This window comes from Haliotis asinina, chromosome 8, assembly GCF_037392515.1.
Source record: "Haliotis asinina isolate JCU_RB_2024 chromosome 8, JCU_Hal_asi_v2, whole genome shotgun sequence".
In the NCBI taxonomy this organism is placed as follows: domain Eukaryota; kingdom Metazoa; phylum Mollusca; class Gastropoda; order Lepetellida; family Haliotidae; genus Haliotis; species Haliotis asinina.
Window position 1 is genome coordinate 51,467,329 of NC_090287.1, and position 144,179 is coordinate 51,611,507.

Here is a 144,179-nt window from a genome sequence, read left to right on the forward strand (position 1 = left end):
GTGTGTGTGTGTGTGTGTGTGTGTGAGAGAGAGAGAGAGAGAGAGGTGATCGGAATACTCCGATATAACGAATATCTCTGCTACCAATGGAGGTGAATGAATAATTATTACACATTGTATAGCTGTCCATTAATAATATCACATCGTACTTAACTGGGAGAGGGCCTATGGGTTTACACTCGCTCAGAATCAACTCAACAAGGTTAACTGGAGGCAAAGAGAACATCAACGTACACTGGATGTAATCTTTGCACATATAGCTGCATACAAACGCTGCACTCAGAATCCCTCGACATTTCCACTCAATCGCAAATCTTTGAATTTCGCTGTTTGATAGGCGTAGAGAGGAAATTCCTATTAATAAGAAAACAGATCAACAGGAAGAGAAAAATAATAGTCTGACCTTGGGGATGCCAACTCCTTATCTGAAAATCTCAGAAAACTTTAGATAATTTTGTGTTGTTTCCTTGACGTAGGTGTGTGCCTTTTGTAAATCCTCCACGAATCCCAGTTCCACCCGAGTGGGGTTCTTGGTTTTGTAGCACCAAACCGTTGATCATGGTAAAGCACTGAGACCTACAGTATTCCAGCAATATGTCATGAGACATATGCAAGAATGAGCGTCACACATTGTACCCATACCGAGAATCGATATCTCAACGACCAATCGGTCACTTTAACGTTATTTTATCGCATTTTCCAAAATAACAGGTCATCGCATAATGGACGTTTGCATAAAACCGGTACCATATCTGCCTACACGTGTTTCATTTTTGTTCTTCAAGAAGGATGCCTGTGTTCGTGTGGCACCCGACCCTTGCTCTTTATCTTTTAATCAAAACACTCAAAGTGTCGTTTTATAAGAGGTGCTTCAATTCGATCAGTGAAAGCATAGCTGACATTTTCACGGTTAATCGTTTTTCATTTGAAAGTCATATTTCACGAAAGGGAAACACATTTACACTTTCACTGACGTCACCTACGAAAGAAGGATTAGTTATCCACGGATAAGGCATGAAAAATCCTAATGCTCAAAAGTTGCCCAACGCTTCAGGAAAGCAGGTTTTGCCTCTAACAAATTGCCGAAACGTATTTACAGATTTAGATATTGTTTGAGCATTCTCGAATCAAAATGACTTCAGTTTTCATACCGGAAATGACGTCGTGAGTTGGAGCGTCACAATGCACGTGTTCCTTAGGCAACAGTTAGCGGGCACAAAGTCCTCCTTATCCGCCTTGAAACGACTGCCATCGCCTCTTACAGACATTCTATCCCCAACACTCGTTCTAACCCCCTTTCGTGAGAGCCACAAGTACACTACTTTATTGGAATTGATTCGTTGAAAGTTGGATTTAGTTAAAGAGCATGGAGTTATTGGTCTTCGTCCGAGTCATTCAATATACTCGGTGAAGCCACGACGAGGATTTCTGAATGAATCATAGTTGTGGGCGGTGAGGTACGGCTTTTCATCATGTCACGTGACCGCCTGATGAGCACGACCGTTGACGTAAGAGTCGTTATGGGTAGGTCAATGTGTTATGGACAACACGAGGAACTGGATGGACGCTTTGTGATATCTGACCGAAACATCATTTGAGGAAGGTCTGGTGTAATGCAATTACAGTTTGATCTCTCAACTGATTCAGAGGGTGCAACGAAAATCTTGACTTTGTTTCACGATGACGTGTATTGATTAAGTATCAGCTATTTCGTGCATGTATGCATAGCGCATTGAGAGTTTTAAAGTTTCGTTGCCCTGTTCAATCGCAAGCAAACGTGACTCGCTCCCGTACTTTAAACAATAATTTTCTCTCTTGTATTTCTCGATGAACAAGGTTGAGTGGGTGGAGAAGATTCCCTGATAACCCTACCTACGTTTCATCTTTTATTGTATCCATGAAGGAATCCAGGGTCAGCTCTGGCTTCCACCAGCCTGTTCTAGTGCTTTTGCAAGTAACAAGATCTGTAAAGTTTTGAGAATCTACGGCAATTATACACTGTAAAGAAATATTACAAATGTCCTACTGTGACAAAACATGATTTACTTATGTCTTCTAGAAACCTATCTTACGTTATTTATCATACCTTGCAGTCGAGGTATGTTATTGTTGAGTGAACTACCCTAAACCTCTTCATGTCCATGTATTTAGCCACGGACGAAAGCAGTTATCTCATCTTAGTTATATGAGTGTACAAAGGAACGAATAGCTCTGGTTGTATCGAGACAAAATATCATTTTTTACTGATCTGTATAGTTTTTGATAATCAATGTCAACGATAAATGGATAAGGAAACCACGATTAGTCTTAAGTGATAGAATTTAATGTGTTCATGTCACTTCACCAAACATTTGTTTATTTACATTTACCATATCTCGTGAGACATGCACTCGTAAGGTGTGTAATAAGTTTTTGTGATGGACCAATCAATGTTGTACCAGGGGGCTTTGGCCCACATCTGTACTGAAATATAGAAATTTGACCCTAACACAGCGGAGTGGAACTATGCTCACAATATCACTCATTGGACTGTGCGGTTCAGACTCGATTATTTACATGCCACCGTCTAATAGGTTGGGTAATAAATCTGATATATCCTAACACATGCTCACGACGATACAAGCGCTGTGGTCGCATTGTAGAATTACGTCCAGGTCTTAACGGTTGCTGGACCCTGCAAACTAGGGCCCCGGTCCACAAAGTGATTTAAGGGCTAAGATGGTCATAACCCTCCAACTTTAACATACGCCTCCATGTTCGATCCAGTCAAAATTCATCTCTGTTGTGATGGTGAACTACTGCGCGGCTGGAAACTGACATTCGTCCAAGTACAAAGCAGGACTTGAAACTGACAAGAGTTTGCGCTAGTTTCCGTCAGATCCAGTTATCCGAGAAAAATGGATGTAGTTTGTTTGCAACCCACAGACATAAAAACGTGTCATGTGTACAAGTATCACACTTGTCAAATTACATAATGTGGCAGAGACAGGACTCGGGTGCTCGAGTCATAAATCAATTTATTTTGTTTATGGCGTATAGCCTGATAGGTGTGAAGTTCCAATTGCGTGTGGTCAATGATTGAAGCTGTGTATTGCATATTGTCGTTAGCAGACAGGCGGTTAGCCATATAGTTGTCAATAAAGGCTGCTTACCACAATCAACAAGTCTTTTTATGTAACGAGTAGATTATTTACTTGTTTGTGTACACAACCAAGATTAGACTACTGCTCACGACCTCATACTCCGGGCAGGCATTCTGTTTCAAGCTCAGCGAACCTATTCACTGCACATGTGTCATGGGCGCAGCGCAGCACAGCTGTTGAAACTACTTTTCCCCCCAGCACTGGGGGAAATTTAGTGAATCGTTTGAACTCCGATTTCGCAGGCTTTTTATTCATCGCGTTTTTTTCAACTTTATAGGTTGAATTGGCATTTTTGATGATTTGTTTCGGAAAGTGCATACCGAAAGGTATCAGAATCTGCAAAGTTGTATTTTACGTTACATTTGACCTTTAAAACAACTTCAGCCAGTTTATGGTGTCAGTCGGAATTTTACAATGAATGAATGAACTATAGTAAGAATTAAGAGCAAGAATTATGTGAATGAATGAACGAAATAAAGACAAAAATAAAAGAAAGACGTACATATGTGAATGAATGAAAGAGTAAATGATACACCGCGGCCTTCACTCCAAAACATATTGAAGAACGCGAAAAAAATCGCAAGAACACGTGTTAACATGAGCTGTCCTTTTAAAAAAATCTACTTTGAAACATTTGTGTTTACATTAATAATTAATTCAGATATCTTATTGCATGTGGAGAATTTAATGGACATTAACAAAATGTTAACTGACACTGTCACACTGCCCTAAAAAATAAAATGTAAAGCTCCCACAAAGCGGTCTAAAACTACGGAGGCGTATTAGGGCCACGGTGAAAATGTTTTTGATGTCTCTATAGGACTTACTATCTCCTTCGTAGGACTTACTATTGCCAACGTAGGACTTATTATCACCTACGTAGGAGAAAGTAATCCTAACTCCTACGTAGGAGAAAGTAAGCCCTAGGTAGGAGATACTAAGTCCTACGTAGGTGAAAGTAAGTCCTACGTAGGGGATATTAAGTCCTACCTAGGACATAGTAAGTCCTAAGTAGGTGATATTAAGTCCTACGTAGGAGATAATAAGTCCTACGTAGGAGATATTAAGTCATACGTAGGAGATAGTAAGTCCTACGTAGGAGATAGTGACACCAAAAACTTTTTTTCACCGTGGCCCTAATACGCCTCCGTATAAAACACCTTTCCAGTTTTGTCAAATAATAAGATCAACAAGAAAGAAAGAAGTTATGGAACTATAACCCTCAAGCATCAATGACGAATCAGATCAGATCGGCAATATGTCATATTTTTCTCACACCTCAAATACACCCTAACATTTTGTTTTAGATTATGGCACTATCACTATTACTTGCAAACACAACGGCTTATAGCATTTCAATGGCGAAATGTCTTATTTTTCACACACCTCAATTACACCCTAACAATTTTGTTTTAGATTATGGAACTATCACTATTACTTGCAAACACAACGGCTTATAGCATTTCAATGGCGAAATGTCTTATTTTTCACACACCTCAATTACACCCTAACAATTTTTTAAGTCAACTATCACTATTACTTGCAAATACCTTTCAACTAAAGGTATGTTCCCCTTCTAAAAATTAAACGAATGTGTGAAAGAAGTTTTTATCGGCATGATTTAGTCTATCTTCGCTGTGAATCGAGAATAGAAGCCAGTGAGCTATAACATACAGACTTGAAACTTTACTACAAATCTGCTGTCCTAATACGGACACTAATACCAATTATTTGACTTAACCTGGAGTGACAAAATAGTTAACCTATCTACTACATGTTGGATTTCAGTTGTTACAGCATTAACCAAACTAAATCAGCTGTTGAAAATAAACCGGGCTCAATCTTAAATACTACGCTGCCACCATATTGGCTACACTGGTTACGTAACGACCCGAGACGTACGTTCAGCGGGTTTTCGAGGCGTTTCAAGGCATAGTGACACCATCACCCGACCCCAAGGAGCAACTGACGGCAACACAACAATTGGGCATGTCTTTGGTGACGCCGAGAAATCAGCAAAATGACGAACTTCCTACACATTTTCTATACAACTAACTAAAAATCGTTCCTTCTATGTAGTTACGTAACCTGTCTGTGGTTTCGTTTGCGGGCGAGAGAGAAGCAGACGGCTTTTTAGGAACTGTTAGGCGCTTGCTATTAAATAACCAGAAGTTTTTTTGTTTTGTTTTGGTTTTTTAAAAAAAACCAAAAAACAAACGGCGTTCCGTTTATGACTAACCAGAAGTCTTCATAAGCAGTGGTATAAAAAGAGTACCAAAAATTGAGTTTATTCGTTCTTTAAGCGCACCAGCATACGATAATCAAGATTCGAATCTTACATTCCAGATTTATATGTGTCTTTCTGGATGGGCACTATGTTCATGTGTTTCACAGAAGCAGTTCGTAGTTCGTCAGTTTGGACGTGTTCCTCTAGATGACATCCAATGCAACTCAAATGCTGTTGAACGCAGCTTTTAGACTGAGTAACTGCAGTTTATAGTTCTTCTCTTCATGATTAACTGCGCAAGTAACGTTTCCAGTGAAAACAAACCCCCCAAAAACAAAAAAACCCAAAAAACAAAACAAAACATAACCCCCCCCAAAAAAAACAAAAACAAAAACAAAAACAAAAACAAAAAAACAAACAAACAAAAAAATCCCCCAAAAAAAACAAAAACAAAAAAACCCTAATTTATGGGGGAGTATTTAGTCAAATCGAATCCTTCAGTTCAGAATCTTGATTCGTTAAGACTAACACAAAGTTTACATCGTATAGTTATCCAGTTATTAATAACAATGTATGTGTAAAAAGTAATAAATGCTGAACATTTTTATGAAGTAACTGTCTGATGTAATGCAATGGTTGAACTGTGTAACACTAAGGGAACAGGTAATAGTAAATAAGAGTAAATCTTTGCACCGGTTTTACACTGACGATCTGGGAGGCCCCACCTGTATTGAATTATTGCTAAGATGGTGGCTCGTATGAAACTACCAAGCAACAGGTAGGAGGTAGTGGCGGCACCAGGTTGTCTGAAACGATCAGGTACATTGTAAATTCGTCAGTGTATGTTCCACATGTTAGGGGCTTGCTTCCGGTTGGCAATCTTTCCTTAGATCAAACAGTCTTAAATTTAGCATACTAGGCTGTAAAAGCTAGAAATATTCTTCTTTTTCCCTTTCGTTACACCAACTAACCAAAACGATTAACTCCTTGTGCTCACTTCCAGCGAGACTTATGTCAGGGAGAAGAGTTTCTGAGACGGGTTCGCGAGCTAAAGCGAAAACATATGGTGTGTTTATCATAGTCTGTTAATAAACATCCTTCCACGCGTGTAATATCGTACATCCATTGCCTTTTCTGCTGTTGAACTTTCAGTACATTGTAGGTCGTATCTTGAGCAGCCCTTTCCTTGTAGTGGTAAGTCAAATAGGACGTACGCTCTCTTATGAGATACGGAGCTAAGGTTGAATTCCCGAGAAGATGATTGCCGCATGCTATTGGGTGGAATTATAAGGTCTTTTGTAAGTACACATGTTGCATGCATTTGACGTATGGACTTGTTAACGCAATCGCTGATCGTCTATACAAATTAATAACCGTGCACTGAGGCCAAGATTCATCTAACGACACATCTGTTGTTTCTCTAAGGACACTTCTGTGGAGCCAACCATTTATCTAACGACATTTCTGCACACAACTGTTTCTCTAAGGACACTTCTGTGGAGCCAACTATATATCTAACGACATTTCTGCACACAACTGTTTCTCTAAGGACACTTCTGTGGAGCCAACCATTAATCTAACGACATTTCATCGCACACAACTGTTTCTCTAAGGACACTTCTTTGGAGTCAACCATTTATCTAACGACACTTCTGCACACACAACTGTTTCTCTAAGGACACTTCTGTGGAGCCAGCCATATATCTAACGACATTTCTGCACACACAACTGTTTCTCTAAGGACACTTCTGTGGAGCCAGCCATATATCTAACGACACGTCTGCACACAACTGTTTCTCTAAGGACACTTCTGTGGAAGCAACCATATATCTAACGACATTTCTGCACACAACTGTTTCTCTAAGGACACTTCTGTGGAGCCAACCATTCATGTGACAACGCTTTGGCAAATCAGCTATTCAACTGTATTACCATTTATTTACCGAACGACACTTCTGTATAGCCAACCACTTTTCTAACATTTATCCATCTAAAGATGTCTTATAGAGTCACCGAATCAAGAAAAAACAACACATTAATATACTTAACTATTCATTAAGTGTGTGTGCAAGCACGCGTGTGTGTATAGTCTTTGTATGGCGCTGTGTACATAAAGCCACTGTGCGTATGTCTGTGTGTGTGTGTGTGTGTGTGTGTGTGTGTGTGTGAGAGAGAGAGAGAGAGAGAGAGAGGTGATCGGAATACTCCGATATAACGAATATCTCTGCTACCAATGGAGGTGAATGAATAATTATTACACATTGTATAGCTGTCCATTAATAATATCACATCGTACTTAACTGGGAGAAGGCCTGTGGGTTTACACTCGCTCAGAATCAACTCAACAAGGTTAACTGGAGGCAAAGAGAACATCAACGTACACTGGATGTAATCTTTGCACATATAGCTGCATACAAACGCTGCACTCAGAATCCCTCGACATTTCCACTCAATCGCAAATCTTTGAATTTCGCTGTTTGATAGGCGTAGAGAGGAAATTCCTATTAATAAGAAAACAGATCAACAGGAAGAGAAAAATAATAGTCTGACCTTGGGGATGCCAACTCCTTATCTGAAAATCTCAGAAAACTTTAGATAATTTTGTGTTGTTTCCTTGACGTAGGTGTGTGCCTTTTGTAAATCCTCCACGAATCCCAGTTCCACCCGAGTGGGGTTCTTGGTTTTGTAGCACCAAACCGTTGATCATGGTAAAGCACTGAGACCTACAGTATTCCAGCAATATGTCATGAGACATATGCAAGAATGAGCGTCACACATTGTACCCATACCGAGAATCGATATCTCAACGACCAATCGGTCACTTTAACGTTATTTTATCGCATTTTCCAAAATAACAGGTCATCGCATAATGGACGTTTGCATAAAACCGGTACCATATCTGCCTACACGTGTTTCATTTTTGTTCTTCAAGAAGGATGCCTGTGTTCGTGTGGCACCCGACCCTTGCTCTTTATCTTTTAATCAAAACACTCAAAGTGTCGTTTTATAATTGGTGCTTCAACTCGATCAGTGAAAGCATAGCTGACATTTTCACGGTTAATCGTTTTTCATTTGAAAGTCATATTTCACGAAAGGGAAACACATTTACACTTTCACTGACGTCACCTACGAAAGAAGGATTAGTTATCCACGGATAAGGCATGAAAAATCCTAATGCTCAAAAGTTGCCCAACGCTTCAGGAAAGCAGGTTTTGCCTCTAACAAATTGCCGAAACGTATTTACAGATTTAGATATTGTTTGAGCATTCTCGAATCAAAATGACTTCAGTTTTCATACCGGAAATGACGTCGTGAGTTGGAGCGTCACAATGCACGTGTTCCTTATGGAAACAGTTAGCGGGCACAAAGTCCTCCTTATCCGCCTTGAAACGACTGCCATCGCCTCTTACAGACATTCTATCCCCAACACTCGTTCTAACCCCTTTCGTGAGAGCCACAAGTACACTACTTTATTGGAATTGATTCGTTGAAAGTTGGATTTAGTTAAAGAGCATGGAGTTATTGGTCTTCGTCCGAGTCATTCAATATACTCGGTGAAGCCACGACGAGGATTTCTGAATGAATCATAGTTGTGGGCGGTGAGGTACGGCTTTTCATCATGCCACGTGACCGCCTGATGAGCACGACCGTTGACGTAAGAGTCGTTATGGGTAGGTCAGTGTGTTATGGACAACACGAGGAACTGGATGGACGCTTTGTGATATCTGACCGAAACATCATTTGAAGATAGTCTGGTGTAATGCAATTACAGTTTGCTCCCTGAAACGATTCAGAGGGTGCAACGAAAGTCTTGACTTTGTTTCACGATGACGTGTATTTCGTGGATGTATGCAGTTTTGAAATTTCGTTGCCCTGTTCAATCGCAAGCAAACATGACTTGTTCCCATACCTTAAACAGTAGGCCTTCTTCTTGACAATGTATTTCTCGATGTTTCAGTGGGTGGAGAATGAAGCTTAACTGTCTTCGTTTAGTATGTCCATGGAGGGGTCCAGGGTTAGTATGTTCTTGTGTTGTTGTACAAAACAAAATTAGGGCTAAGACGACATTAAGTCTGTTGTAAATTATGGGAGTTACGGTCACTTTAGCGTTAAGATCGCTTTGTACAGCGGCACCCTGGTCGTAAGAGACCTTGGGCTTAGCGGCCCATCGTGTGTCATCCAGACAATCACTCACTGGATTGTCCCGTCCACACTCGATTATGTACATACCGCTGTCTAGTAGGTTTTATGAATCCATACTTAAACATAAGCTGACAAAAATACTAACGCTATGATCACATTGTGGAACAAAGTCAAGGGTGTCATTGCACAAAACAACCTTACCGCTACGACAGTCGATGTGAAGGTATGGAAGTTACGTCCACCTGAGCATTAAGATCGCTTTGTACATGGGTGCCTTAGAAACTAATCTTGTCTTAGCAGGTACTAGAGCCGGCAAACCAGGTTCACCTGGTCTACAAAGCATGTTTAGCTCTCAGATGGTCATAACTCTCAAACTTAAGCTTACGAAAATACTAAACATAAAATGGCATCGTGGAAGGAAACCTGGGAGAAGGGGTATTGCGGCCGCCAGTGTCTACAAAATAAGGTTTCAGTCCACAACGTGATCTTAGCCTAAGATAGTCGTAAGTCTCTTATTGTAACACACTATTTCTAAGATCTTTTCTGTACACCTCACCATACGAAACTGAGATATACCATAACATGTTCTGATCGAACATCTTTCGGATGGTTTGCATCAGTGTTCTTTGTCACTTTCAAGCAAGACAATAACCACGCATGGCAGCATCTGTTTGCGCGAGCGTTGTCAACAATAGCTGCAATGTTTATTACTGTTTGCTTCTATTTTGTACCGTTGGTTATTATACCCAGCGTTGCCTGTCTTAGCGCAGCAGAATACCATAATGAGAGTTTCGAACGTCAGATTCCAGATTTGTACGTCTTCTTGATGGGCACCGTGTCCCAGTTCATGGCTTTCTGCAAAGTAGTTAGAACTGAGCTATCTTCCTTGACATGACATGCAGTGTAACTGAAATAGTGTTTAACGCAGATTTTAGGCACCATGACTAATTAAGTGTTACTATTCGCCAAGGGATGTTTCTTTTCTACCAACACAAGAAAACCAAACCAACTCAATCATAGGAGAGCATTTGATCAAATCGAGTCCTTCAGGGTAGAAGTGTATCATCTCCGGTTTTCGGATTCTCGATTTGTTAAGACCAACACAAAGTTTACATCGTATAGTTACAATATTGTTACCAACACAAAGTTAACATTGTATAGTTTTATAATTAGAAATAATCAATGACCATGCATATAAAATATAAGTGCTCAAAATGCGTGTGAAGTAAGTACCTGATGTAATGAAATGATTGACCTGTAGAACTGAACTGAACACTAAGGGGATAGGTAAACAAGATAGTAAATGAGAACGAATCTTTGCAATGGATTTACACTGACGATCTGGGATGCCCCACCTGTATCAAATTATAGGTAAGATGGTGGCTCGTATGAACCTATCAAGCAACAGGTTGTCTGAAACGATCAGGTACATTGCAAATTCGTCAGTGTATGTTCCACATGTTAGGGGCTTGCTTCCGGTTGGCAATCTTTCCTTAGATCAAACAGTCTTAAATTTAGCATACTAGGCTGTAAAAGCTAGAAATATTCTTCTTTTTCCCTTTCGTTACACCAACTAACCAAAACGATTAACTCCTTGTACTGCTGACTTCCAGCGAGACTTATGTCAGAGAGAAGAGTTTCTGAGACGGGTTCGCGAGCTAAAGCGAAAACATATGGTGCGTTTATCATAGTCTGTTAATAAACATCCTTCCACGCGTGTAATATCGTACATCCATTGCCTTTTCTGCTGTTGAACTTCCAGTACATTGTAGGTCGTATCTTCAACAGCCTTTTCCTTGTAGTGGTAAGTCAAATAGGACGTACGCTCTCTTATGAGATACGGAGCTAAGATTGAAATCCCGAGAAGATGATTGCCGCATGCTATTGGGTGGAATTATAAGGTCATTTGTAAGTATACATAAAGCATATTCAGACCTAAACTTAATTGTATAATGTAGAACTTGACTTTGTCCATCTATATACATTGAAATTAATGAAATGTCATTGCTTGTGTATCAATGAACTCCAAATGTACGGTAAACGCACAATCTATCCAGTGCTATGAGCCTGTGTATTTCGGCATCACAGGTTAGTGACGTCATAGCTCAGTGACGTCATAGCTTAGCAACATCGTTACACACAAAGTTTAGTCTGTAACGCTATTATCATGATGACAACATCAGTGTGACACAGTGGGGAAATTATATATCTATGTAAAGGATCTTCAGACTTTTTTGTTTTGTATTGTATGTATGTATGTATGTATGTATGTATGTATATATGTATGTATGTGTGTGTGTGTGTGTATGTATGTATGTATGCATGTGTGTGTGTGTGTGTGTATGTATGTATGTATGTATGTGTGTGTGTGTATGTATGTATGTATGTATGTATGTATGTATGTATGTATGTATGTATGTATGTAACAAGTAGTTTCGGAGATAATCACATATATAGTGATTATTTGCATGCATGCATACATACATATAAATGTATATCTGTGTATGTGTGTGTATGTATATACATATCCTCTTATGTGCCCACAATGCAGTGAACTATTCATTCAACGGCACTTCAGTATAGTCATCTGTTCATATAACGGCTGTCAGATCTACCGAACCATTAACCTAATGACACGTGTACGTCTACATAGCCAGACACTCACCTTTGTAACATACCATTCCTCTCACGACACTTCTCTATAGCCAAACATCCATCTAATGGCATTTCTTTAACAAATGTAACTATTCTTCAATGATCTGCGAATGTAAAGGTCAAACGCTCATGTAATGGCTCTTGAATGGTCAACTGGTTACCTCATGACACATGTATATCATCAGCATTTAATCTAATTACGATTCTGTATGTCAGTCAATCATCTAACGATCCTTCTATATGGTAGACCAGGTATCCAAAGACATAGAATATAGATACTTGTGACGTGGTATTCGTCTAACAATACTTCAGATCTGTATATTTTAACATTCGTCTGAAGACCTTGTGCATATATGGCATATTCTGTGTATGTCATGTATGTTACCAGAATATAGTCAACCTTCATCACAAAGGCAACTCTGTATAGTCAACCACTGTTATAACTTATGACACGTGTTTAGAAATAATCATCCTTTAAAAACACAATGCTGTGCATATAGACAGTCATTTTAGGACATATGAATATTAACAATCATTCTATAAAATACCACATATGTGTAGACTATTATTCTTTTAAAGACACAGATATACAGAAAATCATTCTTTAAAAAGCACATGTGTATAGGCAATCATTCTTTACCAAAACAACGGTATAATGATGATCATTCATTTAGAAACACCTGCATAGGGACAATCGTTGAGCCAACAATACCCGAACGTACGTACTATCGCCCTTATGTATCATTCAGCAGTAAACCCATCCTTGACCAACAGCGCGACAAAGAGAACGGGACACTGACCTCTCTGACGCACGTCATAGTTTCCCAACTGCGACCATCCTGTTCGTGATATTAAAAACTGGATTGTGCGGCCCAGGATTGATTATTTATAGAGCGTCGTCACATTGACGGAGTATTGCTGAGTGCCGTGGTAAACAACCACCGTATATATACATGTAATGAGCCATCACTGAACAAATATACTGGGATTCATTGTAATCCTTCACAATCTATGCATAACAACTACACAAGGTAATCAGAATATTCACACACAACCGTGTCAATGAAGTTATGCCAGAAGACTTAAAGTAGAATTGTGTTATAACCACATTTTCAAGTTGTGGATCGTAACTGAAGAAAATCCGCTCAAACTAATAATAGTTCAGAAGAGTTAAGTATTGATATAACAGCTCACCATCATCGCCTGAGATAAATGAATAATTGTTTAAAAGAATATTTTACAATGATATTACTAGCCGATCGCGATCTGTTATTGATACATGTATTATAGGGCGTATTATAGACTGTTTCTCTATCTATCTCTAGCAGTGTTTGTATAGTAATGATATATCACGTCACATCAAATTGTATCGATATTGACTAGTGATATAACATATGACTGTAAAACTGTTTATAAATAATATAACTTGCTAACTAGCATTATGACAGGATATTATGTCGTTGTGGACTAACACTGTTAAATACTAAAACGACATCGTATCATTTAATAGTTATATTTGGAAACTAAACTGGGAGAGGTCCTTTCGGTTTGCACATACTCAGAATCAACTTAACAGGGTTGGCTTGGAGCAGAGAAATCTTAAACTTACACTGGATATAATCTTTACACATACAGGTGCATACGAACACTGCACTCAGAATCCCTCGATAAATTCCACAAAACCGCAACAGGAAAATTAACCTCAGATTATCGTTAACTAGATTCGTGTTTTTCTGTGTATGCAGTACTAGCGTCGTAAATAAAGCTCCAGTTCGTAAAGCCACACTATCTGGTTATTCGGCAGTGAAATTTTAAGAACGCTGATCGTGACACTGATCGTGACGATTGAACACGTGATTTAGTCATGTCATGACGGTGCTAGAATTTGTGGTTACTTCAGATAACACATGAGTATGTATTTAGACCTTTCATCATGATGACGCATTAGTTTGTAGAACATTGAGAGAACAACCTGAGCTTAAAGAATGTTTGGAAAATATACGTGAGTTTGTAGAAAAGGAAAAGAGTAAAATGAGCTTGGGTTTCTTAAAATGTAAATGTGAAAGTGGTGTCTTTCTTTTCATTTATTAAATATGGAAATATGAGAGAGAGGATGAGTGGGTGAGAGGAGATTGATACTAATGTTACAATTGTTACTAATGTTTAATTTAGACTATCTAAAATATGTTCATGTGTGATTGCAGATAATTTCAGTTTATTTGATTTGGTATAAGTGTCGAAAAAAATACCTGTCATGAATACATACATACAAAGTCAAGTAAACCATCCACATAAAACAAGTACGGGAACACAAAGCGTCAGTGTTATCTGGCATCGTTCTTTTAACTGATGCATCAGGCTGGGTAATTTCATTATATATCTTGAAATGCAACAAACCAGCTGAACTCACAATTAGGAAATATGCTACTCTTTAACGACTTAATGCACACCCACATATATATATATATATGCTACTCTTTAACGACTTAATGCACACCCATATATATGTAAATATAATTAAGAAATTATATATCCACGCCTACAAGCGTACAACAAAGCAGGGTTCGACAGGTAGCAGCGGTGTTCGGTGTCCTGGAACTCTCTCTCTCTCTCTCTCTATATATATATATATTTATATATATATATATATATATGTGTGTGTGTGTGTGTGTGTGTGTGTGTGTGTGTGTGTGTGTGTGTGTGTGTGTTCAATAATTATTTGTCAAGAGAGTTCCAGGACACCGAACACCGCTGCTACCAGTCGAACCCTGCTTTGTTGTACGCTTGTAGGCGTGGATATATAATTTCTTTCTCAGACAGTCAGAAAAGGATAATTTATGTGTGAGGTTAGATAATAATTATTGTTCATCTACTTACGCCTCATGCAGTGAAATAATAGAAAACGGTTATTCTTGTGTCTTAATCAACAAACGTTAGAAAACACTGCTCTGCTGCAGAGACAAACTGCCATATCTAACTCATCCAAAACAACATATTGTTCATACGTAATACAATATTTGCGGTACCGGACACTGTCCACGCACCACCCCAGTCGGCGTTCGCGTTAGTTGGCGTATATTAGTCACAAAACAGCATAGTGTTAATCAGTGTTAAAATAAACAATCCAAAACAGTGATTCAAATTATATGAGAATTTCAATGAATATCAAACGATGCCACGTCCCTGAGTGGGTGAGTTTAGTTTTACGCCGCACTCAGCAGTATTCCAGCTACATGGTGACATATCAAGTGTGGACCAGACAATCCAGTGATCAACAGCATGAGCATCGATCTGCTCAGTTGGAATACTACATGTTGACATGTGTCAACCTACTGAGCGAGCCTGACCATCTGTTCCAGTAAGTCGCCTCTGACGGCATGCATGGGTTAGTGAAGATCTATCGTAACCCGGATCTTCAAGGGTCGCCAGAATAATGAAGGTAGTGCCAAAGGACTTATATGGTTAAGGTGCAACAGATTAGACGTAAGATATAATAGCATACAGATTTGAATAAAGTAGAAGAATGTAAAGTTTGTTACCTGAGTGAATTTACTAGACATCCCCCGAACGACTGAATTCTGTCGACCGTATCGTATGTTACCTGTTTCATTTATTAGTAAAACTGACGATAACGCCGTTCTTGTGAACTTGCTATTATATCATATAGTTTCACGTAAGCATTAATGGTAAATGTACATGATGGGTGACTCGTTTAGAGAATCCCACGAGGGTATATCTGGCACACGAGTGATTTGAACATGGGATATAAACATACAACACAGTTAAACGTACAGCACCCTGGTTCTGTTTGCTTCAGAGATACTGGCCCTGGATTATGTCCGGTGCTCGTTATCATTTTGACCCTTGGCAGGTTTAAGATAGCGGATCACTGGTTTGTGATTTCCAATAACATAAATAACATTTCGATACTATATGCAGTCATAAAATATTTGTTAAACGTGCACTCATGTCAATAATATGATTAACAGGTTTGAAAAGGAGCTTACCCTTCACTCACTCACTCACTCACTCACTCGATGTAAATAGGTGCAACGCCCAATTCATCATTTTCGTGTCAGTCTACAAATAGAAAAAGGCGTTTGCACTATCTCACCATAGAATCTTTCATCGTCGAGCATACACCTTACCGACAGACCTACATAGATGTATATTTATGCATGTATTTGCTGGACACGCCTTATTGGCGTATCATTTCTTGTGTAGTGATTCTCCAACGTGCGGAAATCAATGCCACTTGGTATAACATATTATTGACATAAAACAAAGACATCCATCAAGGTAGCAGACTTAAAAGACAACCAGTTCAGAGGCTGACATCCTCTTAAGGTCAGCGTTTCTGTTCCTTCCTAGGGGCAATAGTTTTCAAATATCCAGACAGTTGATGTATGGTTAACCGACATTCCGTTGCCGGCAGCCACCTGTTGGTGGAGTTAGAGGTCAGGTGAGTGGAAGTATAAATCCCTCAGTGCTTGGAAGATAGCTGCAATACTGGGCTCCATATCTATACATATAATTTATGATTTTGTTCCACGGTGAAAAAGGTTTTAACATTTGTATTTTGACTGCAACATTCACACATAATCGTCATCATCATCATCATCATCATCATCATCGATTACTGCGGACAGTTTACTAATGTTCGGATCTCAACTTCAGAAAGAATTTACCTCATTTACTAAGCTATGAATTATTTTTTTAGTAGATGTGCATTCATTGATTAAATACGAACAACTCCTTTGAATGGCTTTTTAGAACTTGCAATCGGGTCGATTTGCGTATGAATGACATTGTACAGAAGGTTGGTGTGAAGATGCGATTGTTATAGTGTCTAATTCAGGACATCCATCGTCCAAATATTTCTGAAATCCCCAAAGTATGTAACCAAGCCATTTGAAACTTATTTGTTATTATTGAATCTGCATTCTTAATTTCAATCACTATCACAGAGTACATTGTCTTGTCAGCTTCCTTGTTCCTCTTTGTCACTCTCATTACTTACTGTATATGACATTTATGGCCTTTACTGGTCAACCCCCTTGGCTGTGTCTGCAGAAGGTACTGCAGAAGGAAGTACTATTGTTGCTCAATGTGTCCATTGTTGAATCTTTGCCTGTCCATTGTTGTTAAAAATTGCTCACATCTACATTAGAAGTGAGTGTGGAGTCCGGTATTCTGACTGTCTGTGTAGGGACGACCGCGAGCAGGATTATGCCGCTGGCAGGGAAGGCCCAGGGGATAAGCTGGAAGTCCGCTCACCTCATTCATGTGTACTTGTTTGTCATGTCTTGTGAAACCAACTAAAGAAGTTCGAACTAAACTATGCCTTTGTCTTCATCGGTGTATTCATTTGTCATCATCAACGTAATATTCATCTTAATCATGAGCTAATTCTCCAGTCACCGTATACACGTGTTGACACGATGATAACTGACTCGACAATAGATGCAGGACGTGAAAACAAGAGAATGACCCATCTGTAATAATCTGTCTACTGACACAGGCAATACAAGAGACAAGAGATCATAAATTATGTGATTATGATAAGCATTGTTGGTGAACCGACATCACCAAAGGCTGCATGTATGCTGGCTAATGTAGCACCAAGAAACACTCCTGTATTAACGATCGTGATCTATCCACTCGGTTTCCATTTTTTGTGAAACCCACATTCGTATGGACAAATGTCTATATGCGACCCACATTTTGTTTTGTATGTGCAAAAGACCTATCCACAGCACTTGATTCACGTTTCGAAAAGATAGACCTTCCGCAAGATAAAGTCTAGACCATCCGTGCGCCCCTGAAGGTGTGAGCCTAGACCATGCGTGAGCCCCTGAAGGGGATAGCCTAGACCATGTGTGCGCCCCATCTGGGTGTGAATCAAGACAATGCCTGTGTTCCTCTTCGTCTGAGCCTAGACAATGCGTATGCCCCTCAAGGTGTGAGCCTTGACCATGCATGAGCCCCTCAAGGTGTGAGCCTACACCTCCCGTGGGGCCCACCTTGGTGTGTATCACGACAATGCCTGTGTTCCCCTTCATCTTAGCCAAGACCATGCGTGCTCCTCTCAAGATGTCAGCCTAGGCAATGTTGTGCGCCCGTCTAGGTGTTAGTCCCTACCAGACCTGCGCAGCTCAAGGAGTGAGTCTAGACCATGAGTGCGCTCATCAAGGTGTGAGTCTTGAAAATACCCACGTCCATGTCGCACTGAGTTTTGACAATAACCACGTCACCATTCGTCTGAGTGTAGAAAATATCAACTTCCCTTTTGGTCTGATTGTAGACTGCACCCACATCTCCCTTGGTCTGAGTCTTTTTATGGCCCAGTTTAAACTGACGGCAGTCTTTCGCCAAGAATGCAAATAGTCTGTTTTCATTTGTTTTCGACACGGTGTATTAGCCAGTTGTACCTTCAAACAGAGGAAGCTGACTAATCACGATATTTCTATCTTGAACGGAGAGATGAAAGAATTAGAATAGCTTTCAATCAGCATGACCATGTGCCGAAGTAATTGCAATTCCTGAGTAAGCTCAAAAACATTTAGAACAAAGTGGACGAAAACTTATTCTTTTTCCATCTTGGCACTTTGGACTCCGGACTCCAGGGGGTCCGACCCTGATATGTGTTCAAGTATGAAAAACTACATCTTGGTAAGGTGTGATACACTACTTAGGTAGAACAGAAGTTGTTGAGAATGACTGACATCCTGAGGAAACGACGATGAGAAAATACAAGGGAAAGGGGTACAGATAGTTGATTCGGTTGATAGAGTTTTAGATTCTAGAGATATTATGGGAAGGGTTTAGGGAAAATTGGCCACAGCTTGAGAGATTAGTTGAGTTAAGGTGAAGTTCCTTGCATCGGCACAGATTCTTTAATTTGTGTGAAGAATGGGCTATACATGTAATGGCAGCAGGTAGAATTTGGGCAAAAGGTCATAGGTTATTGATCCAGGGAAAGAAAGGTTTGCGGTATAAGGTCACAGTTGCATGTTATAGACATTATGCAAGATATAATTTGCGACCTTTTTTACACTGACAAAGAAAAGACAGGAGGATGGGTTCTGAGAATTTGTGAGTGGGTGATTGAGTTTTCGACTTACGCCGCTTTTAGCCATAGTCCATCAATATGGGCCTCCAGACACCAGAAATGGACGTCACAGATTGTATCCGTGTGGGGAATCGAACCAAGGCCTTCGGCGTGATGAGCAAACGCTCTAATCACTAACTTACCCCATCGCCCTTTCGAAATGTGTGGGAATTGTGTAAGAGAGGGTTATATGAAGGTGTGACAGGTTGTGGCTTTAACAGGCTAGAGACAAGGGGTATCACTCTCTGAAAATGAATATGACAATGAGTATAAATCTTCAGAGAGACTGACACATAGCAAGAGGCAGAATACCTGAGGATTGGTGTGGGGGGTAGTAAGTAGGTGGTGGAGAAATTTGGGAGGCAGGGAAGATACAGTCGGATCTCATTATGTCAGACATGACTCACTGTACGATCCATGGCGGCTAGACTCCACAACAACACACAGTCAGATAAATATGCAATCAATTTTCATTTCCTTTCACAAATGTTATGTGGCTAGGTTTGCGACTGGGGCGGTACGTTTCTTAGTGTTTAGCACCGAGTTACCACTGTGCTCGACTTATCTAGCCGCACGTTCAGGTGTACACAATGTGTTAATGTACCAAAACATGCTGACATGTAGCGTTTGGTTTCTACGAGTGTATCTTAACTGTTGATCTGTCTGATCTTTGCTTTATTTTACACAAATCTACGATTTGGATACAGTTCGAACTACTGATATAAGGTTGGGGAATAGTACGAGTCTCTACCGCTGTGGTACCAGGTATTTGTAAATAAATCACATGAAACTAATTCACTACGACGAATAATTCTTCCTTCGCAAAGCTTCCACGAGGCCATACAAATGAAATGCCTGCTCAAAGAGCGACAGACAGATTGCAGGAAGAACGTAAATTCATACCTGCCTCATTGCGTCCCAGCCTCTGTCGGGCTTAATATAATTCCGATGGCTGGGCAGGGTGGTGAGTCTGTTTGTCTGTTGGTAGGGAATGTGTCCAATTACAAACAAGATACTTCTTCGCTTAGGCAGAGGCAAGGGGGCAAACAATCTCACCTGCACTCTTATTTTTACAAGCCATGTGCACTTAATGAAATATCAGGCCACATTAGGAACGTGTTTTATTCTCATCATCACAGAAGTCTGTCTGTTAAGGAAAGGATTCTTTTACAAAGTTGCGTTTTTCGACATTCACCAAGACCCTGATTTAATCAGCCGTGTAAATGCGTCAATAATGACGAGTCACAAATCATTTTCTGACATTCTCTCTTGGTTAAAGGACTCGGACAGTAGTAGTGAGTGAGTGAGTCAGTTTATTTTTATGCCGCACTCAGAAATATTCCAGGTATATGGCGGTGGTTTGTACAGGCCGAGGACTCAAAGCACCAAGAAAAATAATTGAGAGGCCTTTGAATGGACCGCCCGTGTCTGATGTACAAATTACCTATGTTCTTCGATAAATGATTTCCAAATTGCCATCCCTTGTAATAGTAATTAGAAACCATTAACACTGATTAATAAACTAATGAATTCTCAATGACCCACTTTAATCAAAGTGTAAGTGATCGTAACTATCCAAACAAATGAGGTCATTCTTCCTTTTATAATGTACGTGCCGTTCTGTAAATGGCTTATTCCAAAAAGGGGTTCTCCCAATCTAGCTCTCGACAGGAGCTCCGGGATTGGAACATGCGGCAGAGCGAGAAATCTCTCTCCGGACAGGACGCGACGCCGGGCAAAGCTAAATTTGGAATTATACGGTCAATAATGTCAATTTTACCTCTTGTGACGTCATATACACCACGAGAACGGCACATGGCTGCGTTGTGAATCAAAAGCATGTTTAATCAAAGATAATGTAATTGCCGCCAAATGACATTGAAGCAGACGATACGCCAAACATCTTTTTCCCGCGTCTTTCGCACAAGCAGACGTGACTTCCCAATGACGTGTCCAGAGCAAGGTCAAGGGTCAACTACGTGGGGGACGACTCGAAATAGCAAACCAAGCGCGTGTGACGCACATCGGCTACGGGAGGGGCGCATTACTCGTGGACAGTCCAACGAAACAGGGCTCCTGGAAGGGTATTGATCAGGCTTGTGATGTCACAGCTGAAAGGCCACAACACGAACATCGCGGCAGTAGGTACCAACATGGTATGAAGGCGTAACGTCATAGTACCAATATATTGTTTATTAATGTGACATGTACCGCTGGCATTCTCGGCAGAGCTATTGCTAATTCATATCTATGACATTAGACATTAGACGTTAGGTTACGCTCCGATCCTATGAATTTAAGTATGTTTTTACTGAATTTAATTTATAGCTGTGTGAGGGAACTGTCAGAAGGGCATATGAGAATACCCAGCAAGTAAGTTAAATTTAACTTCACTTATATAACATTCCGAATGTCCAAATCGTTGTCTGGTTTAGACATTTATGCCATGTTACTGAACCCAACGAACACGGTGATGGTACTGACAAACCTTGAAACATAAAAGAGGCGAACCTGGATTCGAACCCACGATCATTGAAGGAACGGAACTTTGCAGTTCCTTTTGAGTAAATGAGAAAACGGTTTACCACCCTGACTGAGTCTTGTTTCTACGTCGCTTTTTACAATATTGCAGTGACAGTTATATTAGGCGAGGGTTACCACAAATGACCTCACATATAGTACCTTTGTTGAGAATCGAACTCGTGAAGAACAAACAATAACTAGGCGACTCCACTCGAGCATAGCGTAACTGTTACAACTGAACTGAGCAAATGAGTAAGGTTTTAGCAATATCGAAGGAGAGTGGTTTCACACTCTATATCCATGAAGGGAATCAAACCTGTGTCTTCAGCTTGACCAGTCGTAGCGTAATGGTCACAGATTTCTCTCGTCACGCCGAAGGTCGAGAAGATCCCCACATGGGTACCGTGAGTGAAGCCAGTTTCTGATGTCCCACGCCGTGATATTGCTAAAATATTTCTAAAAGCAGCGTAAGACTACTCATTTAACCACTGGCCTACCCCATCGCCCTATGAAACTGTGGAAGAAAGTGTAATGCAGAAATATCGTAAGTTCGTTGTACTGCGTGATAATGATGCTCGGCATTTAAGTACTATCTATAAGAATCAGAAGTTGCCATGCAAATCATTTCATCGCGATTATTCAATGCTTCAAAGCACGTGGGGAATGTGTTGGAGAAATTCTAAACTGATACGGCACAGAATGCCAGAAAATGGCCGAACTATTCCAAGCGTGGAGGAAATGTTGGCGATTAAGATATTATACACAGCAAACTCTTATCACCACCATAACAGCATTGCACCTTGGGCTTTTTACCGATGTTCTAGGATTCTTTTAGAAGTTCGGACTGACAAGAAAGACTCATGCGAAATAACCTGCAAGGTTGACATAACTCTGATATGGGGTAAGCGCAGTTGTTTTGACCGATATGTGAAACTGTCGAGGCCTTTCGGCAGCTGTAACGTTACGCTAAGAAATGCACGTGGATATTTTGTAGTTCGTGTCTCAGCCAGAACGGTAGTTAAAAATATCAGCCCAAATCTTAAAAATACCAATGTTACGTTCCATACATATTGTCTGTTTATCTTATTTCCATACACGATGACGGTTGTACACATCGGATACATTCTTTGATCATGACGGATCGGTTCTATGTGACGATTCTGTTTCAGAGTTAATGGGCTCTGTTCGTGGAATGTCCTTGATAAGAATGTATTAAAGGTAAGAATGCACTGAAGGTATGCTCTTGGGTTTGTGTGCGAACGTGTTTACTTGCGCGTATGTGTAATGCTGCAATATTCCAACTGTATGGTGGAGGCACGAAAAAGTCTTATCAAGACCCAATGATCCAGTGATCGATGATGCTGGTATTCCATGCCGTAAGGATACCGTGACACGCAATGTGAGTCAAGGAACCTGATTGGCTGATCATTGTGGTCGACGTACAACCAGCATAGATTGCTGCGTAACCCAGAATCCCCCAGCGTTCTTCAAATAGATGAACATGCTCCAAAGACTACTGATACTTGTCGTTACCCTGCCTGATGTTCGACATCAGAGATAAAGGTTTTCGAATATTAAGATTCTTCACTACACCATTCAAATGTTATTTGAGGTTGAAGCCATTAGCATAGTCGCCTTTTATAGAAAGCATGGGATGCTGAAGGCCTATTCTGCCCCAGGACCTTCGCGGGTCCCACGCCGAAGAAGTAGCGTTCGATTGACAGGAGTAGTTATTAAGTAAGTTAGGTTGAAGGCTGCACATTCTTCTCTCTTCTATAATAATTGTTTAATTTCTGGCATTGAGTAAACTTGGATAACAATGAGAAGACAAAGGCAAGATAAATGATTTATGGATGACAACTTATTTATCCTATAACTGTAGCATATACTTTGCCAGCCATTAATTATCTTGTCTTTACCGTTTCTTACGATCTTCTAAATAGTCTTGCGAATATTTCGAGGAGAAGGTTCAAAATATGTCAGTTTACTCCCACGCATTGGATATAAATACGAGGACAGAACTAAGATTAACTGGTAAATATAAAGTTAACTATAATCTCATTTGTGGCCTATAGATTTTGATAGAACCTAAAAGGGAGACAATCTATACTTGTCAAATCACCCCAGACCTAAGTTGAAATCATCTCTTAATTTATTCTCAAGGGATCTGGAAGACAGATCGAGACAGCTTTTTCTGTCAACTATCTAAAGAAGAGCGCACGCGCGACGCGTTAGTAATGCCACGGGTCAAGCATGAAGTACCATAATGCATCGAGTCGCACAATCAGCGAGCTGACTCCACGAAGCGGATGCGCAAAGAACACCAAGTGGTTGCAAGTGATAACATCCCTCACACACGCACTCATTTCTTCTGAACATCGCAGACGTTTTTTACTACCGAGAGTATTTTGGAGGTAATTCGCAAATAGCCGAGTATTTGTTTTCTGTAAGCAAAACATAACCAGATCATTCGCGCTTAGGTTATAAATGTACCATAAAATATGAAATGCAGACTTTGACAAATAGACTGAATATTCTCTGGGGTGTATGTTACAGTCGGTATTTACAGGAGACTTGACGTCATCCGGGGCATTCCTACAATGAATTAGATCTTTAACTTGCTGTTCGATTCGGTGCATGCTATTTCACCAACATTCCTATTTTATGTTGTGTACGGTATCTATTTCTCTGATGTATGAAACATTATAGCTACTGTGATGGTAATAGAGAGCGTGACATCAACGATAATAGTGGTATTATGCATAGTGTCAACAGTAAAAAATTCGATATCAATAATAACAGGAAGCACGGTATCACTAGTGATAGGAAGCATTGTATCAGTAGTAACAGTAATAGGAAACACGGTATAAATAGTAGAAGCAACAAGAGACACGATATCAATAGTCGTATCAAGCATTGTATCAGTAGTAATAGGAAGCATTGTACAGTAGTAATAGTAATAGAAAACTCGTTATCAATAGTACAGTTAATTATATAACAAATGGGACGATATCAATAGTGACAGGAAGCATTGTATCAGTAGTAATAGTAATAGGAAGCACGGTATCAGTAGTAGAAGCAACAGGAGTCACGATATGAATAGTCGTATCAAGCATTGTATCAGTAGTAATGGGAAGCACTGTGCAGTAGTAATAGTAACAGGAAGCTCGTTATCAATAGTACTTGTAATAGGAGGCACGGTATCAATTGTGATAGGAAGCATTTTATCACTAGAAATAACAACAGAAATCACGGTATCAATAGTATTAGTAATAGGAAACACGATACCACTAGTGATAGGAAGCATTGCACATTATCTTATATGGGATTAGAGCCTAAATGTGACCTGATTATTATCTCCACCCTGATCGCGAATATATTTATGGACAAACCTAAACACAAAATGTATCTCCACCCTGATCACAAACATGTATCGCCACCGTGATTTCCGATATTCATTTCCATCCAGATCACAGACATTCATCACCACCCTGATCACTGACATTCATCCTCACCCTGATCACAGAGATTCTTCTCTACCCTGATCACTGACCACCATCTCCACCTTGATTACTGGCATTCATCCCCACCCTGATCAGACACATTTATCCTCAGCCTGATCACAGACCTGCATTCAATCCTCTTCATCTCGTTCCCAGCTACACGACAGGGTCCCTCACGATCTCACAAAATGGATGGCCAGGATAGTGCTAGGGGAAGAGCACATACCAGAGGATTCACACGATTACTAATCTTCCCCTGTCTTCAGACGACCATTTCGTATTAATCATGACCTCAAGTGTACCTTGGGTTTCAGCACCAGCATTGCCTGGAGTAACGGTCTTGGCGCACAAACTCTGATTTTATGTCCGTTTCTTCGTTTTGCTTAACGCTGATTTGTGAGGTCATCAAGCAAGGTATTGCACACGTACAGTCCCTGGAATGCGAGACGGTTTAAGGATGTTGGAGAGTTATTTCGTCAATGTCTCATGTACGCACGTCAAATATTTTTATGTATATGAATATGAACAAATCATAGATCAGCAGAAATACATGTTTTGTAAGAAACATGGTGCATAGTTGGCATAAAGTATTATAGGAAAAATAAAAACACGTATGTAGTGTATTTCTGAATACGATCTAACAACATGCAAAGTGATTGACTTGTCACCGCATGTATAGCCTGCCGTGTTTGGTATACCTTTTTAACAGTACTACATTTTTCACTCAAGCATGGGCAAAGCATAGCTGTAGTTAAGCACCCGCACAGTGCAGTCACAGTGTATTATCGTATCTTTTATTTAAAGGTGTGTGTGTGTGCGTGCGTGCGCACGTGCGTGTCCTGTCTTCTACAGTCCGGAAGCTGTACATTGACTACCGACAAGATTACGGATTAATTACAGCCTTTCCTTTCCACCCTCATCAAAAACATGCATCTCTACCCTTATGCTTTTGAAACCGAACTACATATGTTGAGGTGTTTGGCTGGATGCAGTATATGGCGTCTCTCTTAGCATGTCTAGTTCCGTTATACGTTATCATAAAGTTAGACAAAGCGGGCCCATGACTGGTGGACTGATGGTAAGGTTTTCGTAAATCCAACGATCAACAGGACATTGTCACATTTCAGACCAAATTACTAAATGACTGATGAGAGTGTACCATCCAAACGTGTTATTTCTCAGTACTTACAAGATCACATTTTGCGCTTATTCAATCCTTCCATACCAAGATACAAAAAACTATGAAGATCACCCATTCTTTAGACGGACGACTCCGAGGCAAACTACTAAAGGTTCTGTAATGCCTTGGGGAAGGTATGTGAAAGTTGCCTTTGTCCCGTCTTCTCAGAAAAGAGCAAATAGTCTGTCAGGTAAAGACAGTTAAGACTTGGCCTTTTCTTCTTTTCGCCGACAGGGGGCGATAAGGAAAGACCGGAAGCCAGCACAAAGATTGCACGTGGAGCTCGTGGTCAGCGGAAAGGGCAGATTGTTGTGGCTACGCTCGGCAGTCCAGGGTCACTTCGTTACAAACGTCCTGCCGAAATAAAGATTCATGTACCATATCACTAACAGAGCAGCGGGGGACCTAGCATGATAGGCAATTAAGCCAAGTGGAGTTGATTACTTAAGGCTCTCGTGCAAATCATGTCACTCTCAGACGGTATTTGATGGACTCGGTCAGAATGTCTGACGCAGAGAGAACCTTTGTCTGTGACTTGAACTTTTCTCTTCTTGACTAACTGTTCAGGCAGTTAATGACGACTCGCCTTTAACCTTTCAGGGCAGGACCATCCGGTGTAAAACTCCCATCCTAACGTCGTGTGAGTGATGACACCGACGCCAGACATGATCAACGTGAGAAAATTGTTACAAACGACCAACACCATGTTGCACCGTCTACACTGTAGCCGGCAAACTAAAACCAGATGTAACGCCTGTGTGACGTGGTGAGATACGTCACATGACGACTACACGAACGATCGGTCTGGAGTCACCTATTTGTTCCGGACGTTATAACAGTGACTTTTACTATACCCACCGCTCAAAATGAACTGTGTGATCTATGTTAATGCGTCAGTTTGCCAGCATGGTCACGGGGGGTCTGCTCAGAGAAGCCACTGATGAGTTTTATGTGTGTGTTTGTATCCAGAGCTCTGGAAGATATGTGGTTTTGTGTCAAGGGCAATAACTCTTTACATCACTACTCCATGCCACAAACGTATATATAAATAGATAACCTACTAATGAACTCTTCCAATAGCTTAGACTGGCATGGGTCCGGTGAGTTGGCCTGGTGGGTAACGTGTTTGATCGCCACACCGCAGGTCCGAGTTCGATTCCTACATGGGTTTGATCCAGTCCTTGACCATACTGCTGAAACACTTCTAAAAGCGGACTGGGGTCATATCACTCCGATCAATATAATGCACTTAACATGACACTGCTGAAACGGATAACAAGAAGTTCTTGGGTGCTATGATTCATTCAATAAATTTGTGGATGTTTTGGTTGGTCATTCTTTTGTCAACACGTGTTTGTACATAATGTATGTTTGACAGAGATGGTAGACGCCATAGGCGACTTTCCCCCTAATCTACACACACGTAATTAAATGCAATTTAAGATGTTCAATGAATTCATTTCATAAATACCACATATTCTTCCTACAGAGTTACAAACAGGAACTGGTGTTCGTATTCAAGCTATGTACATCGATGCTCATGAGGTCAGTCACATGATGGTCAGTCCAGACTTCACACACATGAAACACACAACCAACAAAACACATTTCTCAAATGTCGAAAAATAGATTTACCGTACTATAGAGCAGTTATTCATTTGGCTAAAATCTGAACGATGTTAAGAACTCATCTGCACTCTCTGGAAACGTTACATCGAAATCGAGATGACGAGATGGCCAAGTTGAACAATGAATGACGAATGTATGAATATTTAAATATCAGGCTGCACATATATGACTCTTCATGATGAAATATTGGACTACGTTAAAACTTCATCAATATTCTCCAGAACTGCACTGAATATCTAATTAACAACACCTGAACACACGAATCCGTCTCTTTGGAAAGAACAAAGAACCTTAACTGCCATCATATTGAAAGATTTATGACTCTGTTTTTCATGTGATACTGCACGTAATTTACAACAGCTCCCGATATGCAGGTGTAAAAATCTGTTTGCTTTGATATTTTACAAAAACATATTTTGTTGATGCCATTAGCTGTGCAAACAAACAAGTAGTTTGTGTCCTGTGTATTATGGGGCAGCTGATTAATGTATGGATATTATAAGCCTGCCGAGAAAGAGGATTCTTTGATCCTCACACGATTTATCACGCTGTAACTGTCGCCCCTTTAAGAACGTTTATTGTCGCTTCTGTAAGACCTCCGACGTCAGATATCTCTGTCGGTGTAGATGCCGTCTCCGTTTGTGCGGCCATTTTCCAGTTCCAGTTGTAATGGCTTGCGTTTTCCAGCTTTAACCAGTTTTCATTTACGACATTTCCTTAGGCCAGAAAGAACCGTTGTAGACTTTGACCATTACGAAATTGCCAGTTTGTGACAAATTTAAATGTAATCAGTTATCGTGGGCACTGACTATCCAGGTTGACAGAACTAATATACGAGGCACCTGATACTTGGTTATACGCCGTTCTGAACTGTTCCAGGCAAACAGATTGGCGAGTTTTCTTCATTTTCCACAATTGTTCCATAATGTGTCAGGTAATTCCTTGCCATTCTATGAAACGGCCTTTGGGGAGCGGAGATGCCATAATTCCTGATTACGCTAGCTCAGCGGAAAGGCTTTGTATTGAGACATAAACGCGACATTTTGCTAACGATCAACAACTCCTCCTGTCAGTGAATCACCCATTTTGGATTACGTTACGTTGTCATAACTAACGTCCAGCTGCAATGACAGAAATCTCCTTGTATTTGCACTTACTGAATCCAATGAATTTGTGGTAAGTTGGCACTGACACAAAAAAAAATAGCTATTGGACAATCATGATGGTAAAGTGTCAGCACTGGGCATGTCAGAACTGTATTCTCCAGATAGCTGTAATTCTTAACAGAAATTCCTGAAAAAGCGTCCACGTGAATGTCATGTGAGGCAAGCTTAAACTATAATGAATAGTACCGGGCCAAATGCTTTTGGTTATGCATGATCAACAGGGGAGAAGCATGTGAACAGAGATGTTATGCAACATTTCTTTTGACTTCATTTGTCGATATTGAAGCATCACGAACAACGTTATTTTGCTGCACATCTGTCTTAAAGTAAATATGTTTCACGTCATTAGACTAAAACAGGAACGAATTCTGCATGTAAATGCGATATGGGTGTGTATGTATCTTTTTTGATCACTACAATGACTTTCAGAAAGTTTTGAGACTCCCCGTTTAAACAAAACCAAAAATTCTTCAAACCTGTTCTTGGATGGCGGAATCTATCATCTGTGCAGTCTCTTACAGGGATAATGTTATAACCATAGCCGGTTTAGTTCAAAGCATTGAAGAAGGTGCAGATGTGGCAGGACTTCGTAAATGTGGTTTCAGAGAACCTAATCTTTTGTTGCGTTTCTTAAGTTTCCTTTTAAAGGGACCCAAAGTGTATCCGAGTGGAACTCTGATGTGGTTTTAGCATGGCCAATGCAATGACAGCAACAACTACATGAGAAATGGTTCAATGGACACCTAGAGGTATCGATAATCAGCGATCTATTTATGTAACATTCACTCTGAGAATACCCCTAAAGCCACAATCTTTCTTATAAGGCTGAATAAATTCTATTGTCTATTGATAAGCAAAGTTATATATCCATACTGAAACGACCTTGATATATTAAACTTAAATGTCCCGCAGATGGTCATGATGTGTATATTGAGGGAGTTTAAGTCTTTATCTAGTAAGTTTGAAAAGTTTGGGCCAGTTTTAGGGTTTATATGTTTGGAATCTACAATCACGCCAAAGGTGTGCATTTCATTCCCGCACACTGTGTATTTCTATGTATATACATTGATTATAGTGATGATAACATAAGTAATAATTATCAGTATCATAATGGTGATGAACAATAACAATAATGGCAGCAATAAAAATACCATTAACAATGTCCCTGATATTGTGCTGCTTAGTCGATGAAATAAAGGCACTGGCACCATCACATGGATAGTACAGTGTCTCTGTCCTTCTGAAGAGAGGTAAAGAATGGAGGGGAAACGTGTGAGAAGGAGGACGAGAGAGAGACACCTCCCCACATGCACGCCCAAACCCTGTTCTTCAAATAGCATTCACAATCTAAACCAAATATTAAAAAATTCCTAATGCTAATCATATTGCCTTATACATGTGGCGATTGCGACATGACCACCCAGGCACTCTGCCTGCCCAATCATCTTCCTCTAGGTATTGTGTCTGCGCATGACCGCAAATGACTCTGATCGTCGCCAATATGGATGATGTCAAGACTAAGGGATATCGTTAAAAATACCTGTATAATCTGGATTCAGTGAAGTTATTCCGAGATATTAATCACAGAGGTGATTCCAGATCTGTGAGCTTGACGTTTGAAAAATGAGTCTGAGATGAAAGATGCGGGTCTGGGACGAAGCGATATTTGTTCACATGAGGTTGTAAGGTCATGGACTCTCACAGTTTTATTGTCTATGCTCATGAAAACATGGACAACATGGACTTAGTGAGCGTTGTAACTGTCGTGCGACCCTTTTCATTAGACGTTCCAGTATGAAATTAGGCATTTTTTTCCAATTTTCAGCAGAATCCATCCAAGATACAATTATTATCCGTTTATAAGAATTGGATCAATATTTGACGAGAAAACAATCAAGTAAACGTACATTATTGTTCAAGGGTCCATATCTGTTATTTCCAATCAGAGTTTACAAACAATATAGCATAATGCATTTCATCAGCATAAATCGAGCAGTGTCCTTTTAGTTATACGATAAGGACGATAACACTACACATTTTCGGATTAACAATAGAGAAATATATGAATAGAAATGTTATGTCGCATTTCTTTTGACTGACATTTCACACCAGCAACGTTATTTCAGGGCACATTTTTTCTTAAAGAATACGTTGCATGTCCTTTCGCTAAAGCAGGAATAATATTCGCTGTAAGACTTACACTTTTTAGCATTGTCCGACAGTCAGAAAAATATCTGGAACAATTTTAGGTTCCATTGTAGTTGCCACGCGTATAGCATTTCCAAGTTCAATTTTAGGTTTGATGTGGGTGTGCTTGTATGGTTTTGTCATGTCATTACATTGAGTTTCATTCAGGAAATTTTCAGACTCCTTTTTCACAAAAAACTTTCCCTGGACGGTGGAATCTATCATGCTTAAACTAGATACAACTCCTCACAGTACTAGTGTTAAACATAGTGGTCTTTGTTCACAGGACTGACGTGGGAGGACTCTGTACAATGACGTTTCTAAAAGCCAGATCTTTGTGGAGTTCGTGAAGCTACTTTTTAACAGTTTGCAAAATGTTAAGACGCAGCAAACGTAGCATAGATTACAGTTATTCTTTATCGTAGCTCTGTCTAGATTTCTTAGAATATGGACACAGAAAGAACTGTAAATGGGATATGAATGTCAGCGTCATGTAAGTGTTTGTTTTACATGTTTCCAAAGCATCAGTTTATTCACATTTGGAAGAAACTGGAAACTTATAAAAACCAAGAATTGTATGGGTGGTTTTCTGTCATAATCCTTAACCAATGACTAAAAACTGTATGTATCCGAGTGATAGTGTGTCTGATGAGGTTTTAGCAGGAAACTCACACCTGAGGCTTTAATGGCAAAAGCAATGACAGCAACTAAACTGACCGGCAAAAGAAAGTATACAAGGTTTTCAAGAGGTCATTATGATTGACCCAGACAAGCAAGTCACGCAGACATTATGCAGTGGTGCAACTCAGTCTTTGACGTGTGTTCAGGGATCAACACCTGTAATTTGGGTCAAATACATGCCGAAGACGTGTAGCCACCATGTATCGACTGAGACGATGATCAAGGTAATTCGCCGCTGATAACGTTAACGCCAGGAAACGGTTTCTCAAGAGTAACATCCTCAAATGCCTCAGTTTTCAGCTGGTGTTGTTGCTCGCGGTCTCCCACCTATTGGTCTAGGTCCCGTTTCACAAAGCTTTATTAGGACTAAGATCTCGAAACATTTCTCGTAGCATTCAGATCTCATGAAATGTTCTTAGGGATCAAAGGCTAACCAGAGCTTTGTTGAAACGGGAACGTGTCTTGTGTCTGTTCCGTCTGAATGTAAGGTTGCAGCAGTCTAGAGACAGCCGAAGGTTCTTGCAACATTGACGTGTGTCAACCCCATCTTGAGCATACCTATGACCTTCTCACGTTCAACTTTTGTACCCCCAGTGCTAGTGAAACTCTGGGAGAGGCCCCAAATCAAGGTTTATACACTTTAACCCTTCAACGTTTTATTCACGACGTGCACGTGAATATATTTTGCAGGTACCTACAAATATATTTCTTTAAAACCTTTGGTATACTTTCTTTTGCCGGTCAGTTTACATAAGAGAGAGTTCCCGAACACTTGGTGTTACAGATAATCGGTGATCATTTTCATTCTCAGAATAATCATAAAGCAGTTATCGATTTAGTTTTTTATACCATTGTGGTCAAGTGAAAGAAGTGATACAGCTTGCGAGAGTCTAGAGCGAAACATCGCATCATATTAAGATAAACAAGTTGTAATCCACACAGTATAACAATTGTCTTATCAAAATCCAACTAGGGTCCATGCAGATATGTCCCCATGGTCTCTAGTATGGTTAACCATCTTCAATTGTTGGCAATCTATAGCCTGTTTTCTGTATTCTGTATAGTCCAAATTGTGCTATTAGTTTTAACTTCACACACAAGTTTTAATTCGAACTGTAATATTCTCGTTTTTTATAGTTGATGACAGATTTTATCAAATATACATATTCTGTATAAACGTCACATGTTCTCGTCACGATATGGCTAAAATGTGACGATGTGACGTGAAACTTTAACTCACTCATTCACTCACTCACTCACTCCCTTTGGTTATTATTCATGACATCCAATGATGACAATCAAACATATCAAGGTTGAAGACTATGACTATTGCCCACAATGCGAAAATATATCCTTCCTGAAATGGCCTCGTTATATTAGAGTTACAATGTCGCGTAGCTGGACATGGTGTAGATATTTGGGAAGCTTTAGAGCTTGTATGTTTGGATCTTACAATTAAGGCAGTGGTTTGAATTTGATTCCAGTTCGTTGTGTTTAAGTTTACATAAAATGATAATAGTGATGATAATATCACTGATGATAATTATCACAATGGTGATGAACAAGAACAATTAGAACGATAACAATACAACAAAGTAACAAACCGACTGAAAATGTGCTTCTTAGTAAACTAATTAAAGGTACTGAAAAAGAGAAAAGAAGAAAAGAGCCATCACCAACGATATTGAAGAGAGAAACATCACCCCACGCACACCCACAACCTGGTTTTCAAACAGCGACACAATCGAAACCAAACATACAAATATTTGCTAATACTAATCATAATGCTTGAGAATATGATTTCAACATGCCAAAATTAATCACCACATCACCGCATCTTGCCAGCCCTGTCACCTTCCCCTAGCTATAATATTCGGCAGTTCTGTGCATGACCGCAAATGATTGCAACTGTCGCCAATACTGCTGTTGACAAGACTGTTGCGTACTGAGACAAAAATCCCTATAATTTGGAATCAGTGTGTTTATTTCCAGATATAATCACAGAACTGCTTCCAGATCTGTGAGTTTGACGTTTGAAAAATGAGTCTGAGATGAAAGATGTAACGAAGCAGTGTTTTGTTAAGATGAAGCTTTAAGGTCATAGACTCTCTCACAGTTCTATTTTCGATGGTACGGAAATAGAAGTTCAAAAAATGGCTTTCATAGAGCGTTGAGAGGGTCCTGAGATCATTTTCATTCAAAGTCCCCCATTATCGACTGATATTTAAATTGGCGCAGGTCGCGTTCATCCAGTCTCAAGCACATCTGATTCTGAGCTAATAAAATCATTGAAAGCATAAAGCAAAATGGCAGTCCATCCACTATACACGTCTATCGTGATATTACTCCTCCTTGCCTGCATCCCAGACCGTCAGAAAATATAATAAAAGAGGCATCCTACTAAAGCAAAGAATAAGTTAGGACTTGTAGATTGCTTGTACACTGAATTTAAGTATTATTCAGTTTGAATGTTATCTATATTTTTAGATGATAATACAGGATGAGTTATTTTTTATTACGTATGAAGCCCACAGGCTCATATACATATTAGTAATATACATCTTCGAAACAGGCATATAAACATGAAACAGTTTTTAAAGGATTCAGCATTTACCTGTCTGCCTGAGTTGTTTTTTCCTTTAGTTACATCCCCAATGGGAAATATCAGAGCACATATATGTGCACGTGTGTCGGTACTGCATTTTTATAAATATAATTCTAATACTAGTTTCTATTATTCTAACCTTTCTCTTATTGTGTTTGCATAACAGATAAAACGGGCTAGATTAATTATGTCTTCAGGTTTGTTTAAGGATATTTTAAATATATCATATTTACTTTCAAGTTGTCAAGCAAAAATCTTTGCGGAAGATCTTTATAAGCTTCTTCTAAGTCTACTTTACACACAGGACAATTTCTTTGAGATACATCAAATATTTTGCAAAATCTACGGTATTCTTTAAACGTAATACATCAGCTCTGAATTTGACCAATACTTTACGGAATTTATAATCCAAAGTTAAGGATAGATATCTCTCAGGTTCAGGAAGACTCTTATATTGTGCATACAACGTGTAACGTGAGTTTTTTCAAGTGTAGATGTCTAATTTTGATAAACCGTATTGATCAAGCGTTCTCTAAGAATGTGAATAAAAGCACACGGATCACCGACTGCTTGTGAATACCAGACAAATCCAAAGCTGTGCGAGCAAAGTATATGGCCGATCTCAGACGCCCACGTGTGGTACTCAGCTATGTCTAGGTACTATATCATATTATACACGTCCATCATACATTGCCATTAACCTAAGCCAGTATTTTATCGTTCGAACGTAGGAATTAGTATAAAATGTGTGTGTGTGTGTGTGTGTGTGTGTATGCATGTATGCATGTAAAGCTTGTTTTAAATCCCGAATCTGAAAAAAACATACATACATACATACATACATACATACATACATACATACATACATACATACATACATACATACATACATACATACATACATACATACATACATACATACATGCAATGCTGAATCTAGAAAAGAAAAATCTGGAATTTCAAATTCAGGATTTGAGTCCAGGATGTGAAGTAAAAATTCAGATTCGGGATTCGAATCCCCAATCTCGAATCCCCAATCCCGAATCCGTTTCTAACTTCATGTTGCTCATACCTCTCACCCATGCAAGTATATCGCCTGAATTTGGTTGTCATTTATTTTTAAAAAATACTTCCAGTGGTATTGTTCCTAATTTCCTTACGTTTATAGTTAATTTCATTAAAGCCTTTTCACTACGGGACCGCTTGCCTGAGACTACAATCACATGTGAACACAAAACCTAGAGTAATTTCCATAGTCTATCTCTGTTTACAAATTAAATCAAAAGCTTTTTTAAAATCAATGAAAGCCACGTATATCTGTTTTCTTCTTCGACATTGTTTTTTCTCGATGATGACGTACAATGTGAAGATGTAGTAAACAACTGAATGGCCCTTCAGAAAAAAAGCTTGCGTTTCAAAAACTTTATCGATAACATTTGCCCATTTTGTTGTTGTTTTGGACAAATGTATTTTCCTTTGCGACGAAGAAGTAAAATGTTTCCCATCCCATATGACTTCAGCAACCGCCATACCATGACCTTTATTACCCGTATGGTGAAACATAATCAGTGTCATAAATATCATACAGCTTGTTAACCTTTACCTGAGCTACTCTACATATGCATGACCCGGGAGGCCAAATGACGCAAACGGCAGGTCGAGTTAGCTTCATTAAATAGGGGAGAAGAGAATGTTATAAATGTTGCTTTCGTGCAAAGAATACATACAGCGGAAACATGACACCATCTGTAGTTTTTGTTATAGAACGTTAGAACATTGCTGACAATTTCTCAACACTGAGATTTCAAACGGCAGCCTCTTATGTCTGCTGTAAACAATCTACTGACAAAGGTGCACCCCTTCACAATGATAGACCCAATCAGTTGTGACACAGTCGCGCAATTCGTTAGTATTCATGATCAGATCAAGATGAGCAAGCTGTATGTGCACATGTTCACTTATCACTTTTCCCTAGCGACCATTGTTTCTTCATTGTTCATTGTTTCGTCGTGTGTGACGTCAATGAAAAGGGCCGCCATACTTGCTTACTGCGTTTTATCGCAAAGATGGAAATGGATAAAATGGGTAAAGAAATTCTTAAAGTGTACCATTTGTGCCCTACGACTTAAACGAGTGTGAAATTACGTATTACCCGATCGTAAGCGTGTAATAATCTCTAGTTATGCCACCTCTGTGACGTCATTCGACGTTTGAAACGCTCTTAGATTTTTCACAAATGGGTAGTAGTTTGTGACTTATACACGATCTTGAATCAACCTTCGAAAAATTTTACACAGGGAATAAATGAAATTATATTTCAATATGAAGACAAGTGAATAACAACGATCTTGAACCAACATTTAAACAGTGTATCTATTTCTGTTCAGGTATCTTTATCTATTATATTGTGACAGTGCACAGTTTATCATTACATCATTATGTATTATCATTTGCCACAAAGTTCACATTCATTTTGAAGAGTTGCTTCTATTGAAATGTCACTTTATTTTGCTTTCATGTCATGTCTCAAGCTGATGTCACACACTTCGAAATTCGGTGGGATAGTTAACATAAACCATATACCATTGAACGTGTCAGCTTAAAACTCAATTTACTTTTTATTGCACCAGTAAATGTCTTAATGACCACTCTATTGATATCCAAACCACAGCTGTAATAAATCCATTCTGAATTACAATTGTGTCACGGCCATGTGATATCAACGGTAGGAACAAATTTGACATCCAGACCGACATTGTGAAACATTATACCTGTTATACGTAAAAGCTCTACCGTTTGAGATGCTAATTCCCCATCAACAATGTTTTTATTAGATTACTGTTTATTATCTTTTATGTATATGTAATTTATGTATAGAACACGTACTTGACCTCACAATAAATGTTGAAACATCCCCTTGACTGATCACTGACTTAAGGAATTCTACATTCTGTTTTAAGGACTTAAAGCTGTTATCTAATAACGAGCCGGGTAACAATATCTCCCATTAAAGTTTATTTATAATGTACAATCGACTGATAACATAACAGGTAATAAAAGGGTAACTGCATTTTACTCTGATGAAAACAACAACAAAAGAACAGTTATTGAAATTTGGTTACAATTTAACATGGAATCTGAAAGGAATACACAATCTGAACATCAAACCTGAACATCAAACCTGAACATCATCAATGCAAGAAAGCACTGCCACCTTGACTACGCGATTTATCACACTGTTGTAGATGACACAGACTGCATAAACCACCACAAGTGACTACATCAGTACCACCTGCACCGACCCTCCACACTGAGATTCAAATTTGGGGATTTGAAAACATACTGACTATTGAAAGATTACGCCTAAAATTCTTTAGATGCAGATTTTGAACGAGATGATCTCTGAGTTGAACCTGGTGTGCAAGATAGTCCCGAAGATATTCGATGTGTGTCAATGCCATTCTCCTTCTGAGGCGTGGTACTGTGTTGATGGCGTTGTTTTGAAAATGGCCGTGTCATCCAGGAAGACCGGGAATGTTGTCATCTCCATGTATTGCTGCAATGTTGCTAAACGCGGGACTATGTCATTCGGACTGTAATATATACACTTAAAGTAGACATGTGGTTAAGCGTAGAAAAATTAAATGGCTGTTGACATTTTGCTGTAACCATTTATTTTCAAAGAGAACGGGTAGCACGTAAGGGTGCCACGATTCAATAGAGGTGTCAGTCAACTAAATGTGTGTGATTTCCTTGTTCGTAAGATCAAATCCTAAATTCCATTCGAATAATGATCTTTTCTCTTTAACATATGCTCATGCACAGGAATGACTCCAGTGGTCAACACCAGCGACCATAGGGATGACTGCAGTGGTCAACACCAGCGACCATAGGAATGACTCCAGTGGTCAACACCAACGACCATAGGAATGACTCCAGTGGTCAACACCAACGACCATAGGGATGACTGCAGTGGTCAACACCAGCGACCATAGGAATGACTGCAATGGTCAACACCAGCGACCATTGGGATGACTACAATGGTCAACACCAGCGACCATAGGGATGACTGCAGTGGTCAACACCAGCGACCATTGGGATGACTGCAGTGGTCAACACCAGCTACCATAGGAATGACTGCAGTGGTAAACACCAACAACCATTTTGATGACTGCAGTGGTCAACACCAGCGACCATTTTGATGACTGCAGTGGTCAACACTGGCGACCATAGGGATGACTGCAGTGGTCAACACCAGCGACCTGTTTGCCAATAATGTAATCAACATGTCATACTATTACTCAAATAAATGATATGAGACTTCAACTAAATTTCTGCCATAGATAACACGTGTCCTCCCTAAAAGGCCACCAAAGGATCGTGATACATGTGTTTGTATTCAGATTATGTACATCAATGCTTTGAAGTCAAAACTGGTATGATCTGTCCAGACTATTATATATACACCAGGTTCATATATCTGGGACTGAAAAACAAACTTACAACAAAGAAGGCACGTCTCTGAAAGGTCGAAAAATCGACATACAAATTGAGCAGTGATTGTCATCTTTATTGGTCGAATTTTTTGCTGTTCGAGACCATCGGTGTCTCATAACAGAAAGTTAGAACTTTGTTAAGAGCACATCTGGAAACTTTACATCATGATCAAGTTTGACAGACTGACTGACTTGGTTTGGTTTTTACGCTGCTTTTAGCAATATTCCAGCAACATCACCGTGGGGGACACCAGAAATGGGTTTCACACATTGTATCCGTGCAATGATTCGAATCCGGATCGTCGGCTTGACAAGCCAGCGCTTTAACAACTAGGCTGTTCCACCGCCCTGGAGATCAAGTTCGAGATGATATGAAGTTCGAGATAACCAAGGGTCAGTGTCCGATCATGCCACTGGAATACTAGATCGCATGAAAGACTTCATCAAAAGTCTCCAGAACTAGTTGACTGACGGCTGGCTGAACGCGAGAATGAATCACTTCGGAAAGAACAAAGACACTTTATGCACCCATATTGACTGAAATATACATATATGCGCATAATTAACAACATCTTCCGATATGCAGGTGTAAAAATCTGTTTGCTTTGATATTTTATAAAAACATATTTTGTTAATGTCATTAGCTGCACAAACAAACAAGTAGTTTGTGTCCTGTGTATATGGGACAGCTGATTAATGTATGGATATTATAAGCATGCCGAGAAAGAGGATTCTTTGATCCTCACACGATTTATCACGCTGTAACTGTTGCCCTGTTAAGGACGTTTATTGTCGCTTCTGTAAGACCTCCGTCGGAAGACTGACGTCAGATATCTCCGTCGGTGTAAATGCCGCCTCCGTTCGTGCGGTCAGAAAGAGCCATTGTAGACTTTGACCATTACGAAATTGCAAATTTGAGACAGATTTAAATGTAATCAGTTATCGTGGGCACTGACTATCCAGGTTGACAGAACTAATATACGAGGCACCTGATACTTGGTTATACGCCGTTCCGAGCGGTTCCAGACAAACAGACTGGCGAGTTTTCTTCATTTTCCACAATTGTCCCATGATGTGTCAGGTAATTCCTTGCCATTCTATGAAACGGCCTCTGGGGAGCGGAGATGCCATAATTCCTGATTACGCTAGCTCAGCGGAATAACTTTTATTGAGACATAAACGCGACATTTTGCTAAACGATCAACAACCCCTCCTGTCAGTGAATCACCCATTTTGGCTTACGTTACGTTGTCATAACTAACATCCAGCTGCAATAAGAGAAATCTCCTTGTATTTACACTTACTGAATCCAATGAATTTGTGGTAATTTGGCACTGACACAAAAATAGCTATTGGACTATCATGATGGTAAAGTTAAATGTCGACACGTTTTTAAGCACCACAAAGCTTGTCAACACTGCATTCTCCAAATAGGCGTAACTCTTAACAAACATTCCCGAAAAAAACAACACGTAACTGCCATGCCAGGCAAGCTAGATATATAAATAGTACCTATGCTTTTGGTTATGCATGATCAACAGCGGAGAAACATGTGAATAGAGATGCTATGTAACATTTCTTATGACTTCATTTGTCGATATTGAAGCATCACGAACGTTTCGTGGCACATCTACATCATAAAATCATGTTTCACGTCCTTGATTAATATTTCCTTTAATTCCACATTTTAACGTTGTCGATGATCAGAACTATATCTCGAACATATATTTGTGTTTTATTGTAGTTGCCAGGAGTATGTCATTTCAAGTTCAGTTTTATTTTCGGTGACGTGGGTGTGTATGTATGGTTTTGTCACATCATTTCAGTGAGTTTCATACTGGAAATTTTCAGACTCCCTTTTACAAAAAGCTGTTGAACTTTCATGGACGGGAGAATTTATCATGCTGTAACTAGGCACAACTCCTGACAGTGCTAATGTTAATCATGGCCGGCTTTGTTCACAGCACAGAAGGAACCAACGTGGGAGGACTCCGTACAGTGACGTTTCAGGGAGCCTAATCTTTGTGGTGTTCATGAAGCTCCTTTTTAACAGTCTGTCTGATGTTGAGAAACGTAGCTTAGATTAGAATTACTTTTTATCATAGCTATCAGCTATCTCTAGATGTCGTACACTATGGAAACTAAAAGAAAAGTTGTTTAAACAATAGAGCATAAATGTCAGTGTCACGTAAGTGTGTTTTCAACGTGTTTCAAGAGCATCATTTTATTCAAATTTAGAATGAGCTGGTAACCTTAAAAATCGAGAAATTTGTAAGTGTTTTTCTGAAAAAAACAGTTTCTTACATTAAGGTGTATCCGAGTGCAAATCTGTCAGTTGAGGTTTTACCACGAAACCCACACATAAGACGTAAATGGCCAGAGAAGTGACATCAAGAAATACATAAGGTTCCGGGACACCTGGTGTCACTGACAATCGGTGATCCATTCATTCTGAGAATAACAATATAGCTTCTAACAGTGTTGTGAGAACTCTTACTTACAACGGTATGAGAAGCTAATCCGAAACGTTGCAATCAAACAGATCAAGGTTAAGCAAAAATACAGCCTTGGTATAACGGCCTTCTTTTATTAATGTTACAGTCGCGTAGATGGACATGGTGTTGATATTGGGATAGATATTTAGGGCTTGTCTATTTGGATCATGTTTAAGTAAATAAATTGGTAACAATGATGCATATGAAAATATGAATTGTGATGATTATTATAATGGTGTGAACAACAGCAATTAGAACCATAAACATATACATAAACTCAACAATACGATTGAAATCGTGCTTCTTTGTACACACATTAAAGGTACTAAGAAAGAGAAAAGAACAAAAGAGCCATCACCAACCATATTGGACAGAGAAACACCTTTCCACGAACGCCCACAACCATAATAGCGACACAATCGAAACCAAATGTACAAATACTTGCGAATACTAAGGCAAATATGAAATGTTTCTCGGGCATCGGCACGTCACTTTTATTTGTGCCCGTAACAAGTTTTATTGCCATTTAAATATGTTTGACTTGGTCGCGTCTCGATCAACCATTTGGGGAGTAGGGGGAGTAGAAGTGTGTACCTCTCTCGTCACTTTTTTTCTATCAAAATCTTTTGAAAAGTCACACCGCCTCGTCACTTTTGAAATGTTGTGCCCGAGAAACATTTATGTTTTTAAGCAGCCTAATCACATTGCTTGAGAATATGATTTGAACCTACCAAAATTAATCACCACTCATGCACCTGCTAGCTCTAAACCCTTCCCCTAGGTATAATATTCGGCAGTTCTACGCATGACCGTAAATGATTGTAACTGTTGCCAATACTGATGATGACAAGACTGTTGCGTAGTGAGACAGAAATCCCTATAATTTGGAATCAGTTTGTTTGTTCCCAGATATTAATCACAGAACTGTTTCCAGATCAGCGAGTTTTACGTTTGAAACATGAGTCTGAGATGGAAGATGTGACGAGGCAGTGTTTTGTTAAGATGAAGTTTTAAGGTGACTGCCGCTCCCACAGTTCTATTTTCTATATTCCGGAAATAGATTGAAAATGTCTTGTGATTCCTTTCCCTCAAAGTCCCCCATTAGTAGCTGTTTATCGACTGATATTGAAACTAGTGTAATTCGCGTTCATTATTGTATAATTATGGTTGGCGCTGAACTGACAGAAACGATAAAGCAAGAGGGCACACCATCCGTAATATTAGCATGTTAGGACATTGTTCCTAGTTTAGATCCCAGATCCACAGACAATATCATAAAATAGAAGGTGTAGATTTCCTCAACTTAAATTAAGTATTATCCCACTTGAATTTTATTTTACATTATTTAGATATACGGTATTAAGTGAGAAATGACACAATATATAGTTTTCCATAATCAAAGACCCATATTCAACTGTATACAGTGATATTGGTTTACCATTGCGCTGACATCTTAAAGAGAGTTTGTCAACACCTGCCTCACGTGCGATAAGATAGATTGTATATGTTGCTTGGTCACAATAATTTTTGGAAAAAAAGAGAAAGAAAATATATTATTGCTCTAGATACACCATAAAACTTGGCTCAAATTGTTTAGTTTCTACAACGTAAAATGGATTTCAGTTTTGGAATGTTACAAACAATGTACTATGTCGTTCATATTCGGAAGAAACATCAATCTAGAACAAAATCTTCATCGCAATCAAGTGCATTAAACCAATTTGTAACGCTGCAGTACAACAATATTATGTGAAACATACTTCTGTATCATTTAATATAATATACAAGAGAATATGAATTGGCGATGTTTTTTGGGTTTTTTTTTCATTTTTCATTTTTTCTACTACCTTCACCATTGCAATCAAATTATTCTGACTTAAAACTATACCCAGACATACCTTCAGATATTGATTTTAGAATTTGAAAGCATTTTCCATTGATATTCAGGGCCAATATTTTATACTAAAGACACATTGATTTTTTATCATTTCCAATTTGGATTCCCTTTTCTTTCTGTGTACAAATTGGTCAAAAAGTACAGGTACGCCAACTATCCTGGGATACATGTGCATCTTGCGCGTTAGATAAGGACAAACCTTATGGAGCAACATCTTTAATCAGATGGAGCCTTCCATAAAGAGGTTGCTTATCCATAAAGTTTGTCCTCATATGATTCACCAACTTCTAAACACGCCTGAAAGAAGTGAAAATTGCGTTAAAATGTATAACGTGCATATAGCCTGTTTACAGTGAAAACGTACCGATGAATTTCATTTTGAACATAAAGTAAATCAAATAAAGTGAAATTGAGATTGTCAGTCGTGATAACTTTTCTTTGCCAATTGAACGTTTAATTCTTTATTTAACTTAGGATGAAAGGTGTTTAACAAACGATCATTGATTCAAATCAGTATTACTGGTTTGCATTACAAAGAGGTAAGCTCAGTAACTGGTATAGGGAAACAAGTGCGCGTAGGGTAAGTGATGAGCGTTAACGTAGTCCAACTCTGCGTTGTTTCATTTAATGCGCATATACCCCTTTGTCATACAAACAAATAATAGCGATTTATAGCTATGGTAGTTAAAAAATTCTGAGATTTAAATGTTCAGTCGGCAAGGTAAAATGAGGATTTTGCAATCATAATTTCTCTTTATTAGGTTTACTGTTTTGTTTAAAGTGAAATTCATCGGTACATTTTCACTGAACACAGAGAGTAGGTATCATGGAATTGTCCATGATATTTTCGTATCCAACTGCATCTGAGTCGCATGCTATCCCACTGGATATTCTATTCATGACCTCTTGAGTTTCCAGTGCTGTAAGCTTCCTCGTTCGATACAAAAGACTGGTCAGTGTTAAAAGCTTCGTGGCCAATAAAATCAAAAGGCAAGCTGTCCTAATATTACTAGTATTTTTAAAAAAAGATCATTCCGCGATGCCACGGGAGGTAAGTGATTATGTGAACCGTAGGTATCATTTTCCTGAGAGGTTTTGTATTATTTATTAGAACTGATTATGTCTTAGTTTCTAAAGTATTTTGGAGGTGATTGTAAAATTAAGGTAAACATCTACCGGCATTTAATCAGCATTGCTTATCTTCAGTCGTGTTATTCCTACTTGAAAGTAGTTTTGCTTTGAATATAGGTCCCAAGATTACCTTCATGCTGCTTTATTTGGCCAACCATACTCTGAGGTTTCACTTCCTTCATAACTGTGACGACCCGTGAAGTTCCCGGGGTAGAACAGGCCTTCAGCAACCCATCCTTGCCATAAAAGGCGGCTATCCTTGTCGTAAGAGGCGACTAACGGGATAGGGTGGTCAGGCTCGCTGACTTGGTTGACACATGCCATCGGTTCTCAACTGCACAAATCGATGCTTATGTTGTTGATCACTGGATTCTCTGGTTCAGACTCGGTTATTTACATACCGCCACCATGTGCGGCGTAAAACTAAAACTAAAACTAAAAGTAAAACTAAAAATCACTATCCTTGTGAAAGGAATCTACATCCCTGAGAAGTGAAGCATACACTGCAAGCGTAAGGTCCAAAAATGTATTTTTAAATATCACGTCTATCACCACAGAACCACTTCATATTCACTGTTTCATTTTCAGTCTCATGATGCTTATAGACGGGGGAACATTAAAATAGGTTAACGGACGCTTTATAGAAATGCCTACACCCACGCATGAGGCCCATTGCGCGATGACAGCTCAGACAGTTATTTCTAGGCTCTTGAGAGCATACCATTTCAGCCATGTGCCCTAGTTCCAACTGGAACAAAATAATTACTCACCATTTAACACAGACAGGTGAAAACAAGACGTTGAAAGGTTTACAGCTCGTAATGGACACTTGATAATTATAGTGCTCACAGCAAGGACAAAGACTGTCTGTAGGAAATTGTTCTGTGTGTTGCTGACCTCTTCTAACAAACAACAAGTTGGAAAACATTCCCTTCCATTTTTTCTGGCCACTTTTAGCTCACCTGACTGGAAGTAAAGTGATCTTACGTCAAGATCTGATTGGTTCCGTCTCTCATCGTTACATCTTGCCATGGGCAACAATCGTTTGGGATAATTCTGACACGTCCTTGATACTTGTTTCATGCAATAATACAAAAACAAGATCAGACAATTTCAGACTGCTTAATGCTCGTGGGCGTGAGAAGGATCCACGGTTCCTGGCAATTTAAATTAAACAATGTCTGTGAGGACAGGGCTTTTACATTGCCTCCGAATTAGAGATGTATCCTTGGCTATATTCGTGATGTGAATAAATACACGTCCTCTATAATGGTAAAGGGACAGCGCTGGTTAGGCGTCACCTCTGTCAGAGAACCGACGTTATCGCTGTGCAAAGGTCAGGTCATGGCCACCGTCAAAGATTGTACATCTAGCGATGCTAAACAAAGTGCACGCCGTCCTTCAGCGGTGAAGCCAGTCATTTTCTGTCAAAATCCCATTACTCCGTGGTGTTGCAGCGAAATAATTCAGGTATAATCAGCGTGCATAACTTTTAATGAGAAATACAGAATATACATTACCCCTTGAAAAGAGGTAAGTATCACCGGTAATGTTTTTAAACAATGTTTCGGCTAACATCAGTGGCATGCATGCACATTGCGTTGGTAAAGCTGCATGGGGTTAAGTTCTGTAAGATCATGTCTTGACCACAAGAAAAACGAAAAAGGACAGTTTCCTTCAGAGATAGTCCTCTACTTGCCCGAAGTAGATTGTACAGCCGATTGCAACACATTCACTTACTGTTGCCCACAGAACATGATTTTAAGGTGTCCAGTTTAACTTGCTGACCAGGCGATTATCGAAATTTGCAAGGGAATAACAAAGATGTTTGTTCTTTTATCAGGTTTGTGGTGGCGACCACGTGGTGCAACACTGCCATTTGTCAAAACAACCCAACACATTCCAAAACCGAAAAACCATAGGTGAATTTCTTGACTCTACGTTTCCCGGGGCGTCGTGCCGTCATTTCCACGTCAACATAAAACGTGACAAATTTTTGGGGTGGTCTGCAATGACATGGATGGGATCACCTGTGCATATTGTCCTTATTACGATCATTGGACAGTCCTACTGAAAATACACAAATGTGCATAGTTATGCCGTTTACACGCAGTTTGGGTCCACGGATATATCCCAAGGCGATAACGCAGGGGCCCTCTACTCGGCGTCTCTGAATCACTACCTCCAAGAAAGAAATATCGCTACAATGCATTAGTCAGACAGGCGTCATTGCATTATCCTCAACACTTCTTTGACATGATCGAGAGACGTGTTCGACAACGTCAAAAGCTCAGCATCTAAGTTACCTAAAGTAAGCAAGCGGTGTAGGAACGCCGTCTCTCTCATCTGGAGTATGTATTCGGGTCATGACTTGCCCTATGAAGGAATGTTCGACCGATCGTCTAGGCATGACCACCTCTTTAGCATACCATCTAAAAATGCATTGCGTTATCAAACACCACTGTAGTTCGTGCAACCTCAAAATAAAACGGCATGTTACACTTTCCATTTTATTACTGATCTTTCACCATCTCTCAGCACTAATAATATTATATTCATCTGTTTCTCACTGACTCTTTCTCATGAAGAGTATTGTATGTGAAATCGCGATTTGTACAAAAAAATAACGTTTTCTTCTGACACAACTCAAAATGACTGTTATCATGAACTTACGTAATCTGTGGATAATATATAAAATAGAAGGGCGTTCGTGCATCGTTATTGGACATGTCACGCACTGTTGGGCATCAATGAAACATAAATCAAATACTTACAGTCATACTTCAAAATCAAGATTATTATTATTTACATTACTGGACATGTATTTGTTAATCGATGTATGGTCATGTCTCTTCACCTCGACTGAGACATATGCAGAGAGAGATACGAAAATAGAAAACATATAATTTCATATCAGGATAATCGCATACTGTTCGACCAGTGTGTTACATGACATATTTTGCATTCACTTGTTACTATGGAAATACAGTAAATAGTTTAATATCCAATGGTCGAACTATTTTTAAAGGATAAAGCAATTTATTGCATATATTGCATACGAATGGAGTTATTCCAATTTTTTTTAATGAGGTTCACCTAGGAAAGTGTTAGGGATCTGTCTGTTCTGTCAATGATGCCTAAACAATTACATGAATTCCATCAACAAAGGTATCCTTACATGTGTGACAAAAGAACAATTAATTTTAAAAGTAATGGGTTAAATTGAAGTGATACGAAAAAATGAAATATACATAAATGATTCAAAATCATTGTGTTTATATACACAACTTCACATTCCTTCTTCAGAACACTATAAAAGAACAAGAGATGGTAAGATGGTTAAATTGTTATTATTTCATTGCTGCGATCTGTGTGATGTACTCGGTACGCTGACAGTGTCATAATCAGTTCCATTAGGCTACAAGGCCGTTACAAAACATGGGTATACAGAATGTCAAGTCGCAAGAATAAATATTCGAAATTTCTCAGTTGAATATTGTGTATGACCGCCCCGCCCATTTATCACTGCCAAACACCGTCTACTCATCGACTGCCTTATGCTTGTGAACACGTGGTTTGGGATTCTGCGCCATTGCTCTTGCAAGGCAGCGCCAAGCTCTTGCAAATTCTGAGGTTGGTTCCTAAGACCACGAAGCCTTCTCCCAAGTACATCCCAAACGTGTTCTGTTGGATTAAGGTCAGGGGACCTGGATTGCCAGTCCATGACGCTGATTCCAGCGTTTTGAAGGAAATTTCGTGTCAACATCGCGGTATGCACCCCAGCTTTATCATGCTGGAACTGTAGACCTGGGCCATGATCCGCCAAGAAAGGAACGAGTTCAGGGGTGATCACCTGGTCGCGGTAAGCAGCAGCTCTGAGGTTTCCAGGGATGACCAGAAGTCAGGAACGGTTGTCCGTACAGAAAGCACCCCACACTATGCAACTCCCGCCCTCGATTCTGTCGACTTCCTGAACACAACATTGGGCATACCGTTCACGACGTCGTCGCCAGACTCTATGAATCTGAGGGTAAACCTGGATTCATCGCTAAAGACAACTCGATTCCATTCTCTCTGGCTCCATCGGAGGTGACGTTGAACCCACAGCAGACGTTGACGTTGATGAAACGGCGTCAATATTGGCCCACGATATGGACGTCGAGAATGGAAACTGGCAGCCCGCAACCGATTTCGAATGGTCTGTGAGGACAGTCGACCTCTAAACATCTCAGTCCTGGTTCGTGTAGCCGGCAGATATCTGTCACGTAGGTGACGTAGGACGATTTGACGGGCTTCTGCTCGTGACGTCACACGTGGACGACCCGACGTTGGGCGATCAGAAGTGGTGCCAGTTTGTTGTAGACGACTTCGCAAGTCATACACAGTACGACGGCTACATCCTATTGCTCTTGCGACGTCAATAACTGATCTTTCCGCTAGCAACTTGCCAGCTAGCAACTTGCCAACGGCACATTCACGTTGCACATTTGACAATCGCGGTATTTAAAGTACCGTGAGAACTGTGGTTTAAAACTTATTTTTCAATTTTTGAGGTCAATGCAAACACGTGCGAATGAAGAAAAACTTCGATGCGAAGATCACGTGATCGACTGCACGTGCAAAACCTGATTTGGCACTAACGTCATTTGCACGACGAATGGATGGGTTTGAGTGGGTTTTGCTAAAGCTTATCTAGAGTCGAAAGAAAGGGATCCCATTTCGGATACATAGATGTATCAGCAGAAAAAAATATTCATCATTTTTAAAAAATACATTTTGTGAAGTTTCTTTTTCGACTCAGTATATGAATTTACATGATTAATTTTAGACTCAAATGCATCTTGCGTTTTGAAAAAATATGCGTGCATATTCCTGAATTAGAAAACGTCTTCACAATGACTTACCGCCATGACTTGTGGTGCATCATCAGTGAAACACACCGTATACATTCTTTAGAGCACTAGTTTATGTTTCATATAAGAGGGATATATTGGTGTCCGGGTCGACGAAGTCATCATGCTAATTACAACTCACGCAAAAATGGAAACAAAATTTGTGACGAAAAGTATTCTAACTAATACTGGGAGCTTATGACTGCAGTGTTCCAGAGGGTTTTAGTATTCTGACGGCACCGAAAGAAGAACCAGACAACTTGCCTTTCAGAGGGGCGTTTCAGGAGCTCATATTGCGCTTGATTCTGATTCCTTCAGGTCGTAGTCAACGCGATACTGAAAGTAGACGCAGGTGATGTCCAAACGCTGTTGCCGCCATCTGCGTCAAGGTACCGAACTACGACGTCTGTCGGTATCTGTCGGCGTCAGTGAGGGGCGTCCACTCCACCCCCGTGTCTCTCCTGTATAGTTCTGTATGCCTGGGTGCCGTCAATGGCGTTCACCCAAAAGGTCGCAATTAAGACCTGCTGTCTACCGTTGTGTTACCATTGCTTGCTCTTCCTGTTCCAGAGTCAGTTGTTGTGTTTCTTCGGTGTTTCTTTTTCAAATGTGCTCCTAAGCTATGAGGGTGTCGGTACAGCGACTGACGATCTGTTCCGCGTGCTGGCTACTTTACTAATGTAAGTGATACATGAAGTTACATGTTCATTCGAATCTGAAACGCAAATGTTCACTAAATGTCTTTTTATCTTGCTCTTTTTCAATTTAAAAAAATCTACTTGTTTCGGGAGACTGGTCTTTGACAGTTGGCACCAATTCCGTCAAAATCTGTTGGAGGTAACATTTGCAAGCCCATACCGAAAGGAGTCCATTCATCTGTGCCTTGAATTTTAATGTGTCCATAGAAACTGAAAGGAAGCGAACAGAAGACCAAAATGTATTATAGATAATAATTATTAATATGCATTGTTTTAGTTCTTGCGATTCGACCCGTAAGTATCCGGGTTGGAAATGATCTGCTGTAATCTGCGTGTTATTAGAGGCGACTGACGAGATCGGGTGGTCAGGGATCCCTGAACTGGTTGACATATGTCATCGTTTCCCAAGTGTGTAGACCGATGATCATGATCATGATCACTGGATTTTCTGATCCTGACTCGATCTTTACTGACCGAGGCCACATAACTGAAATATTACAGAGTGCGGACTTAAACAACAAACCAAGCAACAATGCGCGCCCGTACACTAAAACTAGGCTGACTGTCACACTACATGAGTGGAGCTTTCATGCTGCGGCATAGTATACCTGTATCATGATTGGGGTGGGAAATGTAGACATGGTTCACCTTAGACTTTTGCATTGAAGAAAGAGAGAAAATGGAAAACCAGTGAAGTCCGGAGACTTGAAGGACGTAGTGCAGTTACCGAAGGCAGCAAAAAAGCTAGATTTTACGAGTGCTTTGTACATACGCTCATACCTTCTCAATCAGAGCTTTGTTGGAGACAACTGCTGCTGTTTCTCTGTTGTTCACTATGGTACCGCCGTTTGATTTCTAGAGATTATTTTTCGGCACAAAGTTTGTTACATTTGTTTCCATTTTGTGTGTGTTAGAACATACGGAGACGGCCATTTGTTGTATCTGTTTGCTTGCAACGAGCTGCAAGCCTTGATATTTTTGGATAGCCATCTTCTTTATGGCAGTGGGTTCATCTATACAACTTTTCTAAAATGCCTTTCAAAGAAGAGTCAGGACATGACGATGTGATTTGATCTTGAAACAAATCCCTTCAAAACAAATGCCAATTTCTGAATGTAATCTGTGTTTTTTCACTTCCTAGTAGTCTATTTTCTTTGAGGCCCAGTTTCAACGACGATTGTTTGGACACAATAGGTAATTAATACATTTCTAAAAATACAAATCGCCTATGCGTTTCTTTTTGGGGATAGTATACACGCTTTCACATGATATGCCTTACCTCTAGTGGCGGTGGGGTACCTAGTGGTTAAAGTGTTCGCACGTCTCACTGAATATTCGGGTTCGATACCCCACATGCGAAAATGGTATGAAGCCCAAATACGGTGTCACCATTGTTGGAATATTGGTAAAGGAGCCGTCCAAAACTAAACTCACTCACTTTAACCCTGGTGTCTGGTTTCCGTGTTAGTGGCACTGTGGGGTTTTAATCTACCGGAGTCAGTATACAGTTGCATAGTACTGACTTTACTGTGTACGAAACACACTCTTACGTGCAACAACGCAACGCAACGCCAGAGCATCATCAGCTTAGATTACTCACCGAGACAGATTCCATTTGGCGTAAAAAGTAAATAATTAATGGTGAACATTAATTAAGTTGAGTTGGTTTTTACGTCACATCGGCATTATTCCACCAGTGTCTGTATACCAGACATCGGATATTTCACAACGCAGCAAAATGCAAAATATTTGTAACTGATTCCATTTGTCTACCTGTTATTAAGCAACGCTTTTATCGCGTGATGCGTGCATAACATCAGTGATATACGACCACGAAGGATTTACTAAGGGGAAATAACTCTTTCCTCCTTAACTGACTCCCTGTTTCGTCGAATGGCTGCATTGCATTACGTCAGCGACATGGACACAAACAGTTTCTAAGAAGTATTATTGATCATGGTTTAGTACGATTATATAACCAGCACAATCAACAGACTAACGAGGTATTCGATCGGAGTTTACTTGAAAAAGACCCGCGATACCATTAGGAGCTCGTGGATAATGGCATGTGCGCTGTGCTGAGATTTGTATGCGTTATGGTTTAGGCGACTTGGAATGGTATTTCAGTTATATCTTGCTCATCGGTGGGCAAAGGTCCATAGGTGTACTACACGCGATTTTTTCATGAAGACGCCATAAGCCTATGGTACAAAGTCTGATAACAGTAGTGACATACAATCACAATGTTTGCAAGGGCTGTTTTCTGTGAGAAAAATCATGGTGGCTATGCATACCAGGTTTGCACATATAAGTTGTATTATTGGAGTTCATTAACAAATTAAATTTCAACGTGGTATGATGTGAATGGTAATATTGTGGTAGATATTTTGTCCTTAAATTTGTGTGGTAAGGACATACCAGCTGAAATTGGAACTCATCTACATTTACACAGATTCACAAAATTTGCAGTCTGTTTTCTTTTGGAATATTATAATATCTGCCCTTCTCGACTATAAGATCATGTGAAGAGCATCTAAATCTGGATAAAGTTTGGTCTGGATAAAGATTAATATCATGGAGGTATGGCTTTGTATTTAAAACAGATACTGTTTCAAGTACCGTGAAAAGTGGATTTGAGTAAATGTGTTAAAGATGAATTCCTGGTCTGAATGTACATATCTTTTACGCATTGCGAAAAGGCATTACTAAAACCATACCGTTTTAGTATATTTCTAATATTCGTTACCCAAGTTGATGTTTCGTTAGATTCAAATAAAAATATCATGTTATAACATTTCTTGGGGAATATTGATACATACATATTCAGGAGCTTACCAAGTATTTGATAACTTTTATCTGTACTTCTAAATAAAGTGCGAAGAGCAGAAGTGGGCCTCACACATTGTACCCATGTCGGGAATCGAACTGGGGTCTTCGGCGTGGCGAGCAAACGCTTTAACTACTGGGCCACCCCTCTTCCGCCCCTCTGACCCATTAGGTCTACAGTCTCTAATATGATGTATGAAAACGAATGTTACTTCGTTCCCAAGGATACCGAGATGGCGCTTCCTAAATATTCTCTTAAGTTTACGTTTCGTAAAAGAAAATAGTTACCGACGTTCAAGCACTATTTCTGCATGTTTCAGCAAGGTTTCAACAACAGTGACTGGTATTCTCTGACATGACATGTATATTGTATTCTTGCATTAAAACCAAACTCAAGTCCAGGATAAACTGGATTTCACCGCAAACAAACTGACGGTAGGAGATGTATACTATCCCCAAAAAGAAACGCATATTCGATTTGTATTTTTTGAAAATTCATTAATTACCTATTGTCCATTGTGTTGAAACAATCGTCAAAGTATGTTATAAAAGCGTTGATAACATGATTTTACACAACTGCACAAGTAAAAAAATCGATTTTCCTGAAAATGTTGATTTTGATGAGATTTCTTACAAGGATTAGAAAGGCATCGCCACATCGCAACAGAAATCACCTGCCAGATGAAATTGTGCATCAAAGAGCATTCACTAGACATCACCTGCCAGGTGAAATTGTGCAGCAAAGAGCATTCGCTGTCTGGCAATAAAAACCAGATTAATTTCAGAAACTGGCGTTCATTCACTATTCATTCAAATCACCACTTCGCGTCTTGACTGTGCGACACGGAACATCGCCATTGAAAGAATGCATGATGGGGACTACCAATCTTCTATTGCCAGGCGTCTGAGTGCTAGATCTAGACTGAACAAGATATCATGGCTAGCAGCTCGTTGCAACCAAGCAGGTATACCAAATGACCGTCCCCGTACAGGCAGACCTCGAGTTACCACTTCAGTCCAAGATCGGCACATCCTGTACTACAGTTGCGTGATCGTACTGTCACGGGTGAGAGCACAGCAGCCAGGGTGCCTGGACTTCAGAGGATATCCGGTCAAACTGTACGGAATAGGTTGAAAGATCGATTGGTGTAAGAGCCCGACGTCTCGGTCGTGCTACATCGTCACCATCGCATTCAGCGTCTAAAAGTATCCACTTGGTTGTATAGACATTACCTTCGTCTACGTTGGTGTAAAACTTCATGCACAAGAGAGACAGCTACCCCTCACTCACATCGGCTCCAAACCCCGAATAACAGCAAAATAGTAGAGTCATTTATTTGAAAATTGCACATTGACCATAAATCTATAAGTGACTAATTCGTGATCACAATAGTCCAGCGAGTGACATGCACTTCACCCTTTACATAATCTGGCAAACTGATTTATTTTTGTCCGATGATTCAGTTGGTTGTCCTCTGTGCCTGTCATGGCGATGGCCATGTCTGTGTTTTACACCGTCCACCCGCTGAGATCGATCCTCTTTGCGACGATCCCTCCCATCAGAATGATGACGCTTGTGTCGATGATGACGTTGCTCATCTTCCTCTGCTTTCCGTTTTGAGTGCGTTATTTCATTCACATTAAGTGCCTTATCGTGTTCCTTTGTGGAAGGGACATCACGTTTTACTCCACTTGTTCCCGGAACTGAGTCTTCGGTTCTGTTCTTCTCCGATTTGGGTTCCATTTTCTCCGATGTTTTGTCAGTTTTCTCTGATTTTTTGTTCGTTTTCTCCGACCCTTTTCCCACGTTCTCAGACCTTTTGTCTATACTCTCCGATTTGGGATTGCCTCTTTGGGACTCAACAGATTTTCCTAAATCATCCTCCCCAGTTTTCTCTAATTTCTTGGCCCCACTTGGTCCAGGTACGGGCTTACTTGATAATGCTTCATTTCCATTAAATTTTGCTTTCGTTTTGTCTGGGTCTTTTTTCTTATAGAACCCGGCATTCTTCTCGTTTTCGTCTTCTGCTTCATTCACTTCAGAAATCCATTTCTCAATAGACTTCAGACGATTCCTCTTTTCGTCAGACTTCTCAACAGTCTTGAGTTTCTGGGCAGTCAATGGGCCCCCTGGTGTTGTAGTACTGTTTCTGTCTGGTTCAGATTGGGCAAGTTGGAAGGCTCTGTTTCTATTGTCACCTTTGTTAAAAATATGATCAATCTCTACTGTCCGCTGTTTGGGTGCCTGACCTATAGCTTTATATGTTACCATTAGGACATTACCGGATACGGACCTATTTACTGCAATAGGATCCATCCTTATTTGCGGCAGTGGAACATCTTTAGAAACATCCATCATACGTGTTTTGTCCGTAACATTTTGACTTTCCCCTTCTTCCTTTATACTCACTTTGTTTGGATTTCTTGACACTTTGCTACAGGGCGGGTCAATTCTTGTGCCTCCTGATAAATCGGAATCTCTACCTGGGGACTTTCTTTTACTTTCAAAACCTTTCGACACGATTTCCAATCGCCGGGAGGGTTGTTTTGCATATTGTCTGTTAACGGTGTACCTGGAGGTGATGGCTTCGAAAAGTGGAAGCGTCATCTGCTTGATCCGCCATAGTTCCCCAATGTGATCGTACCAGCCCTTTTGACGTCGGTAGCTGACGATCTTTCGAGCAAGCGTCGGTGTCACGCCAATAGTTTTCACTAATGTTCGGGCAGTGGAGTTGTTTAGATCCAACAACGGTGGCGTTTCTGACACGTTTTTTCCCGGCGACATCATCATCACTTGTGCATGTTTACAACGACGCTTTCAATGATAAACGTCCGCCATTGTTTCAAGTGGTTTACAAGAGACGTCATACATATTATGACGTCATATATTTATAACGTCATAGTCTTCGTGATGTCATGTCAAGTGAAACAGTTGGACAGTGTTCAACAGTTCGGTAGTTTATAATTAGATCACCAAGAAGCACGCGCTAATATAATCGTAAGTTAATTTTAATGTATGGCACTTACGACTATTTTAGCGCTAAGAAGTCCGAAAGAACGTAGGCCCAGATTCGGTTCTTCACTGGTCAATAATTGAAATGTCTTGGTTGCCATGAATTAAAGGGCAAAAAAGAGAAGAATTTAAATACGAAGACTTAACAAGTATATTTCTTTTATGGTCAAATATCAGTATTCATGTACAAATACCGCAACCAGTACCTTCCCACAAAAGCAGCCGGGAATGAATATCCGATATGTGTGGTGGATAACCACTTTTTCTACATCCGTTCTCAGCTTCGAATACGTTTGTATCCTCCTCAGAGAGTTGAGAACGATAATTAGTACGCATGATGACCAAATGAACCGCATGATGGTTCTGATAGTTTTTGACTATTATATTGTAACGCTCAGTGTTAATATGCATCCGTTTTTCGCCGTATGATTTTTACGGTTGGACTGGATTGAAAATCCAGTGATCAACAGCATGACCTTCGATGTGCACAGTTGGGGTGCGATGACGTGTCAACTAAATCCGCGATCCTGATCACCCGATTCCGTTAGTCTCCTCTTACGACATGTGTAAGTTACTGCCAATTTTAACCCGGATTTTCACGGCTGGTATACTTATTACGGGCTACACGCCGCCATATAGCTGGAATATTGCTGAGTGCGGCGTAAAACTAAACTCACTATTACGGGCTACAGCTCTGACAATGGGCTAATCAAAACAGCAACATTTGTTTTCAATACTTCTAGCAACCAATCGCTCAAATACCACTACTAACAATCACTGGTGAAATCCACACACTCATATATCTCCCTTTTTCATGCCAAGACTCCCTTTCCAAACAAATATTACGAACAAGGAGCATCGGAAGAGAGCAAGCAATGTGGTCAGAGACTGGTTCCTGCCAGAGCTGACTTTAAAAATCAACCATTTATAATCTGCCACGGTGCCCTATCTAATCATGTCCGGTCTTTATCTAACTGCGAGATCGATTGCTGGAAATATTAAATTTAGATGACAGATTCAACAGCTGATAGCCGAAAGTATGTTTATTTCTGTTGGCTGGTTTACAAAGCATGGACACGATGTGAAAATCAAGCTGTAATTTCAAAAACACTTCATCAATGTGATTTCTTTTGGAACGACACAGTCTACAAATTATGTATTTTCTGAGCGTTGTGTGCACAGCAGAAATATGTTTAGAATGTAAACATGTACAAAGATAATAAAACCTTAATGTGTGTAGCTATACGTGCATAAATCCTTAGCTGAATACACGTTAAGTGCGTTCTGTCACAGCTCGTCTTGGTTCGAAACAGAAAACACGGTTTTCATCTTACAGTGCAGATACCCCATAGCCAGAACACTCAATAATCTGAACATGTGTACATTTTGAACAAGCATTAATAAAGTGCATATCTTTGGAAATTAAGTAAAATATACACAGTATATTAAGTATATTAAGAATATGATGTACAAAATACCTGTGAATTAGATGTGGAATCACATTTAAGGTACTTCATTATATATGCCTTAAAGAGTAACACGTTCTTCACGCCGAAGACCCGGGTTCGATTCCCCACAGGGATACAGTGTGTGGGGCGCTTTTCTGGTGTCCCCCGCCGTGCTATTGCTGGAATATTGCTGGTGTCCCCCGCCGTGCTATTGCTGGAATATTGCTGCGGCGTAAAAGCAAACTCAATCACTCATACAGAAAACGGAAAATGTCAATGAAAGCCGATTACCATGCACGTATACACTTTCAACTGTTAAACACATAACCCTAAACGCTTTTAGAGACTAGTCGTAAAATATACAGGACAGTTATTAAGGCATTTACTTTGGACAGGATCTAAACTCATTCTTAAAAGTACAGCGCACATTAAAGTGAGTGAGTGAGTTTAGTTTTATGCTGGACTCGGCAATATTCCAGCTACATGATGGCAGTCTGGTAATAATCAAGTCTGGACCAGACAATCCGGCGATCAACAGCATGAGCATCGATCTATACAACTGGGATACGTTGACTTGCGTCAACCAGGTAAGCGAGTCTGACCATCCGATCCCGTTAGTCGCATCTTACGATGGGCAAAGACGATAGTGAAACGTGAGTGAGTGCGTTTAGTTTTACGCCGCACTCAGCAATATTCCAGCTGTATGGGGGCGGTATAGTGAAACGCACACTGAAAGTAGCGCTGACTGTTTTGAGAACGAAACCGCTACGATTACAAACCGATGACTCTACAAAATACAGAGTTAAGGGTGGAGTTCAGTCCATGTTCTACCAACATTCAACACTAGTAAATGTGAGTTGGTAATTTGGAGCTGGTTAACTTTATTTGAAGTTTGAAATAAGAAGTTTGAAAACAGAATCCACCACTCAAAAGAAATTTAGAAAACGTATGAAAACGAACTGATTGATTTACTGTGTTAGTAAATGGAGATCAAGATGTACGGTGATTAAATGCTATTTTTACGTCATACATACATTTCCGAAACATTCATTTGCAAGATGCGGCCAGTGGCAAGTATGTACACCCACGAGATACATTGTCGCATTACAAAAGCATGCAAAATGTGTCAACCAAAGCGCGCTAGTGTCAGCAAAATGACGAGCTGTCCTAAAATCGGGCGTATGTAATTACCTTATGTTTTTAACATAGCCAAATCATTGTCGCGTTGTAACATTGTTACATTTTTTTAAATGTTGATGAGTTTCACTTTTGCGACAACGCGACAATGTCACGCTTAAGATTCCATAGGTGCTTGGGAATGGAAAGAAAGTGTATTGACTTCAAGTCAGGTAATAAATAGCATGTGACCTACTTAACACAACATTATTTGCAGGGAAGTGTATTTTAAACGCATTAGATGACATCATATAATGAAAAATCCTAACACTGTTACTATGTTACTAAACGACATGATTTCTATGAAGCCAGTGCCTGTTTTTTTCTGGACCCGAATACCAACTGTAGACCACGAGTTTCGACATTGATTACATCTGTTTATTGCGGTGCCATAAAAATGGTTTTAACTCCATTTAAAGTCTATGGTTATTTAACGTAATTGAACATATCATACGGCTACGATTTTGCAGGAATATTTCGTAGACCAGATCTGCGGCTTTACCCCAATCAATGCTAAAATAACAATGTTCCATGTTTATGGATCTGGTTGAAGGTTATAACAAAGTGTATGGATGAGTGATTAAAGTATGTAAGCTGTTATGAAAGGGGGTACGGTTTATTCATTCTGTCCTTGGTTGGGATAATGTTTTGATTCAACACGCCGAGCAGAGCAAATCCGTTGCATCATCTAATCAATTTTACGCAAGAATAAAGCAGTAACCGCTTAAAAATCGATATGAAACTAGATGCTTCTTGCTACTTCCAGGGAACAAGAACGCCTAATACAGCAATCACGTTCATATTTTTTCAGAAATTTCTGTTACATGTTTCTTCTACTTAGGCACATTTATGGCAGTTGTGGGTGGATCATTTGGACAAACGATGGTCTGAATTATGTCAGTTACTTTCCAGTGTGCGAGTGTGCTGTGGGTGAGAGGTACGATTTAGGTTTCATGATCACTGGATCTTTCTGGCAACGTGCATATACACGTGAGCGTATATGTGTGCGTGCGTGCTTACGTGAGTGTGTTTGTAGTTCCCAGGTGTAGTAGTGGGTGTAGTAGCAACAGTGATAGTAGCAGCGGTAGTAGTAGTAGTAGTAGCAGTAGCGGCGGTAGTAGTAGTAGTAGTAGCGGAGGTAATAGTAGTAGTGGTAGCAGTAGTAGTAGCAGCAGCAGTAGTAGTAGTGGCGGTAATAGTAGTAGCAGAGGCGGTCGTAGCAATAGTAGTAGTAGTAGTAGTAATAGTAGTAGCAGAGGCGGTAGTAGTAGTAGTAGTAGTAGTAGTAGTAGTAGTGGCGGTAATAGTAGTAGCAGAGGCGTAATCGTCGTCGTCGTCGTCGTAGTAGTAGTAGTAGTAGTAGTAGTAGCAGAGGCGGTCGTAGCAGTAGCAGTAGCAGTAGCAGCAGCAGCAGCAGCAGCAGCAGTAGTAGTAGTAGTAGTAGTAGTAGTAGTAGTAGTAGTAGTAGTAGTAGTAGTAGTAGTAGTAGTAGCAGCAGCAGCAGTAGTAGTAGTAGTAGTAGTGGTGGTGGTGGTGGTGGTGGTGGTGGTGGTGGTAGTGGCGGTAGTAGTAGCAGCAGTAGTAGTAGTAGTTGTAGTCGCGGTAGTAGCAGTAGTAGTCGGAGTTAGTATAGTATGTGGTGATGAAGATAATAGCAGCAGCGGTATAATGTGTCGTAGTTAATGTGGTTGTTTAGCAGTAGCAGAAACGTTCACCGGTTGTAGCTGTCGTAGGACTGGTCTGGTTCGGAGTGTAGTGTTTAAAGCTATCGTGGTAATAGTGTATTGGAGTGTGAGTGTATGCCCATCGTGGTAATGGTTCAGTTGTACGTATAACAGGAGGAATGCAGTACGCAGTGATGAAGTCGCCTAGGTAAATTGTGGATGAGTTTAAAGTCTAGCAGTTGAAGTGAGTAGCGGATGCGATATGGTCGTAGAGGTCTAGTGTGAGTGACTATGGTTTTACACCGCTATTAGCGATATTCCAACAGTGTCATGGCGCGGGACACCAGAAATGGGCTTCACGGATTGTACCTATGAAGGGAATCGAACTCCGGTCTTTGGCGTCACAAGCTGACGTTTTGCCTACTAGACAACCCAACCGCCCCAGCAGAGATATAGCTGTTGTGGAATATAAATGCGGAGGTAAAGTCATCACGTGTTGTGGTGGAGTCGCAGAGGCTGCAGTAGTTCATGAAGTGACAGATGTCGTATTAGTATCAATGATAGTGGAGGATGGATTCAGAAGGACAGGACTGATGCCGTACCCACCTGCATCATATCCTATCCCATCATAAATTATAGATTAAAAACGGTCTAAATCTAAGAATTCCTACGTTTCAGGTTGGGAAACAAGTGGTCGGAGAACTATGTTCCGTAGTAAAAACGTTCACGCTCAAACTGACTAATTTGCTCCCTGCAAAAACACATGCATTTTCTATGAATGTCGTGTATCCGTATTGGGTTAGTTGTCTGGTTGAGACCGGACTCCAGATTGCGATTGATCCAGGCAGAATACTGGACAGTATGGACATATAAGTCTCCGTTGATGATTAAAGAGCCAGACCAGCCGAGCCAGTAATCCCGTTTACCCCTCCACATCAAATATTTTGACAGACACAAAAAAGTCTCGCTTGCGTTAAAAGGGAGAGATGTGTCCTTCTTTAGCACAGTAAAGCGGTTAAATGGACGGAAACCCAATAATCAAAACCGATATTTGACGTAGTGAGCTGGCTGTTTCTTCAGGGTCGCTGCTCGAAGAATTCTCATTTTTTTACTTCTTAAAATAGCTGGGAATCTATCGGGGTCTGAACTGTCGTGGTTTCTTGACTGACATATGTGTTGGCAGCGCCGGCCTTTGGCAATCCGTCACAGTTTTCCGGCATTACCCGAGTATGAGATCGGGAATCATCGGTGAACGGAAACAAAAGCATTGAAAGAGGAGATTCTATTGAAATGAAATTCTATTTGTGGCGATCTTGATGCTGGCATCCTCCAGCAAATTCTGCTGATCAATATCCCTTCCTCGCTCCGACCAGCTTTGCATCCGATCGATCGATTGACTGAGCATGCGCGGGATCGAAGAAGGAGAATGGCGGACGGTCTGTCTCCTATGATGCCTGTTAGTCGTGAGAGTGACCCCTGACTTGTTTAGGCAATGTCCTATTAACTTTGAAGCTTCATTGGACGCTTGTCAGACACAGCTCTGTCACTGGCCTCAGGTACTGCTCACTCAACCGCGCTCAACAGGACACAGGCATTGGAACAGAAGCAGACGACTCCCGTGGACTGTTGTCTTGCAGGTTTGTTTACTGTCTTATCAACATACAAATATCAAATAGCGATATAATATTGATACACTTTTTCTGAAAATTCAATAACCTCCCTTTCACTTTCCAATATCTGTCAATTCCCGTATTACAGAAAAAAAATCAATAAATGTTTTGGGGCAATTATTATGTTGTTTCGTCGTGCATGCTGGTAAATTCAGCAGGGGACACACGCAATGCCGTTATTAACTCCTATTGAACGTCTACTAAATCCTGACTTCCAGCCATTCAACTCAGTTGGACTTTCAGGATGTCGATAATCACATTTGCCCTGGTGCGACAGAGATCGAGACTCGCTTGTGCGTGAGGGAAGAATATTTATCCCGCACCTAAAGAAAACACTTTCGCTAGCAGAGCAATTTCCAGTCTTGTTGCTAAGAAAATCTACCAATGCCCCTAGCACCACCTCAATTATCACAATTGCCTTAAATTTGATTTTGTAACCTAAGTCGAAGAACAAAATCGTCAAATATACTTTCGGTCCTTTCTTACGCTACTCTGGTTCTGAATACTAAATGTGAAGGGTCGATATTGAAGGAATGCTTCTGTATTTGCAGTATTTACACAGCATCTCGTTCCTGCCACTGCCGCTATTTCCCGCCATTTCTCCCAGCAGACGACGAGGAGCAGACGTCACTGTTAAACACATCTCCAACCGCGACGTCGATGTTAAACTTGCAGACAGCTTCCTTTGCTCTCTACATGGAACCAACTCCTATTCATTGACAGGGAGCTAACGTGTCCGTCACTCTGCTTCAACATTTCATCACCACTGATTCAGGAATCGTTAAAGATATAACAGTATATACAAAGACTTATTTTCATGTCTTAAACAGCTTAATTGGAAGAATTAAAGTTCAGGCGTAAAACTTGAAGAAACACAACGCATCATCAGGTATTTGTCCTCTGCAGGATCTGCCCACAGAAACACATGCTGCTCAACCCTTGAAGATCTGCCGTCAGTACTACTTGTTTCTCAACGCCTACAGATCTAACCACAGCACCGCTTGCTGCTCAAACTCTAACCATCTCCCTACAACACCACTTGACGCTCAGCCCCTTAGCATCTGTCCACAACACCACCTGAAGCTCAGCATCTAAGCATCTGTCCACAGCACCACCTGACGCTCAGCAACTTAGCATCTGTCCGCTCCACCGCCGTCTCCATGATGATCCGACTGGTAGTAACGGCTGTCTACATTGTGTCCGGTTTCCATGCCTTTTTCGGGTTACTAAGCGTCGTAGTCGGTGTCATCTCTAGCATCAAGGCAGAGGTGTGGCTGGCCCACAGTGTATCGCCCATCTGGAGCGGGGGATTTGTGAGTAGATTTTTAAATTACTTATGTGCGAAAGTTGTAGGTTATTTCGCCGCAGATCCTTTATATGTATGCAGCATGAAACCTGCACGGGATATATATGTCTTGTATCCTTTGTTTAGCATGATATTTGAGGTGCGGGATGGGGGCCACGGTGTGCACATGATTATCCTGTATATTCTGCGGCAAAAGATTTAATATTACCCTCGCTATATCTCTCATATATCCTTTGCACAGCATGAAAGCTGCTCTAGATATGTCTGACTTATCCTATATTTTGTGCGGCAAGAAGTTTAACATTGCACTGGATATATCTCCCCATTCTTTACACAAAATGACAGTGCCGCGGAATATATCTGACATATGTCCTATATATCCTACAGCAAGAAATAACATTGCATTGGATTTGTCTCCCATATCCTTGGCACAGCATGGACGCTGCTCAAGATATATCTGTTGTCTGTCAATTAGGAAATGTCCCCCGTTACATTTTTACTCATCATTGAAAGCGATTTATCATCGTCAACTAACACGAGCCCCCGTGTTTCGTCTGACAGGCCAGAAAATGACACTTTGAAACTTAAGGTAATAGCATAGATTGGGCAAAGTAGATGAATTCATTGTCTTAGAGTAACAATAGAAAACCTATAGTTTCATGACTGGCATTATATTATTTGAGGTCGTGAGTTGTGAGGAATTGTCACCTCTTCTGCCTCTGGACTCTGGGTATCCTGGCATGATAAATATTGAATGCAGCCACCAACAGGGATGTAAGCAAATGGTAATTATCGTACGCTCAGCATCGCGTGTGTATTGTCGCGTGCCGTTACCTCTGGGGTCTTGACGGGATTGCTAGATATACTCACACTTCATCTACGGTCAATGATAGATACTGAGGACGAAAGTGTTTGCGGATGAGAAGAGCCAAGATGCTAAAACAACACGACTTAGTATCGCTTACGCAATAGTCTGTTGGACCGTCACTGTAACGGGTAGTGCTTTCAAATGAATGAGTACTGTTTTATAAGGTTATAAAGTTTCTGGTTTTTGCAATACTGGTATATGGGGTGGGTGGAGATACCAATAATGGCCTTCAAACATTTTAACCATGCGAGGAATCGAACCCTTGTCTTCCGAGTTACGATCGTCAACCCCTAGACTATCCCTTTGTTGTGGATCCTAGACTATCCCTTTTCCATGTACTCGGTCTAAACTGGTTACACATTGTTTCGCGCAACAAACACGTTACGTGGAATACATGTATGTGTGCAAACACATCGAAAGTTCAACAAACTGCTCTATAGATCTTAACTTTACATACAAACTTCACGCAGCCCGCTCTTTGTTTTCATTCGATACGAAAGACCAATGAATGCTGTGTTTACTGTCCTTCAATCGAAGCCTACGAGACAACGGTTTCCGCTTGCTTTCTCGATCACGTAGAAAGACGCCAAGTCAATACCCAGGATCACGTAACAAGGATTCTGACGACTATACCCGGTACTACAGACGGGTATGCTAACGTTCCACTGTCAGGTGTAAATGACACCAGCAACGTCCACGCTTTAGGACGATACTGATGACGAAAGTAGCTCCTTGTCCGGCATTTTCTTGTCACACACAATGATATCCCCATCGACAATGGCCGTGTCATACATTGTTGCTGTAGATACCCCATGATAAGGACTAAACTGTCACTCTAGCTTGTCCAGAATGCTGTAAGTTGCAATCCTGTTGTCCACCTAGGTTTGTTTGTGTGTTGTTTATAGCCGCACTTACCAGTATTCCATCAGTCTGTAAATAATCGAGCCTGGACCACACACTCCAGTGAGCAACATCATGATCAACTGAGATACGATGATACGTGTCATCCAAGACAACGAGCCAGACCGTTTGATCCCGTTAGTCGCTTCACATGGCACATACGGATTACTGAAGACCGAGACTAACCTGGATGTTCCCGGGTTATTTAGTTAGCGCCTGTGTGTTAGGCCTGGTCGAATGAAAAATCTGTGAGCACATGACGAGTTTCAGATCTGAAGAACCGCATTTTCTGGCATTAACGACGGTGTGACCTAGACTTTCCTCTTTCCAATCTTGATCAAGATTCTTCAGTTCACTTCTATCAGTTGATAATATCAGCATGTTTAAGTCCCAGTTCAGATTCTGTGAAATCGCATTTAAGGATTCTAGCCCAATTAGTGGCCATGGTATGTCAACCATTACTGTCAACTTGAGATACACAGGTGTATGAAGCGCTGTATACTCGTGATCAATATGTGAAAGTGACTTAAAGTTGGGAAATGAGAATCAGACGACGGGGTGCAGTTAGTCCATCTGATGAAGTAGATACTTGAAGCTTCACTGTCTCTTTCATTATTTTGATCACCAGGTCGATTCAATCCGTCAGCAACGTGTCAAGCTAACAAGGTGGGGTTGTCACTACGCCGGGGCATGTAAAGGATTGACTTTTTCTTCAGGGACTTCGACGAAACGAAATATATCAAAGTGAACTTGTTTGGATGAAACAGAACGAGAGTTGGAGAGGCTGGCTGCAACACTTTTTTTTTTACCTCCCAGGCAATTGAGAGAGATTGTAACAGTATGTTAGGCATTTCATCAGGCTGTGGAGAGAAGCTGCTAAACTAAAGGGTATGACGTATGTTCATTGGGGAAGGTTTAATTCCCCATGGAGTTAAAAAAAGTCTTCTGAAGTATGCCTACTCTGACCACGGTGTCTCTCATGGGCACTAAAACAAACCGATAACATATTATATATAAGAAGGGGCGGGTATAAGATCTTGAAAAAACTGTCTGAGGCGACCCGTTATACGCGAGTTAGGTAGATAATCCCGATGCTGTTGAGAATGACATCAACAATGTATTAATGGCAGGTGGGTTTACTCACGGGATGGAGACTATTAACGACTTAGTATATTCAGGCAAGTTAGTTTACTCCCATGGAAGTGGAGAGCGACTACTAAAGCACATTTAGTGGCAGTTAGTCATACTGCCCAGGAAGTTGATAGCTGCTGCTGGAGTATTCATATTCATACATATGTATATCCACCAGACACATGGGCCTGCAAACGTTGGTTTAGTTTACTAGCAGTGAAGTATAATCCCCAAGGAGACGAACGGTACAGCGTCTACATGCTGACATATCAGTGTAATGCCGATGGAGATGAGAGACTGATAGGGTATATTTGATTCGTATGTATGATGACATAGCGGTATAGTTCCATGGCTTTATGGACTGCTAGTGTATATGTACTGTCGAGGATGTACATCCCCAAGGGAGATGGGAGACTGGGGCTGTGATATCTCTTCGGTGGTTGATTACATGAACCCGCTTTATGATACATCGGTTTTGAACTCTCTCTATGATCCATCGGTGCTGAATCCGCTCTATGATCCATCGGTGCTGAACTCATTCTATGATCCATCGGTGCTGAATCCGCTTTGTGATCTGTCGGTGCTGAACCCGCTCTGTGATCCATCGGTACATGTCACTTCATGTAACTAACTGATATAAAGATCTTTACACACGTTCCGAAAGTATTATATATACTATTATTATGTCAATACATATTTCCACGAGATGAAAACATCATTGTAATCGAAGTATAATTGATTGAATATCAAGCATGATGTTGCGTGACACGTTGAATATGGGCTTCAACAAAGACGAGCTATGTCAAGGAAAATCCTGCTTGGAACATGCAAGTTTGGATCAATTCCACTACAAAGTTATTTTAAATAATAATGACGTGGGCTTCCAAATCAATATCAGATGATTGAGTCTAACTTCAAAATCCTCGCTTCCGGAGGACAGAAGAACAGAATACATCCTGCTGTATTTTAAAACTTAAACAATGCCTCGCGAGTGTCTGGACAAAAACGCTACTCAAAGCTAAAATATAACTTTGAAGTAGTTTCTGAAACCACGGTCTGTCGGCACCGGTTATCACGAAGCCGGATATAGGGAAATATCGAGTTAAATGAAGCCAACGTTCAGCTTCGCATGATACTTTACGTTATATGTTAAAGTCATATATCCATCCTACTTTTTAAACTTAGAGGTGCTTCATGTGTCTGGACGATGGCCACTCAAAGTAAAAATATATCTTTGAAGAATATTGTGACACCATATTCTGTCAGCACAGGTTACCACGAACCCGGATGTTGTAAAATATCGCCTAAAATGAAGCCAGTTTTAATATTTCATGTTTACTGTCTTCGCTTAATGTATTGATGAAAACGTTATTAATAATGAACTGGTTGGGTTTTTTTATCCCAAGCGTATTTTTTTTCAATACTTCAACTTTCATTCAAACTTGAAGTTGTTATAATCTGTATTTAATATCATAGTGTGATTTTTATTTACACTATGTGGTGTTTTAAATCAGGGTTATCTTGTTTTATGCATACAAAATAAATTGCATACTACGGCCTATCTGCGCCAAAGTACGCATCGTGCGTACACAGTCAGCTGCTTTAATAAATTAAAGTACAGGAAACTACGCTTCTATCGAAATGACAAAACAGACTCTTCCCGGCCATTTCAAATATATTTAGTAGAAATGCGTATAGCTAACAATGGTTACAACGAACTGAAATGACTTATCGCTTTGACTTCGCAATAGCAATAATTTACATGTTTAGATGCAGTATTTGAAGCAATGCACAACTGTTTAGAATGTCAGTGCGCAAAGTTAAGCATTGCCTTTCGATGGAAACGAAACAAAACCTGGCAATATACGACGACAGATCTTTTTCTCCTTGTTTCCCGTTTAATTTTAAAAATTTAAATACAAGAGAACATTGCTATTCCGTTACATTAGCAACGCTTTAGTGGCTTTGAGTACACGCGCTCTCAGTTTAAAATTACAATACGCACGCCGAGGTTAAATTCAATCATTGGAATCAACTCAGCGTTCCCCAACCGTTCTTATTACGATGCTAATGTTCCCGGTTCAACCCAAGACGTTCCCTGACCAGAGTGCATGGGCTGCAGATAAGTGAAAGTCTATTAGGGGCGTTAAGGCTAATAGGGCGTGTGGCTGTTGGTCATGAGACAAGATGAAATAGAGAAAACGATTCATCTTCCTGGTATTGACATGGTTGTGTTATCCCGACGACTTTCCACGAGTTTTTCCACGTGCTAATGTATCATTCAGTATTAGGGTTAAGCCTGGTTTTATCAGAGTTCCAAAGAACGGGATAGGGGTTACAAGATGGAGTGGGATGAAGCCGTTGTTTGAGCAGGGGATTGTACCAACACCGAAGCGGAGAATGAATGTTTCAGTGTATTTTGTTTGACTGAACAGCTATGCTTTAAAAATCATGTTTACATTTGAACACATCGCTGTGGTTGTTAGGACACTATTTTAGAACAAGTAATGTAATTTATATATTTATTAGTGTCAGAGGAAGTAATAGTTTCTGTTGGGCGGGGAAGCAGACATATATCAAAGCCTCTGTTTGTCAGTGTAATAGAAATATTTCAGGTCAGTGTTAAATGTAAAACGTCAAATCCACAGAACAACCAGTCTCAATTATCTACGAAAAAAAAAGCAACCCAAAAACAGAGAGCAGTTGCAAAAACCTGTGTTACAAGTATATATAAATCACTAGAAAAATGAAGGCTTTTGTTCACTACTATACTCTGTTTTTTCTGTTAATTGGTGTTAAAGAAATAACCCAGACTTCCATTGACATTGTGCTCTTCCACAGTATTACAGATCTTTGGGATCAAATAGACCATGGGTCATACATTGTTCTCTTTCTTAAGTAATGGATATGACAAATAGACCTTGCTGTATAATTTACACATATATCTACGAATTATTGCACCCACGTCTGGGCGGTAATTACTGGTAAAGCTTAATTTAGGAGCTTCTTTGTCGATTAGGGGACAATGTTTCGTGACTCATGCGTTCAGTGTCAGAAAAAAATAACATGTTTACGTGTGCTAGAAATATTTTAAGGCGTGTGTCATTTCATGTTAGAAAAATATAGAGGTGTCTTGTGATTTTGGTGAAAGATATTTCAGGCACTATGTATTTAGTGTCAGGGAAATAACTCAGGGCTTATGTGTTTAGTATGACAGAAATATCTCAGGCCTTATCTTATTTAGTGTGACAGAAATATTTTATGTTGGTCAGCGGGACAAATATTACAGACCTCGTGAGATGCGTATTTCAGGACTCTGTTTGGTCAGTGCAGGAAATATATTTCAGGCTTCTGTTGGGCAGTGTAAGAGACATATTTCATGCCTCAGTTGATCCACGTGAGAGGTTATTTTCAGCCATCTGTTGGTCAGTGCAGGAAATATATTTCAGGTTTTTGTTTGTCAGTGTAAAGTAAACATTTTAGGACTCTTATGGGTAGTGTAAAAGATATATTTCAGGCCTATGTTGGTCCACGTGAGAGATATATCTCAGACCTCTGTTGGTCAGTGTAAGAGATATATTTCAGGCCTCTGTTGGCCAGTTTAAAAGATCATGTATTTCTGGCCTCGGTTGGTCATTGTGAGAGATATATTTGAGGCCACTGTTGGTCAGTATAAGGGATATATTTCATGCCTCTGTTAGTCAGTGTAAGAGAAATATTTGAAACCTCGACTGGTCATTGTGAGAGATATATTGTCAGGCCTCTGTCGGTCAGTTTAAGTGACATATTTCAGGTCTCTGCTGGTCATTGTGAGAGATGTATTTCAGGCTTCTGTTGGTCAGTGTAAGAGACATATTTCATGCCTCCGTTGGTCCACGTGAGAGATATATTTTCAGGAGTTTATTGGTCAGTGTGATAGATGCATTTCAGACCTCTGTTGGTCAGTTTAAGAGACATATTTCAGGCATCTGTTGGTCAGTGTGAGAGATATATTTCAAGCCTCTGTTTGTCAGTTAAAGATACATTCCAGGTCTCTGTTGGTCAGAGTACCAAAATATTTCAGGGCTTAGAGGTTCATATGGCGCTTAATCTGGCATATGGTTGGGATCACGCGTCCATAATATATACTTGGACATCTTATTGTTAATAATTGTTGCAATCGTATATAGAATTACCCATTTACTGCATGATGTACGTTTCAGTGGTGCATTTCATAATGTCAAACGTTATATACAAATTTATTGGAGCTGCAGGATTATATTCCCGTTTATTCAAAATCTACAAGCTGGACCACATCAAACTGAGAACGATTGACTTATTCAATGTTTGCAGTTTTAAAAAACGACAAAAAGTGAGACAAACGTTTTGGTAAAATTCGAAAAGAAACAGAACTATCTTACGGCTTGACAGGGACGAAAACATTTCCATTCATATCCTGACCAGACGTTGTAATCTCCCCACAACTACTTCTCATTAGCACAAATACTATTCTATGCACAACCAGTGATCATTATCTTACATTATACCTTCCATCCCTTAACCAGGCACCAAACTTTTTGAGCCAATTCAGATCCGCGAACTGAAAGGATATTGCTGTGATTTACGATCAGATTGCCTATCACAGACTGTAAACTGGCGCATTCATAGATCCCTACGGGGCAGCGGTAGTGTTGCCGGATAATCAGAACGTCCATAACTAACGACACACAGGGAGAAGAAAAACGCGAGACTATTTATTATAAGTAATATAAAAGGATATCCAACTTTTCTTGCCTTTTTATCTAAAAAAATGCGGCTGAGTGTTTTAGTCAATGCTCATGCATCCTTCTCAGATTTCTTCAGGGTAAAATGTATAACATTTTCCAACAACCTTGAGAAATCATTCCCACAAAATTAGACACCTTTTCAAATTGCATGAACTACCTTCGGCAAAATACGTTTAAATTAGGTGTAAACTTCAACACTTTATTACAACTAGAAAAGTTCGTCCAATTTACAGATCTGCCCGTGCGATCGACAATGCCTTTAAAATTCTATATGAACTCGACAGGAAGCGAATTACGTGGCGTTATTTCCCTGTTGTGCTCAAAGAACTGATTCTATTCAAATTTCCCCGTAAGATTTTCTCAGTGCGATCTTGTTTTATTCTCGGTTGGTTGGTAGTCACATTGACAGCTCCGGAAATTACATAAAACCTGCCAGCTTGTTGCCTTGAGCACAGTTTCGTATTTTCTGTATAATGCAGAGCCGTTCTGTGTTAAGTAACCACCGCTAGAAGCTCATCTTCGTGTCAATAGCAGCTGATTGATTTATTTTAACACCTAAGTTTGACAAGTCTTGGGAGAAAGTTCTCCTTTCATATCATGACGTCAGTAGGAGATAAAATTACAATCTTTCGTCTGAAGCATACGCGGCTTTAAAAGCATGAGCTAGTTTGAACATAAAACGCCAAGACCAGACAATATGTCTCGATTTTATAGAAAAAGGTTCCATCGCGCGTAGAAGACAAAATATCGGTAAATATACATGGATAGATCACTGGAAAGGAATTTAGTGACACGGATGATGCACATAGAACACGGTCAAAACATACGGCAAAGTAGATCTCAAGACCAGTAGAATTTCAAATAAGCCGAGCGGAGATCTTTGTTCAGGTTCGTCCTAGTTTGATACAATCATTTCTTTCATTGTGGTTGTAATGACATTAGCGAAGGTACGGGTAGTGACACTCGCGAACCCACATGGAAATCTCGCTCTTCACATTGGAATCTGTTGTAGGGTAGCCTTGTGGTTAAAGTGTTCGCTTATCGGCCGGGGTCACGCGAAACTACGTGCTGGAATGGAGTCCATTCCATCTGTTTCCCGATACATTTACAGAGCAATACTTTTTTTCTCTTCAGTCATTCGCTACACAAATCCATATACTGGTAAATAACTGAAAACAATCTGGCCATTCCGATATGTTTCAATGCTCTTCCGAAAAGGCAACAACATGCCTCTGTTGACCATGGCATGAAACACGTTATGTCGATTCAATAAACGTTAACATGTTCATAATGTGGCCTCATATTGCACTAACCAGATCAAACGGTAGAAACTAATCCTTCACTATAGTCATTAATGGGCTAAACCTGTGCATGCAAACTGTTACTAACTAAAGTGTAACATTAACGGTTAAACATCTCATGAAGACATGAAGGAGAATGAATGGCGACACGCTGTTATAAAGACCACTGCATACACTTGCTGAGCCATATTGTATTTCATTTCAGTTAATTTCATCGTATCAGTCTACCCACAAAAAACAGCTTAATCACATTTCGTAGTTATGGCTGCCATATTTTTAAGATGAACGTATCGACCCCCTGTACGCATAGTTATCCTGATGTATGAGTCCTCATAGTTTTTTTCCACACGAAAAACTAAGCATTTTCCAAGGCTTTTTGATCACACATTTGACTCTAACCTTTGTCCTTCTGAAACGAAACGTGATTCAAAACTACATTACTTAGTTCCAATAGATTATATCATTTTACGCAAATATTTATTTTGTTCGTTGGACCATTTCTAAAGTTTACTTGGCTTAAAGACCCTCGCTTGAGGGCTATTTGGATTTAGCGTTTGCTTTCTCTGGAACAGTAATGGCGGTTTAATTCACACGGAATCTTTTCTTCAAAGACACTTAATATTTAAGGGGTATAATCTATACATAATCTCTCACGCAAAATGTTTTTAGAGCAGTGAAACACGGCAGTACCGTGAGATCATCGTACACGCTGCTCACAACGACAAAACTACGTTGATAATGGGCTGGTGTTATAGCTTTTCGTTACTGCTTAATTTCAGTTTTACTGGAATTGCATTGCACCGGCATAATCAAATACGAATTATATGCAATTAGACTATTATATCATTTGATATGCAAATGTTTAGAATTCGAAGAGACATTAGGGTTTCTGGGGAATGTCCATTCGGAATCATTAGCCTTTCTATGCTTTTTCCAAACGGATTTTCAAATCGCCCGTACATGTAATTCTTCCATCCAAGCGTCAGGAGGAACATTATTTATTAAACATGCATTTTTTCCGATCACACTGACACTTCCGTTTGGTAAGCAATTTGGAAATATTGGTGTTACAAAGGCCTGATAAGTAGCCTTGTAGCCTAGTGGTGAAAGGTGTTGCTCCTTGCGCCGATGGCTTAGGTTCGATTCCAGACTTGGGAAGAAAGTGTAAAGTCCACTTCGGACATCCCCCGCTGTGATATTATGGAAATATTGTTGAAAGTGGCGTAAAACCCAAACTCACTCACCCTGTTGTTTACACGACGTCTTGTATAGGTTACACTATGTCGTGTATAGGTGCCCGATTGTACAGCCCGATAATCCTGGCGCGACTAAGGGATACAACTGTCTACTGTAAAATTTGGTGATCAAGACTAAACTGCTCCAACAATCAGCTATTTGGAGGGAACAAATATCGACGACGCCATGTCACCATGCATAGCTGAGTACGGAAATAAATGTATGGGATTTTGCTTTTTTTTCTTTTGAGTGTTATTTACTTAAAATTCAAAATACAAAAGGAACAACAGTCAGTGAGATCGGCAAGACCAAATCAGGAATAAATGTTAAATTTACATAGCGACAGACTGAAAAAATATATTTATTTCGGTTCTGCATTTTCGTGAGAGAGAATTTTCATAGAAGTAACTAAAACCAGAATCGAAAACACATTAATACAAACCTTAGTTTGGATTGTTATGAGCGTTTTGGTGCCAGTTGCGTAATCTGGGAGGCGGCCTCGCCATTAGAAGCAAAACCCAGACGCGTTCTTTTTAATGCATAAATATATTTTATGACGTCTGGTGCTTTAAAGGATTATTGGAAAAGCCTGAACCCGGAATCTTAAGTAAGATCTACTATGAGAGGTGATTCGTGAGTGTGTTATTATTCTTTGAAAAGCGTTACCTTGAAACAACCGTGAATGTGTTATTACCATCCCTTTGGTATATGAGATGAAAACCCAACGACTCAGACAACATCGTGTGTAGACAGCTGTCGTCCTGAGATATCAGCTCGAAAATATAAATGGAAGTAAACGTCATTGTCTAATATGACAAAGAGTGGCCGTTTGAAAGTTACTCGCAAAGGTCACACTTACCGGAGTTGAAGAATAGGAATATGTCCATAATAACCCATGCCAGTTTTAATATCGACTTCACAAGCAGTGACAGCGAAGAATCTGTTGTTAGGATCAAACGCTAACAACAAAGCATTTTCGTGACCTTCTGACGTCATCGTTATATGACGCGCTGTCAGTTTACCGTAAAAAGATCATTCAGAGGTTAACGAATATGCTGAATTGTTCAGAGGAATGTAGAGTTCAAACGAAATGTCAAATCCTATCTGTGTGACTTTACATATGCATGACCTCGTGTTACTTGGAGTAATAAATGAGATTCTGAATAATTAGTAACAAATAGTAATAGATTTTCTTTGTCGAAGTTGCCATTCGAGACAAGATCTTCTCATCTGGTATCGAGTCATCAACACTCACTTGTGAGCTCTTGTGTTTATCTGACAAGGGCATCGGCCTTACAATGAAAGCGCTTCCTTTGATTTTCAGTTATTGGGTGTGGGTGTCTGATTCGAACTCGATTATTTACACCATACATACCTTGGAAAGGGATCAAAATGTTTAGTAGTGGACACACCACAAAAAGCAAATACCAAAACGTCACCAACACATGATCAGTTGGTGACTGAAATGTAGTTCATGTTTCTACTGGTCTGATTTTATCTGACATTCCTAATCATCATGACTGTTGTTGTTCCACCCATTATGAATTGTATTTCTTATATTTACAGCACTGTTTCCAGACAGACTTTGATCACGAGAGGTTCACTTGTCCTGATATGAATCAAGTTGTGAATCAAGTTTGTCTGTTTGCTTTAACGCCGTACTAAATAAATTTTCAACTATAAGACGATAAACAGTCGGGTTAGTTAACCAGAATATCCAGTGACTGGCATTACGGGCATCGATCTGAGCAGTATGGATCTGAGTTCCATCTCGCACAACAAGTGTGTTTCTGAACACCAGTTTAACCCAGACCTTCAAATGAGTCATCGCGGAATAGATTGCGCCCGGTTCCGGTATTTATATTGTATCGCGGCGGAGAGTGACAAGTATTCAGCATAGATGATGTGTATCCACAACGCGTGCATCATGAACAGATAATTAACTATTATTATTCCTTAAAGTGCATCGCGACATACACCGACTGGTCAGCACTGCAATACCAAGGGCAGGTCATGGTCCCCGCTGCTATAAATCAACGTCACATGTCGACCTTTCACCAAGGTTTGAAAGACTTGGCTTAAATTGAACAGCGTAGGAACATGTACAGCTCTGAGAGAAGTAGCTACTTCCTGCTCTTGGGTGGTATTACTGCGCTCACAATACGTGAATCTGAGAGGCTGTATGCAGAGGCAATCACTCAGACGGTCAAATATCAATACCGCTCGTTCTATAAAGCGGTATATATTGAATTTCATACACTGTGCAGGCTTGGGAAGGACATATTTCAGTCGCCATGAGACAGGGGATTAATGAGAGCGCGATTCCTGTCGTGGCAGTTGACACTAATTCTGACATAGTATATGGCATGTATTAAAACATGGGGAATGCTCCTTCACAGACCAATAACGTGTTGTTCGCGCAAAGTTAACACCATTTAGTCAACTGAATAATGGATGTTATTCTGATGTAGCATCAACAAGAGAAGACATATGTTGTCATGTATATATGTTATTTATTATTATGTATTATTTATTCTGGAAAATATATGGAGAGTATAAACAGATCTGTTGATATGGTTTGAATTCATTAAGCATAATACTTCTGGTCATACGTCATAAATTGCCGTTTCAATGGAAATCCATTGCTACTGCCTTTTGAACATTTTGTATTAATGATGGCGTATGTATGACATTCAGTTAGCTTTCAAGCGGCAACGTGATTCACCTAACTAAAGGTCGAATCAGATACGAAATTCTATACATTTTATCATTTTCTTCACGCACGTCAGTAACACAGTAACACAGTCAGTAACACAGTCAGTAACACAGTTTTGGTAATCTGTATCATAATAGCCGTTTCGTTATCAACAGGTGTAAATTGCTTTCATTCATAAAATTCAGATTGAGATTGTTTAAAAGCATAAGAACTCTTTTGTCAAGATCAACTAACTGTACCAGAACTAAATTGTTTCTCCACTGAGCTGTTTGTCAAAATTAGCCCACCTGTTTGTCAGTATCAACTCTAATTTATTTCTATGCATCAGAACATGCGTGCCAGGATCATCTGACTTGTTTCTCAGTATCAGAACTAAACTGTTTCTCCACTGAGCTGTTTGTCAAAATTAGCCCACCTGTTTGTCAGTATCAACTCTAATTTGTTTCTATGCATCAGAAATTGAGTGCCATGATCATCCAGTTCGTTTCTCAGTATCACAACTAAATTCTCGTGTGTGGAGTGCTGTCCAAGTGGTTATTCGTTTGTCAGTAACTGAACTAACTTGTTTCTCTGCATCAGAGATAGAGTTATTTGTCATAATTAACTGTATGTCAGTATCAGTTGTAATTTGTTCCTCCACATTAGAACTACCTTGGCTGTCAACATCAACGAACTTGTTTGTCAGTCTCAGATGTAAATTATTTCCCCGCATCGGAACTAATTTTATAAACGAACACGTTTGTCAGTATCAGAACTAAATTGCCAAGATGACAACCGCATTGTTTTCCCGGATCAACGAACTTTTCTCCACCAGAGAAGCACCATCGTATGCAGCGTGCCGTATGCAGGAGTGATGACCAGCTGGTTATTGGATTAATCCCGCTTTGGTTTAATTAAAGCTGTGTCAGGAAACCATCTTGCTACTTTCACCAGAGCTTCAAACACCTACCACATACGTCCCATTGAGTTGTATGGTCTATTCTGGCAGTACTTCCGCCACATAATTACCTTCTCTTCCTCGACATTGGCGATCGCATGTGTCTCTTCACTACAGATGGAAATTACTTTGTCGTACCATTAAGACGAAAAGAACAAAATTAGGATCCCAATTTTGCATGTCATTGGACAGTGTGATCAGAAAACGAATACAACTAGACATGTAGTCGCGCAAATACTTAAACAAACCAGACCACATAGAAAGGCTGCGACGCCATATGCTGTCGAAACAGGTTTGATATTTTGCACCTTATTATAGTAATCCGTGCATCACAAAAAGTGACGTCAAAGACGATCACATGAATAGTGAAATGTCTGATCAAACGTCAAATGCAATTTACACGACTTGTTTGCAAACGTGGGCATATAACAATACAGACTACGTGATTGATATCGTGAGCATGGGGATACGACGGCACGCTTGAACCAAGTCAGAGAGCTTAACCACCTTAAACGCCCCCGAACAAACATGATTAAAAGATTAAATCTGAGACATGTTCTTATGAATGAATGAATATGGTTTTACACAGCCTCTAGCAATATCTCAGCAATATTACGGCGGGTGACACCTGGAAAAAGCTTCACACAGTGTGCCTATGTGGGGAATCGAACACGGGTCCTCGACATGACGAGTGCACGCTTTAACCACAAGGCTACACCACAGCCTCAGACAACTATTTGAAAGTACACGTCAATGAGCTTTTTTTTTTTTTTTTTTAAAAAAAAATACTAGAATTAGCAGTACACTTGGTAATCTTTGCAATATCATCCATGGAAAACTTATACAAGTCTAATCAGTGCCATATACGCATGTTCTAATGAAAAATGGAACCTAAGCGTAAAAAGGTATACTTTTAAAGACCACATAAATGGCAAAGATACGGCTGATTAGCCGGTATCGCAATTCTCACTGATGAGTGTAGTCTTGTGGAGCGTCAGGTCAATCCACAATCAGTCCCTCATTACGGTGCTGGCGTGACTTTAACACATCTACCATTTCCTTTCACACCGCACGTCTTCAGTGGCCCTCACCTTTATTCGGCCAATGAGGATTGCACTTTTCCTGACTAAATGACGTCATCTAATGTCACGTTCATGTCTCATCTGGAGAGCTGCTGGCCGAAACTCACTTAATTAAGTCGATTCTTCGTGATGATAAGGGTACGACAGGGTGACTCGCTGACACTGCCTCGTTTTGGTATCGAGTCGATAACGAGTCTGAAGTATGTTTATTCAGTGGAAGCCGCTGATAATACAACATGTTGTGTTCATGATTTACAATCAACTCGCTGAAAGCTTGTCAATATTCTAAACCCGGTCGTTAAATGTAGGCAAATTATTAATATCTGGTGGTAATATTCTGTAATCCGCCTTCGTTAGCTGGAAATGCCAACGGTGCCAGGCGGTGCCAAGTTGGAGAACCATATTATTTCCTTGAAAACTGAGCATGAACAGCATATTTTCCTGACTATTTCGACAAAGTCAGGCATTTTAACAGATCAGGAGCTCCTGTCATGAAGCCATCTTTACTACCGTAAGGTCAACCTTAACCCCCATTCTTTAACACTGCACTAAAGTTACTGTAGTGGCTTACAATCACCCTGTTTTTCTTTTGTAAAATAGGCCCAGATACATTGGTTGAGACAAGTTGAAAACTTTTTTTTGAAGTTTCAACTTTGTATAATTGTTACATGTTGATTACACGACATGTTTAACCGTTCGTAGACACTTGGTAACTCCTGAGCACCTGACTCTGTTTTTTTTCATTTATACATATTTAACGGCTATTTTGTCCTTCTCGACTCGTGGAGTTCGTGAGGCCTGATAATCGAGAGTTAGTCTCTGTACATTTCATTTAAATCGGACTTAACCATCACAATGAACCCAATTACCTTTGCAAAGTAAACCCAGCTGTTTTAACTTGGTTCTTTTCTGAATTTCTATTCATTCTGTTCATAAATTTATTTTGTCGTTTCTTATGTATGTAGTGGGTGGCAATAAACCTTTCAACATGATTAAGCCCATAATACCACCCATGTATTCCTTGAAACTAAGCTGACAGGCAAAATAAAGTATACAAGGTTTTCGAGGGGTTATTGTCATTGCCCAGAGTGCCCACAGACACACAAACATAATCCAGTCGTGTTAACAGCATTATAGCTCAACCTGAGCTGAAAATCACACGCTTACTACAGAAACACGTGGCGTCAGACATGCGCTGGGGGCAGTGAAACCCCGTTTTCAATCACATATATTGAGGATAGACAGGTACGGAGTTACACAGATTAAATGTATACTACCATCGCTTAGTACCCTGTATGGCCACCCCTTGCATCCATAGGGCACACAGCAGCCTTATAGCTAAAGACGTTATGTATGTGACGCCTTTCTTCGTGGAGAGCTTGTGCAAGTTGTTGTCTGTTTTGTGGTGAGTTAGGGCGTTTCCGCACGCGCCTTCCCCTGTGCATCTCACATGTGCTCGATCGTGGACATGTCTGAGGAACGTGTTGGCCAATGTAGAACGCACACGTTCCTCACGTCGCTGCCAACGACGAACAACTCGACGACCTAACGCAATCTGTGACTTCTGTGCTTTGGATCAACACCTGTCCTATAAAGGGTCTGCACTCCCTGATACCTGCTGCCCAAAGACGTTTCCACTGACACGGTGATCAAGGGAATTTGCCGCTGATGACGTTCCCGCCCGGCAACGGTTTCGTGGGTGTAAGGTCCTCGAATGCCGGTCTTCAGCTGGTGTTGTTAGTCGCGGTCTCAAACTGCATTTTCAGACTGCACGTGTAACTTGTCCTCACGCTAACTTTTAGGCTTTCAGTGCATTTGAATCTCTGACAGAGGCCACAAATCATTGTTGTACAAATTGCCACTGCAGGAATCAAATTGCTACATATTGCAGTGTATAATTTACATTGATGAAATTCTCGTATTTGACCATGGACTGGAAACTCAGTGAGTGAGTATGGGTTGGGTTTTACGCCTCTTTTAGTGATATCACGGCGGACGTCACATTAGGACTTTACACATTGTACCAATTCGGTATATAGATGCTACTAGGTGGTGTTTGTTGTTGTCTTGCATTTGGCATTGAGGGAATAAAACACGGACTGTGTTTGAGTTGCGTCAAATTATGTGGTCGCCTAATTTCACCTCATAAAAATATACTACCCGTTAAAAGGGTAGACTTTTTAGTGTAAATGTAGCCACATACTTCAATCAATAGGTCTAAACTAAGTTTTACAAACACCATTCCATTCTGTTTAAAGGTACACATGAGAGTAATATGAAGCAAATTCGAAACTTTGTAAAGATTAATGTCATGTGTTCAGTAAACGATGAGAATCTGAGTAAATTGTGTGTGTACATATATAAGTGAGTTTGGTTTTAGGCCGCACTAGCATTATTCCAGCTATCTCTAGACAGTCTGTAAATATTCGAGCCTGGGTCAGACAATCACTTGATCAACATCATGAGCGTCGATCTGCGCAATTGGGACACGGTGACATGTGTCAATGAAGTCAGCGAGAATGATCACTCGATCCTGTTAGTCGCCTCTTACTACAAGCATGGGTGAATGAAGACCGTTTCTAACCGGGATCTTCTCGGGTCTCATCGTCATTAAAGTTCCCATGTTTGTCGTCAGTTCTTTGTTTTATACAAAGCATGTGCCTTTGTCAATGTAGTGTACTGTATTCACGTATAGTGTTGTGCTACATTGTGATATGTAAATATACTATTGTGGTGTTGTGCTGTGTGATGTAGTGGTGTTGTGTGTTACAGCATAGGTCATTGAAAGTGAAGCAAGCGGAGTTGCATGCAATGCAGTTTTTCTAATATATAATATCAGTTACATGCAGTGCATTTATAACATAATTTATGAAATCAGTTGCATCCACAGAAGTTATAGTTTAATTTTGAATTCACTGCATTTCCTAATCGATGTTACCGTAAATGGTGTACTTTCTCCACCACCAACATATATCTTTCATCCTCTCCAGTTTATGTGATTGGATTCTTGCGCTATAAGTTCTTCTTAAATGATTTATGGTTATATCTTCACATTTAATGATCAATGGAAGGTTCTGCTGTCCTTTGCTTTAACGTGCATAGGATAATGATAGACTAGACACACCTCCCAGATCCCAACCATATTCGGTTTTGACTTTGAGACCAGCGTATGACATACTAATGCATTTCAAAGTGTCCATATCAAAGAAATGAACCTTTTTGCCACACGTTTCACAATCCGTCAGTGCATCAGTCCACTCTGTTTTGAAAATGTCTATTTTGTGCTCTTTTGAGAAGTATGGTATGTAGGGAATTAGGAAATAATCTGTTTGACCGTTATTTCAGTTCATCATTACTGGCACTCTTGGCGTTCTGTGTGCAAGAAAGAAGTCATCTTATGTGGTAAGTACACATGAAACGTCACGTGACGTCAACGTCAACGTCATGTCAAGCGAAATGGGAATTTCCCCACTTTAAAAATACCCTTATTCAACAATTATTCCTCATTAACTCGGAATACACTGCGGAGACACGCTATTCTTCTTTTATCTTAATGTGTAGCTTTCATCTATCTTCATCTGATCCCTACGTCAAGCAAGCCTATCTTAGTAACATCTCGCGCCTAATGAGGTTACTCGCATATGTACACTGATGATGAAAGGAACAAGCAGAGCCCTTTGGTAAATGTCGTTGGCGTTGAATCAGAGAGCGCTGACAAGAATTCCGTGTGTTTGCACAGAGCACTGACCGTCTTCTGAAGTCTGCATATCAGGAAGAATTCCGTCGCTCTACCAAATAATTCCTCTTCAATCTATGGCGTCAATACGCTTGTTAGCTGTGTCTGCATAGGTCACATCTCTAATGCATCATGAACTGTTGGTTTGCCCTACCCATATTAAGAATGTTCTGAAATGGAATATAACAGGCTGAAGCACTAATGGCACATCCAGGGATTGTTGGTGATATCAATGGGCGTTATTGTTGGGGCACAGCAGAACAAATAGCTGATACTACCGTTATGCTGAAACGAATTGAATCTGCAGAGACAGTTCTCCTAAGTTTGACGCCATGAAAGAGTTAACAGAGTATAATTCACGACTGTCACATTGAAAGAGGCAAACCGTAAGAAATCATTGCCAATTTTCTGCTTTAGAATTTTCATAAAATTTCGAAAATAAATCGAATTTATCAATCCGAATGACAGAGCCACCATAAAATTAGAGAGGGATGAAGGAGGGTGGTCGCGTCAAGCTAACACAAGGACAAGAAATTTATGGATTTATTTATGTGACTGCGTTGAAAGAGTCAGAATTGTCCGTGAAATCGTCAGTGCCTCAGTGATTACTCCCTCAGCAGACCTATCTAGTCCGGATAATTAAATGTGCACAGTTTCGAGAGGATTTCCAAATTAAGTTTTATAATCTTATACGGTTTTGTTAACACGTATAACGGAATGGCAGATTGTCAATCCGACAGTGTGGTAGCAGACACGGCGGACATGTTAATCCTGTTCTGCAGCTGCATGGTCCGTTGGAGAAGTTCCAAAGATTGTCGTCAAGCGGTCTCAATTCGGGGAAAACCAGATTTGAGACCTCTTTAAGGCTGATTTTGAAAGGCTAATGTTGTCAGCTTGTTGGTCGTATGTAGTTGAAAATAGGTTCCAAAGGAGGAGCTGTCCATTAGGATCTGTCAGTCAGAGCGTTTACTTCAGACCGTTCTTCATCTTTGCTGCACAACGATCGCCTTGAGGTACTCGTCAGCAATTCCTAATGTTTATCGTTATACGCTACCCGCATAGTATTCATTTCATATGTCACAACGTGACGTCATTTCGTTGCACAGTGTATACTATCTCGACTTGCACAGCAATGTCGGTTACCCATTGGTCAAAACCGGTCACGTGCCGTAGTTATATAAACTGGAGCACGTGCGTCCCTAGTAATAACAGCAAGAGGTATCTCCTTTGTTTTCATTGTTTGTAAATAAACACTATACGACGTAATTTGCTGTTGTTGGAGTCAATACTCTCCGGAACCCCATGCCATCATTAAGAGTTGCAATCTATCCACAGTGTACAAAAAATCACTCTATTCGTGTCACTGGGGCCATGGTATTGTTGAGGTGTCACTTCGGTCGTCTTCGAGACTTGTGCATTCCTATACAGGTGATGTTGACCTAACCTCGAGTAACCCCAAATTGATGAAAGCTTCATGTTAACAGAGTAGCCGTTGCTTACGTTGTTGTGTGATATTTGAGAGTTTCTTAATATACAAACGTTTGACCATGAATGAAAGTATGGATTTCGAAAGTTTGACCGTTCAAACGCATTTAAGAAATCGCCGTTTCAGCTACCGTTTAGCTTAATTTGTATAAACGCGCTATTTTCAATCTACAAATGTTGCACGGTACTAGACCGAACTTTTTGTGCTGAATGCAGTGGAATGAACCAAAACATTGTACGTTTGCAAATAAACAAGGTATACAGACACAATCGGCCGTTATTTTGATTGTCTCATTCTTTCAGTCTAGATTTAAAGTATTTAGTGATTATGCTCGTCGAGATGAATAAGTTACGATGGTAACTTTAATGTTATAATTCATTATCTTCACATATCACCCACATTTCTGTTCCATGATATCACCCTCTACTCCTTTTCATGATATTACCCATTAGAAACTGCTCTAGATCTCTTCTGTGAGGTCATCCACTGTTCTCAACCATTACATTTGCTGCCCTGTTGCGTGACATCACACGGTGCCGTCTGCTCTGTTTCATGACATCATAGTATGTTCCTCCTATCACGTTCATCCGTATCTACCTGTGTCCCCGCTTAGAATTCGACTTCAGCGACCCATGCTTTTAAAATGCCGGGTCGTATGGTCAGGATAGTTGAACTCGATGATGAATATGATTTTACAGTGCAGTAAACGAACAAATCCATGATTATGATTTATGACACAACCATTTGTTCCAGATAATGTGCTTCACTGCTTTCTCCGTGGTCTCCTTGGTAACAGCTGTGGTCAGTATCCAGCTGCTGAGGCTCGGTCTGGTCAATCACACGACAGACGGACACACCTTCCAGAAGGAGAACAAGGACATTCTCATCTTCGTTGCCCTGGCAACGGCGGGCTCGGAATGTCTTGTGTGCCTTATTTCCAGCGCCCTAAGTTGCCGAATAGCCAAGGTGGCCAAAGAGGAGATGTGTAAAAGGCGTGAGGGGATGTTCCATGTTAAGGTATTAGGTCAGAAGGATATTGTAGTAGTAACCAGACCCTTCACTGAAAATGAAGACGTCACCGCTGTGTGAGCTTTACGTCATCACTTCCTGCACCGCTCTCCCCGCCTCTCCTCCGCCTCTGCCACCTGGTTCAACAGACCTCTTCCTGACATCACCACCCATCCTCCAAATCCCGAAAAGCCTGTGTCTGTTAGACTTCGTGACGTCAGTCCGTCCGTCACTGTCGAGCTTCTGCTTTTGCTTGTTGTGTGCCCCGTGTTCCTCAGCATCCCTCACAGTCATTAGGCTGCTGTATATCATAGAACTTTCTCCAGTTCTATGTGTATATGTATATTTTCCACACAGGGGGATGGGGAAGATGAGGAGGGGGAGGGAGGCGGTGACGATAACCCAACGACGCTGACCGGTCACGTGACCAACTCACAGCCTCTAGAGGAGGGGGGAGTGGAATTGGACATAATGTCTCCAAGAACTGCCGACAGAACGCAGAAAGAGCGGACACCTTTTGATATCCGAGAAATCATGAAGGAGTGTCAGTCTGAATCGAACAATGAGAACCAGCGGGGCGAAACAACGTGTGACATACACACGCCGTTCTATGTGACGAACATGCAGGAACCATCTCAGAGACTGTGGGACCTGAGTAACGCGCAGAGATACATATGTACAGAGCCCGTCAGTCTCTCAAGGGGAGGTAACTCGTATTCGAGCAGAGACTTCGTCCTACCCAGTATTCAGTCCTGACATCTGCTGCAATAAGAAAGAAGGAGAAAAGCAATGGAGTAAAATGCAATACAAATCAAGACTATGACCTGTGATTTTAGGAAAGGTGCCAAATTTCCCTGATTTGCCAAATAATAACATTACAAGGGAGTGGACGAAACTTTTACATCCAGCAAATCAACCAACGCTGCGCGTCTTGCGGAGTCGGAGAGACTCTGAACACTCAATGATCTATTAACCTTACGAAGCTCAGAGGCAATATTTGCAATGGCAATCGTTAAGCACATGCTTGCATGGTTGGAACTCTCGTGTGCTCTGTTCATTGACATTCACAATTTCACCTTCAAAACCTGTTTCATTTTAAACAGTTTGCGTCACAGCTCGTAATATTTAGGAAACTTTACCACCCAGCATCCCATGACCTTTTGGAGACGTGTCTTGCATGAACCGTTCGATATATACGTGTTTTCATTCCCTTTCTCTTTGAAATTAGCATGACAGTCACTTATTTCCGCTACACTGGTGTAATGCCTCACACTATGATGACATGAATAACTTGCGCATTTTAACTAATAAGATATTTTTCTTCCTTTAAAAAAGGAGATCTTTTGCACTGTGTGATGACTGGCATGTGATTGGTGGATTGTGATCACGTGTCACCCATTGTTTTCTGGTGCATGAAGTATGCTGTTCGACGGTTTTGTTGTTGTGTGTTGTTGTTACATAGATTCAGTTACATCGTAGCCGTTGAATCACCAGTTTGAAAAATAAACATACGTGTATGAAGTGAACTATGATTAAAATGTATAGAGCCACGAACTATTTGCTGATTTATGTGTTGCCACAGAGAGCGTAGGTATAACAGATAGGGGGAGAGATTACTACGCGTATTGAACGAGAGAAAGAAAAGTGATATTCGATAGTCGTGAGTCTGTTTTCCAAAACCCTAAAACCGCACAATTTTATATCGGATCGATGCATATGTTGTCCTTTCACATGATCACAGTGAAGCATTATGTAAGTGAGTCTGGTTAGTTTTACGCCCCACTCAGCAATATTCCAGCTGAGGCGACGGTCTGTAAATAATCGAGTCGGATCAGACAATCCAATGATCAACATCATAAGCATCGAAGTGGAATATGATGACATGTGTTAATGAAGTCAGCGAGTCTGACCACCCGGTCCTGTTAGTCGCCGCTTACGACACAAGGGTTACTGAAGATCAATTTGAGCCCAGATCTTCATGGGTAGAAACATATAGTCTGGTTCATAATTATTGAGAATTTTTCTTCTTACTTTGAGCTATCCTAACACCTCAACTGATTCACTGATACTTAAAACTAAGTAATGGTATAAGGGAGGTAACTCATCTTGGCCTACTGAGTATAGTACAATTAGAGTTACCTCCCCTGAATTTGTAACAGACGTCATTTTCCTCAGCACTGTCAACAATGTCTGCTGAAGATAAAAGAAGGTTGATTTTTGAGTTGTGTAATCAAGGAATTGATGATGTAAATACATTGGCAGAGAGAACAGGACTTCCTCTCTCTACTGTGTATAGGATTAGGAAGAATTTTAAAGAGGGAAAGGATTTTGGGCATCAGAAAGGAGCAGGGAGACCCAGAAAATTGGACTTCTCAGATCGTGTCCGGCTGGGAATTTTAGCGTCTAAATAGCAAAGGGCAAGCATCTCCAACATCAGGTATGAAATGATAGAAAGGGGATCAACAGTTGTATCAAAATCTACAGTTAGAAGAAATTTGATTGATCTTGGATGGGAGAAAAAGACTGGAATTCCTTCTCCTCTCATGAAACAAGAACATAAAGACAGGCGTGTTGAGTGGTGTTTGGCACATGAAAACTTTGACTGGGAAAATGTGATTTTTACTGATGAAAGCTCAATATGGGTATATCCCAATAATGTGAAAATATGGACAAAGTCTGCGTCAGCACCGTTGTATCGACGACCTAAATACAGCCCAAAGTTTCATGTATGGGGAGGGATATCCTTATTAGGAACGACCCCGCTGTTTGTGTTTGAGGGAAATCTGACAAGTCAACGCTACACTAACATATTAGATAATTTTCTCCTTCCAAGTGCACATGTGTTTTATGGAAATGACTGGATTTTGCAGCAAGATAATGATCCTAAACACACCGCAAAACATGCCAAGCAGTGGTTTCAGGAGAAAAATGTGACTGCATTACCATTTCCTGTATATAGTCCTGACTTAAATCCCATTGAGAACATTTGGGGGATGATGAAGGAATGTGTGAATCAAAAGGGGTTGACAAAAATTGAAGACATGAAGAGAGAAGTGGTCCGATACTGGGACAGCATAACTCACGAGACACTAACCTCTCTGATAGGAAGTATGCCTACCCGTCTTAGACTGTGCCGTGAAGCTCAAGGAGACTTGATAAAATATTAAATTGTTACCTACACAACATGAAAAGGTCAGTTCACTTTCACAATACATTCAATTTTATCTGATTTGTTCTCGTTTAATAATATGAAATGCTTTAGCTATTCTCAATAATTTTGAACCATACTGTAATACAAAACACAAAGGTCATTAATGACGTCATCCCGTTTCCTGCTTACGTTTCATCCCATATTATCAAGATTATCCAGATTATTAAGATAATCATAATAATGCAAAATAAAAAGGACAGTAATTAACATTGTAAGGCTGTTACATTTCGACATAGGGCGAATTCGACGCAGGCGTGACGAGTTACCAAGTAAAAGCAGACTTAACGCCATCATGGAGTAATCGATCACATAGATCGGGTTCGAACACATTAATATGTTTGATACCGGTTATCTCAAATGGGTTTCTGAACCCATGTTCACGTTTAAGGGTTCGAACCCCAGATTCACACCATCAGACCATTGTCCTTCAGAATTTCACGTACTGTTGGGTTTCCTCAGAATGTATAAGGCCTTCTTCAGTTGGGTTTCCTCAGAATGTATAAGGCCTTCTTCAGTTGGGTTTCCTTGCGGCATCAAGGCCAGCTCACTCACTTATGCATCATGAATATGAAAAACATAGATTCGAATACGGATTTTCAACGAGGATCTCCATAAAAGGAAATTGTTTAAATCGTATCTGTTTAAGACGTCGATTAACTAAATCAGAAATTCTGTAATGTTTCTCAACATATTATGCTCTCAAGCAAAAATGCTTCACAGTTTTATGCATGTGCTCAACATTGAAAATATTTTAGGCTCCAAATGACTTTGAAATTGAGCCCTAAATAGCCCGTTGTCAATACTTTGTTCAGCCAGTCCGCCACAGGGCTCTCTTGTCCCATTTCTGACACCGAAACGCTTATCGCCAGGGGGCGCTGAGCGTATCGATCTGCCAACTTTTTACCTCTTCTTCACCACGTTTATGGAAGGGTAACAACATTCAACGTGGCCATAAAGCATTATCAACTGAACCACTCGACAACATCTCGCGTTCTGGTCATGGTAGGCAAGAGGGTGTTGTTTATCGGACTGTCGAGCAAAAAGTAATCAAATTAAGCCAGCTTTGAAGGCGGTGCTTTGTTTATCTGACAAGCGACTCCGAAATACCGCACAGGGAGCTTACAGCGGCCATTATCATGGAAACATCGACAGGCAGATCAAAACACTAACCCTCTTTACTGCATCTTGGTCAAATGCTGTCTATTTGGAGAAATTAGAGGACCTCTCATCATCCATCTTACAATTTACGTATTCCAGAATAATGGAGGGATTCCGTGTTTTATTAAACTGTCAAGAGGTCTTTGGGGATAGGAACCTTTTTAATGCTCTTTTTCAATCATGAAGAATTTCACTTTATTACAACGGACATTATTCGTGATCGAAGCCTGCGAAGCCATAATGGATGATGTCATAATGTAACTGAAAGCAGTGTGGGACTATAAGGATACCAAACTCACATGCAGGGCAATTACCAACCTTCCAAAAACCCTTGATAAATACATGACTTTGCTGTTCAATGATCGAGCGGTAATAATTTTTTGAAAGTATGTTTTACGCCAGGAAGTACATGAAATTAAATCTAAACAGTTATGTTTGAGTGCATGCGTATCAGCATTTCATAGCAATGTTGGGAACACTGAAAATGGACTTTAGTGATGATGGGTTTTTTTTCACCGTACATTTGATTTCCCTAAGGTGATACGTTACCATAGATAAACAATTATGGTTTATGTTCAAACGTCTTTTGCTGGAAACACAAACATTGTAAAGGTAAGGTCGAAAACACAACTATGATACCAGGGTGCAGTTGTACAAGACAACCTTTGAGCGAAGACTACCTTCAGTCTATGTTAAGGTATGGAAGTTACGGTCACCATACCGCTAAGATCGCTTCACATCACCACAGAGAATTACGTTCTTTCTACAAAAACGGGTGCATACTTTCTATTGCCTGTCAGTTTAGACACTGATCATGAGTTCAAAAACTACATTACTCGCTGTTGCATCAAATAAATTCGACAAGGACTGACTGACACACTTAACGTCGGCCAGGGAAATCGGGATTGGCTGGATCCTGCCAATAATACCCTCAACACAAACGCTCTAACACAGGCATCGCATTCTGATACCTGTTGTTGTTGAAAACCTAACCTAATACACCAAGACTCAATCCAAAGGGAGGAACGGTACTTGAGTTCGATTTCTCCGATGAAGCAAATTTAACCTTCCCCGAATCTCTTCATCCTATCGTATTTGACTATTTTCAGCCAGTCAGCTATTTCTTTCTCTACAGCATCAGCAGTCGCGTGAAGTGCTTAAGGTTTGGTCTTATCCAACTCCATTATCTTAATTCTACCTCCGACTAGCGTGGGATACCGATGGTGATATTTTCGTTCCCTTGGCCGGCCCAAATTCCTCTTAAATAGAAAAATAAATCATTTTATGCAGACCACTGTCACGGGCGATAAACGTTATATTTCCCATCCCAAAATTGGCAATGTTCCAGAAACGTGTGCTTCACTATCCCAACTGTGCTTTATTTCCATAGCTTTAAAAAGATTCCTGTGATAAGAAACACACATAGTTCTCGTAAAATTCAATCAAAGTGGCAGTTCAGTTTTCAAAGACTTGTAGAAAGAAAATTGCATGATAGAAAGCGTTTTTCGGTTAATGCAGGGTCTTGAGTTCCAAGCTGTTTTATATGTTGTATAACAGACGAAACTACTTTTAGGTTCCAGAAATCTGTTCCAGGGTTGTAAATTAGCGTGGTACTGGGACATGTGTTGCAAAGTCGGATCGATATACGGTATATCCAATAATATGATTAACTGACATAGTTTTACATTCGCCGACATCATTGTGTTTACTTAATGATGATGCTAATGGATTTGTCCAATTCGGTCCGTGTTCCAGTTCAAGTTTTTGTAAATACTGGGCCCGTAAATAGTCTGAAACACGCTAAGATGGAGAAAAGATTTAGACTTCAGAACGGCAGATTTTCTAAACACGGAATTCTGTCGTAAATCTCGATAAAAGAATAAGATAAATTAAATACATATTTATATCCACACATTAGAAGTGATAAAAAAAAGAGAAAATCATATAATCAGAAGCCAGGAATAAAATTACACTGTTAGGAAAAATAAATACGTTGAATTAATTCGAGGAGCGGTGGGGTAGCCTAGTGGTTAAACCGTTTGCTCGTCACGGCGAAGGCCCTGGTTCGATTCCCCACATGGGTACAATGTTTCAAGCCTATTTCTCATGTCCCCGGCCATGATATTGCTAAAATATGGCCAAGAACGGGGTAAGAACCAATTCACTCAATTGATTTGAAAGTAGATTTTTCTCTTTATCATACAGTTTCATCAGTAAAATCGAAAACACAACTATGTTAGAGCGGCCTGGACCCATTTGCTACAAATTTAAACTTTGACATGTTCTCGACGTTTCCTTTGTCCAATGGCTCACGAAGCCATGAATCCAGTGAGCTTTTATTGGAGTATTGCTAAACGTGGCACAATATTCATCTCGCTAAGTCACCTATATCTCCCTAGTCTCTGAACATGCAGTGATTTCATATATTAAAGAAGTGTATCTTTCATGGTGATGCCAGCATTGGCTTTAATATCAAAGATTACTTCTCAAAGAGTGAGTGAGTGAGTTTAGCTTTACGCCGCACTCAGCAATATTCCAGCCATATGGCGGCGGTCTGTAAATAATTGAGCCTGGACCAGACAATCCAGTGATCAACAACATGAGCATCGATCTGCGTAATTGGGAACCGATGACATCTGTCAACCAAGTCAGCGAGCCTGACCACCCGATCCCGTTAGTCGCCTCTTACGACAAGCATGGTCGCCTTTTATGGCAAGCATGGGTTGCTGAAGGCCTATTCTACCCCTGGACCTTCACGGATCACCTCTCAAAGAAGGGAATCATATGTTCTCAAAAGAAATCATGCATATCTATAAATTATCCATAGGGTGTAATCAGTTGCCCAGCTTCAAATATAAGAGAAACAGAGAAAAAAGCGCAAATGGAAACAATACCAAAAATCTCGCACCCCCTAAACATTTCTACATGCAATACATTGCAACATAACGGGAGGAGCTGGGGTAACGTGACATGAGGGCATTAAACACTTGACGCTCCGGATAAGAAATGGGCAGCAACCCTGTTGTCGTTAGGGGCTACAAGCTGGATCGGGTGGTCGGAGCTGGCTGACTTGGTGATGTCATCGTATCCCAACTGTCTGGAGCTATGTTCATAATGCCAGTCAGTGAAATGTCTTGTCAAGACACTATTATCTACAAACCCCCATCCTATTACGGGAACACAGCTGGAGTAAAAAATAAACCCCTGCTTTCAATACAGTATTAAAGTACATGCACCATCGGAAGTAGATAGAAACAACGGATTTTTAAAAGATTCTTAGCAGAATTAAGTAAAAGTGAGTTGAATTTCGTGTCATGATACTCATAAATATACTTGCATTCATTTTCAACCCGCAAAACATGGAAAAAACATGTATTTTGAGTAAAAGTAAATATTCTCGTCCACAGGCCAAAATGTTTTTCGCCCACGGGCGAGATTTTTAAAAATCGCTGTCAGCGGAATCAAGTCACAGTGAGTTGAAATTTGTGTCATAATACTTATAAACATACTTTCATTCTTTCACAACCACCAAAACATTAATTCTGGACGAAATTAAACATTCTCGCCCATGGGCTTAACCCATGGGCCACTGTACGAGTTTAAATTTTGAGTTTTCGATTTTGTTTTCATTTTTTCATGCTTAGCACATATTCATAACAGCTGCATGTTTATTTTTGTCGAATACCTTGTGAGAAAGTGCGAGGAGTTTCTGGACTTTTGTCGAGCCAGGCACGAGGAATGAAATGCATGAACTGCCCACTTTCTTAGTTAAATATACTGGACAAAAATAGTAAGGGATATATGCAAATATTGAAATTTTGGATCATTGTCTATTTTATTCATTGACAAGCTGATAAAATACCAATCATAAATATACGAATATCCCTTACTTATTTTCCCCAGTATACATTAACACTGCCTTATGGTAGCATTCTGATCTTATGCCTTAACGCAGACATACAAGGAAAAATGCCACGAACCCCCTCAACATAAGAAAGAAATTCACTTTGAATCAATTAGTATAAATTCAAGTGAAATAAAATTCAAGTTTCAACTAGCAAATTTTGTCCATGAAAACAATTTTCGCTTTGACCTTTGAGACTGACTGCTGATTAAGGTCCCGAAACATTGCGTGTTGGACACAGAATTGAATCCATAGTCAGGGTAAAAGTCAATCACCTCCTCTGATCACGAACTGAACTCTTCTAAAGCACTTAACCACATGAATCAATCACATGACGACATTTTTGGATATTTGCTTGACGGAATTGGTATGTGGTAATGTACAAAAACGTCACTGAAGGTTCTTCAGTTGGAGCCATCGGCATGAAGACTTTGGCAATAAAAAGTAATGTTGTGAGCAGCATTTGGTGTACTTTTGAAGAACGTCCCTGACCTTTACATGGCAAATACCAGGTGCAGCTTGTAGACGAAGAAATTAAGAAACAGCTTATTTGCTCCATGCCACATGGCCCATGGGCTTTGGCCATCTGATAATACAGCGTGGGTTCATCGTTACCAAGGTAACCGTGATTGCGTATTATCTTGCGATAAATGGCACCGCGGGGCTGCTGTCACAACATATAGGGGTAATAGATAAGAAACCATACATATCGGTCATTTTCCACGTGGATACCTCCAGTCAAAAGACTGATTCTGTCAGTTAACTGGACTGATATAATCGTGCGCAAGCTCCGAAATTGATAGTAGCAGATTTGAATATGAGGTTAGGGCAGAAAATGGCCAATTTATAAGACCACGTGACCTTATTGTAGATTTTGCTTTGATCCGTGAGTCAGATTTTATCGGGGATTTCCGCCTACTGACGTGCAGCTTGGACTTTAAAAAAATCGATTGTTAAGTTTGGAATGGCGATTCGTAAACCATGAAATTTGAAAATAAATCAATTCAAACATAAATTGTCAATAAGTTGCTGCTGATGGATACAGACTATTTTGATGGTAGCACAACAGCGAATGGTAAGACATACTGAAGATCAAATCTAACCCGGACCTTCATGGATTGTCTGGTCCAGACTCGTTTATTCACAGATCGCAGTCATAGCTGGAACATTAATGAATGAGATGTTACACAACAAACAACCAAAAAAAAAGAAATAGCATCAGTGAAGGAATTGCTTCCGAATTTGACTGTTATCAGTGATTAAGTATATCAGGTCGACAATATCCTAAATACTGGCTCCATGCCCCTTAAACACAAAGCACTGAGCGAGTAAGAGACAGTTACTCACAAATACAATTCCAAAATTACACATGCATACACTATGCCATGTTTGTATACGTATTTCGTGTCTGTTGCTGTGAGTAATGATGGATTTACGTCGCTGTTAGCAAGATTCCAGCAATATCACGGCACAGGACACCAGAAATGGGCTTCACTTATTGAAACCATGTGGGGAATCGAACCCGGATCTTCAGCGTGACGAGCGAAAGCTTTAAGCACTAGGCTACCCAACCATCCCTTCAGGTCTATGGATCCCATCAGTATGGTTCAGCGCCCTTATTCCTGGAGGTAACTTCTTAATTACGGTGGAAGCTTTCTAAAAAGGCACTCATAAGCCACAGATGGGACCGAGATTATATGCTGGTGTTGACAACCTGCCGGATTGGACAGATGCCGGTGTTGACAGCCTCCACTGTATCTGTCAAATTAACTGATCGCCATTCGAGAGTTAACTACGCCCCCCCCCCCCCCCCACCAAAGTAAGGGAGATAACACTTAAAGAGTCAGACAGCATAACTGTCCAAACCAACAGTCAAAATGGCAGTCGTGATATCGTTTCGAGACATTCCCGATCATTTTGGCCCGAAACATTTGCCTTATGAACCAACTATGCGGCAAAAACAACCAATAATACAGATTGAATATTTTTACTTTCCTCTTTGTTTGATTGACAGGTGGCGATACGTTAATTACACATCATGCTTGGGCAGGAGAAAATGTATTAGGCCATTGCAGTCCAACCTTACACAGAGTAGGAATTGACTGTGCCATGATAGATTCAGCTGTGGTCAATAAACTGTGGACATCGGCACATTGGTCTGTTAGAATAGTGTTAGTTTGTTTTCCCACGATAGTCAGTGATGCCAGGTACGCTTCTTCGACCGATATATTTGCTAACTCAGCAGTGTGCTTGTTTTCATTTGGAATGGTAGACTGGATATGAACAATATTTGGAACCTCGCTTAAACTGAACGGGAGCTAGATAACCTACGAGCTATGAGTGCATTGACAACACAACTGTTTATAATTACCTCCTAAGTACTGATTCCCTTAATACAGTCTTCCATGGATGTGTATCCAGGTATACAACACTTGAATCGGTATAAGTTTCATGTTGTGGCCATCCATCTCTTGATACTAGCAAGCTTTAGATAGTTTATACTACTTGATAGACGTTTAATGTGTCTTACGTTAGATATGCAAAACTAATTTGTTCACTGAGTATCGCCACAATGACTATCCTTAAGATGATCAATGCAAATACAAGCACACATACATAGATAAGGTACTGACCGTGCTCTTACAATACCAGCAACAGAAACAAGGATTCTGTGCTTGTAGTGTTGTATTCTGCTAATCACTGAGGAAGTGACTTCAGATTTTAAGTCAAATCGGCAATACTGCAGCCATATCTTGACTAACTAATCACTGCCTGTGAAACAATACGAGTAGGTACCACAGAGTCTTAATGCAAATTCCGCCATGCCAGTTTCACATAGCTGTTCTAGAAAAAAAATCAAAACCACTTTCAGTCTGTTTTTATCAATGTAGAGCATCATACTGACACCTTTCACTGTAAATTTCCAATTCTACGCCGGCTATGTTCACGTGCACATCGTTAAAAACACTGGCACTAAACTGGCGCGTCTGCACGAAATGCATAACCCGTTACATAATGACCGTTTTGTAAATCCATGTACAAACCACACACCTTGGTTACCATATTATATTTTCCCCCAAACTTTGTAATATATACAATTAGGCCTAGTCCAATTGGTGGAAGCTCTCCCAGTGCTGTCCCGACCAGACCTGATTTTATTAGTGCGCGCTTTCTTAATGCTGGCCCGACCAGGCCTGATTGAACAACTGCGAGCTTTCTTAGTGCTGTCCCGACCAGGCCTGACTGAATAATTGCGAGCTTTCTTAATGTTGTCCCAACCAGTCCTGATTCAGTAAGTGTGAGGTTTCATGGTGTTGTCCCACCCAATCCTCTTCCCATTAGTACGAGCTTTTCTAGTGTGTCCCAACAAGTCCTGATCTCATTTGTGCGAGCTTTCTTAGTGTGTCCCAACAAGTCCTGATCTCATTTGTACGAGCTTTCTTAGTGTGTCCCAACAAGTCCTGATCTCATTTGTGCGAGCTTTCTTAGTGTGTCCCAACAAGTCTTGATCTCATTTGTGCGAGCTTTCTTAGTGTGTCCCAACAAGTCCTGATCTCATTTGTGCGAGCTTTCTTAGTGTGTCCCAACAAGTCTTGATCTCATTTGTGCGAGCTTTCTTAGTGTGTCCCAACAAGTCCTGATCTCATTTGTGCGAGCTTTCTTAGTGTGCTGCAGACAGGTCTTTCATACACCTGTTCTCTTCCGTTGCTGAGCCTTTTAATACTGATCATATTAATGTTGCTATGAGTCAAGATCCGACTTAAGCGGCCTTTCCACGCACCTGATACTTGATACTAGCGAATAATGTGTTCAGTCCTTAATTATTAAGTAAAACTGAATTATTCGTCGCATATCTCTGAAAGGGATTAAGTTGCAGCATTACCCACACGCAATCCTCGTGATCAAAGTCCCTTCTATAAATATCAGAATTTAATATTAATTCATCAGTTCAAATTCTCAGTGTTAATTATTGACATTTCGTGTTCATGCACATCGATATAGTTATTACGCAACGATAGTTCTGGCTTCGTTACATGGATGTGTTGTCTGACGCCTCACACCAGACACAAGTCCGGCAGGAGAGCGGAGCGGAGATTTGTTTGCTCACAGATCGATCATCAATCCTCGGATTTGAGTCGGATTCCGCCATTGCAACACGGTACTCAATGTGTATACATAACCAAGTGATGTTACCTCCGGACAGACTGTTTGCTCGGTGTACGCCGTGGGTTTGTCAGAACGGCTTGTTCCGACTTGCACGGAGGCCAACTTTGAACAGTACCTCAGTTATAACATGGCCTTTCAGCTTAATGTGTGTGCGTGTGTGTGTTTGTGTGTTTGTGTGTGTTCATTTACTGTACTTTCTGTTTTCTGTGTTGCATTGTCGTTTTCATTTGTTTTTCGGGGGGTTGTGTTTTGTGCTTATTGTTGTTGTTTTTGTCTCTTTTGTATTGATTTGGTCACATCTTTCTTTTTTATTTATTTACGTATTTATTTATTTATTCATTTATTTATTTATTTATTTTTTGCTGGGGGGCTGGGGGACTGGGGGAGGGGGGAGGGAGGGATCGAGTGGACAAGCCCGCTAATTTGACTGGCTCATTTCATCGTATACCCATGCTGTTGATCACTGGGTTGTCTAGTCCAGACCTATGTTTGGTTGATTTAAACGACATACCAACCAACCCGCTTTTAAAGGAAACGGGAAAGAAAACTGTCATCCGGGAACCTATGTGTTCGAGACATGATACAGAATACATCGCATCCAGGCCTGTTAAATTGATATATGTACACTGCTCCTTTAATGCATGTTTTTCATTTAATATGTAGATTAAGTAGGAATAATACCAGTGTGGCAAACGAAAGAGCTAAAAACAAAATAAAGTACGATGAGATGGAATTTCTTATATCTTCGCTACTTATTCACAGGATTAGTAGAGGTTATGGCAATCTGGCAGAAATATCGACAAATTGGTTGTAGCAATTCAAACGTTTACCCTTGGCAAAATCGATAAACACTTGACAAAAGCCCCATGAAAGGCTTCTGTCTCAGCTATACATAGATGTAAAAACACATGCTACAGCTGTTGTTATTCTCAAATCAGAAGGTTACAAATGCACGTGATAAATGGAACATAAAAAAGTGAATTGTTCATTCGAGACCGGGAGCTAGACCTCTGCTGCATCAAAACATTATTTTTTGCGCGTGTACTGTTGCCTTTAACTGAGGTAATTACCCAAAGTTAATTAACCGCAAAAGCTCATATTTATTTACCTGACTACGAATCGGGCATGGAAATATGACAATTTCTTCAATAAGAGGAAATTACTCCGCCCTGTTGGATCTTGTTTTCTTAATTCATTTGTAATCACTCGCCCGTTCAGTAATTCCCGATTTGGCAATAGACTGGTCACGGAACAACTATTTTTTTCCGAAATATATTGATCCGTTTGAATTATGTATATCTTCATAATGACACACAAGAGCGTTCGCGTTTGTTTTATTCGTTGGACAAATACTGTCACCAATCACGCATGTGTTATAAATGTTGATACCAAACAACCATATCAAAATAACTAGGGTATGTTATGCATAAATTGAAGGGGTGGTGGGGTAGCCTAATTATTAAAGCGTCCGCTCAGCACGCTGAAGACCAGGGTTCGATTCCCCAAATGAGTACAATATGTGAACCTCGTTTGTTTTGTCCAATATCGTAATATTGCTGGAATATGGATAAATGGCGTCCAACCATTCCCACCCACCAATAAAACAAAAACGTATCAGACAAAAGCCACTCAAAGAACAAGGGGCGTTCAAGATTCGATTTTTATGGATCGAATTTCATGAATCTAAACAGCCGTCACTGAAAAACTGGTACTAATTTCTTCCGAGATGTCAACAGAACATAGCTGTCTAGAAAAACGCAAATTGTTTCTTGATGGGAATCAGTAAGGAATGGAAATATGACCTACGCAGAAACCGAATCAGCCATTCCGGAATGAAGTTGGTTAATGATAACACCGTGATCTAATTCTCAGAATCGAGATGCGATACAGAGCTCCGACAACATCCTCAGATTGTTTACTTTGTCTGATTGTCCCAGACTTGATGAAGGAACCGGAAACTACCGATCTCGTCTGAGCTCCAGATACTCAGCCACAGTCCCAGAGGTACAAGCTTTCCTCCCATGTTGACATCACCCGTGATTCGACTGAGAAATGTGAGCTTCGCTGCACGGAGTTCGAGCTAATTGCTTTCCTCTTGATAGTTTGGAAAACTCTCGGTACCAGGCAATTGCTACAGACTGAGCTTCGAGTTCACTAGCTTGTGGAAGTATACAAACTTGATAGATTCAATTCGGGACGGTAACAAAATAATGTTGTTGACATGAATTCTGTTCCTGATTGGTCAGCTAGAAAATGAAGACAAATTATGTTTGAATTTTAACAAAAATGTTTATTTTAACAATATTATCACAGGTTCTTTGGAATCGATGACCATCACCTGGTGCTTTGTAATATTCATAAAACAGTCTAATTCGAAGGGGGTACTAAAGGAGTTAATATCTACCTATGTATCTCAGACTACAGTATTAATACAACAAGAACACATTCTTGTGAGAGTTTTTTCCTTCATCTGATTTGACAACGTTGAGATATGGACACACTTCTTCCATGCGCTTATACACCCAGGATGTCTGGGTCCTGTTCCGCCAAGTGACAGTACCGCTACGACAGTCGTAAGTGAATGGTATGGGAGTTAAGAATCTTCACATTTACTTCACATTTACTTCATTTCATCAACAAATCTTACACCACAAAGGACATTAGTATACACAGTGTACAAGTAAGTGGACAACATCATCACTGGTAAATTTGATGGCTGATCCCCATTATAAACACCGTATGGATCCCCATACGTTGAAAGTATTGCCATCTGATCATGACATGAATTAATGAATTCCTTGCATCAAAATAGAAAACATCGAAGGGCATATGAAAATAATGGCAGTTTTTTAGACATGCAGGAGTCTCTGGGCATGTTTGATAACTTCTGAACTAACTTACAATTTGGAAAATAATATAAACAATATAACTAAAACTCACTGATTATTATACATGTATCTGTGACAGCATGTTTCCGCTGTACAATTCTAACATAAGACATCGAACGATGTCTTAATTCGATACGTATAACTCGATTGATGAAATACGCATTACCTCAAAATTACTAAATGCGTGTAATATAAGTCGAGTGCATGATATATATTAATACACTGGTATATACTGATACACCCCCCCCCCCCCCCCACACACACACACACATACATGTATAGAGAGAGACAAGACAGAGAGAGAGAAAGAGAGAGAGAGAGAGAGAGAGAACAGCATAATCAGCTGTAACAAATAAAAAACAAGCCACTCAGCAATAACAAAACAAAAAAAAACCATATATAAGACATGTTAGAAAACTGCCAAGATTCCACGAATGCAAACATTTTTTTCAATCTACATAAAATAGATGACGTGTGACCTCATGAATATGTGTACATTAATTAAAATAAGAAGTGTGACATAAAATTTAATGTCGCATAGGCACTAGGAATGAGGAATATACTTGCATGGTATACCTACATGGTTTACGCTAGCCTTGCTAACAAGTCAGAATGTTTACACAAATACTGGAATAAACCAGTTTTGCTACTAAGAGGATTGTGGAGTTGCTCCTTCCAGAGACATATATGAAATGACTGTCTCAAAAAGTATGTACACCTCGAATATGTATGTTAAGTGTTCTTGTGAACACGTTCACGGTCTCTGGGATGAAGGCTTCGTTAACCAGGAACAGCGTGGTATTAATACCCTCATTTCCCCAGAAATGTGAGCTTCGCTGCACGGAGTTCGAGCTAATTGCTTTCCTCTTGATAGTTTGGAAAACTCTCGGTACCAGGCAATTGCTACAGACTGAGCTTCGAGTTCACTAGCTTGTGGAAGTATACAAACTTGATAGATTCAATTCGGGACGGTAACAAAATAATGTTGTTGACATGAATTCTGTTCCTGATTGGTCAGCTAGAAAATGAAGACAAATTATGTTTGAATTTTAACAAAAATGTTTATTTTAACAATATTATCACAGGTTCTTTGGAATCGATGACCATCACCTGGTGCTTTGTAATATTCATAAAACAGTCTAATTCGAAGGGGGTACTAAAGGAGTTAATATCTACCTATGTATCTCAGACTACAGTATTAATACAACAAGAACACATTCTTGTGAGAGTTTTTTCCTTCATCTGATTTGACAACGTTGAGATATGGACACACTTCTTCCATGCGCTTATACACCCAGGATGTCTGGGTCCTGTTCCGCCAAGTGACAGTACCGCTACGACAGTCGTAAGTGAATGGTATGGGAGTTAAGAATCTTCACATTTACTTCACATTTACTTCATTTCATCAACAAATCTTACACCACAAAGGACATTAGTATACACAGTGTACAAGTAAGTGGACAACATCATCACTGGTAAATTTGATGGCTGATCCCCATTATAAACACCGTATGGATCCCCATACGTTGAAAGTATTGCCATCTGATCATGACATGAATTAATGAATTCCTTGCATCAAAATAGAAAACATCGAAGGGCATATGAAAATAATGGCAGTTTTTTAGACATGCAGGAGTCTCTGGGCATGTTTGATAACTTCTGAACTAACTTACAATTTGGAAAATAATATAAACAATATAACTAAAACTCACTGATTATTATACATGTATCTGTGACAGCATGTTTCCGCTGTACAATTCTAACATAAGACATCGAACGATGTCTTAATTCGATACGTATAACTCGATTGATGAAATACGCATTACCTCAAAATTACTAAATGCGTGTAATATAAGTCGAGTGCATGATATATATTAATACACTGGTATATACTGATACACCCCCCCCCCCCCCCCCCCCACACACACACACACATACATGTATAGAGAGAGACAAGACAGAGAGAGAGAAAGAGAGAGAGAGAGAGAGAGAGAACAGCATAATCAGCTGTAACAAATAAAAAACAAGCCACTCAGCAATAACAAAACAAAAAAAAAACCATATATAAGACATGTTAGAAAACTGCCAAGATTCCACGAATGCAAACATTTTTTTCAATCTACATAAAATAGATGACGTGTGACCTCATGAATATGTGTACATTAATTAAAATAAGAAGTGTGACATAAAATTTAATGTCGCATAGGCACTAGGAATGAGGAATATACTTGCATGGTATACCTACATGGTTTACGCTAGCCTTGCTAACAAGTCAGAATGTTTACACAAATACTGGAATAAACCAGTTTTGCTACTAAGAGGATTGTGGAGTTGCTCCTTCCAGAGACATATATGAAATGACTGTCTCAAAAAGTATGTACACCTCGAATATGTATGTTAAGTGTTCTTGTGAACACGTTCACGGTCTCTGGGATGAAGGCTTCGTTAACCAGGAACAGCGTGGTATTAATACCCTCATTTCCCCAGACTGGTCAATGAATCTGATGACGATATTAGTCATGTTGCAATTATGAAATAAAGAAATATTCACATTTCGATTGAATCAGAGGTCTGATAAAGCACCATCACGGGGGGTGATAATATAAGTTATCACATCGTGTCGAGGGAAATACGGGTTTTATCAGTCCCGAGTAAGGTTGTATTGAATACAACCTTACGAAAGACAATACAGCAGTTAAAACCCCGTATTTCCCTCGACACGATGTGATAACGCATTTATCTAGCTGAATGTTTTCACTAAAGCAAAACGAAACAACAGGCGTCGAATCGACTTGCTGCCATGTTGACACCAGCTGATCGTTTGACCTCAATGAACCGCACGTCACTAAAGGCTTGTCGATGCACGCTTTTCTCACTTCTCGCGTCGTCACCGCTGGCGGATCGTGATGGATGTACATGGTATTTTATCAGAGTCACGTGGACCAATCAAAACTCGACATTCTTACACGAGGCTAGATAATGACTCATGACACATCGTCGTCATAAAGGATGCATCGACATAACTAAAGAAGTCGGGCTAAAGAATTCTAGCTGTATAGATTGTGAGTGGGTTCTAATTTTACGCCGCGTTTGGTAATAGTCCAGCAATATCACGGCAAGGGACACCAGAAATGAGCTTCACACATTGTACCATGTGCGGAATCGAACCCGACTCTTTGGCGTGACGAGTGAACGCTTTAACCACTAGGCGACCCTACCGCTTCGGCACATGAAGAGAAGGGCTGTAACAGTACGTGAATTGGTTACATATCATTAACGACCGGATATAAAACAATTGACTAATATATTTTGAATTGAACCCGGCCCGTCGGGTTTACAAGCAAACGCTTTAACCACTCAATTGCCATGTGCCAAAGATGCGCCAGAGAATGAGAGTAAGGTAATGTGGGCATATTGTTGTGTTTGTAACGTTGCATGTTTAGAATTGTGAAAGTACGGAGAGTCCGTTCCCTAATAATCAACACACGCTGGTATGTGTGATTGAGTAAGTCTTAACGCCGCTATGTACATAATTCAAGCTACACCACGGCGTCTCGCTCTAAACTGGTTTGTTTTGTTTGGTCGTTGTTCAACACAGCACTCAGCAATATTCCAACTATATGGCGGCGGTCAGTAAATAATCGAATCTGGACAAGACAATCAAGTGATGAACAGCATGAGCATCTATCTGCAGACTAACCTTGATATTCACAGGTTCAATGAGATTGGCCTTGGGGGTGTTAGGTTTGGGGCAGTAGCTAATTTTGCAAATGCAACCGGGATTCAAACGAACAATGACAGGTTTCTGTCGAGCCAAAGGGACACACCCCATCCCAGAAAATTGCATTGTCAAAGACAAATGGGTGACCCGAGCTGTATCATCTGCCTTTGACTTAATTTGAGCATGTAATTTAAATGGAATTTCGCTCTGGGTTTCCTTCTTCGCAGCATAAGAATTATCCCTGACGTTAGCCTGATAGTGACATAACTTCATCCATGAATCTATTCATCAAAAGTAGGAACAGCAGTATGTGTCGTTGACAGGAGTCGACTCCAGTCGGAAACTGTCGTTCATTTCCCGTACCACTGGAAGTGCGTTTCCGATTCTGTTCTTGATCTGCGTTGCCATGGTGACGAATGCCTGTTGGACGTTTGTAGAATTTCTTGCGCTCGTTTCCAGGAAAGAAATGCCAAATTTCTCTGCGCATGCCTTTATGAAAAGAAAAAATAAATATAGAAAGTATAGACAGTATCATGTGAGTAGCTCCACGTAGCAGTAAGGGCTCATCTGTGTGAGTACAAAACTACAATACAGGAACCTGACTCAGTATATGTCCTGTATATAGCGTTAAAGTTCCGCACTAGGGTGATAGCATCATTCTGTGTCCCAGCGATGTTTATAAAAACGGGAAATGTGTCACTGGCTATCATCAAATATAGTTCAATAATATATTTGGTATGAAATTTGACAAATCATTTTCAGTATATGCTCTTGTATCTCCTCAATACATAGTCATGCGTTACAAGGTGCACGTGCATGTCCATGCACAACGCACAGTTTGGATGTTTACATGTTTGTTGGCATCCAGGTTCTAAACGTTTTAAAACTGACAGCACACAGTGATTGTTCGGTAACTAGGTGCTAGAACACTTCTATGTAACTGCAAATGTTGCTGACGCAATGCCACGGGTCGCTAAAGATCAACGTCAAAGTGCTGTGAGTATAAACAAAGCGAAGTTTCCAGGCTCAATATTATCTCTTTGGAGACGTTAATACTAGGTCAATACTTTTGCCCGGGCCTGTCGTCAACGCGTGACGTCACGTGAAGAGGGCAACTACACTTGGTCGGTGCATGTACGGAATCGATACCAAACCGGTATATTGTCATCCCTGGTTTGAGACCAAAACCCCTACATCCAACGAAATGCCTAACTTTGCTTCCAATTTATTGTGAGACATGCCTCGCAGGCATCTGAGGTTTAGAAGAAACGATTTGGACAGTACACAGTAGATGAACCCAGGTTCATCTGGGAACCTCTGATGAAGGAACGAAGGACTACAAGTGTCAAGGAGAACATCATCAGTTTTGGGATGGAAAAGCCATGGCATGCTGTCGTCTCACAACCACTGAAGAAAACAACGCATCACTATTTAGGACACTATTTAAGGCAATATAAATGTCTTAAGCTACCAGCCCGATATGGTTCCAGAGCATGTTTTATACCTAGTGCAGTTTCAGGGATGTTTTCACCTGACATTTACAGGAGGATAATGCCCGCCTATACATGTGTTGTAACAAATTATTTGAGGTGGGTTACTCCGAGACTACTAGGCCGGCTGAATCTCCACTGCTCTCCCCAACATATCTGGAATGCGATGACGAGGCCCTACGTCCGGATCAGAACCAGCAGCCTTAACGTTAACGTTATCAAAGTTTGGTTAATCTTAAGTTGACATTTGGAAGGTCATGCCTCAGACTATTTTCAGCCACAATGTGTCTTCAAACAGCGATGCTCAGTGGACACGCCTTAATGATGGTCCCACGCGATAGTGATAATTATTTAATTGGTAATTTAGTTTAACCACCCCTCTGTCGAGGTATGAGGCTCTGTCGCCTGTAACCAGATGTTAGCTTTGTCCAGTCATGAAATCGTCAGACGAATGACAAAATAGTTTTTAATTTTTTAACAGCAAAACATTTACTCTATTCTACTGTTACTAATTTATTTTCTTTTAGAACACTGGATCTGTTTTTAATAAAAGTCACTAACAAGCAAAAATATAGTCATATTTCCCTGTCCCCTGTGAACAGGACACAACATAAGAAGGGAATCACACGAAGATTCTCATCACAGTCTAAACGTTCCCTTGCAGCAGACATACATAATGAAATACCGTCGAATGAATGCGTGTCCAGAATGGATTTGCAATCATTAGGAATAGGACAAGGCATGCAATAGGTTGTGCACTTAAAGGGGGTGATTCGCCTCTTTAATTCCCCACTAGAAAGATCGATTTCGACGCAAATCAGTGTTTACCACATCTCGAGATCCGTGGTTGAAAGATAACGTAGATCGGATCAATTACATAGACACGAAACTGTAGATTAAAGTGCGGAAATAGGAAGGGATGGGATATTTGCGCCTCGGGTAAAAAGCCAACTCTTTCCAGCCGATGCCACAGGAACGCCGTACGTTTAAATGTGATTTGATCTGAACAAGGTCCAGTTCGTACGACCCGTGGTACATCGACCTTCACAATAGTAGCATAGATACAAATATATTATCAATATTCGACGGCCATAATGCTAATATTGTTTCTTTTGTCGTTGTGGCGGTAGGGCACATTTCTTGGAGTTGTTATTGACAGATAGACAGACAGACAGTTTATTTGCGTAATATCGGCCTTGTGGCCTATAATACAGTTATACAGTTATTTAACCGTTGTACAGTGGTCAACTGGGTGCAGATCTTGCTTGGAATATATCATGCAAAAATACGGCAGTAAAATATATTACCTGACTGTTCCTTGATTTGAGGATTGATTCTAAGGCTAATGGACCTCTATACACTTTTCCAAGTTGTAAGTAATACTTTTCACGCCAACATTCGTAATATTTACACTTGAAAAAGACATGATTCTCATCTTCAACTTCCAAGGCATTACATACTGTACACACAAAGTCTGTTATTGTGGCATCTTTCTTACATCTAAATTTGTTTATCTTCAGATTGTTGTGGGAAATTCGGAATTTGCAGTATGCACGCATTAGGTTTTTGTTTTTTAATTCAGTGATATACGGTTCCAAGTGAAGGTTATATTTGAATTGTGAATAGTGTTTTAGAAAAGTTGAGCTACAAATATCATTATGCCAAGTCTGGCAGGCTATATCTTTGATGCGTTGTTCGAAGGTTAGGATGAATAACTGTACATCGCCAACGCCTTGGTTTAGCCATACATGTGAAAACCCGTTTCTGAATAAAATAGATCTAACACTTGACATCCAATTAATTTTGCCCAAATCGTCAAACACTTTGAGCATCTTATAACACTGTATGGGATAACGCTGTGGATTCATGTGTAACAGTCTGAACCAAAACTTAATTACTTTTATTTGGCTGAAGACATACATTGGATAACGTCCAAGTTCACCGAGGATGGCCTTGCTGGATGCAAATTTTCCAATTTTGAGAAATCTTTTAAAATACATCATCTGAATCCTTTCGATTGAATCTGAATACTTGTGTCCCCATATTTCAGCTCCATAGAGTAGTATTGGTGCTATCTTCGTGTCAAATATCATCCGTGCCGTAATTGCGTCAATTGGTCAAAGCTCTAATGGTTCGTGAGCAAGAATAGTTCTTCCAACCTCCTTTATAACAGCACTGAAAGGAAAATCTGTGCAAAACTGTGACGAAAATCACAGATTTACCATGATTACAGGACATGACATGTCTACCTGAGCGCACAATTTTACGTGACACTGTGTAAAGATAAATATTTTAACGATTCTGACAAACGGAAATTCATTTATTGAGTAGCAGATGTATCAACGTGTGGCCATGTGGCAAATTTATGTCCCTCCATTAATTAGTGATATTGAACTAGCTGTGAATGTTGACTGCAGGTGAAGTTGCAGTCTCACTAGTGTTAGCTGTCTTAGAAAATCATGCACTTGATTCATGCTTATCACTGTTCAACGGAAATGTATTATATATTATTGAATCGTCTCCTCGTACTCAGCATGTGATAAGCATCAGATAACCCACAATGCACTTACACTTCCGGAAGCGTGTCCTACCACCCTCTCCGATGATAGATCGCTCTTGTTACCAATCAGCAGAGTGCTGACGTCCACAGGGGCAGATTTGTTGACGGTTTCCACCCAGGAAGGAACTGAATCAAAAGAATCCTGGAAAAATATAGAATATATTATTCGTCATGCTCAGTTATACATATTCTTATATTCATATAATTTTATGTATAACGAGGATGTCTGTTACATTTGTTCGTTGTTCGGACTATGCAATATTCCAGATAAACGGTGGCGTTTGGAAATATTCTAGCCTGGAGCAGACAAACCAGTGATGAACAGCATGAGCATCAAGCTATGCACTTTTGATACGGCGAAGTGTCAACCAAGTCCGTGATCCTGGCCATCCATGACAAAGAAGTGGCAGGAGAAACTTATCTTGAATTGTATGATTAAATTGAATTAGAAGTGCACGTATGATTGGGAAACCGTGAAGGTCCGGGGTAGAATAGGCCCTTAGCACCCCATGCTTTCGGTAACTGGCCTTTATGCTTATCGTAAGAGGCGACTAACGAGATCGGGTGGTCAGGTTCACTGATGTGGTTGACACATGTCATCGGTTCCCAATTGCGCAGATCGATGCTCATGATTGTCTGGTCCAGACTGGATTATTTTCAGACCGCCGCCATATGGATGGAATATAGCTGAGTGAGGGTAAAAGTAAACTCGCTCACTCATCTCTAACTGGGTACGGTTCAGACCACCTAGTATCGGGTTCTGTAGAATATAATCAGACTAGTTTCCTCCAGACTTGGATTGAGACAGGTGGAGAAACTTGCCTCGGGGCGATTGGTTTTGTCGTACTGACACAACTTTATTTCCAAAATATAAAAACTTTAATGTTGAAATTCAGATAGTCATTAAGTTTACAATACTACCATTCTAATAAAAAAATGTACCTAAGGTTATTGAAAGCGAAGAAAAAAATAACAGAAAAACCTTATGAACCAATATTGTCTATCCTAATGGCACGGCAATCTGTAAGCACAGATGCATATAATCAATAAAACTTCTTCTCTGTTCTCATATATCATCTATGAGCAACAACAACTTTGGCCATCGTAATAAGACAGATGTGATTTTAAATCTAGGAACACAACCCATTCTGTTAAGCTATAAAGCTCGACAAATGCATGCCCCATTTGGTGCTGCGGCGGTAATCAGAAAATACCATTATTCAATAAATATCAAGTAGGTCGTAAAACGAATAGACACTGTCTTCTCATATATTGTGTCATAAATTCAGAATACCATTGTGTGTACTGTGTGACATTCCTGAATGTTTAAAATTAAGATATTGGTAATAGTATTTCAATTAATCCATTATGTACATCCTTTCGTTTTGCTTCGACAATAATTTTGCATTTCCCCAGTTTTACACACTTCGGATTTCACCAGATATACAGAACCAGGTTCCCCTCATGTAACACACACTTAGGATTTCACTAGATATACAGAACCAGGTTCCCCTCATCTAACGCACACATAGGATTTCTCCAGATGTACAGAACAAGGTTCCCCTCATGTGACACACACTTATGACTTCACCAGATATACAGAACAAGGTTCCCTCCATGTAATACACACTTATAATTTTACCAGATATACAGAGCCACCAGTTAGTAAACGAAACAAGATAGCTTATCTCTGTAAAAACAATTCAGTTAAAACATGAAATGATTTTTTTTTCAAAAGAGTTGTTTTCCGGGAGAAGTTCTGTAACGAGTCCTTGTGTGCATGGCTCGCACGAACGCAACAATTATAACATTCTCTGCTCCCTATTTAATGAAGTTAACTCGACAAGCCGTTTGTGCCAATTGACCTTACGGTTCATACATGTGTAAAGTAGCTCAGGTCAAACTGAGCAAACTGCATGTATATAGCACTCGCCTTGCTTGTGATGGAGTAGACCAGAATAATGCCATGTGCTCCTCGGAAGAAGTTACTGGAGAACGACCGATACCTCTCCTGTCCTGCAGTGTCCCACTATATCAATAAAGAAAAACGTAAGTCCTCCTGAATTTAATATTTTAAATTTAATCAGCTGACAGTTTACCATCTTATTACTATAGAGATTGTGTTAAACCTTGACAGACATTGTTATTAATTGGTAGAGCCATGATTAATGATGAACTTACTATTTGTAGCTTGATTATCTTCCCGTCAACAAAAACTGTTTTAATTTTCTGGAGGCAACGAAAATACAAAAAGCAAAGCATGAGATATCGTCAAAATCAGTTCATGAGTTCATGATAATTAGGTTATAGACAGAAGAGTTTTCTTAGCTGTATGATCTACGAATAAAACTAGATACTATAATTTAAAAAAACATATTCACTGATGCATCTTCATGTTTTGTGTTTTTACTTATATTAATGTAAGTGGGGAAATATGGGGATGTACCACTCTACTGCTGCATTGTTTATGGTATTTATATTCCTAAGGCTCTTACATCGTCCCTCTCATTTCGTAACTAGATTACATTTTATAAAGAAAACTTACAAAGTCAACGCCAACTGTCGTCTTTGTATCAAATGAAAATGTATCGTCCTGTCAACAACAAAAATGAAATGATAAACTCAGCAGAGTAATACTTATGAAAAGAAATACATTAAGAGATAGAACATCATCAAATTCCGAATCATCTTTTGACGTTGAATATTATTACAGTTTCTTTAACTTTCTGTGTTTCATTTTTCACGCAAATTCAGACAAAAATGTACACTTCACATTGTTTCTCACGAAAATGTTAACTTTCCAGTACACGATCCGATCTGTCTTTTATAATCACCCATTGCTATTTATAGACTGGGAAATCCCTGGGTAATGCGTCGTGACTATCAGCAAAATCTCAAAACGCCCAAATTGTCCAAAACACAAAATGGCAAACACTATATGTCTACTTACTGCAAACCTCGTCATTAAACATGATTTTCCAACACCGGTGTCGCCGACAAGAACCAATTTGAAGAGAAAATCGCTGCAAAATGCAAGTCATCTCAATTCATTCAATGTTTAGAACAGCGATTATTTGATAAACATCAACGCTATTTCTCAATCCAGTGGTTTGACAAGAACAGTGGTGAGTTGTTATAAATGTAAACGTTATGTCAGAAAATGTGTTCTCGACTACTCCAGTACGATTTACTTACTAATCCGAGGCTGCCTTCGACATGTAGGCCATTTTGATTTCGTGTTTTGTAGCCTATGAGATATGACGGCGTCTCACGCATGTTTTGTGTCTAAATATAGAATCACGTGATCTTTAATCACCAACTAATCTATCGTTCAATATCTAAAGCTGTATCTAAAATCACAAAGGGAAATTCCGATTTCTACTTTCGAAGCGATATATAGGATTTTCAGCTTGAATATTCATAAGAGTAGGACATTTATCTTGAAGTCTAACTGATATATGTTCAAAAGTAATACCTGTGTAAGACAATCTATGTATGAGTGTGTGTGTGTGTGTGTGTGTGTGAGTGAGAGAGAGAGAGAGAGAGAGAGAGAGAGAACGTGTATCAGTCGTTGGAAACGAGCATCATATTAAACTAGATCGAGTTGTATCTATTACAACCTAAGTCAAAGTATTGCCAAACGTATAAAGACGGACTAACCTTTAGTCCCAGAATAAGTATAATTTTGACAGTAATAAATAAACCCATTCATATTGAATATAGGTACCCCAGTGAGCTGAATGACAACCTGGGGAAATTCAGACTTGCTTCAAATAGGCCTCAGCATTGCAGGGAGGCTAGGCAGTGGGGAAATTAATGAGGTTCAAGATTAGGGACTGTGAGATAGACCAGTGTAGAGGGAACAGAGCTCATTTCATAGTGTACAGGTGATGAACAATTCATTGTAACCAAGTTGGCAAGTAAGTCACCAAGTCTGGCTCAGACATTTTAAGACTGCTTCGATGACAATCGTGGTCTTACGATCCAGGGTAGGTAACTCTGAGTTTCCACGAAACGAAGAAGTACGGCTTCAAGCCTTCATCTTGACACGTTATTTTTAAAATAAATTTTCATATTATTTACACTATCTAATATTTTAAGGCCAAATGTTTTGTCTCTTACAACTGGTTTTGTATTTGCGTCCTACGTCGATCAATGTCGAATTAAAATAATGTGCAATGGGTATGTTTTATGGGTTCCATGAGTGTACAACCTTTTAATTTGAACGAAATATTTATAATAAAAAAGTTGTATATTAAGAGAACTCTCCCCGTTGTTATTCACATCAACTTCTAAATGCCACTCAAAGAGGTTTAAATAACGCAATCATTTAACGGAACAACAATGGGAAAATTGGGTTTGTCCCCATCTCCCTTTCCTAAATTGCCCTTTCGGTTTTCGGTGTGTGTGATCGACAGTACTATAACGTTCACAGCTTGACTTAGTCTGTCTACTCAGAATCTGAAATTAGATGAGCTGTGTGTGAGAGGTGACCCGCTAGTATGATCCGACACGCTCTCTGTCGTCAGCATGCCTGTCTAAGCATCGATGTGAATATAGCAGAAGCCCTATGGCTGATCATGAATTCGAAATGTGTATAGCTAAGGAGTTGAATAGTCAAGGGCCATCTCAATATTCAGTATTTAAGTGTCAGGTGAGCGGGTTAGACGGCTGACTTTGTGTGCTGGCGATTAGGTGCCTGACTCTGAGGGTGCGGGTTCGAATCCCGGATGGGACTCCACCAACAAAGTACTAGAATTTGTACTTTACTGAGGAAGTGAAATCCCAAATATGACATATGTTGCATCTGACCACTTCATAAATGGCATCGTGTAATCACAGTGTTTGTTTGTTACTAAAATGAATGAGAGAGTGGGTTTTGTTTTACAACGCACTCAGTAATATATTGCAGCTATATTCCGGAATCTGCAAATAATCGAGTCTGGACCAGACAATCCAGTGATGAACAGCATGAACATCGATCTACGCAACTGAGATGAAGTAAATGTGTGTTCCCATCCTGTGTCATTACTTAAATCTTGCTGAAAGAGGTTGGTTGGTTGAGTTGTTGTTTAGTGCCACAGTCTGCAATATTCCAGCTACATGGCGGTGGTCTGTAAATAATCACGTATGACCAGACGATCTAGTGATCAACACCATGAGCATCGATCTACGCAACTGGTATACGATGACAGGTGTCAACCAAGTCTGCGAGCCAGACCACACGATCCCGATATTGACCTCTCCCGACAAGCATACGTAACAGACATGGGTGAAGACAAGTTCTAACCCGGTTCTTCACGGTTCTGCTAAAAGCAACATAAAATAAATAATAAACACACGCACGCACGCACGCACGCACGCACGCACGCACGCAATAGCTGAACAACCGCCAACAAACCGACGACGAAGTCTTGTTCAAGGAGCAAGAATTAACTCTGAAACGTCATGTAAAGAATAAACAGAAGTAGTTACCCATAAAACGTGTCATGTATTCAAAACCGATGCCGCCTAAAATACGATTCACTCAATCACAGCAATCGTTTGTAGCAGAGGCGGTACAACTTCGCCTTGTCATACCAATACCACAGTAATATTACAGCTTTGGAAGCAAAGACTCATGTGTCACGTAACTTCTGTTCAGTTCTCCGAGGTTTGAGATACCTGAAAAGAATTACACAAAATTAATTAGCAAATTGTCAAATACTCTTACCGATATGAGGTATTATCCTTCGCTTTGCCATATATCAATCATTTACCAAACTGTAACGGGAACAAGTACTAAAACCAACAGCGTCACCCTGAGAACTGATAGTGAGTGAGTATTGTTTTACGCTGCTTCTAGCAATATCACGTCGGGAGACACAAGAAATGGGCTTCTCACATAGTATCCATGTTGGGATACGAACCTGGGTCTTCGGCGTGACGAGCGAACCACAGGGCTACCCCACCACCCCAGAGTAGCAATAAACTTACATAGAAGAGACTGAGTGAGTGAGGGAGTCACCCATATAGTGACGATCATAGAAGGAGAAAGAAAGTTCAGAAATATAAATAACGTTTTTATCTGTAGCATATTTCGTAAATGTTAACATGCAATGACAGATCAACGCTTTTGAAACAAACAGCAATATTAAATGTATCAAGATTGAAATAATTATTAAAAATTATGAAATAAAAATGAAGTATTATTTCATTTAACGAATACGAATAAAAAATACAATCATTATGTATCTGCAAATATCTAAGTAGATTTCACGAGGTGTTTTCTAAAGTTTCATTTCAACTTCCTTGACGGTCACAAAACACCTAAATATGGAAAGCAAGCACCAATCACGCAGTGAATGTCTTTCAATACAGTAGAGACCGTGTGTTTTTATCGTGATGAGTACACGCGATGCGGCTGACGAATATATGAACTTGACTCTGCCTTAACGTTTGACATGCATAAAACATAAGGCCCGTTAATGAGCGAATATATGATTCACCATGGCTGACTGGAAATGAATAATAGGTCCACAACAGAGTGTGCGACCTCTGCTGAAAAAAATATGGAGATGTCTTTTATCTATCTCGGTTTTACGAGAATGTTAGAGTGGAGATGATTCGGCTACGTACCCAGGAGCGCCATTGCGTTGTCCACTTCATCCTTTACCAACTGCAGCAGATTAACAACGCCCTCTGTGCCCTGTCAGGTGAGATGAGTTGTGTAAGAGTATTTTCTTGAATGGGGATAAAAGATACCCAACAGCTAAAGGACATGGCATGGTACACTGCCATCAGCGCTTGTGATTGTGTCATACATGTAACGACCGATCGCGAGGTGCGAGTTATAATCCACTGGTGTGACCGATTCAAACAGTGGTATTTTCAGCTGTCATGCTACAGCTGAATTATCACCGATTGCAACGTTTATATATTTATCATGATCGTGAGGTGTTTACCGGTTCGATTATTTACAGACCGTCTCCATATAGCTGGAATATTGCTGAGTTCGGCGAAAACGGGACCCGCATACTCATTTAAAAGGACCATCCTTGGTGTGCCCGCGTGATGGAAGTGTGTTTATGTGCGTGTGTTGTTAAACTGATACCGGACAATCAAGTGATATATTATCAATGATCTACGCCATCATGGAAGGATGCTACGCCACCATCTACGTCTACCCGATCCACTACGTCGTCTGTTAAGACCACAAGTTGCCCGCGGGATGGGAAGCCTAATCACACTACGAGTCTCTGTGACAACCACCACACTTCACCTTGTGGACGAGTCCCCATAATGCTGGCCTGCCGATAAACGCTGCCCTGGCGCCAATTGCTATGGCCTTGATGACGTCATATCCGCTCCGGACGCCGCCGTCCACGTACACCTCACAACAACCACCGACAGCGTCCACGACCTCAGCGAGAACGTCCAACTGGTAGGAGGTAGAAAATACTTCAAAGAGGCGTGTAACTTAGTCCATATAGAAGCATTAGCATAGAGGAGCAATAAAATACGTTTAGTAGTTTTGCCATCCCTCTGAGGTACTATCGCGACGTTCTGATACCGCTAAGGGAGAGAGCTTCTGAAATTCATGAAGTCATAATTCATTTGGGACATGGGAGCACAAAACATAATATGCATACATATCGGCAAAAAGGTGAATACCAAACATTATTCTGAGCACGAAATTCATTCAGTTCTAACTGGATCAACACTGTCAATGTTAGACTAATGTTTAATTTCTGATTAGATATAATTTTGATACTAATAAACTAACCAATATAAAATGAAAAAGGATCCCTTGGGAGATCAGAGATCCTGAACCTGAGGAAATCTAGACTTGCTTCATTTAAGGCTTTAGCGTTACAGAGAGGGCTTGGGAGTAAAGAAAATAAGGTGGCTCAGGGACCGTGAGACAGACTATGTCACTACAATCACCATGAGAATGTGATTACTATTTGCATAACGGCGTTACATATGTTTATATATTTAGAGAAATGTTTGTCCTGAAGTCTAGTGAACACCACCCCAAAGGAAAACGTAATCATATTTTCACTAATATAAGGCCATGATGTTATCATCGATAGAAAGACAAACGGTTATGGCATGTTATGTCCATTGGCTCTGTTACTCTAAATTGTCCTCTGAGAAACAGCCTCTCCCAATCTCGCATAAGGAACTGGCAAATCACTACCCAGGAACCAACAGAAAAGCCTCTAAACACCATCGATCAGTAAATAAAGCCACACGTATTGACAAGCTTGTTATGGCTCACTAATTCTGCGTGTTATGACCCCGAGTTCAATTCGCTGTGGATCGTCCATTGTTATGAAATTGGAGACGAATTTTATAACGTTTACAATAACAAATGCGGAGTTAAAAGCAGAAAAATAAAACAAAATAAGAACGTGAAAGGAATTCGAAGATATATTTTTTGTGGGCGTTGATCATTCATGACTGAATAACTCACATCTTATTTTGTCTCTCATTCAACCAAATGACCCGCTCAACCATCAATATAAGATCATCTCTATTCATATGCACATTTCAAGTTGGTGAAAAACGGCCACCCTCCATATCGTCTATGATGAGAGTAGTCTCCCTTTCACTAACTCACCGAGGTCGGTACACTGTCTAACTGTCGCCCGCCATGATTTGACACCCAGATAGCTGCCGCTCCGTGAGATACTGCCTTCCTCGCATCTTCAGCTGAAGATATATAGTATATTGGTGAGATATAAAGCCTCTTTGAACAGTTACAGCATCAGCCAAAATGGACGTTGATACGGCAATGTTTATCATTTCGTCGTTTGATTTTTATGATTATCATGTCAAGAGTATATCAATATTGACAGATATTTTGGTTACTGCAAGCATATACTTTATTAGGAGACCTTTTTACAGAACAGGGATGGTCGGTATTTCAACAACATTTGAGTAGTTACCATTTAAAACCCCCTTGACAATAACAGGCAATCGAGAGAAGTTTAGGAGCCATTTGACGTCATCCCACGTGATCGATGGGTCCAGTTGACTCCCAACAACTTCCAAATATGGCACTTTGGCCGCATCAGTTCTCAGCGATTTGAATATACCATCAGAAGCGTCGATATTCGGCAATCTGAAGATGAACACCAACTGCCCGTTTTAGGATTTTCTAATATAAATGTGTCGAAAAGAACGGGGGGTACAAATGATGAAACGATTATTAAGTACATTTTCAGCGCGCATCGCTGTCGCCAGCACTGGTCTAATAACATTAAAAGTTAATCTTTCACACTCATGTGATCTCCGCGTGCTGATCCTACTCCGTGAAAGCCACGTACAGTAAACTGTGACCAAACTTTGTCCTAATTAAAACCAAGAAGGCCTGGGTTCTTAATCCAGTAAGATATTAGTTCCCATAAACAAATTAAAATCGATTTGTGAATTTGTGTTTCTATAAATGAAACCCCGCACACAACACAAATGCTCTTTCGATCGTACTTTCGTTTGAAATCAGGTTGTTCTGTACCGTTGGAATATTGGTTAAAGAGGCATAACACCATACCTACGCTGTAGTTCAGTGGAAAAATATTTCGGTTTCCATGGAAGACATTGATGACATTTTGTCAGACCCTTCCATTCGAGGTCCAACTATCTCCAAGTCGTATAAAAAATCCGGTACGACATAAGAAACGAAAATGGTCAATGTATTATGATAAAACTGATACCTGAGGTGACCCGGAAGTGTAAATCCTCCCCTCATAGTAGACAGCCTCCTACCGGCGAACGGCGCATCTACCGTCAAAACAAGGGCAGAGAATCCAGATGCCTCAGCTCTCCGCACTAGCGTTTCTGTCAGGCGACGCTCCTTGAATATGTAGAGCTGGAACCACCTGACGCTGTTGGGAGTTCCGACTGCTATGTCTTCAATGCTGAACGTGGAGACGGTGGAGAGACCAAAGGGGAGCTGGTGTCGCTCACAGGCTGTAACAATGTTCTGTCACAGATTAATCAAGAAAGTTGAACTTACAACTTATTAAAACATCATGATGTGCATATCTCGTAAGTCGATAATGTAATTATGGCATCAGACTTATCTCGCTATCCACGTACAGCTGTGTCAGGCCCACATGCCAAACACAGCATGCATTGTACTACCTTTAGCTATTCCCATCTCCCCATCCAGATGGGCCATCCGGCACATGGACATTGGTGCCACGCCGACAGGACAGCTGACCGGGCTGCCCAGAACTGTGGTGGACATGTCTCTCTTGGATACATCCTTCAACACACGGGGACGGAACCTGTATCTTGAAGCAAAATAATATCTCACTTACAGTAAGCAATATTTTAATAAGGCACATGCACGAAATGTTACACCTGTAAGGAGCGATTGGGTAGGAGAGTTAAGTTTTATGCCGCTTTTAGCAATATTACAGCAACACCACGTGGAGGACTCCAGAAATTACACGAAGAAAGAAGGACAACAATATATGGATGAACAACTTTTTGCAGTTGGGTTGACGTTTCGGTCCTCAATTGCGTTATCACGCAAGTGGTCAGTTACAACGTTCATCTAAACCTCTCTTCCACGGTAATCGCAAGAAGTTGTTCATCAAAATACTGTTATTGTTTCCTAATGTTCCAACTTCTAAATGCCTCGAAAAGGAGTCACACCTTCAACATAGCCAGGCGTGGTGGGGTAACCTAGCGGTTAAAACGTTCGCGCGTCACCCCGAAGGCATGGGTTGGATTCCCCACGTGGTTCATTTCTGGTGCCCCGCCGTAGTGTTGTTGGAATATTGCTAAAAGTGGCGTAACACTACTCTCAATCACTCAAGATCAATATCAGTAAAACAGTGGTACGCATTGGTGGATTGGTGAAACTCGGGCAGCACGGCGAGGTCACCGTTTATGTCCCATATCGGACTTAACTCTTTTATGTGAAGACTCTCCTTGCAAAACTGAGGTCAGGACAAATCTAAAAAGTACGCACTGTTCCTGGATAACACTTTATGTATGTATTATTACATATTTCCATGAAGCTGTTTTGTGTCTTGGACTAAATATTAGTCTAGGTATAAATGATGCAGATCTCAGACCAAAAAGCGACGAAAGCCACGAGAAGGAATATGGTATTGATTTGCAAACAAGATTAACTTGCGATTCATAGTGACATGACAGGATAGCTTGTTTAATGGGCATTCTAGAAGTTGGCGATTTTTGTTCAAAAATGGAACAAACATACAAAGTGACAGCACTTTTAGCTTGATAACGATGTAAAAATCTACATCGAAATGTCGCTCAACGTAATAAAAGTTGTAATAACGCTGAATTTCAAACTACAATCTGTCTCACTTCCAAACTCAAGCGTGGTAACGCACAATACCTCTTATACACCAGCGTGTTCTCCTTCACCGTCTGCTCCGACGATGATCCCGCCATAAAATAATCCTCAACCATTGCAGGGAGCTTGTCCTTAGCGTAATCCTCATAGTCTCCAACACAGAGCAAGGGGGTAGAAGACGCTGGCATGATCAGTGAGTCACGGCCAGGTGAACAGGTGTGTTTAATCCAAGTGTTTAAGCTATCTTTAAGTTCAAGGTCTCGCACATGTAATCTACGTGAGAGTATGTCATAAGTACGTTTTAGAATCATACTTCATCATTACTGCGTGGGTGTATCTTTCTATATTTATGCACGTGTGCTCATCAGCCTCGGTGCCTGGTACCGTGGTTACGTCGATGTTTTCATGCGCCAGCTTTTGTGTGCCATATGCATTTTTAAGCATCGAGAGGGATTTTTAAAAGAAGATTTTGACTTATCAGACTCAAGCTGTACTCAGTCATGGACAAGACATGACATTTTGTGTCGCGCCATTAAACCAGACGGCTATTTCATGCCTTTGATGCATAACAATTTATGAGTATATGCATCAAGTGAGCCCAAAATACATATATGCTGAGGCACAAGGGATGCAGATTAATTGGTCCAGGTGTAAGCTCACACGGCTCCTTGGGCCGAAAGCTACGAATTCGAACCCACATCGGCAGAGTCATGCACCTGTTTGACAGCACACAAAGTCAGCCGCCTAACCCTCTCAGCCACCGCAGCTTCCACTAAAATGGAAGTGGGACAGCTGGTAGTCTAGACTGCTGACTTTGTGCATCCCTCTGATAAGTGTAAACTGTCCTTGTGTGCCGGCGATTAGGTGCCCAACTCTGAGGGTGAGGGTTCGAATCCCGGAAGAGACCCAACCCAACAAAATTTCTGAAATCTGCATGTACTTTACTAAGAAAGTGTAATCCCGAATATAACATGTTACATTTCACAACTTTCTAAATGGCATTGTGTTATCACGAAATTCAGGGTTGGTGTAATAAAATATATAATTACTATACCTTATCATTCAGTACACTGCATCATTTCATTACGTTAGAGGGTCCTCATGTTTAAATTAGAAATAGGGTGGTCTCCCCTTCCATTTGTTGGTCAAGGTTAGACCCCAATGCGACATCAACAGTTTTACAAAGAATCGTGCGTTCTCAAGTAAATTTACACTCAGCTGATGCCTACTAGCTAGTACTGGTGACGGATTGCTTAGAAATTGGAGGAGTACCGCATATATAGTTCTTGGTTTTATGTGGAATTCGTGATTCCAGACATTCCAGTCTTTTCAATGTTATGAACACATGCCAAACATAAGCGAAGATTCGGGTTACAAGTGATTTTTTCAACAATCCATGCCCTTCTTAAGTGGCGACTAACGGGATCGGGTGATCAGGTTCGACAACATGGTTTCACACGTCATCTTATTCCAGATGGACAGATGCTATTGATCACCGAACTGGTCAAGACTCGGTTGTTTAATGACCGCCGCCATAAAGCTGGAATATTGCCGAGAGCGGCGTGATTCAAACAAACTTACCACAAGTGGAACAGGAGGAATGATTTACTTGGTACCAAATCTTTCCCTTAAATATATTAACACGGGAAAATTGGACAAAGATTTACCAATATTTTTTAACGGTATGTGTTATTGAAAATGGGAAATTTACAGACCAACTGACCACGTTCGTCAATGTTAAACCTGTCATCGGTCACGGTGATAAAGAGTATCGGACTTAATCCGTTACCAGTATCTCTTAAGCTAACAGAACCAAGGTGCATTTGCTCGTATCTGTCCTTACGGCTGTTTCTGGTTCACGTTGGTCAAATCACGTGCGTGCCACGTATACCCTCGACATACTCACGACTGGCCATCGAAGCCTTGGTCCATGTAAATGACATAATCCCAGGTTCACAATAACATTATCGTAAGTTTTAGCTGTAAAGGCGATTATCTGAGATAGCTGGAATAGGTATACAATACGGATGGCAGTCACAAATCGGGAGTGGCTGTCCGGTAAATTCATTTAGTCCTGTGTGCTGTGTGGGTTGGTTGTGCCACTGTAAGTTTTATCTGTAAGGGCGATTATCTGAGAGAGATGGAATAGGTATACAATACGGATGGCAGCACAAATCAGGGGGCGAGTGTGTAGTAAATTTTATCTATTGCACTACATTGTGAATATTATGCCTTTTTGTAACTGTGTACTATGTAGATTGTATAAACGCCCCCTGGCTTGATGTGTAGAGTATTTAACAATGACATTACGTTGTATACTTTTGAATGTGTGTCGTGTACTTTCGAATAGTGAGTATAACAAATACGTGTATGATGTTTATGTTCTTTGAAAGTTGATTCATAATTATAATTGTAACATGTTACTATTGAGTGATCATCCTGCGACTGCGGGTATTACGCTCCTTGTTTGTTTCACTCAGGTGTTATGTTGTGCGTGGGTTGGTATAGTCGTAACTCTTGCCAAGCGAGCCAATTCCCCAAACGCGCGATTTAATAAATACAACATTTGGTTCACCACGTTCAAGGCACTGTTTTCATTTTGCCATCGTCTCTAACTTTCAAGTAGTTATTTGTTGCAAATATAGAGTACTGGTACGTGCAACTCGACTGAGTTTGTCCCAGTCCACGAAATACAACACTTGATCCGCGACCCTGTCAACTGTAGTATCTAACTGAAGTGCCTTTGACTTCAATAATCCACATATTTAAAGACAAAATACTCAAATTATTGCACAAATAAATTAGTTTGTGTTGAATGGAAACCCGTGTACATGCATGACGAGGATGTTTTTGAATACATTGCAATTGTGTCTGATTAATCCGTAGTATACAGTTGTGCATCGTGCTTGAACTTCTGTGAAGGAGTATTCGAGTTTTGCAGTTACAACGCACAGCCACAAGAACACGCGCGCATGCGCACTCAACGTGAGACTAATCAAATCCTTGGAAGAAAGGACTCGTGTATAACGTGACTTCTATTCACTTCGCTCAGGGTAGTTACGCCTGAAAGAAGAAAAACAAACATTTTAGGTGCCTTTAAATAATTACAGATTGACTGAAGTTTCTGTCTATTTGATCCTTTGTTTGAAGTTACACACAACAACATTTCAGCTGTATTGTCCTGGACAAGACATTCCAGTGACTGATAGAGGATCAGGAGCAGCGAAGCAGGAGAAATAACATGGTATTGTATGGTATTCCAGAATCTTCAGGTAAAGAGACATACACTGAAAGCAAGGCTAAGGTTCTGGAAGTGCTTAATACTGCAAGGGAAGTGAAGGAACTACCACCACTAAGACCAAGAGACATAGAGAGGGCCCACAGAATAAATGCAAAGAAATCAGATTCAAATCGACCTGTTGTTGTGAAAATGCTACACTGGGAGGATAAATGGCATAGTGTTAAAATGAGGGATGTTCTGAAGGAAAAGGGTATTGGCATCGCCAATGATCTCACGGTTGCACAAAGACAAGAGCTTGCTAGAAAAAGAAGTTTACATCCAGATAGGAGATTTTATTACAAAGGCAACAAACTTGTTGAGGAGCCGAGAGAGACAGCACAAAGTGAGGCCCCAATACTCAGGGTAAACGAGAGCGACACACCCCCTCAAACTACCAGCGATAATCTACAAGCCAAACCACGTCAGCAACGTCAAACAGACAAGAATAGGACTGCATCACGCCGTCCTAACAGAACACAAAATAGATAGGGGTTAGGCCAGGCTGAGAACACTCGCAAAAATCCTTTAGAACACTACAATGATCACAATAAAGATAGCGAAAAAAAAACCACAAATGTGTCAGATAAAGACATCCATTTTATATTTTGGAACATTTCAGGAATTTCCCATAAACTTTCTGAATCCGACTTTATAAATTACTTACAGAGTTTTGATGTAATAGGTTTAACTGAGACTTGGGTAGATGATCTGTATATACAAGATGTATTTTCAAACTACGTTTTGATAAGCAAACATGCTGAACGAATTGCTAAATGCGGTAGATTATCTGGTGGAATATTTGTCTTGATAAAAAAAGAGTTTGAGAAGTTTTTACTGTGGTCGAAAATCACTGAAAATTCCATATTTATTATGTTTGACAAAAAGATGTTTGGTCTGGATGAGAATATTCTATATGCCTGTGTCTATGTACACCCAGAATCATCTACCTGGTACAACAGACCTGTGTTATCATGTAAAAATGGTATTAGTATTTTCCAAGATAGTCTACTGCAAATACTTAGTGACATCCCCGAAGATGTTTTGATCTTATGCGGTGGAGATTTTAACGCACGGACAGGTACAGAAGCAGATTTTGTCGAAGACGATATACTTGAACAAGTTGAAAATCAAAACTTTGCATTCCTAGACTTTATATGTGATAATTTCAACCAAGTGCGTTACTCTGCCGATAAGATAATAAACAACTTTGGAAAATGTTTTCTGGATCTCTGTGCAGTAATTAACATACACATAATGAACGGGCGATGTGGGTCTGACACTAAAGTTGGAGATTTCACTTTCATTGGCAATAACGGCGCAAGCGTCGTCGATTATATTATATCATCTGCACCGTTGTTTGAATATGTATCTGATTTTGAGATAACGTCTCGACCCGAGTCAACGCATCTTCCGCTCACTATGAAGTTACGTACGCTTCATGTGAAATCGTCGCGTACGAAATCTGGTTGTAAGAATACTTATAGATTTGTTTGGGATCATAACAAGCTTGACTCCTTCAGAGAGAACATTCTCTCGGACCCTGTGCAAGATATTTTAGATAAATCTGTGGACAGTGCATTCACATGTATAGACACTAGCGTTAATCTTATAGTAGATGCCCTTTGCCTGGCAGCGTCAGATATGAAAAGAAAGTGTAGAAGTACGAGAAATGATCTGAACGAATGGTATGACGATGAATGCAGAAAACTCAAATCTGAACGCTGTAAATCTTTGAATAGGTTCAGGAAAGATAAAGATAAATGCTCATTGATACAGTATAACCTGTTAAGAAATAAATATAATGCCCTCTGCAAATATAAACGTACTTCATTTTATAACAATAAGCAAAAAATAATAGAAGAAAATATAAATGACTCAAAACGATTTTGGCAGGAACTTAAATCCCTAAATAAGAAAAAGGATTCTTATAATGATATCCAAACCCAGGAATGGTTCCACCACTTTAGAGACTTATTTGCATGTCAAAATACGGGTAGCGAGGAAGACACAAAAAGTAATGAAGGTGGGCCAGAAGACTCTAACCCAACCAGTGACGTTTCAAAAGATATACTTGACTCTCCTATATCGAGACAAGAGATTCTAGAAAGTATCAATAACCTTAAAGTTAACAAATCCCCGGGAATAGATGATGTAATTCCAGAATTCTTTAAACACTCTGCTGATCTTCTTCTACCGTATTTAGAATTGATTTTTAATCTGATATTAGAAAAAGGGACCTTTCCTACAGCCTGGTCGGTTGGGATAATAGTGCCTATACATAAGCAAGGAAATTTAAATAAAGTAGATAACTACAGAGGAATCACATTGCTGAGCATATTCAGTAAAGTGTTCACATCGATTGTTAACCAAAGACTAATTTTTTGGGGTGAATCAATGGACAAAATAAATGAAGCCCAGGCAGGATTTAGAAAGGGTTACACAACAACCGATAACATGTTTATACTACAGAGTGTGATCCAGAGATATTTGAATACACAGAGTGGTAAGCTATATGCAATGTTTGTTGATTTTTCTAAGGCATTTGATTCTGTCCAAAGACATAAACTTTGGTCATTATTTAACATGAATGGACTTAGCCCCAAAATGAGTAAGTTATTAAGTGATATATATCAAAATGTGAAAGCCTGTGTTAGAAACAACACCGAGGTGTCTGCAACATTCGATGTAAACATTGGAGTTAGGCAAGGCTGCGTACTCAGCCCGTTCCTGTTCTCTTTTTTCATAAACGAGCTAGCGGTACAGATTGAGCGAAATTGCTCACATGGTATCCAGTTGCATCCCGATATGTTCTATCTTTTCCTCTTATTATTTGCAGATGACATTGTTCTCATTTCTAGCACTATAAACGGCCTACAGAAGCAGATAAACGAATTAGAAACCTATTGCCAAAATTATTGTCTAAGTGTAAACATGAATAAAACAAAAATAATTGCATTCAAGAAAGGAGGTAAACTATCGAAAAAGGAAATATGGTATTATAAGGGTAATGTCGTAGAAAGAACTACATCATACAAATACCTTGGAGTATATTTTACAAACATTCTGTCATGGTCGACACACACAAAATACGCATCTGTGCAAGCACGTAAGGCTCTAATCGGTATATTAAGAAACCTGAGAGTATTAGGAGATATAAATCTAGCATCCTTTTTTAGAATATTTGACACCAAAATCAGTCCGATTTTACTTTATGGTGCCGAAATTTGGGGCTTGAAATACTTTGATTGTATAGAAAAAGTTCACCTATTTGCTTGTAAAACATTTCTCGGAGTAAAGATGAGCACACCAGACGTTATGGTATATGGAGAATGTGGCAGGTTTCCCCTCCACATATTCCAGCAAACTAGAGTGATCAAATATTGGATAAAGTTATTAAACATGTCATCACACCGTTTACCCAAAAAATGTTATGAAATGATGTTATTGTTGCATGAAAACGGTAAGCAGAACTGGGTATCAGAAGTAAAAAACCTACTCTTCTCAACTGGATTCCATAACCTATGGTATGATCAAAAAGTGTTCGCCCCATCACTGTTTTTAAATACATTCACACAAAGATTAAAAGACATATATCAACAAAAGTGGTTGGGAATTGTTTCATTATCAACAAAGTGTAAGTATTACTCAACACTAAAAACCCACATTTATACTGAAGGTTATCTATCATGTGTAAATGTTAAGAAATTCAGAACAGCATTATCACGTTTTCGTTGCTCATCCCATGATTTATTGATTGAAAAGGGGAGATTTATGAATATAAAAAGAGAAGATAGACTATGTAAATGTTGCACTAACAATGCAATAGAAGACGAATATCATTTCCTTCTTGTCTGTCCAGCATTTGATACACTACGCAGAAAATATATGAAAGAATACTATTTTGTACATCCATCGATTGCCAAATTCTCTTCACTGTTGACGTGTTCAAATGAAAAGGTAATCCAAAATATTGCAATTTTTATTCACAAAGCTATGCTATCCAGACAATTCTTCTATAAATGATATGTATATGGAGTGCGCCCTACAAATGATATAAAGATATGTGTGATATCGAGAAGTGAGTGATTTAGCATGATACTATATTACATTTGCTAAAATGTCATGTATATGATTTGATATGCCATTATATATGATGTACAAGCTGATCTCTGACATATGATATATAGGATATGACGTGAGACGATGATATGATGTATTATGATATGGTATGATACTATTTCCGATGTGAGAACATATATGATACGACATGACATGACATGGTACCATCTGATATCATATGATCTAATATGACGTGATACAGCATTATATGGTATGATATGACTCCATGATATTATACTACTTTATATCATGAGTAGTATGATGTGTGTTTATACTATAGGCCTGAGGCCTTTCAGTATTGAAATAAATAAACTATTGATATCATCAATATTTGACTGACACTGTAATATACGCAATTAGGATACGATGACAAGCAATATGACTAGTCAGAGTGACTTTACAACACGATCCACCAAATCGCTTCTTACAAACCATACAGATCACTGGGGACCGATTCGATCCAAAGTCCAAACGGATCGAGGGCAAAAATAAACTATTTGACTAAGAACGCAAACATTACATCATACCTATATTATAAAACTACGGGCGTTGTGGGAACAGGCTTCTGCAGTCTGAGAAGAGATCGATCCACAACGTCACACCATAAATAACATTACATTGATAGAGGTTACACGCAACGACAAGACTGAAGAATGTTAGAGGCCAGACGATTTTGCTACTTACCCAGGAGCGCCATTGCGTTGTCCACTTCATCCTTTACCAACTGCAGCAGATTAACAACGCCATCTGTGCCCTATAAGGGAGATAACTTGTGTAATGTAATGACCTTACATGGTGTAGCAACACCTCCCATTTCTGACCAACCCACATATTCCAGCTTTTAGTACTCTACTTGCAAATGCAACTGCATCAGAACGACCCCTGAGTTGATGTAGATCTCTGCGTCAGTAAATTCTCATAACTTCGTGAACGTATATCTTACAACGGAGGTGCTTCTGCCACAAATCACATCACTTAAAATTCACCTTGTGCACCAGGCCCCATAATGCTGGCCTGCCGATAAACACAGCCCTGGCACCAACTGCTATGGCCTTGATGACGTCATATCCGCTCCTGACGCCGCCGTCCAAGTACACCTCACAACGACCACCGATAGCATCCACGACCTCAGAGAGAACGTCCATCTGTTTATGAATAGATGGTGCTTTACCAAAATTCTGTACTAATAGGTATAGCTATTTGCGAGCGTTTTGTTGTTGGGATGAAAAAGACGGGATACAAGCAGATGGAGAGAGGGTAAAACTAGAGGATACTGAACAGCAAAAGAACGCAAGTTAAAAAAATATCGTATATAAGTAAGCGTTCATGTTCTCTAGTTAAAGACTTGACGACGAAAGAACAGAGTTGCGTTAAAACACTATCCACGTATATCAGAATGGGTCCCGATCCACGAGACGTTCGTTGAGCTACGACATTCGTAAGCCTTTGCTAAACACTAGAGTTACGGAAGGTCTTAACGTTACGAAAGCTTTGTGGATCCGAACCCTGGGCCACACAATTCAGTGATTGACATCATGGCCGACAAATCTGGGAAACGATGAAATGAATCAACCAAGTCATCGAACCCGAGACCGCCAGGTGTCTTAAAAGAGAATAATGGGTTCATCGAAATGTCTGCCTCGTGTACTCTAAGTATATTAGAGTCGGTATTAGACTCGTCTGCTTAATGTGGGAGGAAAACCCGAGGTGTAGAGTTCCTGTGCCTGTCTTCACATCGGTTCATGGCATTTGTTTGACATATTAAGGTTGCATTTGTTTCGGTAGTCAGTTCGTGTGGAAAAATGTACCGGAGAGAGGGTCAGTGTTTGGGAGTAGTCTCTCCTTCCACTCACCGTGGCCGGTACACCGTCTAACTGTCGACCGCCGTGATTCGACACCCAGACAGCCGACACACCGTGAGATACCGCCTCCCTCGCATCTTCAGCTGAAAGAGTCATCCCCAGATCGGATGTTACTGCATCCAAATATACTAGTGCTCGTTCATAAACATTCCTGGTGGCAAGAATATTTTGGAAGATGAGTAAGTGAGCGAGTGAGTAAGTTAGGTTTTACTCGCTTTTAGCCAAACAATATCACGGACACCAGAAATGGGCACAATATACCCATGAGGGAAGTCGAACCCGGGTCATCGGCGTGACTAGCGAACGCTTTAATCACTGGGCTACCACACCTCTCCTTTGGAAGATGAAGGTTGTAACAAGTATCACTTCGTTTTAAAACAGATTTTTTTTATTCAAAACACTTTGAGTCATTTGTGGTTTTAGAAAGAAAGACTGAAGCAGTATATACGCAGTATATCTGCAAAGACATATCAGCACAGTTATGGAGCTGATACTGCTGATTCATTGGATTGCTGAAACGCATTTGGAACGAAATTACCACCATCAAAGTACACTGACCAGTATGAATACCCTTTACAACAAGGGGCAATCGAGTGAAGTTCTGGAGCCACTTCACGTCATCCCACGTGACCGACGGGTCCAACTGCTTTGAAACAAATTCCATATATGGCATATTGGCAGCATCAGTTGTCAGAGATTTCGAAGCCTCGATGTTAGGTAACCTGAAAAAGAACACATCTGCCAGCCTTACCATCCTTGACGTCATAATAAAAAGGCGGTGGGGTGGCCTTGTGGTGAAAGTGTTCGCTGTCAAAGACTCGGGTTCAGTTCCACACATGGTTACAACGTGTGAAGCCCATTTCTGGTGTCCCAGGACATGATATTGCTGGAATATTGCTAAAAGCCACGTAAAACTACGCTCACTCTCACTAATAAATATGGAGAGTACGAAAAGGGATTAATCACTCGACACTAAAAGTATATGCAGCTTTACCCTCTGTAACAGAGCTTCTTTGTGGCGGACGCTCTGATACCTGGGAGAGTGTGGTAATTAGGGGTATTGGGGGTGAATGAGGTGAATTTACGCAACTCTCAGCAACATCACGACAGGGACACCAAAATAGGCTTCACCCATGAGGGGATCGAACCGGGCTCTTTGGCGTGACGACCGAATGCTTTAGCCACTTGACTCCCCTTGACTGAGTAGGAACGGTTGAGCTTTACATTACCCCTAACTGCTTCAGAATGAATAAGAATGTGTGCCGCAAACAATGCCATTATGATTCCAGATTTACTTTGAAAAAAATGTTTCAGGAAATATTTAAAATATACACAGCGCTAAACATCCCTTATCTCCACCATGAGTGTACAGGAAGCACTGAAAAAGTATAACCTGATATGCCCCGGTACTGTGAAGCCTTCTCGGGCTGTAGCTAGCCGTCTACCGCCAACCGGTGCATCTACCGTCAGAACAAGGGCAGAGAACCCAGCTGCCTCTGCTCTCCGCACCAGACTTTCCGTCAAGCGACGCTCCTTGAATATGTAGAGTTGGAACCACCTGACGCTGTTGGGAGCTCCGTTTCCAATTTCTTCGATCCCGAAGGTTGAGAGGGTGGAGAGACCGAAGGGCACCCTATGTCGCTCACATGCTGAAACAGTGCCTCGGGTTATCATCTGGTAGAATAGAGTAAGTTTCGTTTTAAACCGCATTTAGCATTATTCCACTGAATTTCCAGCCATATGGCGACGGTCTGTAAATAATCGTGTCTGGACCGCCGCCATATAGACAGAATATTGCTGAGTTCTGTAATACACAGCAAACAAACACATCCTCAGAAAAATGGCATGCAGTCATACACGGTATTTATGTTGCTTCGCCAGTTTGCCATAATTCGAATAACTCTGCAGTAGCTCCACCTACCTTTAGCTATTCCCATCTCCCCATCCAGATGGGCCATCCGGCACATGGACATTGGTGCCACGCCGACAGGACAGCTGACCGGGCTACCCAAAACTGTGGTGGACATGTCTCTCTTGGATACATCCTTCAACACGCGCGGACGGAACCTATATCTGTACACACAACGGCACGAACACAATTATGACGTTTTTCAGTGACATATGCATGAATCGATTGTAACATCCAGTAAATATGTAAACACTTATCACTACAACATCAAGCTTTGATAACCGCATCAGGATTTACCCTGAAACGTTGTCGCACATATGTTATAGAAATGGTTATCCATACATGTACTATTAATAAAGACGACTTTCAAACAACAAGCGGCAAGTTCAGTCACGTGGCGAACCTGACCTCGCCGTGTGCTCACTGGAACGTAACAACTCGAACAGCCAAATGAGCTCGGATATCATCGGATATTGTTTACCAACAACGCCATAAAACCATCGTCGAGTCCCTTTAACGTCACTACACTAACTCCATGTTTCTCGTCACAAAGCGAACCAGAAACTTGACCATGTTCGTATTCCTACAGTTTATTGAACACGCCCTGATTATGGATAGTAATGCAGGGGCACAATAACAAACCACTACGATGCGGTATACGCTTTGTACAGTTATGAATAAATATCAGGTAGTGGGAAGATGTGATGAAAAACACAAAACCACACCTTATTGAGGAGTATTGAGGAGTATAAACAGAATGTGAAATACCTTTTGTAGGGAACATTTGTGACATTAGAAATACATGTATGTAAGTGTGTCTTAGACGAAATGTCGTGTGGCCCGCTTTCAACATAGCGCCATCTTAGTTTAGTGTTTGTATGTTTTTCATTAGCTTATGCGATAAATACCATATAATTTTATCTCTTTCCGTGAGTTATGAAATTTGAATTAAATATTTAAGGGATACACATATGTGTTAATTGAATGACAATCGACAATAGACAGACGGGATAGTTTGGGTTGGTATACAGATTTTATGGACGTTTCTCTCACCATGTCGACACTGTTACCGCCTAGGCCCACATCGTCTGATAACAGATGAGCCCACCATGGACGGGAATCTCACCTTGAATATGCCGATACATTGTCCTTGAGTGTCTGTTCCAGGTGACATCCAGAGTTGAAATAAGCCTCCACAGGACCAAGCCTCCCCCTCGCGAACTCCTCGTAGTCTAACACGCTCAGCAAACGCGTCCCTTCCATTGCCACAGTGACATGCGCAGAGGAGAGCAGCGCCAGCGTAGCGGTAGAGCTCCTGTACCGTTCTGCCTGAACTGGCAGAATTGCTGAATGATATTATGGTATCGATTCGTATAAAGTAACTGTTGTATTAACATTTTTTTGCACTGTGAGACAATATGAAATTGTTTGTGATGCTACCTACACAGGGCAACAGCTGTGTTAATTCAGGTATGCTGATTTATACTGTAAACGCATATGACGCTTCAAGCAAATGTGTTTAGGTGCTCGCGTCCATTCTGTAAAACAAACAAGATCCGAGAAATGTGTGTGTGTGAGCGCTCGCGCACGTGCGTGCGTGCATCTGTGGCAATTTTACCCCAAAATAACGAAACTTCAAACATGCGTTTTCAAACTGGGTCAGTATATCATAATCATATCATTGGATATACTTATGTCACGTTTGGTATGGAGGATGAATGCCATTTTCTTTTTGGTTTTACACCACTTTCACAATTAGAAAACACTGTTTCCATGTCACAACAATTTCTACACATCTTTTTGTTTACCTAATGTCAACTAAGAATGAAAACACAATCAGAAATGTATCATTTGTTTGATTGGCATTATTAGTAGTTGATGTGTAAACAAGAGAGTAAGACTGTTTATGGAAAACAACGTTTCTTTATTACATATGGATTACATATATTACATCCGATTCGGTATGGAGTCTTACATCCTTGTCAAGCGTGGCATACCGAAACGTCGCATCATATGTAATAAAGAAGTTGTTATCCACAAAGAATCTTACTTTATTATCAGAAATGCACCAATGTACATTATGCCACGAATCCGAGAATTGTATATTACTACACAGATGAATCATTGTGTCAGTGTAATATATTACCACACATGAAGATATACGTATTTTATGCATGTTCAATATGCTGTTATTTTGTCTGTGTAATCTATGAGGTAATGGGCAGTTGCCCTATGTGTCAGCTGAAATCAGGAATATCGGTATCACGTTAGATCCAACTACTAGATCCAGCTACCAACTACAACACTATTCACCACAGAATATGAACATTCTGGACGCACACATGATCGTCTCTATTGTAAATGTGCAATCGAATGAAAAACACTCCTTTGCTGGGGAGTATAAATGAAGTTCAAGGGCAGGACAGGTCAATGACCTACTGTATAGAGCACATGTTACACTAGATATATGTTTGTAGTTTGGTGTGGATGCTCAACAATTTGTAAGTGAGTTGTTTGTGAGTTCGACAGGATGTGTTGTGTGGCCCGCTTTCGAATTTGACACAACGCCAACCTAGTTTAGTGTTTGTTTTGTGTGTATATGCATGCTTGCGCGCGTGCACGCGTGAGTTTTTTTCATTACCTTACTTAATGCCACACATTTGTATTTTTTTCCTATTAAAATATTTTTAAAAGGCTGAGTGATGAAAGTGGAATGAAACATTTAAGTAGTGTTGTATTGTAACTGAATGATAAACCAGGACAGTTTGCTTTCATCTGATGAATTATGGTTGTTTCGCACTCAACGGTTTTGTAGCTATGTAGCAGCAGTCTGCAAATAACAGTCGCTGGACCAGACAATCTACTGATTACACCATAAGTGTGTGAGTGAGTGAGAATGGTTTTACGTCACTTTTAGCAATGTTCCCGCAATATGACGGCCTTCACGCATTGTACGTACCCACGTGGCAACTCTAACCCAGGTTTTCAGCAAAACGAGAGGACGCTTTAATCACTTAGCTACCCGACCGCTCTGTTGACGTCACAGACATTTGTCTTTTAGGATCTGATGACGTGCATCACCCACGTCAGCTAGAGTACCTGACAACCTGACAGGTTCCCCGAGACCCGTATCATCACAGCTACTTATACATAAGTATTGATAAGAACATACATTCATGCGCTTTGATAACATCTCAATTACAGCAGCTTACTGTGGGAAGAATATCCAAATTGATACCGGTCTTCACTACGCACGATTGCGTATGGTGCATTCGTAACTACTCGCCCATTTCCGTGACGCCTGCCGGAATGACACGAGTAGTTACGAATGGTTCATGGTGCTGACACCTGGACACATAAGCTGGGTAGACTTTGAAATGAACATGGCGTGCCCAAAGGACACGGCGAATTCTGGCGCCTTCGACGACTCGGACATCTCTCCCCATGTCATTTCAGCATTGATATTTACATTTTATGAATATGGCGCACAGAGAAATCTCTTTCGAAGATCAAGTGGTGCTTAGACACCTGTTGAATAGAGGTGCCGCTAAACACTTTCTTTAAAAGCCAGGTGAACTATCCTAGGGTAGCGAAGCGTCGGTTCTTGTTTGGGCAAAAAACATTGTAAATATTATATAGGTATCATGAAGAGGTAATCACAATCCCTTTCACAGTCGCCACCTTCCGTAGGATCCCAGCATGTCCCTTTATTCACACAAGGGAACCGATCCACAAATATGCCTAAACCCCACGACGACTGATTATAAAGACTTGCGATGGCTGCGAACGCTGTGTGAAATCGGAGTCATGGAACGAGAGATAAGCAATGTTTCGGAAGAGTTACTTCCCTTCAACTGCAGACGTAACCACGATATATTTCAGAACGACTGATTCATTCAAACAAATGGCATGGCAATCTGCATGGCAATAACGTGATATAAAGACAGTTATGAAACTAGTTAGCGCGTTCTTGCATGCATCTAAATTACTCATCTAATATTTTCAAAGTAAAACATAACCCTGTTCCGTTTCGAGTATATTCTTGCTGGCGCCATGATGCTATCTGAGGGACTCTCCTGACATCGGGCTCAGTAACCATACACGCAGTGAGAGCCATACTAATGGGGCAGCGTACTTAGCTATTGAACATTAGAAGAATAATCGAGGCCCAGTATCACCAGATACATGTACAAAGTGTATGATCTAAAAGAATCAGGGTCGTGTCTCTCCCTTCCTCGTCGATAGTGAGTAAACAAGCCTGTTAAAAAGGAATTATTGTGTGCAGGGTGATCCGTAATTAGGAAGGAATTCCTGTTGTCGACTGTATTAGGGAAGTAGGTGGCCATAACGAGGAGGACATTATGTACGCCCTTATCCCGTTTTTGTGGTATTCCCGAGCAAACATTTCTCATCTCACAGTCGGGATATGGTTAATGGAAGAGCGCTCAATGTGTTTCACGAGTTCCGAACAAAATTATCATTCCGGTCAACATCATCGTCGTCGTCGCCGTCGTCGTCCTCCTCCTCCTTCTGTTCGTCGTCGTCATCTTCCTCTTCTTACTGCTACTACTACTACTACTACTACTACTACTACTACTACTACTACTACTACTACTACTGCAGCTGCTGCTGCTGCCACTGCTGCTGCTACCACCACCACCACTAGTACTACTAGTACTACTACTACTACTACTACTACTACTACTACTACTACTACTACTACTACTGCCACTGCTGCTGCCACTGCTGCTGCTACCACCACCACCACTACTACTACTACTACTACTACTACTACTACTACTACTACTACTACTACCAAAGTCGGTTTGTTGTTTAGCAACAAATTTCGGTAATTTATCATCTCGGTGATATTTGTATTTATCATATCGATTGTAGAGCAGATAATCCAATACACATCAGCACAGATCTATACAACTGGGAACAGATGACATTGTCAACTAAATGAGCACGTGTGAACGCCCAATCCCATTTATCGTCTCTGATGAAATGCATGGGTACTTGAAGATTAAAGTCTAACCTAGATTTTTCATGATTCCATGAAAATAACCCTAGGGATGTTAAAACTAGAGCAGGATTTAATATGCAACCAGCCAGCGTTGCAGTGGTAATTTGCTTTAACTCTATTTTTGTAGACAAGCTGCACGTCTCTTTCCCGTCTTTACGTCACGCCTGTGTCACGCCCCAGCTGCGCCGCAGAAAGTAACATCTATTATTATAACACTTTATCGGAATGTCTTAAATCTTGGATTCAAATTGTCACAGTGCAGCTAGGTCTTAGCCCTCTTCATATCATGTCTGAATAATTGACCCAGACAGGTGTGGGGGTGAGTATTGACCATTGTCTCTGTTAGTGGCCAAGAGGTAAACTGCGCGAGGGATAAGCACTGTAACTGTTTATAACAGAACGTCTTGAAACTCTTGTTGCCGCAGCTGTCAACTAACTTTAGTTTGGGGCGATGCAGATCTGCTTGTCCAGTCAGGATAAGTCTTTAAGCTATCGCCGCTCGTGGCATTGTCGTAATAACGAACTTGGCTATGCAAAGCCTGGAATTAGTGAGAATGAGTGAATACACAATGCCAAAGTGGTTAAATGTAACACATGTTATATTTACTGCTTGACATTTATTAAGATGAGTCACGACCTGACAAATGACCCCAATTTGCATAAATGGGAACGTTGCATTTGAAACAGGGAATAAAGGAAACAGGTTGTCATCTAAATTTTGAAAGGTCACGTGTCGGGATGGTGTTTTGCTGAACGAAATCGCTCTAAGACACGTGTTAAATAGTAGCGGTATTGATTTCATGCCACGGCCAGCATGTATTGCACGTGTATTCGTCCACATTACTTGCCCCGCCTGCTTGTCACAAACGCGTTCACTGCGCTGGCTCATCTAATACTAGTCAAGCAGTACGATTACACTGAGTGAGTGAGTGAGTGAGTGAGTGTGATTTTACACCGCTTTTAACGATATTCCAGCAACATCATGGCGGGGACGCTAGGGCCTAGATTTTCCAAGCTCTCTTAGCGCTAAGATAGTTGTAAGTTAATGTTAATGAATGGCGCTTCGAGAATCTGACCAGAGATATGGTCTTCACACTTCTTAGCAAAGTAGAGAGAGTGGGTGATATAATGAGCACAAACCATGTCACGGAGCCTAAACACAACATCTTTTTGGCTGGCCAACATTAACAGCCAGGTACTTTTCTGACATTGAACCCCAGCGGTGCAATTATTATTGGCGCGTTGACGTATATTTTCATTGATTGAAAATAAATTTACACTTTTCTGAAATGCATGATGACACCCGTAACTTATTTATACATTACTCCAAAACCAGAGGGTGATAGCATAAGCAGAGTTTTATAATCTCGGAGAACCATGATATTCATACAAGGAACTAAGTCACACTTTGACAAACCCGACAGCTATGACTATGCGTTTGAATCCCGGTTTCTAGGTTTGTCAGTACCTGTGTTTGCTGGTTTCACTATTATGGTAAACGTTTAAGACTTGCATAACTGTGAACCTTCCTGTCTACATCAAGATGACCTTTTATAACTCGAATATTGCTCAAACCCAACTCACGACCCACTCTGTCTGTCTTCGCTCTCCTACTTTAAAAACTAACGATGACTTTTCACCATTAAGAAGCGTGTGGCAATTCATTTTGCAGGGTAGTGTCCCTTAGGAATGAGCGGACCTTGTGGGCTCGAATCGCTGACACCCGTGAAAATACGGATTAGAACTGGTCTTCAGCAACCCATGTTTATGTAAGAGGTGTCTGCTTAGATCGGGTGATCAGAATCGTTGAATTGATTCACACATGCCAACGTATCCCAATCGCGTAGATCGATGCTGATGTGTTTGATCACTGAATTGTCTGATCCAGACTCTATTATTTACAGACCGCGCGCGCGCCGCCGTCATATAGCTAAATATTGAGGATGGTGTTAAACAGTAAACAACCAAAAACAAAATCGAATCCCATTTTCGGAATCGAACCTGGGTCTTCAGTGGTCTTACCCACTAGGCTACCCCTCTCCCAATTCAAGTTGACTGTAAATAGCCAACAAACTATCTCACTCTTATGCAGTGTAGGTGTACATATCACAAACCTCAAGATTATTTTATCAAATGAAAGGTTACATAAAATATTCACACGATAGCCAATGCAGTGTTCAACCATAATAACATTAGCTTGAGAACCGTCGATCGTGACAAAGGAGGCATCCTTCGGAACACTTTGAACCATTCACATATTCTCTAGTTCCGTTGAGAAAGCGCTAAAAGACTTTGTGGTGCGCAGTTCTGAATAAGTTATCTTTGGCTTTTAAACCATTTCGGTGCTTTTGTTTCGCCTCATCTTCTCTTTTTATCTAATGGGTATTGATTTGGGGGGAATAGATAAATGTTTATCCTCAGTAGGCAGCAGAGTGGAGCATATCACTCTTTGAATTCTGTGTCCGAAGTTATGGGTTCGTGGTTTCCAATATATCGTGCTTAAGGAGGTAGCAGACATCATTTTAATCTTTATTTATTAAAAATATTACATTTCCATTGCCGTGTGGATAATACTAAACCTAGATGGGCCGTTTCCATTTCCCATTTAAATTTTTCTTCTAAGAGACTTTAGAACAGTCTTTACGACTGAACGAAATGGTAAACAACTCTATTACAGTCATTTCCTAATTCACAGAATGTCCATCAAGAGTCCTATGTAATATTGCCTTTATTTGTCGCCTTTTAATTGCATCCTGGAAACAAGACGATATGAACTTAAGTGTGTGTTCTTTAAAATAAATAACAGAAAGCAGAAAACGTATGAACTTAAATGTGTGTTTTTTTAAAAAAAATAACAGAAAGGAGAAAATGCGTGGTCAACTTGCCGGTTCAATTTTTCATTTTGTGTTGGTTGCCTTAAGATAAACACATTGCATGAACCTGACAAAAAAATTGCGAGGGGGATAGTCGTTTTTTTTCACGTTTGAAGGGGTCATTTGAAAGATATGTTTCATTATTCCATCCAAGGTGTACCTGTGAAGATCGAGATTTGAACTAGTGTTCAGCAACCCATTCTTGTCGTAAAAGACGATTATCGGGATCATTTGATCAGGCTTGCTGACTTGGTTGATACTTAGTTGATCATGATGTTGATCACTAGGCTGTGTGGCCCAGATCTGATTATTTACAGACAGTATACATATAGCTGGAATATTGCTGAGTGCATCGTTAAACGCAAAAAAGTCAACCAACCAAGGTGTTCTGTTAGCCACATTTTATCCACTGATCTCGACCTCCAACCGGAATATGAATATTGCCACATCAGATGAAACAGGATCCGGAGATTGCTTGTTCCATGGTATTAATAAAGTAGATCGGATGGGTTTACGTTAATTATATAATCAAGTCTGAAAAGACAAACACGGTTGGTGATAATACAGTCAGTTTAAGTAAACTAAGTCTCAGTATTATTCGTTACACTCCTCCTCTGAGTCTAACAAATCCTAGAAGCAGGTCGCGTCAGTCACCCTTGAGATTGACCAATCAGAACACAGCTTACCAAATCGCGAAAGTGAACGTACCTATCGAACTTTCGAAAAGGTTTGTACCCGAATGATTACGAGTGCTATATCCGGTACGATCGCTTCCAGGTGATGCACATGGGACACGCCACAATCAATAGTCGCTGAAAATACCATTTTTGTCAGTATTCAAGGATATCAGCTAGCGGACATATTGGCTAATGGAAACAATGTCATCAGAAAGCCATAAACCTACATACTGCAGGTCACATATCTGTGTTTTGTGCGGTTTTCTCTTTTTGAGGGATCAGTGTCAGTGACTGTGGAATTTTGTCCCGCCAAATCAGTAGTTGTTGTATGATTGGTTAAATCCGTTCGGACGCCTCGCGTTTGACTGAACGGCCATCGGCCGCTCAAAAGTTACCTGACGCGACCTCCTAATAGGCCAGGGTTTGTTAGACTCAGTGTAGTAGAGTAACAAAAAATACCGAGACTAAGTTTACTTAGACTGGATATGATGAAAGTGTTGGTTGTTGTTCAATGCCACATTCAGCAATACTCCGTCAAAGAGTCTGGGCTAGATAGTTCAATGACCGACATCTTAGTTGACGATTCACAACAAGCCTGACAGTCCGAGCAATTCACATGTCGCACGTCAAACACAGGATTTGACAAGACCACTTATTACCTGGATACTTATCGGTTCCCAGTTAGGTCCCCTTATTAGCTTTGAAGATGACCTGGGCCATGTTAACAACCCAATCATAGAAAAGTTAGTTCATTAAGTCTCCTTGCAGAAAACATTGCGTGAAATTAACTCTAACCCGGAATGCCCTCGAATGTATAATTCGGTTGGGTAAACTACTTAAAAAGACGGCGTGGTAGCGTAACAGTTAATGCGTCTGCTCGTCAAGCCGAAGACTCGGTTCGAATCCCCACGTGGGTACAATGAGTTAAGCCTATTGCTGGTGTGCCCGGCCGTGTTATAACTGGAGTGTTGCTGAACTAACAGAAACATGAGTCTCATTAACCCATTCAGATAATGACCTACTTTTCAGCCGATCCGAACATTCTCTTTAAAAAGAGATACTACAAACAACTATGGTTAGACCGAATTTCAATTCCTTGTTTCATAAGATGCATGATATTTACAATGAAGTTTAGTTTTAAACTTCAGAAAGAAATCGTATTTCTATATTTATGACGAGGTCCTGGCAGCATGTGGAGATGGCCGTTTGAAGAGGCCGTACAATGATTCCTTATTCATTTGGTGCACTGCTGTTGTCTGTTCTTTGTGCTTATTAAAGACTGTAAATGTATTTTTATAAAGTACAATGTAAATTGTATAACATCATCTCCGTACCAGACCGCCAAACGTTTCTAGTGGCCGAGCCTCATTTTGAGATTTCCACGATTTCCCGATTAATGTTTGTCAAAGCACGTTGTACGACAGAGCACGCTGTACGACGTTTTTGCAAGGATTAGAATGAGTGTAGTGTTGCAATATACAATAATGATGAGATGTATCAAACCGAACTGATTAATATAACCTTGTTGAATGAGTTGGTCTCAAGTTTCTGGACTGGTTTTTGTGATAATTTGCCGAAAAGGACGGAACCCAGTCTACAGGAAACGAGACCGTTGTTTGAATGTTTTGACTTGGTAGCCTTAAGACGATGTCAATCACCCTTGACTGAATGTATATATAAATACAGTTGCCATGCTGGACACGGACACAGACACGGACACGGACAGATTCACTGGAGCAGCATTATCAATTGCCTCCAACGCTTGATCTACAGAAAACCGCTGCCTGACCGCTCGCTGTGTTACATTTTGCATAACTGTTTCTCTCTTGCACCATGACTTTGGTGAGTTTGCTATATATTTTGTGACCCATTGCCTTAGATCTTCTCTCATTTGCATTGTATTTGAAATCGGTATTGTGAAATTGACTTGTGACTCTGTATAACTTGCTCTCTTTGCTTAATACAATATTTGAATGTTTTAGACTTGTCTTTGTTCTGTTTTGCTGGTTCACAGGGGATTTCTTACACCTTTTGTCACGGCAAAATTCTTAACCGTAACACATGACAGATTATAACCATCGGATTGTCGTTGTCATTAGGGCCTGATCTGGCCCGGAGTCCCCGCTCCATTCTCTAATCACCACACGTTAGTGACCAAACATCGTAATAAAATGTCGCAACATTAAGAACGGCTGACTCCAAGACAACGTAATTACACAAGGTAACATAGAATCTCCCGTCCATCAAGTCATGAATCATGTCATAAACAACACAGAGATGACAACACACTGAGAGTATAGAATGTCATTTGTTATACAGTGAATACCATTCCGTAGAGCCAAACCTATACAAGACACATTACGCCATCGACCAAGGCTGTAATTTCTGTTTCAGTCTCAGCTCGACGTAATCAGGGAGCAAGGAAAACGTGACACAGTGTGGAACAGTGGCTGAGTATTGATAGTGTATTAAGGGAATTAACTTTCGATGCGAGAACGTCTAAGCCGATAAAAGCACACGCACCTGAGTGAGTACGATAGTTCATTAAGGTGCACCGCATCAGCAAGACAAGTCAATATATACTATATCCGCCTTCACATTCTTTAGACATCATTCGATACAGCTTAATGCCATACACTTATGAAACATACGCTGTTATTGGAAATCTGAGTTTACTCATGACGTTTCGGAAACTGTTGTGTTTTGTCTGAAAGTCTTGTATGTGTGTTTGCGACCACACTCAGTATAAATGTTCGTTGGGTGTTTATATGGACGATCTATATTGTCTATACATGCATTCACCAAGTTACCGAACCTGATCATGCGGTCTCGTTTGTCGGCTCCCATGGCAAGTGTAGTCGCCTGCATGGCCAGTCCAGACGTCTCGTAAGACAAACAATGTTGCTGAGTTCAACTGAACTGACGTACAAAAGAAAGTATACACCTAGTGTATGGGGATCATTTTGAAACAAACGAACAAAGTGAATAATTTTGAAAAGTGTTTTGATTCTCACTAATAGGTCACCTATAGTGTGTACGTATTTTGGGGAAGTGATCCCAAGTTTCCGAGTGAGAACTTTCTTTCTCACGTCAGTTTATTTCGTCACGGGTCTCGTGAGCTAATGAAATGGATTAGAATGTCAATCCACATGAAAGAAAAATGCAAGCATGCAAACAAACCAAATATGGTTTAATACCAACAAAAACAAACTTCATAATGACGAATACTCCGACACCAAACCAAATATGGTTTAATATCAACAAAAACAAACTTCATAATGACGAATACTCCGACACGAATACACTCATGTTATATATAAAACGTAAATGTGTCAATTAAATTTATCAAAAACTTTGACAAGCTTAAACGTAAGGAGGATACTGACATCCCAGTGAGGAAACTGATAAGATATTGACATCCCCGTGACGAAACTGATAAAATATTGACATCCCAGTGAGGAAAGTATTAAGAGACTGATATCCCTGTGAGGATTCCATATTGGAATGGACCCCAGCAAACGATGTTGGTCTGCAGAATCGTAACGGTTTATTTCTTGCCAGGCATGCTGACCTGTTTGACTAATGTCACCTTACCGTGACGGCGTGAGACATTGCTTATGACATTAATCACTGGTTTAAGTGGCCCTGATACGAGCATTTACAAACAACTGGAATATTACGTACGACTTGAAACAAACACCTGTTAGAAGACATGAGACGATTGTCAATACACCAAAGGCCGTTTTTACCAGGATGCATAGAAAGTGAGTGAGTGAGTGAAAATTTAACACGTCACCTATGGAATATTTCAGTCATATAGTGACGAGAAAGGTTTTGCATAAACAATAAATTTAAATTGTTGAATAATCGAAGAACTGTAAAATAACTAGAGTATGACAGATGTCTAAAACAAGAATGGAATGTAAAAAATCGACAATACCATACTTGGGACGGATACTTAGAAAGTTACAAAGCTGGTAGTGAAAAAAACGTAAGGGCAACATCGACCAGGGATATATTCCATTAGTGCCCAACCCAATGAACGATGTTTCGCAGTTATAAATTCGAGTGGATTAACTGCGACAAAGGAATAGTTTGACAATGCATAACGGAAGAAGCCAGGCATCATTCTAACTGTGCATCAAGTCTTCTTAGCTTTAGAAATCGCCCAAACTATATTCGTAATAATTTTCAGAATCTTCTAAACACTAGGATGAGTTTATAGCTCAATCCTGACTTAAGGTGAAGCCAGGGGGCAATTTCTGAAGGTGTGCGCGAATCGTCTGGATTCAAGTGAACATCAATACAAATAATATATGTTGCACTGTCAATTTCGGATTGTTCGTGCCAAACGGATCTTGCTATGCGATCAATGGCACATGACACTCAACTCAACCATGCGATACATTAGTTACTGAGACGTGACTTTCATTGCCTTCATCTTCAAAGGGAACTTTAGTGATTTCTGTTCACGTTGAGGTATTAGGACAAGAACACTCAACCTGACTGGAATTGTTGCCAAAGCCCCAGTCCAAATTCTTAGAGCTCTATATTGGATGCGATGAGGTGGTATTAAGAAACAGACATGTAGACTTGGCAGCAATATTCAAACCTTGATTGGATAAGTGCTTTCTGCACCAACATCATGGTAGATTAATCACTTCTACCGGATCCGTCTGCAATAGATTAATAACAATGTTAAAACGGCTGTAAATATTGGATATATGCCATGGCGGGTATCTGATCAAAAGCTTTCTTAAGTATTTAAGCTGTGACGTAACGGAGGTAATAGTTCATAAGAAATTATTGAATTGCACGAGTGATCACCATTGCTACGTTTGAGTGGGAAATTTTGAACACTTGAAATGGACTTTTTCTGAAAAACGCAAATTTGATTTGGTTACAAAATTAAAGTTACCAAATCGTCACCATAACAAAACAGCATCTACAAACTGTGCGGCATCATCTATAACAAGAAGCGTGGTAAAACTATCGTTGATCATAACGTTAACAAAACTGGAACAGTTACATTCCGGTGTCGTGCACCATTATACATGATGTGTACACCAAAAAGGCCTGTCCCTGTACGTGCCTGAATGACCCATTTAGGGAGGAATGAATTTGTCCATTTGAACCTGTGACATTTTATTCCAACCTTTTGCAATTCGAAAAGCAACCGTGCCTGCAAAATATAGTGTACGTATTGCCATTAAGAAACACACAACACCCTGACTGAATATGCTCTGAGCGTATGTCGTCTTACTAGCTGATCAGGTCCCGGTTTCTCGAAACAAACTTAAGATTTTATTCAAATCTCAAACTGAGTTTCACAACTTGAAACAGCTGAATTTTTAACTGAACTGCATTTTTGACATATAAAAC

The 144,179-nt window shown here is 40.2% G+C and overlaps 4 protein-coding genes and 1 long non-coding RNA gene across 5 annotated transcripts; 2 read left to right on the top strand and 3 right to left on the bottom strand.

Annotated features, from left to right (window-relative positions):
- The first annotated feature begins 22,627 nt into the window (after positions 1-22,627).
- On the top strand, positions 22,628-38,759 carry LOC137295369 (uncharacterized). The gene is made up of 3 exons (XR_010957561.1): positions 22,628-22,703; positions 22,972-23,020; positions 38,579-38,759. It is a non-coding gene; the product is annotated as an uncharacterized lncRNA (long non-coding RNA).
- Positions 38,760-61,892: 23,133 nt separating this feature from the next.
- LOC137294171 (transmembrane protein 196-like) lies at positions 61,893-86,186 on the top strand. The gene is made up of 4 exons (XM_067825158.1): positions 61,893-62,126; positions 62,711-63,472; positions 81,748-81,804; positions 84,378-86,186. The coding sequence occupies exons 2-4, from the start codon at positions 63,320-63,322 to the stop codon at positions 84,711-84,713; spliced, it is 546 nt and encodes a 181-aa protein (XP_067681259.1). The 5' UTR covers positions 61,893-62,126; positions 62,711-63,319; the 3' UTR covers positions 84,714-86,186.
- A 14,815-nt stretch (positions 86,187-101,001) lies between these two features.
- Positions 101,002-110,997, bottom strand: LOC137294983 (uncharacterized). The gene is made up of 7 exons (XM_067826218.1): positions 110,927-110,997; positions 110,682-110,754; positions 110,277-110,324; positions 109,913-109,960; positions 109,665-109,760; positions 107,742-107,873; positions 101,002-104,170 (listed from the first exon to the last, which is right to left on the bottom strand). Exons 1-7 carry the CDS (start codon positions 110,956-110,958, stop codon positions 103,970-103,972), a joined length of 630 nt encoding a protein of 209 aa, XP_067682319.1. The 5' UTR covers positions 110,959-110,997; the 3' UTR covers positions 101,002-103,969.
- A 2,205-nt stretch (positions 110,998-113,202) lies between these two features.
- On the bottom strand, positions 113,203-119,273 carry LOC137293746 (2-Hydroxyacid oxidase 1-like). Its single transcript, XM_067824458.1, has 8 exons — positions 119,094-119,273; positions 117,863-118,014; positions 117,433-117,688; positions 116,665-116,840; positions 116,337-116,428; positions 114,993-115,151; positions 114,350-114,419; positions 113,203-113,395 (listed from the first exon to the last, which is right to left on the bottom strand). Exons 1-8 carry the CDS (start codon positions 119,237-119,239, stop codon positions 113,328-113,330), a joined length of 1,119 nt encoding a protein of 372 aa, XP_067680559.1. The 5' UTR covers positions 119,240-119,273; the 3' UTR covers positions 113,203-113,327.
- A 2,348-nt stretch (positions 119,274-121,621) lies between these two features.
- LOC137293747 (2-Hydroxyacid oxidase 1-like) lies at positions 121,622-131,517 on the bottom strand. Its single transcript, XM_067824459.1, has 8 exons — positions 131,348-131,517; positions 130,234-130,385; positions 129,706-129,961; positions 128,871-129,034; positions 128,304-128,395; positions 127,437-127,595; positions 127,135-127,204; positions 121,622-122,114 (listed from the first exon to the last, which is right to left on the bottom strand). The coding sequence occupies exons 1-8, from the start codon at positions 131,482-131,484 to the stop codon at positions 122,047-122,049; spliced, it is 1,098 nt and encodes a 365-aa protein (XP_067680560.1). The 5' UTR covers positions 131,485-131,517; the 3' UTR covers positions 121,622-122,046.
- Between the last annotated feature and the right edge of the window lie 12,662 nt (positions 131,518-144,179).

Coding starts and splice junctions, on each gene's coding strand:
- LOC137294171 (XM_067825158.1), top strand. CDS start 63,320: ATGATGATCCGACTGGTAGTAACGGCTGTCTACATTGTGTCCGGTTTC. Junction 63,473..81,747: donor CCATCTGGAGCGGGGGATTT/GTGAGTAGATTT, acceptor CCGTTATTTCAG/TTCATCATTACTGGCACTCT. Junction 81,805..84,377: donor GAAAGAAGTCATCTTATGTG/GTAAGTACACAT, acceptor CATTTGTTCCAG/ATAATGTGCTTCACTGCTTT.
- LOC137294983 (XM_067826218.1), bottom strand. CDS start 110,958: ATGGCCTACATGTCGAAGGCAGCCTCGGATTA. Junction 110,325..110,681: donor GTTTAATGACGAGGTTTGCA/GTAAGTAGACAT, acceptor TGTTGTTGACAG/GACGATACATTTTCATTTGA. Junction 104,171..107,741: donor TAGGACACGCTTCCGGAAGT/GTAAGTGCATTG, acceptor CTTTTCATAAAG/GCATGCGCAGAGAAATTTGG.
- LOC137293746 (XM_067824458.1), bottom strand. CDS start 119,239: ATGCCAGCGTCTTCTACCCCCTTGCTCTGTGTTGGAGACTATGAGGAT. Junction 115,152..116,336: donor TAGACAGTGTACCGACCTCG/GTGAGTTAGTGA, acceptor ACCTCCTACCAG/TTGGACGTTCTCGCTGAGGT. Junction 113,396..114,349: donor CAACGCAATGGCGCTCCTGG/GTACGTAGCCGA, acceptor AATTCTTTTCAG/GTATCTCAAACCTCGGAGAA.
- LOC137293747 (XM_067824459.1), bottom strand. CDS start 131,484: ATGGAAGGGACGCGTTTGCTGAGCGTGTTAGACTACGAGGAGTTCGCG. Junction 130,386..131,347: donor AATGTATCGGCATATTCAAG/GTGAGATTCCCG, acceptor TTGTGTGTACAG/ATATAGGTTCCGTCCGCGCG. Junction 127,205..127,436: donor TATGGGGCCTGGTGCACAAG/GTGAATTTTAAG, acceptor TCTCCCTTATAG/GGCACAGATGGCGTTGTTAA.